This window comes from Anastrepha obliqua, chromosome 1 (assembly GCF_027943255.1).
Source record: "Anastrepha obliqua isolate idAnaObli1 chromosome 1, idAnaObli1_1.0, whole genome shotgun sequence".
NCBI classification, from domain to species: domain Eukaryota; kingdom Metazoa; phylum Arthropoda; class Insecta; order Diptera; family Tephritidae; genus Anastrepha; species Anastrepha obliqua.
Window position 1 is genome coordinate 52,875,843 of NC_072892.1, and position 144,179 is coordinate 53,020,021.

The following is a 144,179-nucleotide window of genomic DNA, read 5'->3' on the forward strand; positions in this document are numbered from 1 at the left end:
CGAACCCACGTTCTCCCCAAGTTGCGAATAGTCGCGCACCAATCCATCCGGCTACGGCGGCCGCCTATACTAGTCTCATACTAGTTCAAAATAGACAAAAATACAATAGTGCGTTTATGGACTAAAAAAACACTAATTTGAGATTAAAAAGGATAAGTATATTAAGAAATAAAATAAATTCATGGATACGCAATAAAAACTTCTTTATTAAGTAAAATTATATTACATAAGAAATATAAAAATATATAATATGAATATTATAAAAATTTATTTAGCAGTCTGAGATTTGCTAATAATATTATATTACTCTTACATTTGCTAAGTATTGACAGATGGGGGAAAAAATACATAAATATTTCAAAATTGATATCATACTAAAGATTAAACAAACGCATTTTTCATTACATTTTAACAAAAGTAAAATATTTCATTACTATAAATAATATTTTTTTATCTTTCCTAATAATATGAAATATGCTTTTGCTTGCGAAGCGCCAGTATATTTAAAAACATAACTAATTTATATTTGATTGATGCAATGATGCATAAATAATATACAGGGTTGGCCATATTAAACTGGCCCATTGAGTAACCCTATAACTTTTTACTGTAATTTGAAATCTAAGGTTTACGTCAACAAGCCAAAGACACTAGGCGCACTTAAGGCCAATATCCGACGGGAAATAGCCGCCATATCGGCCGAGACGCTGGCCAAAACTATGGAAAATGCCGAAAAACGGGCACATTACGCTATACGAGCTAAGGGCGACCACTTGCGCGATATCATATTCAAAAAGTGATGTAAACGAATCTCCTTGAACTACATTAAATGTTTTTCACAATGAAACACAAAAAAATGTTTCTTTTTCCATATTTTTTTAATAATCACATGGGTCAGTTTAAGATGGCCAACCCTGTATACAGAGTAACCTCTCCTAACGGGCACATTTACTAGCCATCAACTCCCTTGAGCGGCTATTTTTTTCTATACCAAATCTTATATATCGGAGGAAGTTATCCTCTTTTGAGTGGGCACTCGTGAGTGAGTTTATATGCACTCGTTTTAATGGCTTACAAAAAATTTAAGTGAATTAAAAATTTAATTCAAATAAAGTAGTATTCAAGCCATTCATTCGCTTTATAATCGGTACAAATTTAGTCTTTTTGGGACTAGTTCGATTTCAGTCAGAAAATGTTGCTTATAAGCAAGTATTTTTCTGCTTTGAGCTTTACACATATAGTAATTAATATATATAGCGAAAGCACTGACAGTGGGCGTGAAGCATACCAAAAAAGTATGTATGTATGAACTCGTATGTACTACCAGCACCTACTTCTTTGCCTCCCTATCTAGAGGAAAATTGTGTTTTTCATTTATTCACTAACACAGTATGCGCGGCTGCACTTTCCACGGTTGTACCTATCACGATGGGTAGGTCCAAACTCGTCGTTGAACGTGAGACCGCATTGATACGCATCTCCAGACGGAGTTCGTATTTAATGGATATTATGTGATTACCCTGGGTGGATGGTGGTAGAGGTGGCACAGAGAATTGATCGTCCAGTACAGCCATATCCCCCGACTCCACAATGATATGCTTTTTGACGCTATTCAAGATATACGATATGTAACGCGAACGATGGCGTGGTTCCTCTGCGATGTATTTGTAAACCTGTATGAGGTAAGTGGTCAGAGTAGTGCGAAATTTAAAACGTTTCGACTTGTTAGTCAGCCCAATGCTGAACTCGATGGTATTGCCGGGTATATAGGCATAACGTGCTGATTTCAAATACACGGCGACTGGACCGGCAGCACAAGGCCAACAGCAGAAAAACATTTCATCACTGCATTCGACTGGCAGCTGAAAGCAAATGAAAAGACAATTTTTTTAATATCTATTTTATTTTTTTTTAATGTGCTCTCACCATTGCGTTTGGTACTTTTTCAATATCGACCGTTTGGATCACCATAATTTCGGTGGGGAACTTACTCTTGCCCTCATTTTCGAAACTCACAAGTACTATTAATTCACAAAAAATTTTACCAATATCGGTAGTACAAGTTGTTGGGCAGACATCCGGTACATGAAAGTAAAAATTGTATCTATATGTGTCGGCCAGTAGGGGACCACCTTGAAAGACGATCGTTTCCATTTCCATATATGTCTCCTCACCGGAATACAATTTGGGAAAACGTGTCATGGTGTCAACCCAACTCACTGTAGCCATGCCACGAAAAATTATGCGTATATCTGCAAAAGTGGCATATGTAGATTATTAATGAAATCATATCTATATTTCGACTTTTGAAAAAACAACTTACGTCGGCTTAGCACTTTTTAAGTGTTAAACACTAAATTTATGAATTCTAATGCAATAATTAAACCAGTAATCATTCGCAGTCTTAGCTTCGGAAACCATTTCAATTAAAACTGAATAGAAGTGTTAAATTTTTCTGGAAAAGTTTACGATTTCTTCATCCAAAAGCCGATAGCAAATAAGCCGTTTGATCAAAAGCCCATAGATACATAATTATGAAGAATGTTAAATAGATTTTTTCCTCATATGGTACCATACCTTCGAGTAATCTATCCTTGACAAATGTCACTTCTACATAACCGACCACTTTTTCGCCACACATATACACCGGCGGATCCCTCTCAAGATTAAATTTGCATGCCGGCATCTCAAAGTCATTCAAAATAAATAAAAATATATTTGAAATATATTAGTTTTTGTTTGGCGATATGTTTTTGTATTGTATAATTTTTGATTATTTCATTTTCAAATTTGTTACAGTGTAGAAAAAGGAAAAAAAAAATCATTTACAATTGGCGTTGCCAAGAACAGAAAATTATTACAAAAATTATAGTAAGAATAATTAAAAAAATTGTTAAAAAACAAAATATTTTTCCGCAATTCCGCACTTTCCGAGGATTTGACCAAATTTTTTCTACAATTTTTATGTGCATCCTGATATTAACCTACAAATAAAGTGATCTACAATTGGGTGCCACCTCGGGAAGGATTTGTTGCCATTTCGTAGGCAGATGGTTTTCATAAAAAGTCTTTTCACAAGAAAAATATATCCTAAGTAATGAGCCCATGTGCTGAACGACGGTCATTGTTATAAAAAACCTATCATTTGATGCCCACAGTACGAACCATTCACAAATATCGCACCCTAAATACAAAAGGGTCACAACTCAAAATGAGCAGAAGCTCAAATATGAACGAGACGTTATCAATAAAACGGTCCGCGGATGACATATGGCAAAAATAAATTTTTTGTTTTTTGGTAGGACTGTTATAAGCTCACATGGCAAATTTCAGCGTGATATGTCACATAGTTTGTTTTCTGTGCTACTGTAAACAAGTCAAGCTCGAGTGTAGAAAATTTTGAGTTGTGCCCCTTTTGTATTTAGGGTGCGATATGTCCATTGAACTACGACGGCCACTTTGGAACCCCTATATTTTCATCTATGAATAACCAGAAACTCTTTGATTTAGGGTGGGAAACCATTTAGAAGGGCTTACAATAACACACATCACATTTTTATCGACGAACTCAATTTTATTATTCGCTAAAGGCCGTAGCCGAATGGGTTGGTGCGTTATTACCATTCGGAATTCACAGAGAGAACGTTGGTTTGAATCTCGGTGAAACACCAGAATTAAGAAAAACATTTTTCTAATATCGGTCGCCCCTCGGCAGGCAATGGCAAGCCTTTGAGTGTATTTCTGCCATGAAAAGGCTTCTCATAAAAATATCTGCCGTTCGGAGTCGGCTTGAAACTGTAGGTCCCTCCTTTAGAGCTTTTTTATAAAGCATTCTTTTGTGAACATTTTTGTCTATAAGTTTTTTTTTATCTTTATTTAGTCGTATGATTTTGAGCTGCTAAGCGGAGCAACCAACACATTAGCGAAGCGCGTACATGATTACACAGGCCGACAAAATTTAACCAACATTCAGACCCAGAAACCAGACTATATATTTCCGAAGGTTTATGATGCGCTGAATCCAAATCTGGCCTCAGAATTGCTCTATCTGCTCTGGTTTTCGAAAGTATATTTTCCATAAAATCTATAAAAAAGAAGTTATTACGCTTTAAAACAATTGATCCCTTAATTTTTCGCGTAATTTTGTTTATAACTTTTTTATTATTAATTTTACAAAAAAAAGTTTTGAATGAAAGTTGTAGATAATATTATTATCTACAAAAAAGTATTTTACAAAATTTTCTTAACTTTCGAAATTCACGAGATAATCGCAAAAACTAGTTGCACCCTTATTTCCAAGATGGCGGCCGCGGGACACAACCCCCGACCCCGAAAACTCAAATTTAAGTTCACAGTGATGGGCTTTACATAATAAAACCATAAACTCGCATCCTCCTAAAATTATGAAGTTAAATGCTCTTTTGACTGGACTAACTCGAGAAGGTAGAATGCTACGTAGGTAACAGCATATCGATATTTTGGAAACTGCTATGACGGCTGAAGAACTATTATATGGTCCAGGAATAGATGACACAGTGTAAGTAATTAAATAATTCGTATAACTCTACATAAACCGATAGCAAAACTTTAAATGCGTTTTTCTCAAAATTATGCTTTTTGAACTGGTGATCACTGTAATTTAAAAACCGCTTTGTAAATTTCAATAAAATGTATACTGCTTTTGAAAAACATAAAAATCTGGTACCTTATCGAAGGATTTTTTTTCACAAATTTTGATTTTTTTTACAATTAATTAGCGGTTTTTTTTTCTCGAAAATCTGAAAAATATTTCCTGCGGCCGTCATATTGTTAATTTTGAAAAAAAAAAATCTTTGATCAGGCACAAGATTATCTATTAATAAAACTAATTTCTCTTGTCCGATTGATTTTAGATGAATCTGCAACGACTTGTGATGATCACCGCAAGGGACTTCTGGAGAAACGGGCTCCACACAAACAGCGATAACTTTTACAATTACTATTTTTTTTTTAATTTGGCTAAAGCCAAGTCCAAATATGCTGTATTAATGGTATATTTTTATTTTTGTAAAATAAAGCAATTGACTAGCAAAAAAAAAATGATTGAAAAACATAATTTTTTCGGGCCTCTGACTACGCCTAACCCCAGAGATTTATCCATGGCTTTGCAATCATATTTCATGTGCCATGAATATATCAAAGTAATGTTTACAAGTTTACCATGGAAAGCTTCGCGACTTATTCGATCTCCAGCTGAAACTTGCAATTGCATTTTTGTGAGTTTATGGCGGTAGTAATCGTTTACCCATTTTCCCTATTCGTCGAATTTTTGAAAATTTCTAGCGTACATTTTCTTTGCATCTAAACTCATCGGTTGATGTGTACTACTTACAGTACTTCTTCTAAATTGAATCTGGTGACGCCGTTTTTCCAGTGAAGAGTGACATAGGCAGACAATAAACATATTTATGGCCGAAATTGGGAAAAGTTAATCTTACAAACTTCTTGTTCAAGACGCGACTACGTGCCACATAGCAGATGAGCGATTCCAAGTCAAATAATCCAAGTATTTGAACATTGTCGTCCAATCTGCTAATAGTTTATTTCTGCTAATAGTTATTGTGCATAAAAAGAAGTAAGTTGAGAAAGAAGATTTATCAATTTGAGATTTATTCAATGTTGAAAATTTATATAGAGTTTTTAATTTTTCATATAGTTTTTTAAAGCGAAATATCTTCGGTTTATTTCAACTTGTTTATATATTTTTCTTTATTTTTTAGGATAAAATATACTGAACTTTTAATTTTTTTTATTTTTAGTATAAAAAATACTTTAGAAAAATTTTTGGCAAACAAATTTTTTTACTCGTATTTTTGTATTTTAATACAAAAAAAAATAGTTGTCATATTTGAAAAGCACCCCTTCTAGATTCTTTTCTTATTATTTTTTAATAATAAATAAGAGTTTTCTCAGTAATCTTTACAAGTTGCAGAATGGGCTTCACATTTTTTTCGAGTTATGTCTAAATATATGAGAAGCTGACGAGTGAAAAATACTATTTATCTTCTGACTTATGTACATAGCGACGATATTAGTATTACGAGTACGGATGAATAGTATTTTGCACGATTTCTTGCACATATTTGAGAGGGATATTTTTCAAAAATGACAAAAATAGTTTGATCTCAAAAATATTACACAAAAACCTAAGTTCTATTCCTCCAAAGCATTTTTCTTTAATTTTTTTAATTATATTTTATCCAAAAAAATAATAAAAATGATGAAATGTAGAGAAAGTATATTCTATAGCAAAATCTTCAAATTGAGTAAATCCCAAAATTATACCTTTTTTTTAATTTTTCTTAGCTTTTTCCTTTTTATTATACCTCTCAAGCCCATGAAGCAAAAAGTAAAGGTGATGTAAGATGTAGGTATACTTTTCTCAGCCTCTGTCAGCCATTTTAATATATCCGTCATCTCCTCTTGCTAAAGCTACTTTTTATTTCAGAGCAAATTCTGAAGGAAATGTACTCAAAAGCATTGAAGTGAAGTGCTAAAAAAGTTAGAAGGCAATCTTTTTTTGTTGTGCCACAAAACGTGGTAAACGAGGGCATTAAGTTTGTTCATTTGCGATAGACAAATAGAAAATATTCGTGCGGCACTTCTTGAAATCAGGCGAAAAAGTTTACAAATAAAAAAAAAAAAACAATGGAATAAGTTGTTCATATACGAATTTGATTATACGACTTTGATGACTAATGGCCTACTAATGGATATATCGTGAAATATTGCTTTCGAAAGGTAACTAGCGGAAAACAATCAATACTTTTTAATCATCTAATATTAAGAGAGAACAACAGATTTAAAGATAAGAAAGAATTTTGTGCTGTATTTTATGGTAATTTATAACAAAATATCTTTGATACTTTTATTTAATTAATTTTAATTAACACACTTCTTCAAGCCGTCCAAAACTAATGATTTTTTGCACAAATTAGACCAGAATATTTTATTATGTTATGGACTAGTTCATTAACTGGTACAAGTTTGATGTCTAATCTTACTAGTTCGCTATTACTCTTGCAGAAGCGGTTGACAACTGTCATTTCATAGAAAGTGCCACTTAGTAGCATTGAAAAAATTAGAAGCCGAACTATGTAGTTTAGCTGCAAAGCAAACTGGGGGTAAGGCAGGTTAGAACTAGCGGGTTTAACTGCAGGGTAATTACGTGCATTGGGTGGAGTGTTAGCGAAAGTGTTGAACTCGTATTTAAAAGCAGAATGGTTACTTATGCGATTGGAATTGTGAAAATTCTGTGAAAATAATATACCGGTTTTTAAATTTACATACATGAATATATAATAATTAATTTAGGTAATCATTGCAATTGATTTGCCAATGGACTTTGCTAATTTTAATGCGCTATGCAAGTAGAGTTCGTACATATAAATTGTATTTATATAATATATAAAGTTGTTATTTTTTCTGTTTACTAACTAAAGAAAACTCAAAGACGTCCCCTATTCCATATTTTACAGAACTGTTTCTTAAAGTAAATGAAAAGAAATAATTCCAAGTGAATGATTCCAAAAAAACAATGTTCTTTTGATTACATTCATATATGTAAATACCAGGTTATTCAATAGTCAATATAATTTTATGATTTGAAATACATTTCATTAATCCCTAGCTGTACCCGGCACGCGTTGCTACGCCAACAACTGAAATAAATTTAAGAAAAATAACTTTAAAGAAAAATCAGCACCCAAATATTCAATTAATTCTAAACCATTTTATAAATTTTGTTTATTTCGAAAAAATTGTGATATTACAAAGTTTAGTTTCAATTCGATGTTTATTGAAGCGCTGTGGGATACACAATATTTCTTGTTTTTCCATCTGGTGCATAGACGAATAAGTCAGAAGGTTTTCCGATACTTGAGCAAGCCACATAGAGCTGCCCATGTGAGAAGCATGGATTCTCCAAATTTAATCCCCAAACTTGTAACGATTGTCCTTGTGCTTTGTTAATAGTCATTGCGAAAGCGAGTCGCACCGGGAACTGTAAACTTGTGAATTCGAATGGCATATCTGTCGGGACCATTGGGATACGTGGCAACAGTACATCTTCATCTTTGAACTTTCCAGTCAAAATTGTGGCCTCGATAACATTGTTCATCATTTTCTTGACTGAGAGTCTGGTTCCGTTGAAAAGTCGTGGTGGATTTATGTTTCGAAGAAGAATGATGGTTACGCCAATTTTAAATGTAAGAACGTGCGGCGGCATGCCAGACAAATCAAGCGAATTCAAGAATTCAGTTGGATAGTTTACAACCTCGTCTTGATTCTCCACAGTTTCGATGGACTTATATGTTGTCGTTTCACTGGGTATTCCATGCTGAGAGTTGATGGTATTGACATCGATGTTTTTGGCTGCTAATATAGAACGCGTACTGAGCCACTGATGGTTTTTTTAGTTTTGAGCAATGTTTGGAAAAACTTGTTGTACCAATTCGTCGATGCTTTCTGTGATCTTACAGAAGTTTACTGGCAGGGTGATTACATTGTGTAGATTCATCAAACGATGCATCCCGTTGTAGTTGTACATGCATATTAGGTTCCAAAGTAAATTTCTGTAAATGACGCCATAGAACTGATGATTTAAGACATGCATTAAGTTCATCAACTGGTGTTGAACGTGGTATAATGGGCAGTGTTTGTCGAAAATCACCATGCAATGAAATGAGTGCGCCACCGAAGATCCGCCTGTTTCCTCTCAAATCTTCCAATGCTTTCTTGTGAGACATTGTACATTCGTCTCCTATGATAATTTTACCCTTTTGAAGTACTTTTCCCATTTAAGAATTTTTGCTGATGTTGCATGTTGGTGCCTCAGTGTTTCGCAAATTCAACGACAGTTTTAATGCTTAATTCGCTGTTCGGCTACCATCCAAAAGAGTTGCCGCAATTCCAGATGATGCAATAGCCAGTGCAATATTATTTTGTGATCGTATGGTTGCCAAAATTAGTGAAAGAAGAAAAGTCTTGTCTGTACCACCGGGTACATCTATGAAAAACAGTCCACCGCTTTGTTCTGTGATTGCACGCATAATTCTGTCAAACGCAATGCGTTGTTCTGGAATCAACTGCGCAAGATTTGTTCTAACGAATGTCCCCAGTTCGTCAGAATCATAGTGTGTTTCTCATTGCAAATCACGATCGTAAAGATTGTTTGTAGGTCGGTTTGAAGCAGGTATTCCCAGTTGCACCAGTGCCTCGTTAGCGATTGTCAAACATATGGCTTCAATCAAAATTTAAGTTGCATCTATGAACATGTCATATCGTTTCCTCTGTGTAAAAATACATTGACATACTAATTTTTATGACAATCGTTTGAACGGAGCACAAGTTGCTACTCTGCAATGCCACCTGGTGGCGAGTGAGATCAATGAGCATATTCTACAAACCTTCTCCGTGGAAAAATACATATACATACCAATTTTTATAAAAATCGGTTCAGTAGTTTTTGAGTTCATCGATGACATACAGGCTAACATTCATTTTTATATATGAAAGTCTCCCTGAAGATCAATGCACTTGTTCCAACGAGATTCCAATTTATGAATTCCATCGTTGAAGTGAGAATCTGTATAGATAAGGTCATATCATGACCGGGGGTAAACGTCGATTATACATATATTGAAACAGGTGGAAGTCGCTAACGATCAAATATGGTAAGTACGGTGAATGCTCAATTCGCACTCTAATTCATAGATTTTAGCCATTGTTAAATAATATTTTTTCTTTTGTAAACCGGGTCTTTTTTCACAAATTTTCTCCCTCTGCTGGTCTAAAAATTTACAATAATTTTCAAAATGTATTGCTTTACAAGTTGAGATACACTGCGCCAAATAACTATAGCACTAGAAATTATTGATAAGCTTTGACCATTTATTTGTTTTTAATTTCCCTTTAACATTTTTTTATGAAAACATAGTTCATTCTCCTATAAAAACCATATAAATCCAAGTTTTAAACTTTGTCCAAAATAAACAAAAATAAAAATTCAACAAAACGTCATTAATATTTCACACTTTTTAATTAAAAACAAACCGGGTACGCACTTTTGTAGTCCATTCAATTTTAATATAAGATGTGCCAGTCTAAGCTGACTCAAAAATCGCATTGGTAATTTTTCCCTAATATCAAAAAAGTTCATAACTTCGTTAAATGGAGGAAATGCAAAAACCAGCAAGAATTTTTAGTTAAAGGGTTGGAATTTTGGGTGTTTGGCCGAGCTCCTCCTCCTATTTGTGGTGTGTGTCTTAATGTTGTTCCACAAATAGAGGGACCTGGGACCTACAGTTTCAAGCCGACTCCGACGGGCAGATATTTTTATGAGGAGCTTTTTCATGGCAGAAATACACTCGGAGGTTTGCCATTGCCTGCCGAGGGGCGATCGCTATTAGAAATTTTTTTCTTAATTTTGGAATGGTAGTCACGCACCAACCCATTCGGCTACGGCGGCCGCCAGATCCGCTCTGATTAGAGAAAGTTAAAAAGCAATTCGTTTGTTTAAGTGACAGCCTAGTACTTTTCACCCAATGATTTCGAATCTCATAACGTGACTTCATATGTATAGATCTTGCACCTCTATGATTGTCTGGCGGATATGACTTCGGTGGCCGCCCATGAATTTCTTCGCTCTCTTAAATTTACTTATTAATTCTGCTTCCAAGAAGGTACGTCGTTAGTAGACGCAATGGTAACACAACGGGCCTTCTGATTGTTCTTGTAGCAGTTTATCAAGCCCTGGCAGTACGTTCTAGTCACCGATTGTCATCGTCTATCTCATTTCACGGTAGTTTAAATATACTTTTTCAACGTGTTGATTCTGAGGGATAGATGATTTGCTTTAAGAGGGCATGTGAATTTGTGCTTAGTATCACATGCCAGTAATATGTGATTATGGATTGGTCAATTCTGAAGAGGAGTTTAACCTAATACAATATGCTATACGCAATTCTTCCAAAATAACGCGAGCTTCACGAGGCAGCTAAAGCTCTTCGTCTATGATGAGTGGTGCTTGGCTTCTGATGATGATATTCGGTGGGTGGGAGTTTCGGAAGGTTATAAGAGACCTCCGATGGATGCCGTTTAATGCCTGTTTATTTATTTCTGGGCCAGTGTCCGGTTTTCGATCTATGCGCACTCTGGTTGCAATAGTTTTTTGAATATTTATGAAGAGAGTGGGAAAGTGGGTTCACTCTCTACCCTTAATGAATAGCGTAACAATTGAGATGGTTTAACATTTCTATTTTTATTTTTTGTATTTATTTAACTGTGAAATTTTCATGGCACTTGAAAACTCTTAAGTAACATTGTGAATATCTTTAAGTTCATAACTGTTTAAATATAAAAAAATCTTAAATTAAGCAAATCGTAATGTGCTACAGTAGATCGCTCTGCAAACTATGTAGCTTTGATATTCGAGAATATATATAAGTGCATATAAATATCTATATAATACAAAATACGTAAATTTAGTTTTTAAAAGGCCCTGCAGGAAAAAGTTCTTTGATGAGTTTTACACGCTGATAACCTGTGTGTTATAAATTGTACATAACAAAAGCTTGTTTCGGCTAACTAAAGTTAGTATTCGTATTTTATTTAATTTTGTATTAATTTCATATTATCGAATATATCACAAATATTGCAGTTTCTGTTCAAAAAATACCCGTAGTTTGTAACAAAAAACAAAAATTTTTCAATTATTTCTTAACATTTATTTTAAGCGCATCAAAGTAAGGAATCACATTTTTGGCTCAAACGTATTGAGATGGAATAATGGTTGAACCGGCTACATTCTCTATACCTCGATAAGCTTTACAGATTCATCAAGAAGTCAGGGAAGTTTAGTATTCTCCCTCACTCTTCTGTGTTCCATATCCATACCTATTGTCTTTCCTTTTACAAAGAGCCGTAAGTCCAATGGGCATCCATGCTTGATTATTTGGGTTTTGATTAATTATTTCTTGGCCTACATCCCTCCAATGATAGAATCGTATTAATGTACGCGAAAACTATTATACAATACGCAATCTTCGAAGCGCTATTTATATGCCAATTTCGGAACCGTTAAGAGTCCCATCTGGAAGTTCTTATTTATTGTCTTAACACATTGAGTGTCATGTTGTATGTTTTTGTACGATACCCAATACTTCCAAAGATGTCAGACTACATCATTTTTTATGTTTTTAAAGCAGGCCCATATTTGCGCTTTGATAACTTTTACGATTTCAGTTTCGCCATACCGAGCCATGTCGCACAAAAACATGCGACACAAAAAGAAAATTAAAAAATTCGAACTAAACAACAAAGCAATTCATGGATTACTAAAATGACATTCCCACGACGGACGGTTCTACGTTACCGGAATGACCAGGATTTATATCCAGCCAAGAACTTGTCGCGCCAGCATCATTCCCCGTCTATGTATGGGAGGTGTGTATGCTGCTACAACAATAACATCAATAGGATTACTAAGAAATTATTATTATCTAATTTCCCATAGCTTTTTATAAAAAAAAAAAAAAACCGCTTGGGCTCTGTTCAAGATGTTTATCAAATCTGCTAGGTACTCAACGTGATAATAATTTTAGTCACCTCAAAATGCTTTCTGCGAAGTGATAACCTGAGCCTGAGAAACAGGAAAAGATATTGAAATGAATATAGTATTTAAAACTGTTTTTGCTGTAGTCGCATACAAGATAACGAGTTGGGAGCCTTCGAATTGTCGCGGTGAATAAATTACGACTTATTTCACCAAATTTTAGCCTTTTAAAATAGAAAGTTCATCTCTCGAATATTTCAATACACTGGCATAGTACAACTTACTTACTATCTGATATGGCAGTTGGAATTTGAGATGAACCACACTATGACTTGACAATCACACACATATTTCAAAGAACGAGTTCATTTTGGATTGATGCTTTGGTTTTTTTTACTTTGACTCATCTGAGAATCGTCGTTCATATATATCGCCAGGGGTAATGATACATTGAATAATATTTTAGGCCACAGAGAAGATTTTTATAAACATGAATTAAATTGTGTAAACAAGAAAAAAAGCCGAGTGTACTGTTACTCGGCTCAAGTTGCGCTTTTTTTCAAATTAGGTTACATTTGAAAATGTCAGAAACATCATTAAAGGTGCTGTCACACCAGTAGTATATGGGGCATGCTCCCACTAACCGTATAACATTCCTCCGCTCTAAGCTGATTTCACCCTGGGACTGCTAAAAGCATTTCATCAAGGTGGAGCTGCGTTTATGCGTTTTAGACAAACCAGGTTCCTCTCCTAATTGCGTATTGGGATTATACGCTATCTAGCCTCAATTGTTTTGTGACCAAGGAGGCGTTGGAAAGTTGCAATATCGTTACAGGATATCGACTTGTCGTCTAATTGGGTTTGTCTTGAGGCTTTACTTAACGCGTGCGTGCTTGCCCTCTGCTCGTGAATACAGTCACCCCCAAATGAGTTCTGTATAAAAAGGGTTTCTTTGGATGACGTATCTGTTGGTTGTTCTAGATCGGTCGCATTCGCTTTACTTCCACTTTACGCCCCCATTGTAAGTTTTGGAGTTTTATTACTATCCTTGCTGCAAGCTCTTTTACTGCTTCCCATTTCCCTTTCGTGTTCAGCATTTGCGTTACACGGTTATCTGGTGTGGGGACGAATCTGAAGACATTTGCGAGCTTGAAGCACTCTTCATGAAATCAAGTTGCGCTTAATCTCGTCTCGTGCTGAAACATACACCAACATCAGCTGCTACCTCTCTGACGCGCAGCCAATGATTTTTGAGCACAATTTTCTTAACTTTTTCAATGTCAATAATCGAAAATCGTCAACCACAGCTCGACTTACTTTAAACGTTGCGACATTATCAGGATCTTGTAGGTTACCGTTGACATATTTAGAGCTTTAGCAGATGAAATTTTGGTAGAAATACGAAATTTCATACAGAGACTTTGCTCAACTAAATTTGACGAAGCTGAATAGCGCTTTTTGTTGTAATTTCGTTTGTTTTAGAAAACAAATTGTTAAAATTTCTTTACCTTTCACTTTGTTGTAGTGTAGAGAGCTCAAGCACCATCAAACTACAAATCATTGTTGTTTTTGCTCTTCTCACTGCTATGTAGATATTTTGTAGACGTGCCTTGGCTGCGTCAAATTTAGGCGAGCAAAGCCTCTGTCTGAAATTTCGTAGTTCTATAAGCTAACTTCGTCCAATGCACCTATAATGCTTCGTTTGCAAAGCTATTATTCACACTATCCGACAGATAGTGCTAGAAAGTGACATATGAGCGGTCTATAGCTGCATCCATCTTGAAGAAAAGGAGATTCGACGATTGCTGCTTTCGATTCACAACTTCTGTGTTCGCTTGGTAATTCTACTACTCTCTTAAGGAAAAGTTTGTATATGAAAGTAATAACAGTTTAGCAATTATTATTGTTGTTGTTGTTGTTTTAGCATAAAAGTTCTCCATACATATATGGAGAATGCTGCTGAAGTGAATTTCTTAGCCGGATATAAATACAAGTCTTTCCGGCTACGTAGAACTGATTGTCGTACGTACAGATCTTTCATGGAAAGATTGTCGTACTGATCAAGCCATTCATCTCAGAAGCGACATCCTTACGTCTGTGGTTTCAATTATAAAAGGGAATATTATTTGTTTATATTTTATATACTTTTAAGCGAAATGCTTTCAAAAGCAATGGAAGCAGGCAACAGTTTGCTGAAACGGAAATAATGCAGTGCTACCAAATCAAGTTGCATACGTTGGATTCAAGAGAAACTTTTTGTTTTATTCACTACTCGCTAAATGGTTGGTGAGTCGATGGCAGCTAAAATCTCAAGCCCAGTTCTTTTAAACGAGAAATTCCGGGTGCTTTTTGAACAGAATTTATATAAATAGCTCAAGCTTATTTGTGTGTGACACATACATATGGCCTAATCTCCATTTTTTCTAAAAGCGCTCGTACCCCTGACGAAACCATTTGCCTTTCAAAGGCCGCATAAAATAGAGAGTACCGGTACATATGGTGAAAGTGATATTAGGGAACGAAAGCAGAGATTGAGACTCTTCACTGCAGGTACATATTTGCGCACTTTTGATGAAACAACTTAAGTCGACTTAGCACTTTTTTGCTGTAAGGCACTAATTTGCGATTTGCGATTTTATCGAAATATATAATCAATTAAAAATTCAACTTGAGCAACAATCTTAATACAAGTTGAATAGAATACTAAATTATCCTGTGATAGATCAGAAATTATTTCCCCAAAAGCAAAACCTGTTGAAGTCACATAAGTTGATTTGCCAAGAGTCCACAGATAGAGTAAATAATATTTGATTAAATTCAACTGTTCCAACCATAGCCAGTCGTAGCACGTGTTGTCGGCAAAGGCTGTTGAGTTTCTGGTGTTGCACTATTCGTTGCATACCCAGCTTGTGACTGCAATAACGGAGTATCCGCTTGTGCTACAACCGGCGCTGTAGGTACAGCAAAATTATTGTACATCGGATATTTTGGAATGAATTCATCGGTACGATTGCGCTCATCTACGTCTTGGTCTATAAATTTGCCACTAATAGTAGTGGCATCTTCGAAGGAGGGAGGCTCTGTTGAGAGAAATAGAATGATATTCAAGTATAAGAAATATAACAGAACCACAAAATCTTTTAATACAATATCACTTACTAAATTTTTCATAATTTGGCGGTGCATCGCTGTCGAAGGGTGTATCCGGTGCACCCGGTGCGGTTGGCAGCATGTCAATTGCATTTTGTGGATTGGTTGCACTTTGCGCCAAAGGCACTGTACCAATTGTAATGGGTATCACTAGCTCGGAATCAGTATGACAGCAACCGGTATTTATAGACATTTTAATCTCATAACGCACACCAATAATGTAGTCTGTATCCGAAGTGGGTGGTACGGGTGGTATAACCAGCTCACCCTCAATTATGCGCTTAGAAAGTCTCAAACAATTCATACCCTGTTCAGCAAGCGCCAGCGTATTGGTGTGATAACGAGTCTTGTGATGTGGTGTATGTGCCACAAATTTATATACTTGTTTCAATTTTATTTCCAGCCCATCCTCCAAATCATATCCAGTCGATTGATTGTCTATTTGCAGGTTGTATTTGATTTTCTGACCAGGTGCATAACCACCAAATGGGATAATCAGTGTAGATACCACCGGTCCCGATGAGCAGGGCCAACAGCAAAAGTATTTGATATCCTCGCTTTTTAAAGGTATCTAAAATAAATGGAATATTTTGACAAATGACAGGTGATAGATCTTGACTTGTTTCCATAACTCACCAATAGCTCTGGTTGCATATTCAAGTTCACCTGATGTAATACCGTTAGCGGCTGTTTGAAAATATTATCAAAACGATATGGTCTATTTAGCACCAGCGCCAGTTCGTATGCAATTTTTCCATATTTCTCCACGCACGATGTGGGACATTGTAGCGGTAGCGGTATGCAGAATGTGTAAGTGTAAGTGCCTGGCTGTAGCGTACCATCGCCATGCACGGATGTTCTCGTATTTAAATAGGTTTCAGTAGCACGAAAATATTCGGTGTAGTGTTCTGTTTTGCCATCGTGTGAACGTGATCGACTTTCCTCCCAGCGCACTTTTGCCTCGCCTTCGAAGAGGATGTAGGCCTCTGAAGGTAAAAGAGGGAAAGAGATAGAGAGAGAGAGAGAGAGAGAGAGAGATACGTTAATTTTGAGTTTACTTATTGTACGGCTAATCAAAGTCATCAAAAACAGCTGTCGGTGAAAAAATGTCGCGCACTCGTTATATGGAGAAGATGCACAAAACCACCATCTTAAAAAAATTGTCACAAAACCAATGAAATTTTTGAGCCATTTAAAATTTGCACTCTATTACACAAGATGGCGGCAAATTAATCACCCTATCGGAAGATAGACGTCGTACATCAATCATATTTGGAACGTGCGAAGAAGACAGCTGCAGTATACAAACAGACAAGCAATAGAGCGCTTAAAAGTAAAATAAAGATTTCTATCATTCAAAATAAGTTTTAAAGTAAAAAGTTAAAAAAGTTATTCAAAACCCCGCTCGCAGAAGCTGTGGGGACCTTTCAGAGAAGGAGACTGTGGAGCATTTTCTCTGTAAATGTTCAGGTTTGGCAGCTGGACGACTAAGGTCACTGGGCTCTCCTTTCTTCGGCAGCCTGGGGCAGTGCACCAATCTAAATCCAATCAGTCTCCTCCATTATATCAACAGCTCTGGCTGGCTGTAGATATCTGCCTGTTGGAGGTATCATAATGGTATCAAAACGGCGCTTTAGTGCTACTTGAGGAGTGCCAGACCGGCACTTTAACCATTTCATCTGCCTACCCACCTAACTATTCAAAAACTAAATTGAATGGCCAGTTTTGCGCCACTTTGTAAAAAGGGCGACTGATAAGTTCGCGATCTAAGGTACTCAATGAATGAGAAATTTGAATATTCTTATTTTTCAAAGTAGGGACTTACACCTGTGTTCAAAATAATAGCAGTCTGATATATTGCAAAGCTTTGACGATTTATTTATTTTTCATTACATTTCTTTTATTTTTTTTAATAAAAATATAGCTCTTAGTACAATAAAAATCATATAACTTTAAGTTTCATGCTTTGTAAAATATTTATAATAGTAAAAATTCAGCAGATTTACATCCAAATTTAAAATAAAAATTTTAGTCAGAATATTCACGAAAATTTTATTTTGGCATGCAAGTGTGAAGTGGCTCAAAATTCGTGTCGATTTTTTTTAAATAACTTTTGTTGACGATGATGTGAATTTTCTTCCATTTAACGAATGCCTGAAATTTTTTTTACATATAGGAAAGAAAATACAAGATGAGACCTATTCTGAACGATGTAATATAGTTGAGATCATTTCTGTTTTTTGTTATTAAGAATAGCATTTTAATGAAAAAAAATAGCAATTTCAGTAGAAAAAATAATGCCTCTTGTTACATAATAATAAATATCGAACAAAGAATTTGTCTTAAATTGTGTGTGTTTGAACGGAATTTCGTGTGCCGAATCGTTGAAAATGGGTCTACAAGTGGTATAAGGCTTCTGCAGAGAGTCGAAAAGTCGTGAAAGATTTGTCCCGATCAGGTGGCCCATCAACGTCTTCAACGGATGAATATGTCGGCATAGTTAAGGAAATGGTACTCGAAAACAATCATTTAAGTTTGAGGGAGATAGCTCGTGACCTTAGCGTGTCTCACGAATCAACTCTCAACATTTTACACCATCAATTAGGCATGTGACGCGTGGCTGCTCGACTCTTTCCAAGACAGTTGAATTTCTTTCGAAAAATTCGTCGGAAGAAGGTGGCTGAAGACATGCTTGAGGAAGTAAATTCGAAGCCAACGTTTAGCACATCATAACAAGTCATGAGACGTGGGTATATGAGTTTGACATGCAAACCACTCAACAGGCGACTGAATGGCATTATCCACATGAGCCGAAACCAAAAAAAACACGTCAAAGTCGGTCAAAAGTGAAAGTTTTCTTTGGTTATCATGGTGTTGTGCACTCGGAATAAAGAATATTACTTGGAAAATAATATTAGTTGGAAATTATGCGACGATTGAGAGAGAATGTGCGTAGGAGACGGCCCAATTTGTGGGAAGAAAACTGATGGATCTTGCACCATGATAACGCACCGTCTTTTAAGGCTCATATTGTGAACAGTTTTTTCATCGAACAACCACCGAATTCACCGGATTTAGCCGCTCACTAAGATGTTTTCCTTGCCACTCCGTGGACGCCGCTTTGAGCCGCTAGAGGTCATTAAGGAGAATTCGCTGAAGGAGCTGAAGAAGATGTGTGTGTTGCTTCGAATGGAGTCTATTTTGAAGGCGACAAAATAAGTGTTGATGATTAACCAATTATTTTGCGTTTCATTGGATAATTCCTGGTACTTTTTTGACAGAATGTATATTAATATATAATGTTTTTTTTTTAACAACATAGGGCTTTTTTTTGTAAACTATAATGTATTTTATATATTATAAAAAATAAAAATTATATGAAGTAAAAATAAAAATGTCGAACGAAATTATGAAAATAAAATCCAGAAGAACTGCATAAACAACAAAGTTTTATATAGGTATTTTATCCTCAACATTAAAGATGTTTAAAAAAATTAAGCTATGGTTAAAAATTATTTTGGGAATTTGTTATTCAAAGTACAAGCATTCATTTATTTTTGGTTTAATCAAATACGGAGACGGAAAGCGTATTTTGTATCTCGGTGCAATTGATAACATAGTGTATTCACTCCAATTATAAGGTTGAAATTTCTAGGCAGACAATAAATATAAATTTTTAAGGCTACTTTCTCAACTGCCTGTTAAATTTCGTTCGTTATTAAAATACATTTTCATTTGCTTGACTGTCGAAACAAATTAACACATAATTGAAGCATCCAGCAACATTTCTCGATGTGAGAACATTGACGAGCTTCTATGCATTTGTTTTTATTAAATAAATATATATATTATATATATATATATTTCCCAAAGATGTTGACAAAACGAAATCGAATTATGATGCTGGCAAATTGTGTTTACATTTTTTTTGTTTCTTGTCTAATTTAAACTCACAAAGCAAGCTGTTTGTAATTATTTTTAAATTCTTTCAAAATACGTACCGCAAGCTTATGCATTAACAAAGAAAGTCACACTCCTTATAAATACATATATTAGTATTTTGTTATTATATATTTAAACTGGCTGGTGCCGGCGGCTTCGCTGGTGTACTTTTGAAAGGCAAAGGCAAGCAGTTTCTGCTGTAGGGTGAAGTTTTTTTTATTTTAATGTACATATTTTTGACTTAAAAAATAGTGGCAACGCCATTCAAAAAATACTTCTTAAATAAAATAATAACTTCAATAAACTTCAGGCAACGCTATCAAAAAATTGTTCTACGAATAGGGTTTATAAAAATACATATTTTTATTTATTTATTTATCATTTGAGCCACTTGCTTTGAAAATCATTCAAGCCCATTTTCACAAAAAGTTAGGTAATGATCAAGAATGATAGAAAGAAGATTGCGCCAATCAGAGAGTGCGTGACGTCACGTTTTTCCGAGTTGTGCAGTATTGTCAACCATTTGTTATTCGCAATAAATTTTCTGCTTTTTTATACCGAAAATGCGAAAATTTTGAAGTTTCGTGTTTGTTTCTTTTTTTTTTTTTAATTTAAAGCTACCGAAACTTTAAGTTAAAAAAAAACTGTATTATTATACAAAAGAAGGTTAAAAAAGGCCACCCTGAGAAGATTTTAGTGCTAATGAAAATTAGTTGGTTCTTATAAAATTTGATATTTTGAAAGTGTCAATTTAATTTTTTGCTCCTTTTAAGGTTATGCTAGAATACTAAATCTTCTTCACTCAACTCTTCTTAAGATTGAAAACCTTTTTACACATTTTAAAGAGCATTTCAATTTACTGAATGCGGATTAAAACCATAAAGGGGTAATCGTTTCTTCCGGCCATCAATCCTTAGTGGGACATAGGGCATCAAGAGGTCTATTCATTGTAAAACTAAGCCACAAAATACAAGAAAATACTAAAGAAACCATAACGACATTTTTAAAAAAAGAGTACCTTATCTAGTTTCATAACCTCAAATATAGCAAATAAGTCGATCTCTTAACAAAAGAGTCTCGCTTAACAAAAAAATTGTATTACATAATTTTTTTAGTGCATTTTTAGATGTGCGGCAACATTGTAAATGACATAAAAATGTTTATAGTTTCCCGCAATTTCGGGTTTCCCCATTTATTATCGAATATAAAGTCATCCGAGGGTAGCGAGACCTTTAGAAAAATGAGATAAAGATATAGAAATGTCTACAGCGGTATGTGCACTGGAGAAAATAGAAATTTGAAATTGGCTTTAATGTGGCTTAAAGTTGTTCAGTGCTCAAAGAATAGCGTATAAATTATTGAACATAAATTTTTGTATTCTGGGCACTCTTATCCACCAAATAATAACAATTTTGGAGGTATCGAGAAAACTAATTATAAGAAAAAAAGATTTATTGTATGCCCTTAAAGACTTATTATACTACCATAAAACAATGCCGAAAATATAAAAAGTTTATTTTGCATGAAATGAAACCAGCGGATTTTGTTTCTGCAAATAACTAAATTTATTGCTCACGCGGGAAGGCCACAGAACTTTGGAAATATGGCATAGGACTTTTAGTTATATATGATCATTCCAGACCCATTATATTTGAAAACTTTACGGATGTGATTGATTTATTACCTTATCAGGATACCTTCAATACACCTGGACTATTTTCGAAAACTTGGTCATAATGAAAAAAGTTAAAATATATTAATATCAAGAGTACACATAATTGTTGTTGAATAGTAAATGTTGAAATATGTTAACGCCTTTTTATTTTGTTATTTTTTATTTTTGGTATTGTTGAAGTTTTAGTATTGTTAAAGTTTTCAGATTTTTACTATTTGCTGACTTTGAAAGTCGTGTAAGTCCTTTTGCAGTCATTTAAACTATAATTGTATAGCATTGCATTATAAATGTATAAGTATATCAATTTAATGTTGAGAAAATACAAAACTAATATAATAACATGGTAATGTTTGTAGGGGTTAGGCTAAGGCCATTATGCGCTGCAACCAGATTGATCTATTTGCACCCCTAATTGAATTTGAAAAGGTCGAGCCAAGGAGCACCAGGAGATTTGGTGGCTCCTAAAACACTCAGGCTAAAAAGCCCATTGTATTTAAAGCTCTGGAAAGGGGGTAGATAGTCAAGGAGGGAGGGAGAAAAGTATCAGAGAAAGAGATAGGAAAGAATAGAGACAGAGATAGAGATAGTTAGTCCTGTGAGAATTTTCCAGATTCTTTGGCGAATCTGTAAATATCCTCCAGCTTTAGAGAACGAATATCACTCATTCCCATGACATCTGAACCCAATACCCGTAGTCGCGCTCTAGCAAAGGCAGGACACTCACAGAGAAAGTGCTCAGTGCTATCCGCCTCCTCCAAGCAGGACAGGCATACCGGGTCCTCGATGATTCCAATGGTGGTCATATGCTGACCCCATGGGTTGTGTCCCGTAATGATGCCGACCATCAACCGAATGTCTTTCCTTCTAAGTTTTAGTAGAAAGTTTGACAGTTTTCTGTTCGGACTTGTCACAAAACACTTTGCAGTTCTGCAGCGTTCTAGACCGGACCATCGCTCTTTATGTAGATTGCCTACATAATCGTTGATCCAATTCTTGATTCCTGCGGGACTGATTCCGATTATTGGCTCTGGCCCCTGTGGAGGCACCGCTGATCCACGGTTGGCCAATTCGTCGGCGATTTCGTTTCCTTGAACACCGGAGTGTCCTGGAACCCATATAAGTACAAGCCTGTTTTGTCTTGCGACAGAATTAAGCTTCTTCTTACATTCTTGAACAATCTTTGAGGTTTGCTTCGCGTTCTCCAGGGCCTTCAATGCAGCCTGACTGTCACTGAAGACTCCAATCTGTTTCCCGCTCCATCTCCTCTCGATTATCCATTCGGCTACTTTTAGGATGGCAAAAACTTCTGTTTGAAAAACAGTTGCCATTCCCCCCATAGCATAGTGATACTTATAACTATCGTCTAAGTACCATCCGGCTCCAGACCCTATTTCAGTCTTGGACCCATCGGTAAAGAAAATATCCGTCAAACCTCCCTGCATGCATTCTGGATTGCTCCATTGCTCACGCAATGGAAATCTGACATCAAATTTCCTTCCGAATGAAACTGTGGGTATCAGATCATCTTTAGGTGCCAAAAACAGTGGATACTGCTCCGACAGCAACTTAAAGATTTCTTTGTGTCCCGTAGTTCCATCTTCGTGCCAGAAACCATATTTATGGAGTCTACACATTGCTTTTATTGCTTCCTGTTGTATCTTAAGATCCAGGGGGAGCAAATTAAGCATAGCATTTAGGGCATCACCAGAGGTTGTACTCATGGCACCCGTGATGCATAAACATACACTTCTTTGCAGCCTGTATAGTTCCCGGATTGTGGACTTAACCATGCTCCGTCGCCACCAGACCACAGAAGCGTAAGTGATGATTGGTCTGATAAGTGCCGTGTATATCCATAGGACCACAGCAGGTTTCAGGCCCCAAGTTTTGCCAAAGGCTCTACGGCATTGCTGAAAAATCTTCAATGCACGATTCACCTTCAGTGAAACGTGTGTCTCCCAGGTCAGCTTCTTATCCAAGATTACTCCTAGATATTTAACTTCGTTGGAGAGACCAAGTGTCACACCTTTCAGTGTTGGAAGACTGAGTCCATCCAATTTCCGTTTTCTCGTAAACAAGACTATGGTTGTTTTGTTCGGATTAACGGAAAGACCTTGTCTCATGCACCAATCATCGATTTTGTCAAGGATCCTCTGCACTTTCGTGCAAAGCCTCCTTAAGGATTTATCCGATGTTAGCACACAGACGTCGTCCGCATATGCTTGGACGTGAAATCCGAGTTCCTGCATCTCCGCTAATAGGGAGTCTACGACGAAGCACCACAGCAGCGGAGAAAGAACACCCCCTTGGGGACATCCTTGCTTGGCCCTGACTGTGATTTGCTCGTCGCCGCTCCCACCAGCGGTTAACAGCCTCTCAGAGAGCATGGAGTATATCCATTTTATAATGGCTTGATTAACTCCATGTCGTTCGGCAGAAGAACATATCGAGCCGAAAGTGGCATTATCAAAAGCCCCCTCAATGTCCACGAACACGCCCATTGTGTATTCGTCAGCTTCCAGCCCAGCTTCAATCTTGCTAACAAGATCGTGTAAGGCTGATTCACATGATTTTCCACTCTGGTAAGCGTGTTGGTTTCTACTAAGTGGACTTCTCGGCAATACCCCCACTCGAATATGTTTCTCCACCACTCGTTCCAGACTTTTCAACATGAACGATGTCAAACTGATTGGTCTGAAACTTTTTGCTAGGGAATAGTCATCTTTTCCTGGTTTTGGAATAAATACTACTCTTACGCGTCGCCATTGGGATGGTATATAACCAAATGCAAGACAGGCTGTGAAGATCCTTTTCAGGGCCTCAATCAGCCTGTCTCCTCCTTTTTTAAGCATTACTGGATATATTCCGTCAGGTCCAGGGGACTTAAAGTTCTCAAAGGAAGATAAGGAAAACCTTATCGATTCCCTTGTCACTATCCGACTAGCAATATACCAGCTGTACCTAGAGGTTCCACCGTTGCCACCGTCATTGTTCATGCCACTCTCAGCTTCAGAGAGAGTTCTACTACCCGGAAAATGGGTTTCGAGTAGAGCATTAAACGTTTCCGATTTGGAAATGGTGTATGAACCATCAGGTTTTCGAATGGAATCCAGCCTTACTGAGCGGTCTAAATGAAGGACCTTACAAAGTCTCGCTGTTTCCCTCATTTCTTCGACGTTACTGCAGAAATTTCTATAGGATTCAAGTTTGGCTTGCCGTACTTTTTTCTTATATTCTCTCTGTGTAAGTCGATGATTGGCCCAGTCCTCTTCTGTTTTGGTCTTCAAGGCCTTATTAAGAAGTTTCCTGGACCGTACACGAAGCTTCGACAGTTCAGGGTTCCACCAAGGAACCGCTTTCCCCTGTCTGCTTTGCCTGAGTGGACACAGTTCCTCAAAGCAATTGATTAAAGTACCTTCTAATTTCTTAGTAGCATCTTCAATCATTTCTGCTGATTTGAGTTTTTTCAGGTTTGGTAACCGCTCTGTTACAAGCTCACCATACCTGTCCCAGTCCACATTTCGAGGATTCCTACCGGAAGGTATTGATATTGTGTCAATTCCCAGTCGGAATTCGATAAGACGATGATCAGAAAGAGAGTCCTCTTCCAAAACTCGCCATCGGTTGATTTGATTTCCAACTGACCTATTGGTAAGTGTTAAATCAATCACCTCTTGTCTCCTTCTGGTCACAAAAGTTGGTTTGTTACCAGTGTTTTGGATGACCAAATCGGATGACAGGATAAAATCCAGTAACTTGAGACCTCTGGGGTTGCATTTGCTGCTTCCCCACACAATGTTCTGTGAATTTGCGTCACAGCCCACTATTAGCCCCAGATTATTGGATTCTGCGTACTTGACCACTTCTCTTAGCTCCCTCGAAGGAGGTGGCTGTAAAGAGTCGTAGGGTAGGTAGGCCGAAACTATGATAGCTTCGACACTGTTCCCACTTTTCAAGTACTTTATTTTTGCAGCAACGATATCTCCAGAGCATAGCTCTTTTAACATCGTGTGTTCGATCAACCTCGGCATGATAATACATGCTCGCGGTCTCACATTCCCTTCACAATGAAGTATTTGTCCCCACGACATAGCACTTAGACCACAGATACGCTTGTGACATACCCATGGTTCTTGTATAAGTATTATGTGTGGGTTTGTTTGCAGTTTTGCATGCCTACGGCACAAGAGAGCCGTAGACGCTTTGCTATGCTGCAGATTAATCTGTGTAAATATTACTTCAGTCATGAGACTGAGTATATTTACGCTTTGTCCTCCACCTTATCCTGGACGCGGAACTGGATCCGCCCCAGATGTAGGTGAGGACGGCACCCGTACTTCGACTTAAGCACCTTGAGGGACCCAAGATCGATACCCAGTACCAGGTGGGAACCCGCCTCCGAAGTGGTAGCGGATTTCTGCCTGGTGCACGAGTATACTCTCCAGAGAGTCGTGTCAAGATCCTTATTCTGAATACGGATGCGTTTGAGGAGTTCTGCTGAATTACAGGAAGGACCCGGAATCCAGACACTCGCTCGTACCAGCCTTTCTTTGCTACTCTCAACAAGAATAAACTTGCTGTTTTCGCAGGCTGGAATCTTTGCTATAGCTTTTTCTAGCCATTCTCGGGAAAAAGCATTGGAACAGTGCACCTTTACGATGCCGTCCACCACGCTTTTCCCCTCGAACGTCGGCGCGTCTTTCGACTCACCGATAGCTTTCCAAAGATAGCTGTCAAGATAGTCTTGTTGCCCTTTGGACAGTAGACCATCTTGTTTGTCGGTGTGTATCTCCACCGTCATTGCCTTTGCTGCCATTCTCGCGAATGTTTCGCCAGACGTTGACGGAAGAGTGTCATTCGACATTTGAGGTCCCTTAGCCTCTGCCTTGTCAGGCAAAGGTTTGTCTGCCTTGGATTGGGTCGAAGATGCAGGCATTTCCGAATTCCGTCTCTCGACTTTCCTCTTCTTTGCCTTTCTCCTCTTCCCGGTCGTTGGCACAGACCTCGTTTCGTTTCCGGAAGAGCGCAGCGCTACAGAGGAGTCCTCTGTTCTGCCACGCTTTCCCGTTTCCGTTACAGGTGTCGAAGTTGACGGAGCTTGAGTCTTTGCCTTAGCTAGTGCTTCGGCTTGCCTCGCCTTCTGTCTTCTTCGTTTGATCTGCCTTGCGGTTAGACCAACACCTGCGTTCGAATCTCCAATAACTTCGGTCTTTTTACCGGTACTTACCTGATTCGCACCAGGTTTAACCGTTGTCAATGACTTACTCGGTACCAGAGATCCGTCTGAGTCTACTGAGAGATTGTCCGCCATCTCCACATCCTCCGCAACTTGTTCAGTTGCTTCCGATCGTTTCGACGGCGGTGTATCGCTCACACTCGCTCGGCTCTCCATTGGCATAGCCAATGTGCCATGTTTCACCACTAGTAGTGCGCTTCCTCCGGAACCCTGGGTGTCAGTTCCGGTCATAGGGGACTGTGGGGTTCGGGCCTGCACATCCGATGCCCGAGCCGTCGATTGCTCGACGGGAGGATTTCCCAAAAGTGGGTTACCTCGTGCAGAAATATCCATGTTTAGCCTCCACATTAAATAAAAGAAATGCATTTTATCCCTCCTGCCAGGTTGTCGGTACGGTACTCTCCACATAGTACTTGGGTGGCCACCAATTCCGCCGTTCCGCGGATGAGTGGATACCCAATTCCTATATGAAGCTGCCCTCTTAGTTCGTGGTAGGTTAATCTCCATAGGATGGGGTTAACTCGCCACTTAAGCCTCATCCCCGCGGCAAGGAGACCGACATGATAAGGGCACCCCTAATTACTTAATTATAATTATTTAGTATACCGAGGATTCGGACCAGCTCCTTAGGAGGGAGCAATTGTAGGTCTTTCTCCTCTAGTAGGCCTGATGCATCACAGTTGGTGATTAAGTGTTCCATAGACTCTTCTTCATCACAACAGAACATGCATAATCCAGTGCATCTTATTACAGGCAAAGTGACCTATAAGTGCTCCACAGAGGCCCTTTTTATCTAGGGCTGGAGCAGATTTTGCTCTGTTGGTATTGAAGTTCAAAAACTTTTTGGAGTAATTCAGGCCGCTTGTGCCGTTCTTGTGTTCCCTGACTTTTTTGTGGATCCATTTATTGGTTTCCTGCTTTATATTATTTTTGTTAAAGCCGAAAAATGGGGTTGGCCAATAAATTGCCTTCTCGTTCGTGTCACTCATGTCCTGGTGCCCAAATCAATGAGACGTGTTTATGAGTGATCAATTTGTTGATTGCATTGTTACACTCTATTAAGACTTTTAACTTGAATGTGAAGTAATTCAAGGCTTTGAGAACCGATTGGCTGTCCGAAAGTATTTTCGGTTTTACTTTCTCGAACCCCCTTTTGGATATGATTTCCACTGTTTCCATTATGGCGAAGAGCTACGCAGGGCAGGTTGTGGTGTCTGTACTTAGTGTTAGGGATTTGTGTGCTCTAGGCCCCACTATTCTTGCTCCTACCCCTTGGAGCCTTTTGGATCCATCTGTGTAGCATTTTTGTAAGTTATCATTTAGCCATGTTGGGTTAGTGTTCCACTTTTCCCACGGGAAGATGACCTTGTATCTATTTTTAATTAAGTACAGTAAGTACAGGTCCCATGTGGTCATTCGCCTGGGTTATGCATACTGCATGTTGAACCCTGTTCAAGAGGTGTTCAGTAAGATCTCCTGGTTTAAGCTTCATATGAAAAGATAGTGCTTGCATAGTAGCTTCCTCTTGTAATGCTAAATGTAGCGGTGGTAAATTAAAAAGCATTCCATGCCAGCAGTTGGGGTAGTTCTCATGGCCCCTGTTATGCTTAGGCACGCCAGCCTTTGTATTTTACATAGTTTTGACATAGCAGTAGTTTGATTTGTTTTAACCTATATAGCAAAGCCCCATATAGTAAAATAGGTCTTACCATTTGGGTGTAGATGGAGAAGGTCATTTTAGGGTTCATACCCCAGGATTTACCCAAGAGTTGTTTTGTTGTCCAAAGGTTTTTCGTTGCCTTTTTAATTGCTGAGTTGAGGTGGGCCTCCCAAGTGAGTTTTTTATCCAAGATAATTTCTAAATATTTAACCTCTTCCTTTAGAGGTACGTCTATTCCATTTACTGCATAATATTATATAATAACATATATATTTTTATATATATTTATAATACATATATTTATCTATATATGTATATAAAAATTAAGCCGAAAAAAAGTGTGCATTTGTCCGGGGTAATCTCAGCAACGCGTGTAAGGAAAACAATGAAAGTTTCACACATTGTTGGTGTTGCTTTGGCAAAGGTTTCTGTGAAGTTTGGTTGATCTGATAACGCGTGCGTGTGCGGTGCGTCGGTTAAGTGAGTGTGTTTTTGCTATTTACCGCACGTATTTTTTGTACTGCACATAGCATTCATTAGAATTGAATACATTTTGGTCGTGTGTGTCAGGGCCGATTATTATGAAATTTGGTATATACAGTAGGTTCTGTTTTTATGCGGTTTTTTATGCGGTTTTGAAATAGTGCGGTTTTTTTTTAATTAAAAAATGCATGTCGACCTATCGGGAATTGTACATATAAACAAGATTCTAAACCAGCTAAGCAAAAACTCACCACAGATTATATCAAAAATGCTAACCCTACAAGTATGGAACCGCCTGCATCACCATCCAGATCAGACGTGTACATTTCCTCAAGTGACGGAAGTGATTTTACGCCAAATCCTAAACGAATGCGCAACATGTGGGTATTGTCTGATTCTATTTCTGACGATGTAAATTTATTTTTCGATTCTGCCGTTTCTTAAATAAAGATATAATTTTCAAAAATACAATTCTTTGTTTATGCGATTTTATTTAATTATTTCAGATTTATGCGGTTCTTAGCACTTTTGAAACGTATCTATAGTTTTACTATAGAACTGGTAGTTTTTTTATGCTGTTTTTTTTTATGCTGTTTCTTGCGGAACGTATATACCGCATAAAAACAGAATCTACTGTATATATAATATATTTTTCCACGGAGAAGGTTAGTATAATATGCTTATTGATTCCACTCGCCACCAGGTGGCGCTGCCGAAGGCCAAAACGAGGACCTGGGTAACCCTAGGATGTGTTTTTACATTGTGGGTATCAAATCTACTGATGAGGGCTTTAATACAGAGTATTTTTTAGATCTCTGAGTGACCAGGGTCTCGAAATATAGCCGAAAAGGTGGACCAAGGTACCCTTGGATGTGTTTGTACAATATGGGTATCAGATGGAAGCTGTTAATGAAAGCTTTTAAGTGAAGTAATTTTTACTGCCCGTTTCTGGGATAAAGAAAGGAGATGGAGCTGGAGATGGAAGAGGAAAAGAAATAGCTACAGGAAGAGGAAGAGGAAGACCACTTATTATTAAAAACTAAAAAAAAATTCTAAAAAAATTTTAAAATTGGATATGGGAAATGGCAAAGTTCCTGTGGATAATTTAACTGGCTTAATAACTTTACAACCAAACTTTTGTCAAATAAGTCAAACGAAAAAACAGTTAATTCAAAGTATTTTCCCAAATTTGCCTCAAAATTACAAAAATCATGATTGGCTTAGTAAACGAGCCATCATGGCTGGCAAAAATAAAGATGTGAATGAAATGAATGCGGCTATTTTGGCCAACATACCAAGTCCAGAACAAACATATCGATCCGTTGACACTGTTACAAATCAAGATGATATTGTAAATTATCCCACTGAATTTTTGAATTCCCTTGATTTACCTGGATTACCGGCACACATGCTAAACTTGAAAATAGGAGCACCGATTATTATGTTGAGAAACATAAATCAACCACGACTATGTAATGGCACTCGATTAACAGTTAAGAGATTGATGAATAACGTCATTGAAGCAACAATTTTGAATGGAAAATACCCTGGTGAAGACGCGTTAATACCGCGAATACCAATGATACCATCGGATATGCCGTTTGAATTCAAAAGTCTTCAATTTCCTGTTCGCCTTGCATTCGCGATTACTATTAATAAGTCACAAGGCCAAACTTTATCAATTTGTGGTACTGATTTAGAATACCCATGTTTTTCTCATGGCCAACTTTATGTTTCATCCTCAAGAGTTGGTAAGCCATCGGTATTGTTCATTTATTCAACAACGCATGGAAAAACGAAGAATATTGTATACCAAAGAGCGTTACAATAAAAAAAGTAATAAAGTAAATCACATCAAACGTTTTTAATTGCTACTACTATTCAAAACTTCTTTCATTACTATTCATGCCCGAGAATTTTTATAAAAAACACACAGTATTTTTCGGCTTAATTTAATTAATTAATCTAGATTTTTTTAAAGACGACCAGCGGAACGGGCGGGTTTTCGCTAGTAATACATAAATTATAATACATAAATTATAATACATAAATTTATGTACTAGGGACAGAGGAGGTCGTCTCCACGTGTTGGCTGGTCTTCCGCGATTGCGACTTCCTTGGGGATCCAGTCTAGTGCAGTTCTTGTGATGTCATATTGGGGTTTACGCAACGTATGCCCGATCCATCTCCACTTACGACTCTAGATTTGTATGTGGACTGGTTTTTGCTTGGACACATCGCAAAGGTCAGCATTACTGCATTAACATTGCGCTAGAATATTCGCATAAGCCTACGCAGGCAGCGATTTAGAAAATATTGCAAAATTTGCAATGGGCACGTTGTACACCCAGGTATTCCTTTGCATGTGAGAGCTTGCCAAATTGCTTCGTATTTAAGAGTGTCGAACGCTTATTTAAAATCAATGAAACAGAGGTAGAGAGACGTGCGTCATTCAACCGCCTGCTCACCAACCACTCGCAAGATGCTTACATGGTAAACGCATGAACAACGGGGGCGGAAGAAGCTTGTTCTTTTTTTAGTTCTTGCCTTTATATACTGGCATTATAAAAATTAGCAGCAAAAACTTCATAAGAGAGTTAGTCTGGCACTCGAAGTCTAACCACTTCAGACTGCTCGCGCAACTGATGCACGGACATCAGCTATCTGTTAGTTAGCTGAATGACAGTCCCAAATATTATTTACAAGCGCCCGGAAGCATTTTGCCGAAAGAAAACAGTAATAGTAGCGAAAAAAGAAAATCAGTAATAGATTTCAAACGTAATAGTGTTATTGCATTACATTTGCCTGGAAAATCACAACCAACGATTGTTCGTGGGCTCGAGCACGTTAAAGTAAATACAAAAAAAAATAAATAATTGGCGCGTACACTTCTGTTAGGTGTTTGGCCGAGCTCCTCCTCCTATTTGTAGTGTGCGTCTTGGTGTTGTTCCACAAATGGAGGGACCTACAGTTTCAAGCCGACTCCGAACGGCAGATATTTTTATGAGGAGCTTTTTCATGGCAGAAATACACTCGGAGGTTTGCCATTGCCTGCCGAGGGGCGACCGCTATTAGAAAAATGTTTTTATTAATTTTGCTTTCACCGAGATTCGAACCAACGACCTCTCTGTGAATTCCGAATGGTGATCACGCTCCAACCCATTCGGCTACGGTGGCCGAAAGTAAATAAAGTTTTTGTTTATCACACCATTACTCATTACAATGATACTGGTAGCATCGCGGAACGTCATGGAGGTGGCCATCAAAAGACTGCAACGTCACGTGAAATGGTTCAAAAAGTAAAGGGGCCACTTGAGCGAAATCACCGACGAAGTGCCAATCAGATGCCGAAAAAACTTAAAATATCTGACCGTATCATCCGCCGCATACTGAAAAATAATCTCAAAGTCAAGCCTTACAAGATCCAAAAGGCGCATGATTTCACACCAAAGCAGCAACAAGTCAGACTTGAGAGAGCTAAGGAGTTGCTTCGCTTGGCCAAAAGCGGTAAACTTCCGTGTTCCGAACATTGTGTTTTCTGACGAGAAATTTTTTAAAATTGAGCAATTCGTAAACTCCCAAAACGACAGGGTTTATTTGACCGACCGTTCATACGAAAATTTGAGTCATTGATTGGCCACCAGGAGGCAGCACCCACCACAGGTAATGGTATAGGTCGCTGTAACCGCAGATGGGCGCTCTCCAATCGTAGTCATCGAGCCTTAGGCCAAGGTAAATGCGAAATATTATCGGGAAAGTATTCTGGAGCTTGCTTTGAAGCCATGGGCAGACAAACATTTCGGTGGCAGACCATGGACGTTTCAACAGGGCTCGGCACAGTCTCATAAAGCTCGAGTGAATCACAAATGGCTAAGAAACAACGTTCCGAACTTCATAATGTCCACACAGTGCCTCTCAAATTCGCCAGACGCGAATCTGATGTATTATTCTTTTTGGGCCATTTTGGAGAGCAAGGTCCGAACTAAAAGATTCACCAGTCAAGAGACGCTAAAAAAAGGCATTCTCGGCGCGTGGGCCAAAATACCTTCAAGTCACATTCGGGCAGCTGGCGACTCGTTTCTGGACCGTCTCAAGACTATAGTCAAGGCAAGAGGTGGTCAATTCGAGCAAAAGTAAATCGATTCTTAATTTTGTATTATTTTCACACATTTTTTACTTTGAAATGAATAAAAGTAATTTTCCAAACTAAATTTATTGCCTTTTTAATTAGTTACATTTCGAGAGCCGGATCCTGTATGTTGATATCTCACTGACTTATACAATTCTTTAAATTTTGCAAAGAAAGAGAGTTTAAATTTCTTAATATTAACATTAAAATCTATAATATCTATAAATCATTCATTTAATAATTGATTTTCTCAGTTGAATATACAAACAAGCGATTATTGCTAAAACTATGAGGCGAGATATGAGTTTGGAAGAGATTGGTCAACTCATTGCAGTTAATGTTGCCATTGGTAGCAGTATAAACAAAAAAAATAATGAAAAGTGGACTCTTCTATCAGACAATGACTTTAGGCCCAACAAATTCGTCTGCCGTTATAATGAGGGGACCCATTTTGGCATTCAGCGTTATTCAAAGGGAATTTGGTAAAAAAATGTTGATCTTTTCGATTGTACTAGAATGAACTGCATAGCATGGAGGCGCCTTTTCACCAAGGCTATATAAAGCGATTTGAATGACTGAGGGTCTTTGAAGTTACTAGTGTTTCTTCTAATGAAAGCGATCATTGCGAATGTTTTGGAGGCAATAAAATCAATATGTTTGGCGAATGATAAGTTGGCGTCAAAAATAATACCTAGATTTTTCATTTCGTAACGGCCAGTATACTAAACTGTTTTTTGTAATTAAATAAAAATTAATATGAAACTAACTACTTTCACTCCTAAGCATGAAATTTTATCACTCTTACGACACTTTATCTTTGAAGAAAATGAATCCAATTTCATTCTCAACTGAAGATATGATGATGATATGTATGCCAGGGTATGATATGAATAGAAACTTGCGGCCGGACGAATGTTCAACAAAATCACATCTGGTTATAATCACCGAGTTTGAAAGAACTTTTTTTTGTTTTTCTTTTTAACCAAAATTTATTTTTGAGGCATCTGCTGCATAAATAATGAACTTAAATATTTGGTTGTATGAAATAGAAAATAAATACAAAAAATCATTAAGCTTTACCAGTCAAAACCTGTATTCGATAGCTGCACTTAATTGCCACTCAAGGTCATACAAAATTTACGAAAGAATTAGGGAGAATGCGAAAATGAAAATAGGAATTGTGCTTAGGCTTTCAAATACAGGCATGCAAGCATAGTCATATCACATCGTGGTGCAAGTTGATGATACATTTTTCTGCATAGAGTAAATACATATTGCTTATTTAGGTATTGATGTTCAGAGATGTTAGGGAGGTCAAAAAGTATTCAGAACTTTAACGATTAGCATTTTTCGCAATTAAGAGTTTATGTTGTGCAATTTAGTCAAATTATTTGCAGGAACTTATACCTTTTAAATCAACCCCTTAAGGGGCAGAAGGACTGTGTCGTTAGTTGTCATATCGATGATTGGACTCGTGTGAAGAAATTCAATCAGATCAATAAAATATACGCCGATATTCGCTACTGGGTATGCAATAGTTTGATATAAATTGCAATTAAAATGAATCTCAACATGCTTGATGAAATTCCAAGATCCAATTTGAATCTTAAAAAAAAATTAAGATAAACAACATTTTAAGTTAGAAATAACCCGTGAGAAAAAGAATCCATAAAAAAAAATTGTTAGCTATAAATAAAATATTTTGGAAATAAAATTCGGTCTTAAAATAAAACGTTCGCTTCTATTTTCCTAAACATTCACCGTTCTCAAATAAAGTTAATTTGCATTCTGATAAGCTTCGGTGGAGTGGCAGGCCGAGAATGTTGAGAACAGCGCGTGAAGTAAGTCAAAACGGCTAATGAGAATGCACATTATCCGTATTTTAACTTGAATATATAATTTTTTCAATGCATACAAGCTAAACTAACCCTTACACACTTTCTAACATACGAGGTGTGTTCAAAAAGTATTGCGAATTTTGTATTTTTTCAAAAATTGCTTATTTATTCATTTATATATATTTTGTCCCCTTCAGTGTAATCCCCATGCGTTATTATGCACTTGTGCCAACGTTTTTTCCAATCTTCGAAGCACTTCAAAAAATCATTTTTTTTTGTCTTGTTCAGCTCCTCCTTCGATGCCGTCTTTATCTCGTCAATCGTAGCGTAGCGTCCTCCTTTCATAGGCATCTTCAGTTTCGGGAACAATAGAAAGTCACAGGGGGCCAGATCTTGTGAATACGGTGGCTGTGGCACCATTAGTGTGCTGTTTTCTACCAACAAGTCCCGCACAAGCAACAATGTGTGAGCAGGGGCGTTATAGTGATGCAAGACCCAATTTTTGTTCTTCCACAAATCCGGGTGTTTTTGGCGGATTGCTTCACGCATAACTTACAGGTAATACTCTTTATTGACCGTTTTACCCTGTGCCAAGAACTCATTATGCACGAGGAAAACGATAAGCAAAACTTTTACACTCGACCGAACTTGGCGCGCTTTTTTCGGTCTTAGTTCGTGCGGCAGCTTCCATTGAGATTATTGAGCTTTGGTTTCCACGTCATAACCATAAATCCACGATTCGCCGCCAGTTATGACCCCCTGGAGCAAATTTGGGTCGTCGCGGGCAGAGTCCAACATCTCATTAGCAATGTTCATGCTGCTTTTAAGCGAAATAAAGTAGTTTTGGTACGAATTTTGCGGCGACCCATCTCATGCCCAAATCATTGAAAAAAATCGAATGGCACGATACAATCGATATGTTTAGGTCCTCAGCAACTTCTCTAACGATGATTCGACGATTGGCTATTTTCTTCACTTCATCAATTTTTTCGTCTGTTGTTGGAGAGCTCGGGCATTCGGCATGCTTTTCGTCGTTCACATCTTCTCGGCCTTCTGAGAACATTTTGTACCACCGATAAACGTTGCTTTCGTCCAAAGTGGCTTCTCCGTATGAGACCGGCAACATTCGGAATGCATCCGCGTACTTAATTTCGCTTTTCACACAAAATTTGATACAGGTTCTTTGATCCATCTTTTTGAATAGGTAAAAATCGAGGACGAGCCGAAATACGTGCAATCAAAGCAGCTGTCAACAACTAACTAAACTTTCAAAATGGTCGAACTCGGCGGTATGAGTGAGAGACATGAGAACCAACATATCGGTACAAAAAAAGAGCAAAACATTGCTTTGAAAGCATAAAAAGAACCAATTCGCGAAGTGAGTTTCTTTAGACGGAAACAGAACGAAAACGAAATTAGCATTAGTTGATTCACAAATAAAAAATATAAAATACCCTTTCATTCGTAATTACAGGTTTTTTTTATAATAATTTGGTAATTACTGCCAGCCACTGAAACCACCCATTTTATATACATTTCTTCGCCGACAGCTGATTTTGTCGACCCGCGGCAGCGGTCTTGCCGAATTTCTTCAGACGAGCTTCGTTGTCGTCTTGGATATGTGCGATTTCATATACAAGGTGGCGCAAAATTAATCATCCAATTTTATTTTAGAATAATTGTTTTACCTTGATCTTTTTTATTTTGATCTTTAGACAGCATTGGGTGTCAGTTTATATACTGCAGCTGTCTAGTTCACAAGTGTTAAACGTGGCTGACGACCAACGCCATTTGCAAAAATTATAAATCTTCTGACAGGATGATAAAATTTCGTTCTGTAATTTGATTCTGCTTATATAATATTTGTTTGGGGAAAAAGAAATCCATTATTTTTGAGTAAAATTATTGTGCTGTTTTATGGTCGATCTTTAGCTGCTAGGCGATGCCATGACTACTAACATCGCGGTCAACTTCGATTATTTCTGTGATTTTATCGACATTTTCGACTTTTTCGACCATTTCTGTGACATCAAAAATGCCTGAACGGAATCGACGCAATTAGCTGTTACAGTATCGGCGCCATAAACATCCTTCACAATTTTAGCGACCTGGATGTAAAATGTACCGAACTTTTCACTTTGTTGATTTCCATTGATGACAGCCTACAACTCACAACTGAATGGAATTAACTCAAAACAACACACATATTTTTTTAGTATGAAATGTCACATTGACAACAGGCATATACTTTAAATTGTGTGATCGATATTTGACAAGATATCGATCACTATAACCACTTAGCTAGAAAATAATGGATTTGTCCCCCCAAATTAATATTTTGAATCGGTCGTTAATGAGGGTGTCAACTCGAATTTCAACTTGTTTTTGTTATGACCACATTGCACCGTCCTTTAAACAAATCTTACTAAACTGGAATTTTGCCGATTTTATCTACAAATTCTACAAAAGTACACCCCGACGTTGTTAAAAGCTCAGAAATGCCAAAGGGTGTTTAAAAACTACAAAAAGTAAGAGAATTTCAATGGATTTTTATGGTCAAAAACTGGAACAATGCAACGCTCCAAAGTTTTGGCAATTTCTTTATATTTCTTTTTGTGCTCATTCATTTATTTGTGTTCATTTTAAAAGCGAAATATAAAGTTGAATTCCAAACAGTTGTTTACCAAGTTCATATTCCACATTATTGCGCCACTTCTGCACTTTGCATGTATTTGTTTGTATCTACTCCCCTTTTTTGAACTTTTTAATTGCTAAAATATTTGTTAATCTCCCATTGTATAGGACGTGCATACATACGTAGGTACGCAAGTTCGAGTATGCAGAATTTCGCATGTATTTATTCTAGCGAAGAAAACAAAGTCAACAAAAAACAAGAAACACTACAACAAAGTGACAGATATTTATAAAAAATCATTAATGCAAATATGCGCACATCAACATATAAGCAAGTACCCAGTGCGAAATTTTACATTTTCGTCACCTCCATAAAAGTAATGTTCATGCAAAATTCTCTTTCATTTTTCAATATATTAATAGATAATAGACACTTACTAGGGCTTCCATGTTATCCAAACATTCCAAAAATCTATATAAGACTGGTATCTACTTTAAGTTTCTAATCCAATTCAGTTTTTCAGTTAAACCAGAAAATGAAAGAAAACTGGCGTGAATAACCGAAAGTGATGAGTTTAGAATTTTACCTTTGCGATCAGAAAATTTATGTTAGCTTGAGGAATAATAATAGCAGAGTTCAGTTTATCAGAGCAGCAATAAGCAAAGCTGTTTGTCGCTACTAGCATATGTATATTTGTTTGTTGATTAGCTATTTGCTTTAGCCGCTGGTTCGTTTCCAATTTTGGTCCGCGAGTGGTATTTTATGTCCCACCTACCCTACATATCTGCTGAATGAGCGAGGAGATATACAAATTGGATGGCATACAACTTCAGAATTAAAATTCAATTGTTTTGATCGGGTGAACATTTTTCGAAGAATTGTGTTAGATGAATCGTTAGATGGAGATGTTTCACCTATATAATAACGTGGTAAACAGAACTGTAGAAGAGTTCCATTCTTGAGCAGAAAAGCTGTTTTTCAGGCAGTTCTTTGCTGCAACTATTTTTAATTTTTTATTCACTATTTACTGGGTACTCAAAAACCATTATAATAGAAATTAATATCTCATTTGGCTTTTGATATAAACGAATTCTTTAATAGAAGTCGGCATTTGAACGATAAAATGAAGTGAAAATAGCAGCATCAAGCAGATTTGACAACACCTAAAATACTCAGGCTAAAGAGCCCATTATATTAAAGGCTCTAGAAAGTGAAAGGGTAGATAGTTAAGGAAGAAAAAAGTGAAGAAACAGAAGAAAAAGAGATATAATAAAGTAGAGAAATAGAGATAGGTAGACCTGTGAGAATTTTCCATATTCCTTGGTAAATCTAAAAATATTCTCCAGTTTGAGAGAACGAATTTCATTTCTTCTCATGACATTGGAAGCCAAAATTCGTAGCTCTGCTCTAGCAATTGCGGGAAACTCACAGAGAAAATGCTAAGTTAGACAGGCAAATCGAGGTCCTAATGATTCCAATGGTGGTCACATGTTGGCCCCATGGATTGTGTCCTGTAACAATTCCGACCATCAACCGAACGTCTTTTCTTCCAAGTTTTAGAAAAAAGTTCGAGAGTTTCCGCTTCGGGCTTATCATAAACCACTTTGAAGATCTTCAGTACCGATCCATTTCATGATTCTTGCAGCAGTAAAAATGCAGCACCTGTTTTCCACAACTCATTTGAAACGATGACTGATAGGCTTCAAAGGGACCTCAGAAAATATTCAAAAAATAGTTTAGGAATCAATTATTCGTTGACATATAATAAGAATTACTGCTCAAAAAATATAAAATAGGAGTACACCCATTTAAAAAAAAAAACCATATTATTATTATTAACCCTCCTTTTTTAACACCTTCGGTTATATCCATGAATCAATAGATAATTAAGTTTTAGAAAACTACATGGAAGCTGAAGTTGTTAGCTATAATAAAATTTGTTAAATTCACGTCCAAAGTCAAAAAAGTCCGGCCAGATCCGGGTGCCCAATGGAGGCTTAAATCTCCGGCCTGCGCTGCTCTGCTGTTAAGAAAAATTATTTTGTTCTAAAGCTTTAAGATATTTTTTTTTTTGTTTTTCGATCCCATGCAAGCACTTTTTTATTTCTGACGCGAGAGCAAGCGAAATTCAGTGCTTCTGGGAAAGTCGTCGTAGATACTTCTTATTTATGTCCTTTCTAATTAATGCTAATTTTGGAAAGAAATTGCAGAATAGCTAAATATTTTTTCTTAATAATGAAAAGCAGGAAACACTTAGGGAATAACCTTAAATTCAAAATTTTACCAAGAAGCCTTTTTACTTGTCAGGGATTGGTTCCCATTTTATTGATGATTTTTATTAATTTATATACCAGTAAAATAAAAACAGAAAAAAAATCAAGCCTTTTAAAGAACGTCTAAAGAAAGTGCACATACAGCAAAAAATAACTATGTACACTTTTACTACTAAACTTCAAAATTGAATGCCTCGAAAACGCAAGTCTTTGAGGTCATGTGATACAACCAAATTAATCCAAAATAAACTGAGTAATGATGGCCTTAACCATCTTCAGCGACTTTTCCGATAACGCTGTATAACTGATCGTGCAAAGCACCTGGATCAAAATTAATCCATAAACTTTTAGTGTTTGTGCCTTATTTCCGCGTATTGTTATGGAGCAAGCAAGGCAAACGCGAAACTGCAAGCGCTTGAGTTCAAATGGTTATATGAGAGAAAAAGATAGGAATCATAAGCGCATCAGCTTTGAGTATAAGCAAATGTAATGAAATTCCTATTAAGCGTGGCCTAGGATTTTCAAAAAATCGACTTTCTTTTATATTTCGAAAGTATAGGCTTTAAGGAATATACTGTCAAATTTTTGGAAGGATATTCCCAGTACTTGTGATTCTACAGCCGTTTTAGCAGGTAAAGTCAGATTGGTCACGCAGCGGCATCAATGCAAAATGGACAACACCGTCAAGGTTCAATTTTTCGGGAGGGTCAACTTCAGCGCCATTTTTAAAATTATTAAAATTAAAAAAAAAAACATTTTTATTTTTGTATGTAAAATAAGTTAAATAAGAAGCTTCAAAATTTAAATAAAGGGTTTTCCAATAAGAGGTGTTATTTTGATATTCAAAGAAAAATATTATTTTTTAATATAAATGATCGGATGTTTATTTAATTATAAAGAGGAAGTTATGCCGTTAATAGTAGAAAATAACATTAGGAAAATGACCACCATGACCGCGCTTAAAGGACAATATCCTTTTCATGAAATTTTCCATAACCGAATTGCAAAGTGGCCGCCCTATGTCCTCGATAGTCTCATGGATTCCATCTTTAAGGTCTTGAATCGACCCTGGACTGTTGGCGTAGACCTTCTCTTTCACGTGGTCCCAAAGAAAAAAGTGACAAAGTGTCAAACCACAAGGCCTCGATGGCCAATTGTGATCACCTTTTCGAGAGATAACACGGTCCGGAAACTTTTCCCCATAAAAGATCAATACCATCCAATTCCGGCCATAAAAGATCGTTAATCATCTCTCGATAGCGCAATCCATTCCAAAATAACACGTGTTATTGGAAAACCCATTAATTTAATTTTTTTATTGTAAAAAAATCCTGAAAATATCCTAAATTTTCGAGCTCTAGACCACCGGAACCCCTTAAGTCCAAGGGATTTAAAAATTCTATAAGATAGCGAGCGAAACTTATTGGGACACCCTTTATTTGAATTTTTTTGTTGTAAAAAAAAATCCTGAAAATACCCTAAATTTTCGAGCTCTAAACCACCGGGACCCCTTAAGTCCAAGGGATTCAAAAATTCTATGAGATAGCGAGCGAAAGTTTGCATATGAGAAAGTGATGTGTACGAGAAGAAATATCTTTTTTTCTCTGCGCCAAGTAAAAATTTCTATGACGCAGAGTTTTCATAAAAGAAATAAATGCATTATAGAAATTATCGCCCTGAAATTTTTGACTTACTTTTAATGTCTTAAAAAATCTCGACTGCAGGGGTAGTGACTTAATTTAGGAACGTGAACATTTATTTCAATATTTAGACTGCTATAGCACTTGCTGAGGTAAAACATTATTTCTTCGCTACGCAACTCAAATTACGTATTAAATCGAAGCATAAGTAAGTTTTTTACAAATATCTAGACTCCGGATTCAGATAAACTTGAAAACTGTACCTGGTATACTTGCAATATCGCAATTGAATTTCATCCAAATCGCTGCAGTAGTTTCGGTAGCTATAGGGAACGTACATCCATTTTTTATTTATACCTGAATGTAGATATTTTTTCGTGAGAAATTTTACAATTAATAATATTAAAAAATATTCTGCTTTAGGAAGAATTTTTCCACTTATTTAAGGAAATAATTTTGTAAGTATTTCTACAGATCTAATATATAAAAGAAATATTTTCATTTGAGAAATAATTTCTTGAACTTAATTTTTCTTTTTACCCTCTATTATAAAATGCATACATCTCAGAATATACTATACATATGTGAGTATATATATTATAAATATATATATACACATAAGTGTGTATGCATGTATTTCCCAAATTGATAAGAGCATATTTTCGATTGAATTTGTTTAATTGCTGTTCATTGTTTGGAAATGAATTACATTTTTTGTTTAAGCAGAAAAATAATGTATGTGGGTCAATCCAGCGGACAGGCTGACGTGGTTAAGCATTTTTTTGCAATAATACTTATAGGAATTGTTTTTAGAAGATACGTATTTTTTCTTCCTTGAAATTAGAGTTCACGAAAATTCAATTTTCTTTGCATGCATAAACGAATTGTTCATTTTCTCCCATGAACTTTTTGTTCGAAATATAATATATATATACATAATTGGCGCGTACACCCTTTTTGGGTGTTTGGTCGAGCTCCTCCTCTTATTAGTGGTGTGCGTCTTGATGTTGTTCCACAAATGGAGGGACCTACAGTTTTACGCCGATTCTGAACGGCAGATATTTTTTTTATGAGGAGCTTTTTCATGACAAAAATACACTCGGGGGTTTGCCATTGCCTGCCGAGGGGCGACCGCTATTAGAAAAATGTTTTTCGGAATTTTGGTGTTTCACCGAGATTCAAACCTACGTTCTCTTTGTGAATTCCGAATGGTAGTCACGCACCAACCCATTCGGCTACGGCGGCCGCCTGCACCAACCCATTCGAAATATAATAAGTTTAGGAAAAATAGGTTGGTTTTATAAAGTTTCTTTTATTTTTCTAATTTCAATTAACTAAGCCCCTATCCAAAAAAAAAATTAATTTACATATTAATAATTGGAAAAACATTGATACTAATAAAAGAGAAAGAAATAGATATAGCAGCTGCCGCAGTCGGATGGGTTGGTGCATAACTACCATTCGGAAGTTCAAAGGCTCGTAATCCCAGCTACAAAACACCAAACGATGGAAAAATTCTAATTTCTAATAGTGGTCGCTCCACGGCAGACAATCATAAACCACCGGGTGTATTTTTTTTTCATGAAAAAAGCTACTCATAAAAAGCATCTGCCGTTCGGAGTCGGTTTGAGACTGCAGTTCCCTCCATTGGTGAAACAACATTAAGACGCACGACACAAATTGGAGGAGGAGCTCGGCTAAACACTCATTGAAAAAAAATTTGGTTGAATATTGTATTGGTGGAAGACAACCTGTTAATAAAAAATATAAGCAACAGGAGAACGATTTATATAAAATTGAAACTATCTAAATTCAAAGTAACAATCATGCATTCATGGTCATTTGTCTTCGCGGTGTACATTTTATGGGGAAAAAATAAAACAATAGAGATAGACGTAGACACAGACATGGCGAAAATAATAAATACACGTTATTTTTATTAGTTCGACTACTATTCTTTCGGTTTTTTTTCATTTTCATTAATTTTTAAATATAGTTCATGCAACAATATGTAAATATCATACAAGGTTTACAACTGTGTACAAAATTTATAAAATTCGAAATTTTTTTATCAAAATCTTAAAGTTTTAAAAATTTTATTATAATAAATTGTATCAACAAAATTTAAAAAAACTTCTCAGAAGTTTAAATTTTATTACAATAAAATGAAAGTTTTTTTTTTTGTTTACTTCATATTCTTCAAAATTTCAAAAAAAATTCTCAAAAGTTTTATAAATTTTATTACAATGAAAACTTTGTACAAAATTTATAAAACTTCGAAAATTTCTCCTCAAAATTAAAAAAAAATTCTCAAAAGTTTTATAAATTTTATTACAACTTTGTATAAAATTTATAAAACTTCGAAAATTTCTCATCAAAATTTAAAAAAAATTCTCAAAAGTTTAAATTTTGTTATATAATAATAAAATAGAAGTTATTTTTTTTTGTTTATTTCAATTCCATCAAAATTAAAAAAAAAATTCCAAAAGTTTTATAAATTTTATTACAATAAAAACTTTGCACAAAATTTATAAAAATTCGAAAATTTTTCATCAAAATTTAAAAAAACTTCTCAAAAGTTTAAATTTTATTATAATAAAATGGAAGTTATTTTTTTTGTTTTTATTTATTTCAATTCCATCAAAATTTCAAAAAAATTCCAAAGGTTTTATAAATTTTATTGCAATGAAAACTTTGTACAAAATTTATAAAAATTCGAAAATTTCTCATCAAAATTTAAAAAAACTTCTCAAAAGTTTAAATTTTGTTATAATAAAATGGAAGTTATTTTTTTTTTTGTTTATTTCAATTCCATCAAAATTAAAAAAAAAAAATTCCAAAAGTTTTATAAATTTTATTACAATGAAAACTTTGCACAAAATTTATAAAAATTCGAAAATTTTGCATCAAAATTTAAAAAAAGCTTCTCAAAAGTTTAAATTTTGTTACAATAAAATAGAAGTTATTTTTGTTTTTGTTTATTTCAATTCCATCAAAATTTCAAAAAAATTCTCAAAAGTTTTATAAATTTTATTACAATGAAAACTTTGCACAAAATTTATAAAAATTCGAAAATTTTGCATCAAAATTTAAAAAAAGCTTCTCAAAAGTTTAAATTTTGTTACAATAAAATAGAAGTTATTTTTGTTTTTGTTTATTTCAATTCCATCAAAATTTCAAAAAAATTCTCAAAAGTTTTATAAATTTTATTACAATGAAAACTTTGCACAAAATTTATAAAAATTCGAAAATTTTTGATCAAAATTAAAAAAAACTTCTCAAAAGTTTAAATTTTGTTATAATAAAATGGAAGTTATTTTTTTTTTTGTTTATTTCAATTCCATCAAAATTAAAAAAAAAATTCCAAAAGTTTTATAAATTTTATTACAATGAAAACTTTGCACAAAATTTATAAAAATTCGAAAATTTTGCATCAAAATTAAAAAAAAACTTGTCAAAAGTTTAAATTTTGTTACAATAAAATAGAAGTTATTTTTGTTTTCGTTTATTTCAATTCCATCAAAATTTCAAAAAAATTCCAAAAGTTTTATAAATTTTATTACAATGAAAACTTGGCACAAAATTTATAAAAATTCGAAAATTTTTGATCAAAATTAAAAAAAAACTTCTGAAAAGTTTAAATTTTATTATAATAAAATGGAAGCTATTTTTTTTTCTTTTTGTTTATTTCATTTCCATCAAAATTTCAAAAAAATTCTCAAAAGTTTTATATATTTTGTTACAAGTTATTTTCTTCCTCAAAATTTCAATAAAAATTTCTAAAGTTTAATGAATTGCAGTATAATAAAGTGCAAATTGGAAGTGGCTCAAATTTCTCGTTGATTTTTGGAATTTTTTTCCTTGATGACGCAAGTAAAATTTTGAAAAATCAGCTATGCCTCGTCCAGTTTTGGGCAAATACGTGTACCTCTATAAAAACTTAATAGAACTCGTCCTCGCTAAAGCCTTAATAGAACTGGTACACGTTTGCCCCACACCCCATTTAGAGATAAATTTGTAATTATTATTGTAGTCGCATAAAAACCACGCCCACTTTTTATATCTTAAGTCTAATGTGTTAGTCTATAACAGCCATTCCAAGTTCAATTTTACTAAAATCTTGGCTTGTACATACATTTTGGTTCAGGCCAAAATCGGCCTCCTCAATTGTGTGATTGAAATTTAACAGATACGACTAATGGATATTTTTCTACTAACCTTCCGTAGACACACTGGGGTGGGAGTCACTAAATGTTTGATGGGTTATATTCGAATGCATGCAGTAAGTCCTCCGCAGTTGGTGCACACCTAATTTATGTGGATCTAAAACGGTGACTGGGTAAAATGTATCCCAGTGTAAAGTTTGCATGCTTTTTTTGCATATACAGTCAACGTGAAAAGAAAGTGTGCACCATATATTGATAAGTCTAGAACAATATCATTGTCATCAAAATCAATCAACAGAATATTAAAAATGGAATTGATGGAATATAATTCTGTACCTATTCTCTAAACTCATTACCACAATGACTTTTTGTATTCAAAAAACATTTTAATATGCATTGAAATTTTATTTTTCTACTCACCTCTAATGTTTTTTTCGCTGGTTGTATGTAGCAAAATGCGTCCATTGATAGTTTCGCCGCTATAGTAAACGGGTTGTGGTCGATCAAACTCAAATACGCAAGTGGAGGGCATTTTAGTTTAGTTTATTAATATTTTTTTTTATTATTTGTGAACAATTTGTTTTTAATTAGAAGCTACACGACAAATTCTCATTCAATAAATTTCGGAAAAAATCTCTTCGTCAAGCGTTATAAGTTAGCGAGACGTATCACTAAAAATAGAATCGAGCGCGAAAGTTATCAGTACGAGTACCATAAAGCTCGAATTTCATATCATACGTTAACGTATTCATATGGAAGAAAATGCGTGACAACTCAGCGAAAAGTGAATGCCAAAAATCAACAGCATTTTGTAATTACTTGAAACTTGCACTTTGTTATTACTAAAATTGCATGAGATGTACAAGTAAGACTACATACCCAGAAAAAATTATGAAATGTCAGTTAATATGTTGAACGCTTTTTGGGAATTAAAAAAAAAAAAAATCAAAATTTTGTATAATAATTTTGCGTTATATATTTTTTTTTGTAGTAAGAATTATATCTTTACAAAAAACAAAAAAAAAAAACGTGGTGTGTTTAAAATTTTTTAACGGGCTGTATGTGAGAAGAAATCGCAGAAATACGCAGTTGCGGCAAATCTTAGATTTTTAAGATATCAAATGCTTGTCCACCTCAACACTTCCCATGGAATTCCAGCTTAACACTTAATTTCACATATAATATATGTATATGTATATGTTCACCTACGGCCAGTACAGAAGTGATTATAAATGTACTTTATAAATCAATACTAATGCACTCGTATATATGTATGTATCACAGTATAATGATAGAACAACCGGCGCCGATACCGCCTATTTCAGTTTTTCGTTATCGATGCTTTCTACACACTGCACTCCCACAGCGTTTATGACAAACTAGCACGATATTTTTGCTTACTTAGAAAGAATGATAGAAATGCGAATGAGTCGGCTAACTGCCTTCATCAGCACTTTGGAGAAAAAACAGAGAGCACGAATAATTGACTATGTGAGAAGAGCAGCAGCTCATTTGTGTTATGTATGAGAGCGTAGAGCATGTGAATGGCGGCATGGGGTATGACGTCATCAACGCGTTTTTGTTTTGATTCGATTTTTATTTGTTTATTTGGCCAGCCGGTTTTTTGTCACACTTGGGCAGCTATCTTACACCGAGCGTTGCCACAAAGTTTCAAAATTATAAATATCTACGCAACACACAAGGCGTACCATGCAAGGCGCTGACGTTTTGTGGGCAATAATTAGTTTGTGGGTGGTGAAATATAATATATGTATGTATATATAATTGGCGCGTACACCCTTTTTGGGTGTTTGACCGAGCTCCTCCTCTATTTGTGGTGTGCGTCTTGATCTTGTTCCACAAATGGAGGGACCTATAGTTTCAAGCCGACCCCGAACGGCAGATATTTTTATGAGGAGCTTTTATAATGTTGGTTGAAATATATTGTAATATGTTGGCAAAAAAGATTATTTGGCAAATTTTTATTTTTTTATTAAAGTTCGTTATTATTCTAATGCAAAATTGATGATGCCAGAAAATCACGTTGATTTTTTATAATTTTTTTGACGGTATTGCGCGTTTTCTCTTTATAACAAATCCACGAAATTTTTGTTTCATATACGAATGATGTTATCATTGAAAATGGTCCATAAAAAGTAAGAGGCGAAGAAAGTGTTTTGAAAAAGTTATAATATTCAAAATAATAATAATAATTATAAGGCCGTGTCGATTTGTGGGGAGGCAAAAAAATCGCCCATTGCTCTGTGAAAGTCATATTCTAGGGATCAAAATAAGAAACTTTGCCGAAGGAACCATACCTCTAAAACGAATTCTGATGTCCCCCAATTTGGGTCGAACGAAAAATCCCACTTTCACCCATTTAGAGTGTTCCAATCGAGTCCAAATGTATGACCGACCCCCACTAACTTTGGACGGCCGATCCACCCATGCCAGTGGCACACCCCCTGGAACTCCCCTGGGGGACTCCCCATACAATCATTTCAAAATGTCACCATTTTTGGCCTTTACATGAGAAAAGAAACTAAAAAGTTCGACCCAAAATGGGGGACATCGGAATTCGTTTTAGAGGTATGGTTCCTTTGGCAAAGTTTCTTATTTTGATCCTTAGAATATGATTTTCACGGAGCAATGGGCGATTTTTTGCCTCCCCACAAAAGACACTAAAAGTTCGACCCAAATTGGGGGACATCAGAATTCGTTTTAGAGGTATGGTTCCTTCGGCAAAGTTTCTTATTTTGATCCCTAGAATATGATTTTCATGGAGCAATGGGCGATTTTTTTGCCTCCCCACAAATCGACCCGGCCTTTTGAACATAATCAGTTGTCAGACAAACAGATTTAGGTTTTCCAATTTCAATGTCTTTCAGCGGAACTTAGCCGAAGAAATAATGAGATAAATCCAAAGAAATGCCATTTTTATTTGAAGCCAGTAAACTTTATATGTTCAACGAGTGAACATAAGATAGTTGTGCAAGTTTTTTCCATTTACTTTCAACAATTTTTCCTATTTTTTTATGGCTACAAATCTTTATATTCATATCTGACAGTTATGAGTACGTTCAGCAATACAGCCTATGTTCCGCCTTTTAACTTCCAATTCTGCACTTTTTGAATTCCGCGTTATAAAATTCTACATGACTAAACAAAAAATAGCAATATCGTTATTCTTTCGGATAGCCAAGCTGCAATCCAGACACTGCATTGGGCTATAACAGCCTCTAAAGTGGTGGAACAAAGTAGGAATAGCCTTACCAGCCTGAGTGAAAACCATAAAGTAATCTTAATCTGGGTCCCGGCACACCGGAACATTGAAGGTAACGAAAAAGCAGATGAACTGACAAGAGGGCGATCTGCCATGAATAACGCTCTTGCCGAATCGGTATTCACACCATTAGGTGCAGTCAAGAACATAATATCCCTAAAATACCTCCGAATCGCGGATTGTAGATAGAGAGACCAGAGGAAATTCAAAATTAGCAGAATGTTATGGGCCACCTGCAAATTCAAGCAATCGTCATAGTTGTCATAGTTGTAAACAACCGGAGAAAAAGGAAACAATCTTCAATTTCTTCTGTGAATGCCTGTCCTACAGAACGACAGAATGTTAACCCTGGGCAAACCGCTGTTCGAGGGTCTCGAAAAACTGTCTGGCTTAGACGTCCACAACCGCATAAGATTCTTAAACCGCACAGGCTGGATGCAAATAACTCCTGTAAATAACTGTTAAATAAGCAAAATGGAATCACCACTCTAACCAACTAAACAAAACATAAAATTTATTTGTATATTTATCAGGTTTTAGTGCCTGATAGATTTACATATTTTATTTGCGTGAAGATTTTTAACGTCTAACGTATGGCGCAGAAGCGGGGACGATGACAGCATCCGATGAGGCGTCCTTTGGAGTGTTTGAGAGAAAGTTTCTGCGGAAAATTTTGGGACCTTTGCACGTTGGTGACGGCGAATATCGCAGGCGATATAGCACAGCTAATAAAGATGCAGCGACTACGTTGCCTACGTCATGTCGTCCGAATGGAAACAAACGCGCCGACTCTGAAAGTATTCGATACGACACCAGCTGGTGGTAGCAGAGGAAGAGGAAGGCCTCTTGGCAAGATCAGGTGGAGAAGGACTTGACTTCAACTGGTTTCCAACTGGTGCCGTTTAGCACGAGAAAGGAATGACTGGCGCGCTTTGTTAAACTCGGCCAAAAGCGCGTCAATCCTAAGAAGAAGAAGATTAGTATGTCGAGTCACTTTTGCATATTTTCGAGCGCTCAATCATTTTCAATGATAAAATACTCAACACCGACACCGAAAAAATTGTCAAACTTTAAGGAGAAATTTGAACCACTTTTAACTTTTTTTTCTTATACTAAAATTTAATGAACTATGATATGAAAATTTGTCGAATTTTTGTAAATTATTTTCATAGTTAGATTAAAATGGTCTTTACTGCAGAACGCACATATTTTTTTATTTAAACTAAATAATTAATAAATGAATGTTATGGTCAAAATGATCAAGTGCTATATTTTTTCGCGGACTGTATATTAATTGCATTTGAATAGGTTTTATCAGAGTTTTGACAGCTTATTTGTTTCTAACGTAATTGTAAGACCTTTTTTATAAATATATATGTATATATATAATTTATTACTCCAAAAACAATATAAACTAAAATTTCAAACTTTGTTAAAATTTAACCCTTTACTGCATATGAGCCCATATTTGGTATGACAGTTTTGATTCCATTTTACTTTCAAATACAACCAGATTTTTCTCGAAACCATTTCCCCATTAAAGAAAGATTGGGAGATAATTTTTACCGACGGATCAAAAACCGACACCTGCACATCGTTTGCAGTGACAAACGCAGAAGGTGTTACCATCTATGCCGCAATTTTGCCAAGATTCACTTCAATATTTACAGCTGAAGCAGCTGCGTTACTTGAAGCAGTAATCTTTGCCTCCCAGAAATGTAGCAAGCACTTAATTTGCACCGATAGCAAATCCTCAATCGAAGCTATCTTAGACCCCACAAATGACACCCCGATGATAACAAAAATCCGCAATATAATTTCAATACACACAGGTGCAATCAAAATTATCTGAATTCCTGGGCACTCTGGGATAAATGGTAACGAAATAGCTGACAAGAGAGCGAAAGAGGCGAATAAGGAACCTCTACACACATTTAACTATATAACTCGCAATGACATAAAGATACTAGCGAAAGAACTTGCCGCAGATAACGCAGCAACTAAATGGAACATTTATCAGCATCCTTATAAAAACTTTAACCCCTTTGGGGAAAAAAATATCTACCCTCCATCCGCATTATGTCACCAAGCAAAAACCTTTACTCGACTGAGAATCGGCCACACACTCATGACACATGCCTACCTGCTCAGCGGTTCACCGAAGCCTACATGCCCTTTTTGTGGCTCCAACGAATTTACTACACTCCATCTGATAGATACTTGTCCTTCCCTACAAAATATCAGAACATCCTTCTTCTCAAGCATCAAACCATCGGAACTCCTCAAACAGACAACGGTATGCAATTTAAATAAGATTTACGATTATGTATCTAGATGTAAGTTAAGGCTATAAGACACGCTGTCATTTTTTATTATACTAATAGCCGAAGGCCATAGTAGCCAGTGCTTTAGCTCTTTAAGTGAAATAGTTATTTATAATTGTTACTCTTTTAATAAATAAATAAAATAAAAAATACTTTCAAATGAAGTAAATGGTTTTCTTAATTTTAATTTGTGAGTTGAAGGTCGGCTTAGAAATTAAATGATTGTTCTTACTTATTTGCCCTAATGCTGCCTTGAATGTCCTTTTGCACTTACTTCCCATCGACTTTTACCGCATTTCCATCTGGAGGCAATCTCTCAAGGGACATGGTAGCATTTTCGGGCAAATAACACCGTTTTTCTCTGAACTTCGAACAGATCTTTCTATTCGCAAACTAGAGTTTGAGGGTCGTGCTAAGGCAATCTTTCCAAATAGGCAGGATTAGATCGAGGGGAAAATCTGCACCGAATCTTGCACCTCTATCTTCACTGACGGTTCCAAGATGGAATCTGGAGTCGGAGCAGGGCTTTCTCTAAATCAGTCAATTTATCTATCTCCTTTAAACTGACGAATACTGCTAGTCTTGTTCAAGCAGAAGTCTGTGCGATCCAGTGGGCATGCAAAATGCTTAGAGAAGATGGGAGCGAGGGAGATATTAAGGTTATTTCCGATAGTCAAGCCATTTAACCCCCATTTCAGAAGCTGTAGTGACCTTTCAGAGAAGGAGACTGTAGAGCACTTTCTCTGTAAATGTCCGAGTTTGGCAGCTAGACGACTGAGCGTATCAAAACGGCGCTTCAGTGCTACTTGAGAGTACCAGACTGGCACTTCAACCATTTCACCTACCTATCTACTCATTTGTAGATATTTCGACCTGAACCAGAAGTCACTCTCAAGAATTCATGGCTGCGCCTGGTCGACCTGGGTATATATGGTATTTGGGGGCTATTAAAATAGCTTAAATCATGATAAAACGGCGGGGACATCAAAATGGCAGTAAAATATATTTAGTATTGACTATCAAATATTAATTTGGTAACATCAGGAAAAGAAGTGGTATAACTCTCAACTAAACCAATCTTCAAACTAATGAAATGTATTCGCTACATAAAAAAGTTTCCGAATATTTGCAGGGAAGAAATTTGCAACTATAAAACTTAAATGTGGATTGATCGATTGGAGGTGGCGGGGTTCAAAAGAGCCAAACTCACAGTTTTCACTCAACATTAAAGAAGAGGGAATACGTTATTTTCTTGTATTAGTTGCAAAGAATTTTATATCAGAAATATTAATAACCTTTTCGCTAATTAATTAAGAGTGTATATACAAATATATTTATTACAAGCGCACCATTTTTTTCCAAAGTAACAAAAAACTTTAATTCAATTAATTTAAATTATTATATTTACATCGATACCGTTTTTATTAATAACAATTGTAGCATTAACTAGAAATAAAACAGAAAATTGGTAAAATATTGCACTTTGACTTTTTCTTTGTTTTTGTTTTTGTAATATACACAATTATTTTCATATTTGTATTGGCGATTCAGTTGGCTGCAACTCTTTGACAAACTCCGCTGTAGGTGCTGCGGCTGCTCGATGTCGTCTCTTGCGACGCCTTCGTTTTGGTGGCAAATTAGGTGGTGGACTCAAGCCCATGCCATTGTAGGTGAAGTTAGGTTCGTCCACATTGAAGACAGGATAACGAGGTGTAAATGGCGCATCTACACTCACTGTGTTGGCATCATTGTCGGCAATATTCGTGCTCATAAACATTGCTTCCTCGTAGGTAGGTGGAGCTGACAAAGAAGGGTAAAAAAATTAAAATTTATGTAATAGAAATGAATTGGAAGGAAGTAATATTGTTCTAGTCGAAAATAAAACTTATTGTTCCAATAAAGAGTGAACTTATTTGTAATCTCTTTGTAATCTGCTATATAGGTTAACGATTCCGTGGTCATAGAACTGTGATTTCTTGCCAGCAAATACAACAACTAAACTAATCGCGAATTTAGAATATCATTATTGGTAAAAGTTTATAATTCCTAGAGCTTACAAACTTCTTATAAAACAAAAATATATATTTTTTTATGAAACAAATTCCCAACTAAGTTGCAACGGAGATAACAAAGATGTATGAGACCTTGTTTTGGTGAAACACTATTCCTTTCTTGGATTGTTTCCTTCGACTTCTTTAAATGTTTACATTAAAGTATAGGCAGTACTCCCTAGTATTCCAAAATGGTGCCCTTATTTACCAAATATTTATGTTGGATTAGCCTACGCAAATAACCGCCCCAGAATGGAAATTCTGTATTGACGAACAGACCTCGCAATAATCAACGAAGGGGACGGGGATAGTAATGGCGACAGCGGACGCTGGGTTGCTGACAGTTGATATTCAAACCCAATGCGATTTGCATTTATTCCCTTTAAGAACAAAAATAATTTTTTTAAATGAATAATAAATATTTACTAAAAGGACTCGATAGACTCGAGGACTGAATAGGCCTACAATCATGCTTTTTCTATGTTTTTATAGTGCATTCTACAACAAAAACCATAAACCTCAAAGCTACAAACTTTGTACAAATTCCACAAAAATGAACAAAACAAATAAAAGAAATCATCACAACTTCCAACTTTCTACTCAGCATTTTTATAAAAAATCTGGGTATGCAGTTTTATAACCCATTCAATATCTTGAAAAGTTCTTACTCTTTATTTACTTATTCTTTTATTTGATTTTTTTTATGTGATTATAGTTGATTCTATAAGAAGAACCATATTAGTACAAGTTTTAAAATATTTTGTGCAAGTCAAAAAAAAAAATTGAAAATTAAAGTTTTAAAATTTTCAAACAGAAAAAATTGGTTACGCAATTTTAGTTGTACAAAGTGCAAGTTGGTAAAGCAAGGAACCAATGAGTGGCAGTCAAGATCCAATCCATATTTGATTAGAACGAAATATGGATGGAAGCACGCCGAGTTAAGCGACGCACAACACCTACGAAAACATTGGCAGTGATAAAAGGAGAATGCGGCACCTTCTCGTAGATTTTACGTCAAGGGGGTCAAAAGTAGGTAGCCCTGATGCTGTAAATATTTCTAAAAAAGATTAGGATCTTATGCGGATATTCTCCTTGTAATTAATCTGAGCCAAAGCTTTCGCAGCACGGCAATAAAGTTACAAAACCGGAGGCAACAATTTTTTGTCTAAATAAAATTTTCTTTACAATCTAAAACAATTTAATTCAAACTTATTATCTGGATCTATGCAATATTGTTTTCTTACTAGGTACATAAATCTAACTCTAAACTAAGTATTTAAAGTTTATCTTAATGTGAGTGCATAAGCAACTCTAGTTTCCAGCCAAAGAAATCCCAGAATCAGACTATTCAGTGCTTACATAGTTTTGTTCTGCTATGTAACTTTCGAAATATCGCTAATTAATGGCTTTTGATTAAAGAGAAAATGCAGATCATAAAGATATCTAATATCGGTGGAATTCGTTCGCTGGTTAAAGCAGGTAAAGGTAATTCAATTTAATAAAGGTAATTAGATTTGATATTTTTCACTCTGGCATCTTTTCTCACTAAAATTAAATGTTTTCAAGACATATACGAAGCTTAAAAAAACCAAATAAATTTTCTATTTAAATTGTAAGAAATATATATGAAATGTATTTCACACTGCATAACTAATCATACAGAAAATCCAAGATATAAAGGAAAAAAAATAGTGAAATAAATATAAAAGTTATTTCATGAGACACTTCTAAACTTTTTTACCAAATGCTATACTTAGACGTCAAGAACTATTAAAATGCCAAAGGCTAGAACTTTATTTACACTAACGGCTCTAAAGAAAACGATTCAACTTCATTACTCTGACATCTGATAAGGGAAGTATACCCTATGATCAAAAAGTACCGGGAATGTTTAATTTAATCGAACCACGTACGTGGGAACCGGACCATTTTTTTTTCTTATGTTGGTAGGACACTATTTTTCCCTTTTGAAGCGTTTGATAGATGGTGTACGTCGCAAACGGCCGGAAATGTGGGCAAACAATTCTTGGATTTTGCATGATGATAACGCCCCATCACACCGAGCCCAAATTGTGCTGGATTATTTGACCCAACACCAAGTAAATACCATCGTGCATGCACCGTATTCAATAGATGTGGCCCGTGCGACTTCTTTTTGTTTCCCAAGTTAAAGTTAACACTTCGTGGAAGAAGATTTCAGGTCGATAGAGGAGATCAAAGAGAATGCGACGAAGGAGCTGAAAGCCAGGGGTGCATGGATGACTGGGTTAAACGTTGGTATATATGTGTTGTCTCAGACGGGTCATATTTTGAAGGAGATAAAATATATTTGCCTGAAATTTAACTCTGTTTTGTTTTATTTAAACATTCCCGGTACTTAGGTAGGGTACTTAAGACTGTCATTCTATTCCCACACAACTGGATATTTACCACCGAGACGATTGCTAAAAACTATTCAGTTTGCATCCTCTACTAATAAAAATTATAATATATATATAGTCTACCTGGACTGTAAATCTGTCATCGCAGATAATCGTCTACAGTCTAACAGCAGATAATCGTTGATTGCGAAGATTTAAAATAAGTTATCTTAGCAAATGGCAGAAATAAAAATCATGTGAGTCCATGGACACAGAAGAATTCTTGGCACGAAAACGTCGATAAAACAGCAAAAAACATTAACAAAATATGGCTACTTTCTGTTGCGATTCTTTAGTTAAGACCGAAATTTTCGGAATAGTCGATAGTATACTTATATATAATATTACTCAACTGTAAGTGAGAACTGGATTACATACCGAGTTAAAAGCGTGGGATGCTTGATATAGTAAATATTACAATCATTCTATTGGCAACTACCTGTGTACAGAGGGTTATGAAAGTGAAGCAAAATGCATCCCACGCTTTTAACTCTAATTTGAATTACTCTATTTGTATCTTAATTTTTGTTATAATTCTGTTCTGAGGTAGTTGACTATGACTGATCGTTCGATTTGCTATTACTTCATTATAGGTCCCTTTGTCATTAAAATTTATTTTCTACTTTTAAGTTCGATTAGCAATAAAAGCGTGTTTTTTAGTTTTTTTAAACTATTTTTTATTTTCTACTTTTTAGTTCGATTAGCAAGAAAGCATGTTTTTTAGTTTCTTTAAACTATTTTTTTTTATTATGAATGAAAATTATTGTTATCATTGCAGTCAGTGAATAAATGATCCGATATATTCGTGTTATATTTAATCCCTTTCTTATCGACTGTGAGTCTAAAGCTATGCAGTTATCGGCCGTGATAAAGAAGTAATCGCGATGAAGAACTTATTTCGTGGAGGGAGCCTGAGAAACTGATTTACAAGAATAAATAAAGATTTTTCATTTTACAACCAAATTCGCCTTACTTTTAGCCCACAGTAAAAAAAAGAAAATATTAATCCTGGCAATCCTGGTAAGGATAATGGAAAACTTTTATCAAATTATTGCATTGTCATCAGTCCTTGATAGGTGTGCAAAATTTCAAGTCGATCAGATTTTTAGAAGCCAGTGAAAATTAAGCTCAAAGATTCCGTTACATACATACATACAACCCGTCCTAATAAAAGTGTGTTAAAAAGAATCCTCATAAAAACCGGCATAAAACTGTAAGCCTTTTTATATGTATGTGGAAAAACACCTAGACAAGGAAGAGCTTGGCCAAATAACCAAGAAAGGGTGTAAGCGCCGATTAGACATATACAAGGTGGCATAAATTTAGCCATACTATCGGAAGATTTATAATTTTTATGCGTCAATCAGATTTGACGCTTGACGTGTATTGGTCGAAATAAGGATTTTCGTCGCTCAAAACTATGTTTGTTTTATTTATGTAGTAAAATAGTTATTCAAAAATAAAATAAATAGTTATTCGAAAAAAATATTTCTAAATGAAATAAATATTATTAAAAATATCAACGTTACAAATTTTCTTAAACTAGCTAAATTTTTTCTTAAAAATACTGAGCAGTCGCATTCGCATTCGCCGATGTCTAAAATTCCACATCCGTAACATCTCTATTGCTGTCTAAGTGTGAAATTTTCATCAAAATTGAGATAAGAGTTTTACTACAAAGGACCTCCTGCCTCACTCGTACTGCGCTCACACTCTTATGTTTTATATTGAGGCCTAAAGGGTACGTTTTTTGCGTAACTATCTTTTCTCGAACAATTAATAAATATTTTGAAAATAAACTAAATCAGCGTCAACTATCAGACCCATACTTCTTCTCGCAGCACCTTGCACCTCACACATTAGATCTTTTCTTGTTATTTGTCTTATTACACAGTGCGATAATGAAAGTTATCTAGGAACAATTTCTTATGGGCGTGATACTATAGATCTTAAATAGCAATGCTGCATACCTAATTTTTCATATTCTCACCAGCTTAATTTTTTTTTTTTAAGTTTGAATATTTGCCTGATTTTGAAAAGGATTTTTCCTTTGTTTTATAACGAAACTCCACTTACGCAACTCCATTTCGCCATCACTCATCTCCTCCTCACTCACTCCTCCAGCTGCTCTATTTCCATTTTCCAAATCGGTGGCCGATAGAGCGGCTGCTGACGATGTGGTCGGCGCTTCCTCTTCTTCACTCTCCTCCAACCACTGATCCTCAATCATATCACTTGTCGTTAAGGGCACATTTCCAATTGTTAACGGTATTACGGTCTTCGGATTGCGCATTATTGAACTCATCGCTGCCTCGACACATAATTCATAGGAGACCCGTACAACTTTGCTGACATGCTCACAAGTTGGCGCGGTTGCTGGCACGCGTATCGTTTCTGCGAAAGCTTTGCGGCTACAACGCGGTACATGGCCACAGATTTTCTTAGCAAGACAAATTTTCTCTGAAACTGAGTGTAGTCCTGGCGTATCTGAATTGTATGTGGCGCGTAAATTCAATGTTATAATCAGCTTTTTACAATCCACTGAGGACTGATTGTTCACATCGGCACTGACCAATACAAATTGGCCGGGCACATAGCCCGTCTGTTGGAGGTCAACTTTCAGATGTACTGCCTTAGATAAGAAGAAGCAAACGTTCTCGATTGTATCGTTGGTGGCGGGAGACTGTCAAATACAAATGAATTCCAGAAATAAGACCGTATATGAATGCAGTAGAAAAGTAGTTAAAACACTTCACTCACCTTAAGTAATTTGCTCTCCTGGTTCAGATCTAAAAGCTTGAGCACTGTAAAGCCTACATTGTGTACTCGATCGGCAGCGCCATTTCGTATGAAGGTTACTTTGGCCAGGTAGCGTATGTGTCCGTAGCTGCCTTCAAAAGATGATGGGCAATTTACTGGTATGGGACAGGAGAAGGTATAGGTGTAAGTGCCGGCATCCATGGTGAAGTTGCTACCATTATTTGAGCCAACCAGAAATGTTGTTGATGCAACATAATCTTCGCGGCCAAAATATATATTCTTCACCTTTGGACTTATTTTCTGTACAGCTGTCTTTTGTCCAAATTTTTCGCGCCATTGACAAGCAGCAAATCCGCAAATTTGTAATTTAATGCCTGAAAAATAATAAGAAAAATATTATAAATAAAGGTAGTTTTTATTGCAAATATTGTATTACAAAATAATATAAATATAAATAAATAATGGTTTCAAGTTTCTACAAATTAAAAAATCTTAAAAAATTTTAATAATGAATTTTAATTTTTAATAAAAATGTTTACAAACATCCTACGTATGCAGTGCTACAGGCTCTGATGATAAAAGTGAGCTTCCAACCAGCTACTAAAAAGGTTTGAATGCAATCTAAAAATGATGTAACCTTAAAGTGGTTGTAAAAATAGAGTTAACTTTAGTCAAGTTGTGCGAGCAGAATACATTTATTATTGGTGCAATAAAATGGTTTATAGGCATATGCTATATGTACTTATATGTACATAGTTACAACGATAATTCTTCCTCTTATAGGCATTGAAATTGGTGACATGAAGATTTTGCCTGAGAAGACTCATAGTAAAATTTTCCGCAGAATAATTTTCTGGAATATTTTAATCCACTTACGACTTTCTCTATTTGATTTTTAATAATAAGTAAAAATATTATACTACGAAAATACTTAAGGTTAAATATTACTGCACTCTTAACCTTTCGTCTCGGTCGGAAAAGTATTTTAAGCTTTTTTCCGCAACTTGGATCGAGTCATGAACATTTTAGGAGGCCTTAATAAAAAATCTGAGCGAATTTTTGCAAATTTAAATGCCATAATCCGGATGCTATAGACACAATTTTGAACATTTATGTAAATTATATGCATAATAAAATTTAACAGTAGCCCAGTCCTGTGTCTGTGAACGTCTCTATATAGACCGACATGAAATTACTAATCTAGTTAACCTGTGTCCTAACCATAAACTTTTGACGATATGTTGGCACTGGCATGAACGAGTGAGGGGGGAGAGGTTCAATGCACTATGCAAGACGAGTTTATTGAAGCGGCAGTTAATGTTTGGGGAGAACGGTTCCATATGTAGAAGTCCACCTAAGTGAGGAAAGTTCGTGATCGCCATTCATTTGGGAGTAAACAGGATGACTCTTCTGCATGTAGTTCAAGCAGCACACAACTTCCGGGATTAACCCAAGTTTCCTCTGGGTAGCTTCCGAACACCCGTTCGGGAGTGAGCTAACTTGAGAAGGCGAAGCATCCCAGGATAGCTGGTTGTGCGCTGGGTTTGGGACCCGCCACTAAATCCGCTGAAGCGGCGCTTGGAGTGTTTGAGAGAAAGATTCTGCGGGAGATTTTTAGACCTTTGCAAGTTGGCAACGGCGAATATCGCAGACGATAGAACGATGAGCTGTATGAGCTTTACGACGACATAGACATAGCGCAGCGAATAAAGATCCAACGGCTACGTTGGCTGGGTCGTGCCGTCCGAATGGATATGAACGCTCCGCCTCTGAAAGTATTCGATGCGGTACCAGCTGATGGTAGCAGAAGAAGACGAAGGCCTCTTTTGCGTTGGAAAGATCAGGTCGAGAAGGACTTGGCTTCACTTGGTGCGTCCAATTGGCGCCGTTTAGCACGACAAAGAAACGACTGGCGCGCTTTGTTAAACTAGGCCAAAATCGCGTAAGCGGCTATCGCGCCAATTAAGAAGATGAAGAAGTTAATGTTTGGGAAAAACCCGAGTCATTCCGGTACGTAGAATCGGCTGCCATGGAAATGGCATGAGAGGAGCTCTCAGCGTCGGTAACCACGGCCTCTTTATATGTGGTGGCCATATCTGTAATCACGGTATTTTGATTATCGATTTTTTTTAAATAAAAAAGGCATTACACTCTGCAGGAATTTAACTTTTTAACAGCGGACACTTGAATGTCATTTGGTCTCATCTAATAAAAATGCTCCCGGCTGAAGTAACTAAATCACTTGAGAAAGGTGTCTAATATTGCTAGGACCCACGTTTGACAAAATGTAAAACTGCTGGTAATATAGCTAACTAGATTATAGATAGTATTCCATATTTTATAGAAAAAATTACATAAGGTAAAGTTTTCCGAAAAGTAAGTCTGCGAAAACAAAAAAATTTTGCACCTCTTTTTGAGCATTTTAAGTTGAATATTATACATTTTGTGCATCGTGTTACAGCTATTGATAAGACCTGGATCTACCTTCTTGAACCCAAACTGAAAAAAGAACGGTTCCAGAGGTCCGAAGCTGGTTGTCTGCTTCGATAAATGTGAATTCAGAGCGATAGGCAAAAAAAGCTATGACATCAGTTTTTGGTATGCCCAAAAGGGTTTTGATGATTAATTATCATAATAACGATTAAATAGATAAGTCTGAGTATTAGTTTGGTGAAAAGGAAATCCATTATTTTCTCGGTAGATGGATATAATGAACGATATCTCATAAAGTATTGATCAAACAATTTAAAGTTTATGATCGTTGTCAAGCATATTTTGTTTGCTCCATTCAGAAGTGAGTTACAGGGTATTAACAGTGGTAGTCAACAAAGAGAAAATTTATTTTTTGATAAAGACGAAAATGTGCATTTTTGAAGTTAAAGAAAAGGTCGGTAATGTCAAAAATGGCGATAATAACCCACAAATCCCCCACGAGCTAAATATTGGTCATTAAATAATTTTGGCTTGTGTCGAGAAGCATTACGCAGAAACTACAAACTTTCACAAATAAATGTATTCGGATAATATGTAAAGTTTTTTGGCCGAACACTAAGTGAAATACGGACTTGTGGCAGATCACCGAGCAAGATCCAATCCAAAAGGTGATAAGTGGTCGTAAATGGCGATGGATCGGGTACTCTCTTAGAAAGGACAGGGAAAGTAATAGCAGAACAGCATTGGAATGTAACCCACAAGGACACAGAAATATTTGGAGACGTTCTAACCTTCGTGAACTAGAAACAGTCAACCAAACGTGAGACATCGTAAAGAGAACAGCGGTTAACAGAATAAGATTTAAATGATGGTTGAATCCCTATGTTCCCAAGTAGAATAATAAAGGAATAAAAAAAAGTTTAAACCAGTTGACTTACAGATAGAAAGAAATTATAATTTTTCGACAATGCAACGCGCGTGTTCACACAGGAGCTTCACCGATATTTAAATTGAAAGAAAAATTAAATTGCATTTTATGTTCACCAGAGACTTCAAGCAATTCCTTCGTGGAAATTATATATGTATCTCATCAACTGAAGGAACTATGGCAACTGTGGCACAGAATCTTGCAGAGATTCCGGCGTATCATTACCGTGAGGATAAATTTTTGGAGGATCTTTGAACTTATTTAGAAACTGTATAAAAAAAAAACATAATTCCATTTAAAAATTCACATTATTTTACTTTTGCTTTTACTAACTTTTCAGGCACCCTGTATAATAATCAAAATCATAGAAAAAAAATTTAGCATGCCGAAAAAAATAATTTGTATCACACATTAAATTAAAAATTATAAGATTTTTTATTAATAAAATAAAAACATTTAAACCTTCTTATAGCCTTCATATAAGTATGTATATATGTGTAAAAGTATAAAAAGTATTCAAAAAACGAAAATAAATTCATTTAGGTTATTATTGCAGTAAATAGCAAAATAGTGTGCGATGTTATCGAAAAAAGCGATTAAATATTTATATATCTGTGTATAGATAATTTGCGTGCCGTGTACATAGAAGTAATGGGTGCGTAATTCAAAGACGGAAACTCGGTAGATACCTATGAAATGAGACGTTTTTCAATTTCAAACGTTTATTAACAAAAAATGGTCACAAAATAGTAGCCATCGCTAGTGACATATTTTTTCCATCTCTCAGGCAATTTGTGGATGCCGCGCCAAAAAAATTGGCCGTCTTTGGCCCCAAACCAATCATTGAGCCATTTTTTGGCTTCTTCGTGAGAATTGAAGCGCTGCTCATCGATGCAAACAAATGATAATCGGAAGGCGCCAAGTTTGGTGAGTAAGCCGCAAGCACCAGCGGTTCCCAATCGTACGCCTCCACCAATTCCCGGGTCGCTCTTGTTTGACGTGGCGGTGCATTGTCATCAAGAAAAATTACCTTGTGATGCCGATCGGCATATTCTGGGCGTTTTCGGTGTATAGCGCTGTTCAAACCGGCCAATTGTCGTTGGTAGCGTGCACCGTCACCTGTTTCACCTGTTTTTAATAGCTCGTACCAAATCATACCACGCTGATACCAGAAAACACACAGCATTGCCTTGCGGCCGAAGCGATTTGGTTTGGTCGTTGTTTTTGGCTTGTGGCCGGACGTTCGTTTACGCTTGGGATTGGAGAAATACACCCATTTTTCATCACAAGTAACGATTCGATGCAAAAAAGTCTTCCTTTTGATCCGGGAGAGCAGCATTTCACAAGTGGTTTTTCGGTTCTCTTGCTGGCTTTCAGTCAGTTCATGCGGCACCCATCTTCCGACCTTTAAAATCATGCCCATGTCTTTCAAACGTTTGGAAATGGTTTTTTGGGTCACTCCCAACTGCTCTGCCATCATTTCTTTGCGTTCTCACGCTAAAATCACCACTTCGGAATTTGTCAAACCACCTGAAGCACTGTGCTCTACTTAGAGCATGTCCACCATAAGCTTCCATATGCATTTGAGAAGCGGTTTTCTTCAATTGATAACAGAAAATCAACGATGTCCGCAAATCGTAATTTGAAGGCACGAAATTCGACCTTTTTAAGAGCGACAGAAATGCATTGTTGTATGAAGCGTAACAAACAATGAATAATGAATTATTGTTGGCAGATGACAGCCAAAAACAAACAAAACATTTGGGAAGGTTTAAAAATACTCCTAGCGACATCTACGGACTAATAGCTGAAAGTCTCATTTAATAGGTATGTATTTGTGATTTGTATGTGTTTTTGGAATGGATTCTCTAAAGGGATTTATAATTTTCTTTCATTATTTCAAAGGCTTCATTTTTCGGTAAAATATTTGCAAATTTGGTTGTGGTGTCTACGAAAATTTACATTTTAGTTCGGTGCTTATAATACCTCACCAGTAACGGGGACCAAGGCAGACGCGCGAGCAAGAGCGGGTTAAAAATATATGTAATACTTTAATAAAATGTCTACATTAACGGACCAGCTCTATTTATACAAAGAAAAACGGGAAACGTACGAATAAAACACTATTATCGGAGTTGTTGCCAAATACAGGGTGGCTGATGAAAGCCGCTACCAAAAAAAAATTGAATAACTTTTTTTTCTTTTTAAGTTATCTGTTCCATTTTTGTTTTAATTTGCAGATTGATCTTTAAAATTTATTAAAATGGATAACTGGGACACGCAAACAAGAATTTGGATTGTCCGCCGCTATCACGCACTGGAGTCCGTAGTTTTGGTACAGAGAGAGTACAGGCGGATGTTTGGTGGCGATCCCCCGAGCAGATGGACCATAATGAGACTGGTGAATAATTTTGCTGAGCAAGGAACAGTCGCAAGAAGGCCTTATCATCGAAACCCACCAGTTCGGACGGAGGAAACGATCGCTGCTGTAGCTGCAGCTATACAAAGCAATCCAAGGGTTTCAACAAGAAGCTTATCTGCTCAACTTGGTGTCAGCCGACAGTCTTTGCAAACAATAATACACAAAGATTTAGACTTATTTCCCTACAAAATTCAAATGGTTAACAAACTGAATGCAGCAGACTTGCCGATTCGCTTGGAATTTTGCCAGAAGGTCCTGCAAATGGTGGAAGAAGACCAAAACATGTTAAACTGCCTTTTCATGTCTGATGAGGCCCATTTCGATTTAAACGGCAATGTGAACAAACAAAATTGTCGAATATGGAGAACTTCTAACCCACAGATACTCCACGAGACGGAATTGCATCCTATTCGCGTGACAGTGTGGTGTGCGGTTTCTTCATGGTGTATTGTCGGGCCTTATTTTTTTGAAGAAAATGGTCACACCGTTACGGTTACTGGAGACCGTTATTTGAAAATGCTGAAATAATTTTTCTATCCAGAACTACGCCGAAAGAGAATTCCTTTCAACTCTGTGTGGTTTCAACAAGATGGGGCAACGTCTCACATAGCCCAGACTGTTATGACAGAGTTGCGACGAAAATTTCCCAATAAACTGATTTCAAGAAACTCCGAATTTCGTTGGCCCCCCAGGTCGCCTGACCTTACTGCACCTGACTTTTTCTTGTGGGGTTTATGTAAACCAGAAGTTTATAAAACAAAGCCAATAAATTTGGATGAACTAAAACAATCCATTCGGGCAACAATTGCGGCTATTCCTGTCGCAACTCTCAAAGCAGCAATGAACAACTTTTTACTAAGATGCCGCACTTGTGTCAACGAGCATGGGGGGCATTTAAATTCAATTATTTTTAAAACTAGTTAAGCTACATTTAATAAAATTTAATGACCTTCAACTTGAAAAAAAGAATAAATGAATTCCATGCATTAAAAAAAAAGTTATTTGAGTTTCTTAATGTAGCAAAATTCATCAGCCACCCTGTAGTAAGCTTTTTGTATTCTCGTTGAAGTACAAAAAAATTTATGCCACTAAAAACGGTATTGCGCATATTTGTAATAGTGATAAAAATCCACTGAAATTATTTATGTACCCGTAAGTACAACATTCCCTTCTGCAAAGATAAGATATATTAATCGTAATGCTTTCGTATAAATACTGAACACACGTATGCAAAAACATATACATATGCATTTATATACAATGCGTAGAATAAATATGGCGCAATGAGTTATTGATAAGTTTTGGCAAATTATTTGTTTTTTATTGAATTTAATAGTTTTGTTATGAAAATAGAGTTCTTTTGACAATGCACCCTTGGAGTGATCTATTCTTGAGTTTCAAAAAGTGGAATCCACCATTTTTAACCAGCAACGCAATAATAAACATACATACAAATTATATCCTTATGTTATCAGGTATTTTGATAATAGACATACATAAATCAGCATGCTTAAATATAAATCCTGACTGCAGTGACAGTCTTTTTTCAACTCTGTTGGAGAACATGCAGTTGTGAAGCCGTGATTAACAGCATATGTTAGGGTCCCCAGAAAAGGTCATAGTCTCATCTGCAATATCAGGTCAGTCCATAAGTTCGTGCGTATTTTATCCATACTTTCACTTTTGTACGATTTTTGCATTCAAAAAATTATTCACGGAATATAACGGAACTGTTTGTGCATTCAACAAGTGATTTTAATCGCGGATAGAAGCACGTGTTGTTACAAAATAAAATGGAATCTTCGAACGCGTATAAGAGGCATATTTTGTATTTTTTTATAAAAGTGGTAAAAATGCAACAACTGCTGCTGCAGAAATAAACAATGTTCACGGAGAGGATACCGTTAGTGTAAGGACTGCGCCAAAACTGGTAAATGCGATGTGGTAAATGCGACGTGGAGGATGCACCGCGCGCTGGTCGTCCTGAAGTCTTTAACTCCGACGCCTTGCTCGAACTCGTGGCAACTGAGCCAAATTTGACAGTCGATATGATAGCTCAGAGGTTAAATTCATCGCATGGAACAGTTCACATGTACCTGGTTTAGTTGGGAAAATGGGTTCCGCATAGACATTCCGTGGCCAACCTTCAGCAGAGAGTGAATATGTTTTCTCAGCTGCTGCAACGGCTTGAAAATGAAAGTTTTTTGAACCGTATCGTTACTGGTGATGAAAAATGGGTCCTTTACAATAATCCCGTTCACAAACGCCGATGGTTAAATAAAGATGAAACACCAAAATCGACCCCTAGAGATGACCTTCATCCCAAGAAGATTCTCCTGTCTATTTGGTGGGATATGGCCGGTATTGTTTATTATGAACATCTGGAACCAAACCAGACGATAACTGCTGATTATTATTCCCATCAGCTATCAAACCTGAATGAGGCACTTAAAAAAATCGACCGTCTTTAATGAATAGACGCAAAGCTTTGTTTCACCACGACAACGCAAGACCTCCTACCGCAAGGCAAACATTAGGCAAGCTGAACGAGCTCGAATGGGAGCTAATGCCGCATCGACCACACCATCCGGATGTAGCACCTTGTGATTATCACCTTTTCCGTGGACTGCAATCCCATATGAGTAACAAGAACTATTCCTCAAAAGAAGCTATAAAAAGGGATATCGAAGCGTATTTTGGCTCCAAGGACTAACAATTTTTTGAGCAGGGAATTAAAAATGTGGCTAAACGTTGGGAAGACATTGTAAATAATGAAGAAAAATATATTATTGATTAATAAATACCTTAAACAATTTTTTTATTAATTTTAAAACCACCTTTAAAAAACGCACGAAATTATGGACTGAGCTGATAGTAAGATATTTATGTATAAATAAAACTACTATGCAGGAAAATCCTCTAACATCGAACTGAAACGATCCTGTTATAATTATAATAATTTTCTGACTCCATCTAATGTTAATAGTTTGTGCGAATCATACTTCATTGATGACTTTCTATGTATTGAATTATCACAAATCAACAGTTTTGGAAATGAACTCAATCGAATTTTAGACTTAATATTTGTTAGTTCTAATATTAATTATACGCTCTCGCTTGCAGCCAGTTACATTTCGTCTTCAAATTGCCATCATAGTCCGCTGATGTTGGAAATTGATTTTTTTTTAATATTTTGAACTTCAAAGTAATAGTCCAACAGTTGCTTTTAATTACTCTCGTTGTAATTTTATTGAATTAAGTAATTTGCTTGCACTGGATTGGTCTCGGCAATTTGAAAATGTAGATGTGGCTGACTGTTACAATATAGTATTTTTAAATCTGTAATATCAGAAACTTGCCTGAGTCACATCCCAATGTTAAGCACTAAGCCTTCGAAATGGCCATGGTTCTCTAAAGAACTCAAACGTCTTAGGAAATTGAAGAATAAGTTTAAAAAAAAACAAAAGCATTTTAATGATACTGATTTTCGTAAGCGGTATGTGTTTTACAGAAGTAAATTCAACAAGCTCAATAAATCTTTGTACCAAAGTTATATTCGTAACGTAGAGAGCAATATTAAATGTAATCCAAAATCCTTTTGAAGTTACATAAAATCTAAGAAAAACTGTTTAAAAATACCTGCGTCCATTCATCTTAAAGAGGTTTCAGCTAATTCCATTTCTAATGCTGTCAATCTCCTTGCTAATTTTTTTTCTTCGAGTTTTATTTCAGGTAATACGGATTTTGAGTTTGCTCAAGATATCCTGTCTAGTAAGTTAGATACTACCACCAACTTTGGGAAACTAAATTTGACTGACGAGGATGTCATTTTTGGTATAAATCAGCTTAAACCGTCCACTAGTATCGATGTTGATGTTCTATCGGTTATTCTAATTAAAAGTTATCCAGCTTTGATTACGCCTTTAAAGCGTATTTTGAACATGTCACTTTCCGCCGGAGTTTTCACTGATTACTGGAAATTAACATTCATTACGTCCATCCTTAAAAGCGGCAATAAAATATAATTGAAAATTATAGGCCGATTTCCAAACCATCTGCAGTTTCGAAATTATTTGCGAATATAGTCCAAGACCAAATATACTTTGCTGTTAAATGTTTGTTATGTCCCAATCTACATGGGTTTATTCCAGGCAGATCTACATTAACGAATTTAGCTGTGTTTACGGAAGACTGTTTGGATTGCTAAACTTGAGTGTTTCGGTCTTCACTCTCACTTTCTTAAGTGGTTAATTTCCTAACTCAATAATTGGCACTGTGTCGTTCGACTTGATAATGTATGGTCTTATTCTTTTATTGCTTCGTCTGTTGTTCCCCAAGGTAGTGTCCCAGGTCGGCTACTATTTATCCTCTTCACTAACGATATTTCTTTCTGTTTTTCATTGTGTAATTTTCTTCTATACGCGAAAGATCTAAAAATCTATTATGAGATTAAATGTCCGGAGATTCATCCATTCTCCAGTGTGAGTTGAATAACTTATATAGTTGGTGTGTGCGTAATCGTTTGTTCCTAAACATTAATAAATGTCAGTGTACTTCGTATGCGAAAGTTTTTATTGTTGTTCCAACAGCTTACTACATCTCGAACTCGCCGCGAGAGTCAATGAGTGAATTAAGGACTTCAATCTCAACTTCACCTCCCACATAAACTTTATTCTTTCTAAATCGTTCGCAATGTTAGCCTTTATTGTTAGCCTTTTCTGATCCATGTACTCTCAAACTGTTGGACTCATCCTTAGTTCCGTCCAGGTTAGAATACGCGGTATTCGTTTGGAGACCGCTTCATGCAGTCTATATTAATGGATTAGAGTCTGTTCACAGAGCTTTTGTGCGGTTTGCTTTGCGCTCCAATAAATTCATCGATCCTATTCCATTTTATCGGCCTCGTTGCTTATTAATAAATCTAATGTCCTTAGAGCCTTGGCGTGTTCTGTGGTCGATGTGTTTTGTCTTCGATAAAATTAATTGCAATGTTGCCTCCCGCATTTTCCTGTAATGAATTGCTTTTTGTGGGTATTTCTCAACAAGTTTTTGGAATGAATGCTCCCTTTAGGAGGGATAAGCATTTTAATGCTTATTCTTCTTCCGTAGTCTTTGATTTCTCTTACTCTAAGTTTACTTTTAAGAAGTTACTTATAAGACTATTGCCATAAGGTCTTAATTTGTATCTACCTATGTGAAAGTCTGTAATCTTCTTGTTTGTTGATTAAATAAATAAATAAATAATTGGAAATAAATAATTGGAATATTTCTAATATTTCTGAACTAATAGTAGTCAATAAAAGCACTCTAGCATGATTTATTTTGAGCATCCTCTAGCACGAGCTCACATCTTTATTCAAACGGGCCAATATTATCAATTTTTTTTTTCAAAGCTTTAATTAATTCTTTATTTTTATTTTAAGCATTATTTTCATCATAAGAGGTCTTTCAAAATATGCGCCCAGATGTTTTTTTAAAATAAAAAATGTAGATTATTTTAAGTTTCGTTACTTTTTTTTTAAATACACCTCTGAATAATTATATGTATGTATATATGCAATATTCTCAAGAGAAGCTCCAGTTTTTGGTCTGCCGGACCTTTTTCTATGCTGGACAGATCCAGTTTCTTGAAATTTTTTCAACGACCATTGAATTTTCGACTCATTGGGAAGATTATTTCCACCCAAAGAATCACGACTTTTGCGTTGTTGTTCTTAAAGATCCACGGTTTTCTTAATAAATTTTCAATAATTGGAATGCGTTATTCTATCGTGTAAAGTTGTACATCCGCCTGCTTGAAGAATGTCGAAGATGACATAAAAAAGATAGCGTCTATGAATTATTCTCTACTGGCATCTAGGCGTCACTTTTGAAAGTCTCTTTACGTCGATTCAATTAAATAAAAATGAAACAAGAGAATCAATATGTACATTTATGGGAATGCGTGTTTGAAACCGAGTTGTAAAAAAGCCATCTGACACCTTTATATGAGTGACAAAGTTGCTTCGTCACATTATCTATGTTATGCTGACGCAAAAGTAATGGTGAGCGATTACACACTTACTACACATCCAGCAATTATTCCATTTGTTTATGTTGATTCATCCAACAACACTTTCCTACTAACAAATATGCAGCCATACATCAAAAAATTCCGCAATGCTTAAAAATTATTTTTGTATTGGCGTAAATGACAGTTGGGTGAATAAGTTATTAGATCAAAGTGAGCGATCTCTAGTGTGGGTGTATGGTAAAGAACAGTATATAAATGATTTATTTTTACAAACTTTAAAGGAAAGCTTAAGTGGCAGAAACCTATAGTATGCCGACATAATTTTTATTATCAACCGTCTGAAGAGAAAAGGAAATTACCATCAAAGTGACTAATGTACAAGTAAATAGTTTATTATTTTTAAGAATTAAGTCTAAAGATTAAAAAAAATATATTTTTATATATTCATATTTGTATGTATTAAGAATACCAATATTAGTGGCGATTGTTGATTCCAAAGATTACGGGAAAACGTTTAATGTAAAGTTGCTGATGATTTCCGGCATTCATTCCACAAATACTTACAAATCTATTAAAGTTAAAGAGGGCTTGAATAAGTGTTAAAAAACTAACTTCTATTCGGCTGGTCCTGGATTCTAGTTTACTGCGGGCATTCGAAATTCTAATTACAAACAAACCTTTTAGTCCATTTCTCTCATGAGTTTGTATGTAGTCTATGGACGATTCGATTACTTTTGTTTCTGCAGAAAGCCTTTATTTTCGGTTTTAAAAAATCTGGGGCTAGTTATATATTGGTATGATATTGAAATGGAGAAGAATAATATTGTATAATGTATGTGTATATATTGTAATTAAGATAAAGAAGTTCGAAACTCAGTTGTTCCTGTGTGAGCTCATATTCATGGAATTAAAAACTTTAATTTTTTAAGGGAAAAGAAATTGTTTTGAAAAGCAGTCACTAATCAAAGATGGGTCAATTGCTAACTCTGAATCCCTATTTAAGAACATTTGTGCATTTTTTTTTTGTCGGGACAACTAGCAAGTGCAGCACTCAGCCAGTAATTAAGTCCATTGTACTACACTTGGATTCCCTTTTAATTTTCTTTAAATCTACCCGATCTCCGAAGAAATCTGAGTAGATCTTGCGGTGACAAGGAGCCAAGGTAGTCGCTTCTTAACACATCAGTGCCAAAGACCTCAAACCTGATTCGGGCGAAGGCGAGGCAGACGCACAAGAAGTGGTCCGCCGTCTCATCCTCTGGGCTCTGGGCCTTGTGCATTAGTAAGCGGACAACCACAGTTCATGAAACAGTGAGTTGTGTGAGTTATAATATATGTATTACATTGATACGGATGATTAATAAAGAACAGAGGAAATGAAGTACTTGCCTTGCATCAGTAAGACTAATTGGAGCAAGCCAAGTCTTGTCACCTACATAAGAAAGTAAAAATCAGAGACGCTCTTTCTTGAACCTAATCAAAATTGCTTAGCGCTTAACTATGGCGATTAATGAGCAGAAGAAGTGGTCTTACGAGTATTAAAGATTACCATTTACTTTTAATCTCTCCTGAAGTTTTTTATTTGAAATACAAAAATTTTAAGTTGCTTGAATTTCTGATCATTTTTGTGTTTTTCCGTGGCACTGAAAGATGTTCTAATGATGCCCACTAAAATGGTAATGTGGAAGAAGACACATTTCTTCCAAAAACCTTAGAAATATTTAGTATATCATATTGATCAAAAAGTTACAGGAAAACCTCCAAACTACGCTCTAATAATAAAATATAAAAGACTAAATATACAAAATTTACTTTTACGAGAGCTGCTGCATATACAGGGTGGGCCATATAGCTTTTTGAACCACCTATTTTTTTGAGAATGGTAACACAAATGACATGTCAAATGTGTTCATAATTTACTTAAAGGTTTGACATTTCTGATGAAGCTCATTTTCACATCGGTAGCTACGTCAATAAGCAAAATTGTCGGATTTTGGGCTCAGAAAATCCACACGTTACTGTAGAGAAGCAAATGCATCCACAACGAGTCACTGTTTGGTGCGGTTTTTGGTCTGGCGGCATTATAGGGCCATTTTTTTCCAAAATGAGCGAGGAGCCACGATTACAATAAATGGCGAGCGTTACCGTGACATGTTCAACGAGTTTTTGTTTCCAAAAATTGAAGAGTATAACATGGACGATATTTGGTTTCAACAGGACGGTGCAACTTGTCACACTGCCAAAGTTACTCTCGAACTTTTGGCTACCGTTTTTGAAAACCGAATAATCAGCCGAAATTCCGATATCAATTGGCCGCCTCGGAGCTGTGATTTAAGCTCGTTGGACTATTTTTTGTGGGGAGCCGTTAAGGACAAATGCTATGCGAACCATCCAGAGACGACTGATGCTTTAAAACACGAAATCGAAGTTGCCATTCATGAAATTGGAGCCCAAACAATCGAAAATGTGCTTAAAAATTGGGTTGATCGAATGGCCTACTGTAAAGCCAGTCGTGCCAGTCATTTGAACGATATTATTTTTCATTCATAAATGACAATGTTCAATCTTTAAAATAAAAAAAAAAGTTTGAAAAAATATTGATTCGTTTTTTTTTTATAGCCGATTCAAAAAGCAAATTTTACATGGCCCACCCTATATATATTTCCGCTCAACAATAAAGAAAAAAATCGTTTCCCTTGAAATTGAAGTTGTTTACTAATCCCTTAGTCTAAGTACATACTCAAAGTAGTATCCCTCAAATTGCGATACGTCGAAAAATATTGATCACACAATTTTTCTCTTTTCTTGTGCAAAAATAAAAAGAAGTAGTCATTTGGGGCCAGGGTTGAATGACAGATGGCCTGCATATCGATTTCGATAGTCAATGAGTCCATGTGAATGGGTTAGAGATCGCATTGTCATGGTGAAAAATGATTTGTCTTTTTACAAATTTCAATGAATACTTCTGGCAAAAAAATTAGTGTTTGTCACACAGAACTGATCATTCGATATTGCTACAATTAAATAAATGTCTCATCGTAAGATAGGTTAAAGAAACCGATTTACTTTGAGGGGCTGTATCTGCTCGTCTTGCCAGACCGATACAGTTGATAGTTATTTTGTTTGACTCTCATAGGCATAAATCAATGATTCATTATCCATGTAGATATTTAACGCAGCATTTCATGCAGGGCAATCGTATTTTTGCAACATTTAGTTGAGCCAATTGAACCTATTTCAGTGATAGTCCCCAAATGTTGGTGCCAGATGGTATTGGTGCTTCTCTTGATAATATCCAAAGTTGCTTGCATGACATGAATTCTCGGTATTTTACACAACTCCTGATTTTGGATAGTAGCACATAGAGAAAAACATTCAATCAAGTGCGAAGAAAATCAAGTTATTATTTACTAAAATTTTGTATCATTTTGATGACAGATTTTTGTCTACTTCTCGCACTGCTTTTTGCTAATTGCGTATGCTTTTTTGTCAACTGCGATTTATTAAGTAATTTTTTTAACTGTTTTCAAATTAGGAAAATTAATGAGCTGGTCGAAATCTTCTGCAAGATATACATATTTATGTGTTCGAAATTTTTTTATATGGAAGAAAGTACCCCAGAACGTCAGCAATAGAAAAAATCAACGCGATTTTGGATCCAATTCACATGAGCAATTTTTTTATGCAAAAATTTAATGTGCTCTGTAGCTGCATGCTCAGAAATTTTCTAAAAGATCTTGCTAAAATGTTTGGAGTTTTGATGGAAATCAGTTGAAATTTTTAATTTCTAATTTTTGTACAAAGTTCAAAAGTTAAGATCAAATGGTATTTATTGTAGTATTGTATAAACTAAGTTTTTATAAAAACCTGAAAAAATTCAAAAATAAATCAAACAAAAACGGAAAAAACAATATATATTAATAAAAATAGTCAAAACTTCGTAAAATATCGCGCTCTAACGATTCAAACTTTCTACAATGCAAAATATTATCTTACTCATGGTATCAACATATATACTTACAAGTAGTTATATAATCATATGTAACCCCAAGTATGTGTAAGAACATACAAGGTGGCGCAAATGTAATCATACAATTTGGTTTTTGACTAACTTTTTTACTCAATAAAAAAATTATTTTACGTGATGGAAATTTTTATGTTGACCTTTACTCGCGCCATTGATTGTCTGTGTGGACACTATAGCTGTCCAGTTCACAAGTGCGAAATATGATTTACGTCCGACGCCATTTGCATAACTCTTGCATCTTCCCAATCTTCCCAAATTTTACAAATTATTGTAGCCAAGATAGAAACTGTTTTTTTATCTGATAACAGTGTACAATAGCACAAAACAGAAATATAAATAATTAAAATGAACTAAATAAATAAAAATAAATAGTGGCCAAGTGTAGAGGGTGTCAGGAATTATTAACCTGACAGCCATCGAGTTCGGTCACTTTAGAAGTATTCCCCGAAATTGTGTAGAGGAAACTTTAAGCTGTTACAACAGCAAGAAGAACAACAACAATAACAATAACATCTGTCGTTTGCCGTATTTTAAGGTTTATTTATGAAGTCATTTTAGACAGAATGAAAGCTTATTCCTCTTAAGAAGGAAAAGCCATGAAAAATTATATAGTAGGCCTTTTCTTTTCACCACTTCGTTGCTCGCTATCTCTCTGCACGGCTCACTTTGCATATGAAAGCAACAAAGAAGTTATCGAGCAAGTTATCGCTGCTAGCGGGTATGGTTATGCCTCATATAACTCTTATAACTCCCTATTTTATGTTTAACTCACTAGACTATGTTTATTTATACTACTGTGGGCAAAAAGTAAGGTGAATTAATTTGTCAAACTTCGCGGGATTAAAATTTCGTTCTAGTTATTTTTTTCATGAGTTGGCAGCACTGTTAATAACATCTGGGCCAATTTTCATGTGAATGTCATTATCAGTAATATATTTACGCTTGTGTTTACCAAACGACCAAGAGTGCATTTTTCGATTTTTACAATGTCAGATTTGATTGAGCAGAGAAGTGCCATCAAATTTTGTTTGCGGAATGAAATTTCGGCTGCGGAAACGTTTAGCATGTTGCAGAAGGCATTTGGTGATTCGACCATGTCGCAGAAAAATGTTTATAAGTGGTACAAAGACTTCAGGTCGAGATCGTGTTGATGACTTGGAGCGCTCCGGATGACCATCGACGTCAACAGATGACCAACACGTCAATAAAGTGAAGGAGTTAGTGCTCAAAAATCGTCGGTTGACTGTTAAAGACCTTACTGATATGATCGAAATATCAGAAGGACCTATGAAAACCATTTTGAAAGACCATTTGGGCCTACGAAAAGTCAAATCTCGTTTGGTACCGAAAACTCTCAATTTCTTGGAAAAAAGTCGTCGCGTTGATGTGTGTGAAACAATGCTTTCAGACTATCAGGACAAGCTCAAATGCGTCATTACGGGAGATGAGACTTGAATTTAATCCCACGACCCTGAAACAACCGACCAATCAAGCGAATATCGTGCTGAAGGCGAGGCCAGACCGAAAAGAGCACGTCAAAGTCGTTCAAAAATAAAGGTCATGATGACAGTTTTTTTTTCGATTTTCGTGGTGTGGTGCACTATGAATTCCTTCCACATGGCCAAACTGTTAATAAGGAATATTATTTGAGCGTTATGCGTCGTTTACGTGAAGCAATTCGTCTAAAAAGACTAGAATTATGGGGCAACAACTCTTGGTTTTTGCATCACGATAATGCACCGCCTCACACTGCACTCGTTCTTCGTGACCATTTCGCCAGAAATTCCACGCATATCGTTCCGTAACCACCGTATTCGCCTGATTTGGCTCCGTGTAACTTCCGGCTAATACCAAAACTCAAGAGACCACTCCGGGGAACGCGTTTCGAGTCGATTAAGGAGATAAAAGCTGAATCGAAGGAGCTGCTGATGGCTATACCGGAAATGGACTGTTTGGCATGTTTCGGGGATTGGAAAAATCGTTGGCATAAGTGTATTTCATCGAGAGGGGATTATTTTGAAGGGGATGAAATTGATTTACAATGCGTTGAATAATGCGTTGTGATGATGGAAAAAGAAAATCACTCCACTTTCTCGATTCACAGGCATGCCAAACACAGAGAAATAGACCGATCTAGCTAAAACTTGGTGTGTGAGATGCTACTAACTAAACATAACCTCGATATGACTCGATACGACTTTCGTATGTCTCAGACTATTTTTTTTCCTTGTTCACTTCTCTCGGGAGCATAGGGCCTCGACAAGACTCAGTCTTGCGTTGATTTCGTAAATCTGTTTTGATTTCTGACAGGGTAGGTGATTATCCTACTGCTACCAGTCCTAAGTAGTAGGAATGCCCACTTGTTGTTACTTAGGAACAACGCCTTCTTACTGCTTGGAGCGCCATCTGTGTCTCACATTTTTCTGTCAGAAATATCGAACAGATGGTTGAGGACTTAGTGTGTCTGCGCTATTACCACGGTCGCCCGCTTCCTCTTGCGGGCGCCACTGATGCAATGTGTAACTGTGTCCTTTCTTTGTTTTTTTCTTATTTTAGCAGCCACAATGAAAATAATGCGCAGACTATTGTGAGGGAGTAAGGATGGAAAGGATACGTTTTTGGGGTTGAGGAATGGAATTGGAGGAATTTTTGTTTTTTAGAAACAGGGACATTTGGCAAAGTGCGAGGGCCGTGCTTTACGTGGGATTCGAGCCCAAAACCTCTGGGATGGCAGGCTAGTGCACTTACGCTAGAATACCGAAGCCGCTAAGCTAGACTAAATAAACAAATAAAAAATACAAAATCTTTAAATGTGGGCTATGAAAATGTCCGACTATTTTATAAGACATACTGCGAAGCGGAAGCAGTGGTATACCCCGGACTGTCATGCTAACAAAGAAAAAGACTGCGAAGACAATTTTTTTGGATCCTATTAGCTCACTACCTCTTTCACGTGCGCGTCTTTTTGGATATTTTCAGGAAAATTTAGATGCAATAACTTTTTTTTACTATTTTCTTTATTGTATTAAGTATTGGACTATCCCTTTTACTTTGAGACTAACAATAAATATTCAAATCTTAATCTAGTATTCCTCATCCAGCATTTACTTAATAAGTTATTTTATTTATTTAACTTTTCCTGCGATTCTGCGGCTGTGCCAGTGAAGTACAATAAGTCTTACTACATCTTTTGCTTTGGTATGCTGTTTCACCCTAGTAAAAAAAACTCAGATGCAATATAAACTTAAAAAACGGTGCGTGAGAGATTTTACTCCTGCCCCCTTTACCACATAGCGTGGGTGAAACCTTGGTTATTGTTGGAAAAGTTCGATCTTGCTTTACAGCGTAATTGTCCCACCACCGCCGTTTACCAAAATTGTTCACTATAAATCTTCAGTTTTCTAATTATACACTCGCTTCGTGTCCATATTTGGTTTGGTATAGCAGCAGTTTTTGCGCATTTGAAGAGCGCATATACTTGTGTTCCCACATGACCAATTAAATGAAGACAAATTTTAGTAATTTAATTAGCATTTTTTTCCTCTTTATATGCAACACTAACGCAGGCCAATTCGTCTTTGAATTATCTAATTTTTTGCGTTGCATTTATTTTTATTTTGTTATTTTATTCTATTTTTTACCTTTTAGTTTTTTAGATTTCTCCAGCGTAATTATTACTTTCCCAGTCACAATTTGGCCGGTGAAGTAAGTGCCGAATTCATTTCTATCAAACACAACAGTACAGTTTTTAAATTTTTTACCTTCCGCCATTTTTAGAAATTTTATGTATTAAAAAAACATTAAATGACGGAATTTGTTTTTTATTACTTATTTTTTTATTACTCTCTAGTATTTTATTGTTTTTAATTAATATTTATATATATTATTTAATAACATTTATTTATTTAAATTAATTAGTAGCCCCATTAATTGTAAATGAGTTGCCACTTCTGCCGAAAATTATATTGAAATGAATTTCTTGCGTTGGAGTTTTCGAGTCCACGCTTTCGCGTCGAAATCTGTTGCTTATGGTACGACCGTACGCGAGCTGCAACATCAGTGAACTGAAGCAACAATGAGCAGTAATAGGTGAGCGCAAAGTTCCGCCGCAATGGACAAACAAACCAGGTGAGCAGGTGTTTATGCCGCGTCGATCGCTTTCTAGATGAGTGTGTGCGTGGGCTGCATAGTCAAATTGTGTTTGTGACTCATATATACGAGTATGTGCGAGCCTATGTATTTTGATTCGCATGTAGTAAAGTTTATTTCTTAGTAGTTTTGGTTGGTTGACTGAGTTACTAGCCAAAATAGCAAAGTAAGTGCATCGGATTACGTTTTAATTCCACATGGCTTACTGTAGTTATTCTGCAGATGTCTCGCAACTTGCAGTTGCAACAAGTACAGCACACACAATAAAAATTATGAACTACTTATGCGCGCACTTTTGTATATCTAAATTATATATATAAGGTTGTCAAAAAAGTCTTGCGGTATTTTTATTGAATTTTCAATTGTTCATAAAATTGGTTATAATAATGCGATTTAAGTCAAATATGCGCCGTTTTGTTCGATGACGAGTTCCCAACGAGATGCCAACTTCATAATGCCCCTCTTATAGAAGCTCGCTTGCCTATTGTCAAAAAACTCGGAGAGCCAATTTTCACAGGACTCTCTTGAGGACAATCTTCCGACTACCAAGCTCGTTCACCATGGACAGAAATAGGTGGTAATCACTTGGGGCGAGACCCGGACTATACGGTGGATGCAAAAGAACCTCCCATCTGAGCTCCCGGAGCTTCTGGCGCGTCACCAAAGATGTGTGTGGCCTGGCGTTGTCCTGATGGAAGACAATTCGGCCTCTGTTGATCAAAGATGGCCTCTTCTGCATGAGTGCTGCATTCAAGCGGTCCAGTTGTTGGCAGTACAGGTCCGAATTGAGCGTTTGGCCATAGGGGAGCAGCTCATAGTGGATGATTCCCTGCCAATCCCACCAAACACACAGAAGACCCTTCCTGGCCGTCAATCCAGGCTTGGCCACCGTCTGGGTAGCTTCACCGCTTTTCGACCATGACCGTTTGCGCTTCACGTCGTCGTAAGTGACCCACTTTTCATCGCCAGTCACCATCCGCTTCAAAAACGGGTAGATTTTTTTGCGATTCAGAAGCGATTCGCATGCATCCATACGGGCAAAAATGTTTTTTTGCGTCAAGTCATGTGGCACCCATACATCGAGCTTCTTTTTGAATCCAAGCTTCTTCAAATGGTTTATAACGGTTTGATGACTCATGCCCAGCTCTTGACCGATGCTACGGCTGCTACTATGCCGGTCTCTTTCGATCAATTCAGCGATTTTATCGCAATTTTCGACGACAGGCCTTCTGGACCGTGGCGCATCTTCGATCACCTCTGTACCAGAACGAAAACGTTGAAACCATCGTTGTGCGGTGGAAATGGAAACTGTATCGGGTCCATAAACTGCACAAATTTGATTGGCAACATGAGATGCATTTTTGCCTTTATCGTAGTAGTACTGTAAAATATGCCGTATTTTCTCTTTATTTTGCTCCATGTTTGCGACGCTATAACTCACGAACGACTAAAAGCAAACAACAATTAATCAAACACGTGTTAGCACGTGAAAAGAGCTTTCCAAAAAGCTCTAGAGTGAACCGATGCGACGAATACAATTAGAACTACGCGCTTGCAAAGACAAGCTTGCGGAAATACCGCAAGACTTTTTTGACAACCTTATATTAGATATGTATATGTATGTATGTATATGTAGTAGTACATACACTATCAAGGCACAGCAAACTAACTACTCTGCTCGTAAATTGTTAAAATAACTTATCTTATCGCGACGATTTGTTTGGTTTTATGTGTTTTCGCTTTAGCGCTGACAGCTTCTCCGTACCTTTTTAAATACTTTTTTTATACATTTTTTTGTATATACATTTAAATGTATTATTAGTCCTTTTTTGATTTAAATTGAGCTTTAAATTAGGTACGCTGATCCCGACATTTCCGGATCCCGATAGCGATGTATTTTTAAGACACGAAAATTTCTGGACTAGGTACCATAAGTCATTAGATAATTTTTAAATTTTGTTTTCAAGTGAAAGTTGATTTTTTTTAGAGAAGAAGCTTAAATGGGAATGAAACAGACAAATATTTTTATTATCCATGACATTTGCTAATTGGCGCGTGCATGGCGTAATACATACCTATGAAATGAGACCTTCCGCTATTAGTCCATAGATGTTGCTGGGAGTATTTTTAAACCTTCCCAAATGTCTTGTTTTTTTCGTCTGTCATCTGTCAACAATAATTCATTATTCATTGTTTGTTACGCTTCATACAACAATGCATTTTTGTCGCTCTTAAAAATGTCGAATTTCGTGCCTTCAAACTACGATTTGCAGACATCGTTGAGGACCGAAAAACTACTTGTGAAATGCTGCTCTCCTGGTTCAAAAGGAAGTCTTTTTTGCATCGAATCGTTACGCGTGATGAAAAATGGGTGTATTTCTCCAATCCCAAGCATAAACGATCGTATGGCCCGCCCAGCCACAAGCCAAAAACAACGGCCCAAACCAAATCGCTTCGGCCGTCAGGCAATGCTGTGTGTTTTCTGGGATCAGCGTGGGATGATTTGGTACGACCTATTAAAACCAGGTGACACAGTTGACGGTGCACGTCATCGATGCGCGCTACCAACGACAATTGGCCGATTTGAACCGCGCTATACACCGAAAACGCCCAGAATATGCCGATCGGCGTCACAAAGTAATTTTTCTTGATGACAATGCACCGCCACATCGAACAAGAGCGACACGGGAATTGGTGGAGACGTACGATTGGGAACCTCTGGTGCATACGGCTTACTTACCAGATTTGGCGCCTTCCGATTTGTTTGCATCGATGGGCCACCCACTTTCCGAGCAGCGCTTCGATTCTCACGAAGAAGCCAAAAAATGGCTTGATCATTGCGGTCAAAGACGGCCAATTTTTTTGGCGCGGCATCCACAACTTGCCTGAGAGATGGGAAAAATGTGTCGCTACCGATGGCTATTATTTTGAAGATTAAACTTGTAACCATTTTTTGTTAATAAACGTTTGAAATTGAAAAAAAGTCTGATTTCATAGGTATACTTATTTTCGATTCTAAGTGCTCAATTGCTCTGGTTGATCGACTTAGACATGCGACATTACACAGCGTACATTTTTTAAAGCTGCATAAACGAGGTAGCCAATTGTTTATGGTGGAAATTAGTCACTCGTCAAATATTTCCTTCATTATATTTATTCTCTGTTTTGCTGATCAAAACGGCGCTTTAGTGCTACTTGAGGTGTGCCAGACTGGCCCTTCAACCATTTCACCTTTCACCTTGCTGAAATCACATGCCTGCCCTATTTAAGTATTCTTATTCTTATTGAGGTACGAAGAAGCTAGTAATCATATGGCTGTGGCGTTCACCATTGGTAGTTATACAATGACCATGACGATAGAGTACATGGCTGCGCCTTCCGAATTCGCTATGTCAAATGAAGGGAAGTGGAAGGACTTGTTTGTGAAGATGAAGAGTAGGCGAAAGCCATGGAAATAGGCACACTCAAAAACTTATTTGGAAGTTTTATATTAATTTGTGCTTTCACAATTGAACAAATGGCACTTCGTTTGCTTTAGTTTGTTTAGTTTAAATCTCACGAATCGCAATATTACCAAGACATTCACTGAATTATCACAAAACTGTAATTTATATTCCTTTTTTTCTTTGGTTCATTTGTTTTGTATTGGAAAGGGACCTGACGTCAAACTTGTCAAAATCTTGAAAAACAAAGTTACTGCTTTGGGAAGGCATCACCTATAGTATTCAATTCGCCTTGCTCTGACCATCATTTGCAGTTGAACTTTGGAAAACAAAGTACATCCAAAACCGATCAGTTATCAGAATATTAAGCGAACTTAATTTATTTTGTAAGCATTAGAAATTTGAAATTTCTCCTAGCCGCTCTGTATTTCTAAATAATTATTCATATATTATTCTTAAATTATGTTATTCTCAACTAGTCTGTAAAAATAAAAAATAAATAAATACATTTTAATTCGTGTTTAAACTAAATAAGTATTTAATATTTACAAATCATGCACCTTTAATTTTTTGCAAATGCAGTCGGTCACATAACCATTGAAAATGTAATGAAACTAAAGCTAAGCAGCGAGGAAAAGTGGGAAATCATCAGCGATTTCGCGGAAAAAATTCTCAAAGTAGAAAAAGCGGGACGCAAATTAATATGATATGCTCAAACACTACTGGTTTTTATAAAAAAAATTAAAAAACATTATTAAATTTTTAGTCAAAATTAAGAGATAAGTCCCAGAATACCAGGATGTAACTAAGAATATCTCGTAATTTCGGGATCAGCATTTATCGCTAGTGTATGTTACAGATTTTCTAATATTGACACAATATTTTTGCATTTAATTACAATCACACCTGTGCAATAAGGAGGAGGTCGACCAAATACCCAAAAAGAGTGCACGAGGCAATTATATAACGGGTGATTTTATAGCTATTATCTTTTTAAACAGTTGGTTTAAACAGCTGACGCACGTTTCGTGTTTTGTTTCACTGTCAAACATCTTCAGTTTGGTCTATAATTTAACCATAAATCGTCTTACAAACGAACAACGCTTGCAAATCATTGAATTTTATTATAAAAATGCGTGTTCTGTTAAGAAAGTTTATCGCGCGCTTCTTCCATTTTATGGTCAGTTTAATCGACCCACTGAAGTGGCTATTCGAGCTATTGTGACTAAATTTAGAGCCAAATTTACATTACTGGACATCAAACCACCAACACGCTTACGTAGAGTGCGAACTTTTCTTCAGTTGCAGTCGCAGCTGTATTGGCCAGTGTTAATGATGACCATCAATTATCGATTCGTCGCCGTTGGGCCTCTGTTACTCAACTTCGTGGAAAATTTTGCGAAAGGATTTAGGTGTGAAGCCTTTCAAAATACAGCTGGTGCAAGAATTGAAGCCGAACGACCTACCGCAACGCAGAATTTTTGGTGAATGGGCTTTTGGAAAGTTGACCAAAGATCCACTTTTTTATCGAAAAATTGTGTTCAGCGACGAAGCTCATTCTTCTTCAAAGATGCTGCGAATCGTTACGTAACTGTGAATGGTGAGCGGTACCGTGAAATCATATCCAAATTTGTTTTGCCCAAAATGCAAGAACTTGACTTGCATGATATGTGGTTTCAGCAAGACGGTGCCACATGCCACACAGCATGCGTAACAATAGACTTGTTGAGAGGCGAGTTCGGTGAACATTTTATTTCACGTTCGGGACCTGTCAATTGGCCACCCAAATCGTGCGATATAACGCCTTGAGATTATTTTTTGTGAGGATATGTTAAAGCGCATGCCTATTCAGACAAGCCTGCTTCAATTAACGCATTGGAAGACAACATTAAAGCATTTATATGTGAGATACCGGTCGAAACATTGTAAAGAGTATGCCAAAATTGGACTAAGCGGATGGACCATTTGAAGCGCAGTCGCGGTCAACATTTGCATGAAATAATCTTCAAACATTAAATTATATGGACTGTACTATCGATTTAAATAAAAATATCATGCATTTTTCTGAATTTTACGTGTGTTTTTTTGAAAACTTTCCTATAACTCTTAAAAAATCACCCTTTATGTGTATACATATAATTATACACCAGATAAGCTGTGCCTACTATGTATATATTAAATAAATTTGATTTAATATACCGAAGTACCGAAAATATTGCGGCCATAAGTGTTCCACTTCAAAATGCGCCAAATTAATCGATTACACAGTATTCACCAGAATTAAGAATCCCTCTGCTCTCATTATGAGAATTTTGCGTAAAGTCCTACGCTATTACAAAATATAACTGGCTCAGAAAGTGAAGTTTTTTGGTCGTTTGGAATTTTGGAAGCGTCGAAATTACTCCATACTTCGCACCACGAAAATTTGAAGAAAGTCTTGAGCTTTATTGAAAACTCATTTTCATCGACGAAAAAAATGTTTGCTTTAATGGTTTGAGCAGCAACCAGAATATGCATCATTCGACACCAAAAACACAGATATTTGATTCAAGAGATTCTATTGCGCCCACAGAAGTGGACATGTAGAGTCAATTCCGCACAAAATATGTGTATGTAAGCTGCATTAAATAACTATAGCTATATATTTAATTTCAATAATTTTTTTATAAAAATATGAAAATATAGTTCACAAAAACCATATCGAGTTTAGGTGGGGAGCCTGGTTTATAAGGTCAAAAAAATCAGTTTTTTTTTTTCGTTTTAAGCGATTCCTAATATATTTCAAAATATTCACACAAAGTTACAGAACCTAATTCTCAATATTTCCGTAGATACAAAGCCAAAGGTAGGTGAGCGTTAGGTAGTTACGCTGTGACCGGACAGCTATAGTACAAACTTTATCTTCTTTTCTCGACTTTTCATTTTTATGATTTCTTTGAATTGGCGTACATGAATGAAAAAAAACTAATGAACCTTTTGAAATGAATCATAGCTTGTTCCCTTCAGTATTAAGTTCTCTTCGATTTGAACTAACAAAATAGATAAAAAAAAATAGATAAAAAAAAATTTTTCAAGATTTTTACACCAAGTTGAAGTGAATTTTTGTTTCTAGAAAGGCATTTTTTTCTTTAAAACCTCCAAAAAGTTGAAATTTTGGAATTTCTCTCAGTTTTCTTTGTACATCTAGAATAAAAAATCATGATAATTAGAAATCCATTTGAATTTTATGCTTTAGATAATAATTACGAGCTGTATCTTGTACTCCAGTTGGAAACTCCAGCGTTGCAGCGCTCTACTAATTTCTATGTTAAACATTTTTTTCAACTTATTTTAACCAGTATAAACATTTTTTATACTTTTTAAATGTTCATTAAAAGATAGAAAAAACTTTGCAGTGCTAAATTAATTTTTTCCTTAAAAAAAAAATCGCAATGAGATATAATTTTTAGACCTCATAAACCAGGTTCCCCCCTTAACAAAGCGCGTCAGTCGTTTTTTTGTAGGTAGGTTACTAGTTGCATTATGCCGCTGTATAGCTCATAAAACTTGCTGCTCTTTCTCCTGCGATACTCACCGTCGCTAACATGCAAGGGCCAACAAATTCTCTGCAGAATCTTTCTTTCGAATACTCCAAGGAACATCTTATCGAACGTTGGAAGAAAGAGTGGATGCGAAAAGTATTGGTCGGACGAAAATTGTTATAATATCGAATTTATAAAAACTATCAAAACAATTTTTATTCAATTTTTTTCTGTGATTTATGAATATCTCGGCTGTATAATTTTCGCGCATGCATTTTATCTACAATCTTTTTGTTATAAGTAAGCATACAATTATGTTTAAATAACTTTGGAAGCATGATAATTTCTGGAATTCTAGGTTCCGGCGTATTTATTTTAAGGAATGTCGCTTTTGCTACAAATTATAGTACGTAAATTTCCACAAATCTATGAACGTACATATTTACTATGTAGTCCGATATACAGGTAATAGATTATGCATTAATAGTTGATAAAAATATTCCCTTTCACATTCAAAGTCATTATCTACATATGTATATGTGTATATTAGGGCGGGGCGATTTAAAAATCGCTCATTGCTCTGTGAAAATCGTATTCTAGGAATCATACCTCTAAAACGAATTGTGATGTCCCCCGATTTGGGTCGATCGAAAAATCCCACTTTGACCCATTTAGAGTCCAAATCGATTCCAAATGTATGACCGACCCCCACTAACTTTGGACGGCCGATCCACCCATGCCAGTGGCATACCCTCTGGAACTCCCCTGGGGGGTTCCCCATACAATCATTTCAAAATATCACCATTTTTGGCCTTTACATGAGAAAAGAAACTAAAAGTTCGACCCAAATTGGGGGACATCAGAATTCGTTTTAGAGGTATGGTTCCTTCGGCAAAGTTTCTTATTTTGATCCCTAGAATATGATTTTCACAGAGCAATGGGTGCTTTTTTTGCCTCCCCACAAATCGACCCGCCCTAGTGTATACGTAGTTACTTATATATTGCTTTCTCTTTCCGTAGAGTCAACATTTTATAGAACTTGAACATTTCTTGAAATTTAAGCACTGAAAATTTTGCTGTCCTGTCAATTACCTTTCGATAAGATAAAAGTTAAGTTTAATCGAATTTGTCAATATTACAATATTATTGGGTACACAAATAGAAAGCTAGAATTTTTCCTATTACCTTTCTGGCAGTATAGAGATTTTGTACCGAAATTTACTCAACATTTTATGGCGTTTCACGAATCGACCCACTTTTTAGCCACTTCGTAGATCAGGTCTTATTCAACCAAATTATTCGTCTTTGATCGGCACAGATAAAAAGCGAAAAGAATAAGGACAGGGGCAAGTGGCGAGTGGGATAATACAAGGTGGCGCCAAATGAATCACTTTGTCGGAAGATTTATAATTGTTGTAAATGGCGTCGTACGTCAACCCTATTTAACATTTGTGAATTTGACAATTGCAATGTACAAACAGACAAATAATAGAATCCATAAAGATCAAAATAAAGAGATTTTCTTCGCTCAAAATCGTTTATTTTATTCAGTAAAAAATTTTCAAAATCAAAAAAAATAATAATTTTGCGTCTCTTTGTTACTATTTCCGTGCTCGCGGCCTTCCGAATTCGCTGTGTCATAAGACAAGAATAGAATAAGCGAACAAAACGATGGTGTTCGTGAAGTATTTAGAAGAGTAGGCAAAATCACTAAATTTTCACAAACATGTAATTTCTCCTCCTTTAGTTCGTTTGTTTTTTATTTTAAAAAGGGTCCTAACGTCACGCTTGTCAAACTCGCGAAAAACAAAGCAACTGCTTTGGGAAGGCTTCACCTCTAGTACTCAATTCTCCTTGGTTTGTAACGACATGAGCAGCATGTGCCCGGGCGCTTTCGTCTCTCTCCTCGTATTTGAGGTATTTAATCTTAATACTTGGCTCAAATGCAATATAGCGATGTTCCAGTATAAAGAATCACCGTTCCCTTAAGAGAAAATTTTTTAAGATTTATTCATTCATTTATAACAAATTGTATGCATATCAAGAGTAGACATAATAACAGAATTAAAGCTAGAACTCCACACCAAAATTTTCATTTTGTGCAAGAAATGTCTGATGTGCTCGTTTGTTTTTGAGGATGAAAACTTTTTGGACCGGATGCTCTTTGATGCAAATTTCTCAGTAAAAATATTTTGTTCATCCTCGCATTATTTTTTTCGGACCATTTGATGCACTTCTCAAAGCTTATCTGCTGCTTTATTTTTGAACCAGTTACAACTTCTAATGGTTTCATCTTCCTCATCCTCTTATAAACCAATAGTAATTTCATTTTCAGCACCCATATTCTCTTCAATGAACACATTGAAAATTAGATCGAAAAATGTGCCAAGAACTAGCGAACCTGCACCGGCAGTTGATTTTTCGTTGTAAAACAATCAAAGATAATTCAAACACAAAAGGTCAACAATGTATTAAAAAATTGATTCTTATACCTTACTGTGGTTGAGCTCGACAGCGAGCTTATGTGTTAGCTTTAGCAGATTTCAACAGCTCATGGCATACCACATCGAGTTGGTTTTACTAACTGCTCAGAGCTGCATGCATATGATTGCGGAGTCAATTCCAATAAGTCTACCAGTTCTTGTTGCACCTGATGCTGATCTTCAATCCGCATTTCAACGAATCGCCCTTAACGTCCCTCATTTCTAACATTGAAATCATTCCCGACACATTATTACACTAACCGTAAGCTTCGACACTTACTAGATGCGTCTTAGTTTTTTTATTGATCGCAAAAAGCTCTATTTTTCATAACTTCTGCTCACCGAAAAATTACAAAAAAATCAAAAAGTTGTAATTTTGTTATCGTTTTTTAAATGGAGTCCATGATAAGGAGTTATCCGCGCAAGCTTGATAAGGGAAACCTCTTTTTCTGATCGAACGCTTTTCACTTTAATTTGCCGTTCGCACTATCCATAACGAAAAATATTAACGCGAACATCTTTGATAAGAGGTTTTGGCCGAGCTACTCCTCCAATTTATGTTGTGATTCTTGTTGTTGCCTTGTAAGTCAAGGGACTCACAGTTTTATGCCATTTTCAAGCAGCAGATGGATTTTTACGAGAAAATTTTTCATAGCAGAAATACACCCCCATATTTGCCACTAATTTCCTCTATTAAAAAAAAACAACTTTTTCTAACTGTTAATTCCCACTTGTCGAATCGTAGTCACCTTCAAATATATGTGGCAATGACACCTACCCAAAATAACCAATATAATATTATATTTACTATAGCGCGTACAACTTTGACAAGTTCGAACCTGATGTTTTTTATCACAAATGCTTTGATGGTAGAAACAAATACATACATAAAAGAGTTGGTCGTTGCCTATCGAGAGGTGGCGCTAAATATACTCGTACATTAGAGAGAACTTTAAGTATTTTTTTAGTATCAATTTCTGAAATAAAGTTAGAATCCATGTGACTCAGGCTAACAGCTGATACAGCTTGCATGGTCGGTTGTGGTAGCGGTAATCTTATCAGTCTATAAGAAATAAAAAAATACGCAAACATATGTACAAATATACTCATATATTTCAATGCTCAAGCGTTCCTAACTTGTAGTGGAGTATTATTGGTATTTCTATTATATTGAGTGTGTCAAATTTATCAATGGACTGATAAGAGCCCACCAATACATGACCATAAATACATTTTTCAAGTTTGCTGTCAGGTGAGCAAGCAAATGTTTACGAACCGAACGATATTGACAACGGCGAAATATTTATTTTGTAAAAAACGTTAAATTGATAGTAAATTTGCACTTAGCAGAGAAGCAGTTAGTACATCGCAAAGCAACGGGGTAGCGCGTTCATATTTTTAAAGCGCTTAATGCAACTGAGTTCGTTTTGGATAGACACATGCAAATACAAATACATATGTACCTACTATAATTCCCTACGAAATGGTTGTAACCTGTATAATTGAATTTGACAATAACCCATTTGGCACCTACTATGCCGGCCAAGTTATAACGGGGCGAGTTACACTGAATGCTGATAAGCCGAAGCAGGTTAAAGGTAAGTAAAACGAAGAAAGCCGCATTTAAATAAAATTTTAATAGATTTAGTGAAATACATTAAAAGGAAATAAGGTAAAATAAAATTAATAAAAACTAAAATAAAATGATATAAGGTGTTAAAATAAATAAAACAAATAAAAATTAAATATAAAATAAAAAAGTCAATAAAATTAAAATAAAGTGAATTACCTTATATTAAATCAAATTAAATGGAAGAAATTAAAATAAAATAAAGTCAAGTAAAATTAAGAAAATCTAAGAAAAATAATAGGGACGTTAAAAATAAACATAATAATATAAAATATAGCTGAATTAAATTGAATTGAAGTAAAATAAATGGAATGGGACTAAATTTAGCTATATAAATTAAAGTAAAATAAAAATGTAATTAAAATATGTAATAATAAAATACAATGAAATTATATTACATTAAATTCACTAGGACTATGAAATGAATGAAATTTAATTTAACTCTGAATTAAATAAAATAACTAAATTAATGAAAACTAAATAAAGTGAAATGGAATTTAAAAATAAAATAAAATCTAATTAAACTAAATTTAATAATAAAATAATTTAGTTATGTTAAGTGAAATGAGATTAAATTAGAATTAAATAAAAAAATAAAATTTAAATAATTTAACTAAACTCTGAATGAAATAAAAAAGTAACGAAATAAATTAAAATTAAATAAACACAAAAATAAAACAAAATAAAGTAAGTTAAAAAACAATTAAATGGAATGAAACTTAATTAAAGAAAGCCAAACGCAATAAAAAAAACAAAAAACTAAATGAGAAAAAAAGTACAATAAAAGTCACATAAGAAAATAAAAAAGGTTTAAAAGCAAATTAAAAATAATATGGTATTAATATTATTATTTTAATGGAGTAGGAGGAAATTAAACTAAATAATTTAAACAAAATAAAATGAATTAAAAATAATAAATTGAATATAAATAATTTTAATGGAGTGAGAATACACAAGTGGTCACACGATATCACATGCCACTCGAGATCAAAACGCAACTGGGCCACATATCCCTAGTGACTCAAAAAGGGGTGAAATACATGGGAATTCAACTAGATTGCAGGCTTACGATCTGTGCCCAGATACGGCACGCGGCTACTAAAGTAGCGAAGATCACAAGAATACTAAGCAGACCAATGGCGAATATCGGTGGAGCAACCCAGAGTAAAAAAAGATTGATCATGGCCACCACAAACGCAATACTCCTGTACGGCAGCGAAATATGGGAAGGTGTGCTAAACTGCAAAACCAAGCGGTACCCGAGAGGAGGTACCCGTCAACCTTATTGCCCGAAAATTAGTGGATGCATGGGAAAGAGCACGCCACCACTAATGCCGCCGAACGGATATGCCAACGCGATAGGACACTGAATCGTGTGGTAGACACACGGCGAAGCTCATTCCTACAATAAGTAAATGGTTTCAAAGGAACTTCGGGGAAGTGGGCGAATTCATGACTAAGTTCTTCTCGGTTCACAGATACTTCCGGAGGTATATACCTATGAAATGAGACTTTCAGCTATTAGTCCATACATGTCATTAGGAGTATTTTTAAACCTTCCCAAATGTCTTGTTTTTTTCGTCTGTCATCTGTGAAAAATATTCAGTTCATTGTTTGTTACGTTTCATACAACAATGCATTTTTGTCGCTCTTAAAAATGTCGAATTTCGTGGCTTCAAACTACGATTTGCGAACATCGAAAAACCACTCCAATCCCAAGCGTAAACGGTCGTATGGTCCGCCCGGCCACAAGTCAAAAACAACGGCCCAAACCAAATCGCTTCGGCCGCAAGGCAATGCTGTGATGCTTGAACGAGATATACACCTCGACACATTATAACATTGCGTAGTCTCACAGACAGAAACATAAGAAGACGAGCGTATACCATAAGCTGGCTACAAATATGCTGGACCCAAACATGTGTGAATAGAATTGGTCCATTTCATGGACATCGTTCTGGGCCCTTCCGAAGTAGTTCTGAAAGTAGTTCCGGGAAGGAGAGGAGGAGGGACTGTTTTAGTGGCCACACCACACGAGGCAGTAGACGACGGTCACTGTAAGTGTGGAGGCATTTTGAACCCAGATAAATTAAAATATAAAAAATTTAATTATAAAATAAAATATAAAAATATTAAAAAACAAATATATTAGGTGCGCAACTAAGTTCCCGCTGTTTGTCAATATGTTAGATGCCGCCGGCAGTGTGTGCTGGTCGATTCTAACATAACCTAAACGTCGTAAACCTAGACATATGGTAAATAAACTGATCGACACATTAGTGATTTTGTTTTGGTATCAAATACTTTTGGTTTTGTGAAAATGCCTGATTTTGTGCCGCATAATCGTCATTTGTGGGAAGTGCTGATTTTCCTTTTTCATTCGCAAAAAACGGCAGCTGAAGCGCATCGAGAGCTACAAAAAGTTTATGGAGATGCTGCTTTAAGTGAAACAACGTGCCGAGATTGGTTGCGTCGCTTCAAAGACGGTGATGTTAATGTTGACGACCGTCCGCGTCAAGGAAGGTCAAAAACCTTCGAATTGGAGGCATTGTTCAATGATGATCCGTGTCAAACGCAATAAGACCTTGATTCAGTATTAGGAGTTACCCGCCAATCCATTTTCAAGCGATTGCATGCTATGGGAATGATGCAGAAACAGGGGACTTGGGTTCCTCATGAGTTAAAATCAAGGGATGTGAACGTCATTTTTTTCGCTTTGAACAACTGCTCCAGCGACAAAATAGCGCATCGGGGCGGATGATGAAAAATGGATTCTTTACAGTAATCCAAAGAAAAGAAAGTCATGGAAACTGCCCGGTCATACTTCTCCGTCGTCGCCTCGGCCAAATATTCACGCTGCGAAGGTTATGCTATGTATTTGGTGGAGCCAAATTGGTGTTATTTATTATGAACTATTAAAACCAAGCGAAACCATCACTGGGGCTCGGTATCGACTTCAATGGATGCGATTGAGCCGAGCACTGCGCGAGAAGCGGCCGTATACGCGGAGAGGCATAGAAAAGTGATTCAACAGCATGACAACGCTCGGTCTCACGTTGCCAAACCCATTAAAACCTACCTGGAAACACTGAAACACTCGCCATATTCTCCAGGGACGCAACCCACAAATAGGAGGAGAAGTTCGGCCAAATACCATGTAAAAGATATGTATGTATGTATATATAAAATAAAATAAAAATAATTAATAATATTAAATTAAACTTAATGAAACTTTGAAACAAATAAAATAATATTAGATAAATTCAAATAATTAAAGAAACGTGATAAAATTAAATTAAATAATATAAAAAAGAGATGAAGTAAAATAAATTAAAAAATGAAATGAATTTGTTAAAACAAAATTAACCCAAATTATTTTGTTCAAATTGAAAAAGTGAAGCTAAAAAATCTGTTAATAGCAAAATAATTATAACAACTAAATATTTGTCGCTCTGCACTTAAGTTTCGGTGAGTCATAGCTGCGTTACAAATATGTAGGTAACATACATGCGTAATTCCAACTTATTTCCTTATCTTCAGACGCAAAGTATTTACAAATCTACTACTAAGTGCTTTCGTTTTGGCGATTTTATTCTCCAGATAAAATGATAATAAAAATGTGTAAACACCCTTTCAGAAATCTGTGATGACTTATAAATTTCTAATAACTTATGAAAACGCATCAAATAACTGAAAAATATACATTTCGGAAAGGAAATATGTCGAAGTTCTTACAAATATCATAAATAAGACTCATGGTTATACCGGATACAAGTTCATAAGGGATTCCTTGGGGTTTGACCTGGGTAGTAAACGAATTGGTTTCATACTAATTTCTCAACGCTTCCCAAAATTTTTATCGGGTACTTTTTTAGCTGCATGAGAATTATCGATATCGGGAACTATGATTTGACAACTGAAAACGAGAAACTGTGTTTATATTTCTGTGGACTAAGGTTTCGAAAGTAGTCATGAAAGGCCAGAACAACGCCACAAACACGCTTTGAAATTATGGAAATTTACTTTGTAAAAATAAATTTGTTCGCAACAGGTCACAGGCACTGGTTCCAACAACGTTTGGGTCCAAAAAGATGACCTAACTTGCCAGACGCCTAACAATCGAGTTATTGCAATAATAAAGCCGCCATGGCACCATATGGTCAGATTTATTGGAAAAAGGAGTCAAAAATTAGACTGACCGAATGAACCATGTAGCTCGTAGACGTGGCGGACATATGCCGAATATCATATTGAAAAAATTAATGCCATGAAATTATAATAAACAAAAATAATTTCAATAATATTTCTGTTTTGTTAAATAATTTTAATTTCAGAAGCTCGGAAGAAAATAATACAATTGCATAAAAACCAAATTAACGGTTTAGAAGTTAGCCAAGTTTGCCTTATTTATGCATACGATTGACAACTTTTGTTTTCACTCCTAAACGGATTGTTGCTATGTAATAGTTTGTATGCCGATTTGCCGAGATACTTTATAATAATACCGTAGTGGAAAATATTTTTTTTTGTTGAGATATTTAATGTTTTTGTTTGGGAATTGCACTGAAAATCAATGGCTTTGATTTTTTGTGATATTTAATGCTTTTGTTTAGGAATTGCACTGAAAATCAGGGGATTTGCAGACACACGTTGGGAGGAGAGCACCAGTAGAAGAACAACCGATAGCAAGGGACGTTCATCAACAAAAAGGGATACTATCCATTATAGGGGTCATGAAGAGTATATCAAATCCAAAACTTTCTTGCTTGGATCAGATGAGAGTGAGTGAACATTTTTTTAGAACTATAAATTTTAATTCAATTAAAATTTTGATATAAAAAATTTAAAATTTAGCCTAAATGAAAAAAAAAGAATGTTTCCTTTTCCAGATCAATCATCACTAATTGAACCTGGCATACACACCTACACTTTTGCCTGTCACCTACCCAATACTTGCCCTTCATCTTTCGAAGGCATTTACGGACACATAAGATACTTGGTAAAGGTGGAACTTATACGGCCATGGAAATACAATCAAACATTTACAAAGGGTTTTACGGTATTGAAAGTGATGGACTTAAATTACGATAGTCCTCTGTTGCGGGTGAGTAATCAGTGCACATCCTAAGAACTCACATTTCATGAGAGGTACAAAACACACCTGAAAAGATATTAAGATTTATTTCTACTGACGCATGCATCATACAAGACTGTATCTAACAAACGTTGCTTGATATGAATGGAAAAACTCATTACAGTCCCATACTAAACTGAGTAATTTTAGAGAAGTTCTTTTACCAGTTTTTTCACCCATATGGACTTACAGCTGCGGCAGAGGATGCTGTGATTCAACCCCAGCCGGACTGCACTGAGTCCATTTACCTAAAAAAAATTACTGCTTAATTGAGGTATATACTTTCTGCTTATGCCAATGAATAATTAAAGATCGATTGGCGCAAAGAATGCAAAATCCTGCCAAAACCGCATGATCAAGGGTCCATTTAATTCGATTATTAAAATTTAGTCAGTGTTGAAACATCTGACCAAAAAGAAACTCAGATACATAATAACCTCTACCAGCTCTGAAATATCAAGGGAAGAGTCGTTCTCCGTTAGCTGAGCAACCATTACGCTAGCAACTCTAAAACCCCTTGACAAGGTAACAGTATACTGACTAGTTGACTCTTGAGGTAATCCCTGTTCTTCTTCACATTGCGAGATATCACTTTTACCCCACAGATAACCTTTATTTTCAATTGGCTGTCCGAAGGGACATCAACACCAATCCCAGATAGTTTCGAAGCTACACAAATTTTAAAACTCTTCCAGATGGCAGAGTCTTCCCCATGAAAAATACTCGCTAAGTCTGGAATCGTATCAGCATCGCATTATGAATCTTCACTAAATAGATTTTTGCATCTACGCTTCATTTAGCTTTCCATGAAGATAGGGAATCCAAAGCATTCCATACATACAAATAACATATTTTTTCATCTCTCACTGGGAAACGAAGTCTTAAAGTGGTTTCCAGAATTTCAAATTTACAAATTCCTTGGTCGCATACACAAATGTCCAAATGCCAACTATTCCAAAGTTGCAGTCTTCAGGGATCCTCGACGGAACAAAATTTATAACAAAAGTTACCTCTATTTGATGTTAACTAGATTAGTTATTGAGACTAGGTAAGCATTTCAACCGGAGAAACCATTGTGCCCTCTTCGACTCATAATACTTCATCCAAATCCAATACTGTTCGGAAATCTAAGAGAGTATTTGGTTGTAGTGGAAGTATTATATATCTATTTCCACTCGGCCCAATTTAACCGAGATGTTTTCTCTCTTTCTCGAGATGGCAGGTCCTGTGATGTCTCCAAAAGCGATAAGAATCATTTGACTATATCCTGAACTTATGCAAAAAACTTCGAGTTTAGTTAATGTCTCATGAGGCTGATTGTTAGCTTTCTCAATTTATTTTTTGGGAGGTGATTAAAGGCGTTTAAGCCTTTTGAAATTGTGCCCAACCAGAAAGGGCTTTACCTGATTTAGACTCCGAATGCGAAGACAGTGTAGACTTTTCTCTTTGCTGTTGAATTCCTCCGTGATGGTATGTTGTCCCACCGCCAGAAAGCGCTTTCCCATCATCATCCACCGTACCGCCAAAAGTTTTCGTCAAAGTCATAGCGTAAATGAATAAGATTTCTTTTCATATGTAAACTAGTGCTACTTTTATATTCACGTGACTCAAAAATGTATTCTACCACTATTATTCTCACATCGCTAAGGTTCCTTCTCAATCCGAAGCTCAGAAAGTCTTCTGCTGTGGACCTTGTAAAACTCAACCACTCGATATTCACGTTTCACTACCACAAGGCGGCTATGTGCCCGGCCAAACGATACCAGTTGGTGTGCTCATATCAAACGAAACCAATATAAGGATCGAAGAGGCGAAAGTGGAACTGGTAATGCTCATCTGCTACTACAGTCAAACACCGCGCACAGCCACCAAGAACGAGCGAATCGTTGTGGCAAAAATAAAAGGGGAAGGTGTGCCAGTCCATTGTAAGAAGCAATTCGACTATGCGCTCATTGTACCGGCAACACCGCCAACCTGCTTCAATCTGTGTCGCTTACTACAGATTGCCTATCAAGTGCAGGTGGAGATAAAAGTAAAAGGCTGGCATGCAAATCAGGTCATTTGCGTACCAGTAACAGTGGGCAATGTGCCGCTAATGAGCGTCATACAGAAACAGCCAACGGCGACTGATAGTTTTGCCACTGGCAGTGCTGGCTACATGCAACGCGCCTTAATGAATGGCGGGACAGCCGATGAAGGTGAGGAGGTGGCTGTGGCGAGCGCTGATGATGTTGAAGAGAAAACAGTGGCGGCTACTGGGTTAAAGACGAACGAACTTGAAGCTGTAGTGCAGACTAGCAGCGGTGTAACGACGAACAGCTCGATAATGCCGCTTACGCCACCCAGTCCGTGGATGACGGATGATAGCATACGTAAGTGTTTGGTTAATTGAGTAGCTGTCTCAATTTAAATCCGTGTTTTCTTCTTTTTTTTTTTTAAATTAATTTTTCTAACAGCGCCACCCTCTTATGAGATGGCTGCGCATATGAAGTCAGCAAAAATTAATGCCGATGAAGCGCACGATTATGGGGAAGCAGAATTTGCGCCACGCTATCCCGTCTTCAAACTATGCAGCGCCAGCGAGCTAGGCGCCGACGAAGTTGATATTGTTGGAACGACTAACGGTAGCGCTAGTGCCGCTAATGTGACGGCAGACAAAAGCACTTGGCTTTGAACTTGACTAGTTAAAAAAGATGTACATATAAAATTTAGTAAAACATAAATAAAAACCAATGTAAAATATATTACTTCGCTCTTGTCATTTCGTACGACCTTCGTGCGCTTATCACGTCGCTACGTCAGCCACACTCCACGCATGCATTGTGAGCGTAACGGCTGGGGAGGGTCCATTGTGTATTGATAAGGGAAAAACAGTCACAGCCAAAATAAGCAGGCATAAAATGTACGTCAATTTTGTTTCTAAAATTCGCATTTCATTACCACATCGTTCCAGCAAATAGTTTCCTCGATATGCATTTGTCGCTTATCTAAAACCATTTAATTTTCGCGTTTCTTTTTGTTTTGTTTTTTGTTTTCTGATAAAAGTTATTCTACAGCTAGAAGATCATATAAGCTTTTGTTTTTCCATGTATGAGTGCTCAAATTTGAATGTCCCCATACGCAGGCCAACTAAATAAGTGCTCTCAAGTTTTTCTCCATTCAGTTCGGATCGGTCGGTTGTGAAAGCGAAATGGTTGTAACTTGTGATATACAATTCCATCAGAATGAGTTCGGCACTTATTTTTCCGGTCAACTGGTGGATGGATCGGTGGTGCTAAAGGCAGATAAGCCAAAAGACGTTAAAGGTAAAAAGAAATATGCACTAAAAGGAAGGCAATAAAAATACGAGCACAAACTTGGTCGCAGCAGAATGAATTTTTTTAAGTACAAATATTCTCTATCACTCATTTGGCTTTTAATCTTAGCAATTCAATTTAGTTATTCATTTTAGCAAATTTGTATTGCCTTTTAAGGCATAAAAAGCACGCATACTTAAAATATTGATATGCACTGGGTTAAATAACTTTAGTACAGAGACTTTTTGACAAGTTTTGACAATTTATTTATTTGTAATTTAATTTAAATAATTTTTTTTACTGAAAATATACATAGCTTATTCTATTACGAAAATAATATAAATCCAATTTTCAGACTTTATGCAAATTAAAAAAAAAAATTTAATAAATTTTCAACGAATTTCACATTTTTTAATCAGAGTGTTTAGGAAATTTTCGAGTATGCAGTATAGCTTATTGAATTTTGGTATGAAGAAGTGCAATTTTGCAATAGCTCAAAATCGGGTTGCTTTTTGATGTTTTTTCTGGCGGTCTTGTGCATTTTCTCCATATAACAAATGCTTCACTTTTTTTCATATGCGTTGTGGTAGCGCTCTACCCTCAAGTGGCCTTCTGAAAGCAGGTCTCGCCGGGGGACTACCGTCATGTATTACATCGCGGAGAGGGAAGGCGGTTAGCCGCCGCTGCTGTGTCTCATTTCATCACCTCATGCCATGTCGCTTCCTGTCATGTCACCATTTGAAGCAGACATGTGCACTTATGAACCGAATCAGGTAACACTCTTAGTGTGACATCTTTAGCCAAAGCTTTAGGTTGGAAACGTATTTATGCGTCCAACGCCCCTCTGTAGAGTCATCGCACCTTGTTTGCCACCCATCGTTGCAGTTTCCTCGTAACGCCGCACGAGTAGACGAGTTTACAGGCCTCTTTTGCTGCAGGGCCGCATCGTCGGATATCGCTCAGTAGGTGACTCTCCTCTAAAGTATGATCCGTGATGTACTTTGTTCGCGCAAATACGGCGATTTTGTTTGGTCCTCGCACATTTAGCATCAGCCTCGACAGCGCTGTCGTAGTGGTGGATGTTTTTTTGTTGGCGTACTCGAAGTGTGCATTGAAAAATGGCCTTTTATCTATTATTATTCACAGGCATTTGATTGGGAAAACGGTCGATATATTGAAGTCTCCAATTCCAAAAGTGAGCTCTTCTGGCCTTTTCAGCTAAATATAAGGACAGATTTGGTCTTTTCGTGCGCTAATTCTAAGTTGTTTTGCGCTAGCCAGGATATCTAAATGTTTAGGCGTAAGAAAAATTGTCAAAAATCAATATGATTTTTGTCTACCTAAAACTGGCACCTCATTATTGGCAAAATTCAGTAGAGTGTAAAACTGTAATCATAAATTTTTCCCGAAATTCTGTGTGAAATTTTCATGAAAATTTGTTGATTTTTTCCAAAATTTGCTCACTGTTTGAAACTTGGATTTATATGACCTAAGTAATAGAATCAATTATATTTCCTTAAAAAAAATTGTGCAAATTTAATGAGAAGCAGAGCAATAGTCAAAACTTGCCAAGAGGTGCCAGTGCTACAGTTAATATATCTACCGCACTGTGGGCTTATAAGTAAGGTGATTGACGTGATAAACCTAGTTTAAAATTTCCATTTTTATAATTTTTAACTCAACTCACTTCAGTGTGATGATATGGTTACCATCGCAATAGTATCTGAGGTCATAGATTACACATAGAAAATGTCTTACCGCCTTGAAGCATGTATTCAGGCCCAAATAAGTATATTCGGCATCGTGAACAACAATTGGAGCGGTGCCTGTCCAGCTATGGGAAATTTTGTGAATACAAACTTACGTGATTCATTTCGTACAAGATGCTGTTCCATACAGTGTGCAGGGCTTTGCATTTATTGCAGAAAGCATTCGTTGGTCGCTTAATTTTACTTAGTGCAACTGACAATTTCATTCAGGTTCTGCGGCGTCCAATGGTATCATACCTTTGTGGACGCTTTTCTATTGGTACATGCATGTGAAATAGTTAGTCTACGCTGATAAACCAGCAATATTGGACCATCTGGAAGCCAATATACGTCGCGTTATCGCTGATATCGCTGGTCAATTTAGAGGTATTGCACTTTAAATTGAAATAAAACAACGAAAATTCTAATTGATTAGGCAATCTTTATTACTTTTGTATAGAACCATTCATGACATTTTTTTGTAAGATAATACCTTTCAAATGTTGGGCACATCTGCGCCGCAATTCGATCATCCGTAAACATCAATTCCGAATGACTTGCTGGAGGGTCTTGGTTTCCAATCCACTAGTCCAAGACGAGAGACAAATTGTTCAGCGAAACGACGACGCAGTAAATCGATTGTTTCACGGACCCTATGGCAAATAGCGCAGGCTTGTAATGCGCTGATGAATCCTGCAGCTCATAGGCCTCCCCAAACTGTTTTTTCAATGGACATAACGACTGCTCTTGACTGGCAGGCTTAAATTTTCATTTATGATTCTAAACATTAAAAAAAAAAAATACAATTAGCAGGTTTTCGCAAAAAAGCCGGGCAGAAGGGCTACAACAAAGATGAGCGATTCCATGTCAAACAATTCAAGTTTTTGTTTTCAAATACACTTAATAAATTTAAGATTTATTCAACAATTTTTGACTAGAAATCGCATTTTCGTATTCACCTGATATGGCTTCCTGTGACTTCTACCTATTCGGAAAATTGCATTTGGCTATGAAAGGAAAACGTTTTGTGTCTGTAGAGGCCATCCAAAAGGCTTGTACCGACATCCTGAAGGTCATTCCGGTCAATTATCTGAAACACTCTTTTGAAAAGCTTTTAGATCGGGCAAAACAGTGTATCAAGGCCTGAGGGGACTATTTTGAATAAATAAGCTCGAAGTTATCAGAACAAAGCTCCTCTCGCTTCTATTTTAGCTCAGTCCTTTTTACTTTGAACTTCACCTTGTATTGTCAATTTTTAATCAGAATATTTAGAAACTTCTAAGGTATGCAGTTTTGAGAGCCAATAAATTCTAGAAATTGGTTTTTTTGTCTTCAATCGATGTTGAACATTTTCTTCCATATAAAGCATATGTTTGGAAATTTTTTGTGTGAAAGAAAGTGCACCTCAGTGAAAAATACAGGGTAGGCCATTTAAAGCGGGCCCATCTGGCAACCCTATAACTTTTGACAGGAACGTCAGATCGACTAATGACATAGCGCGTTGGAAGCGTCAGTCCAAGACAATTTTTACCATGGAGCAGTACACTCCAAAAGAACGCGCTGAAATAATTCAGCTTTACATCCAAAATAACTTCTCAATTGTGAAAACTCAACGTGCGTTTAAAAAAAAAAATAAAGTTAAAAGTGCGCCATCCAAAAGCACTTTACAGCGTTTATACGCAAAATTTATTAACCACGGTAGTCTCAGCAATACCAGCCACGCATCCAGACAACGTACACGACGTTCTGCTGAAAATATCGAGGCTGTACGAGCCAGTGTTGAGGAGGCTCCGCGAACATCGAGTTATCGTCGTTCTCAGGAATTAGGCATCGCCAGGACAACACTCAGGCGCATAATTCGCATCGATTTGAAAATGTTTCCGTACAAAATTCAAATGGCACAAAAATTAAACCCGCTACAATCGATTTTTTGAAGCCATTGTTCCCTGGAAGGTTGATTTCGAAAAATGGTGATTTTCCGTGGCCACCGAGATCACCAGATTTGACGCCACCGGACTTTTATTTGTGGGGTTATCTGAAATCCAAGGTATACATCAACAAGCCAAGGACTCTAACTCAACTTAAAAACAATATCCGACGCGAAATCGCCGCCATACCGGCCGAAATATTGGCCAAAACGATGGAAAACGCCGAAAAAAGGACACATTTGGCCATCAAGGCCAGAGGCAAACATTTGAAGGATATCATTTTCAAAAACTAGCTGGAACAAATCTCCTTGAATCAAAATAAATGATTTTTCATATCAACACAAAAAAAAATGTTTTTTTCAATGTTTTTTTTCAGAAACAAATGGGCCCGCTTTAAATGGCCTACCCTGTAATTAGTAAAAATCAGCACGAATTTTGAGGCACTTCAAACTTTCACTTTCTTATACTAATATTGAATGGGTTTTAAAACTGCATACCTAGATTTTTTCTATAAATTCGGAATCAATATTTTTTTTTTTTGGTTTTTTGAAATTTTTGTCAACTTTTTAAAAAGTTTAAAGATTTATTCAATGTGGCAAATTTTGGTATATAGTGGTTTAAACTGAAATATCTGCAGGTCTCTTTTAATTTTTAATTTTTTTTATTAACTCTGTAGGAAACAAATATGCTAAAGGGTCTTCCAAAAATAGCGCATAAATATCAGTAATGAATAATTCCTAGACGGTACCTTTTTCATATGTCATCTCGATGAAAATTGCTTGTAGTATCTTTATGTTATAATATCGAAACATTATTCTTTTTATGCTTTAAGATACGTTAAAAAAATTAAAGAAATAAAATATATGTAATTTGTGTCCAATTGTAAACGAAATTGGTCGCTCTTTAAGAACAACTTATCGCAAAATTCGTGATTATTATCATTATTTTTATATATTTTATTATTACTTTTACACTACTTTAGAAAAAAACAATAATGTTTTTTTTTTAATTTTTGGGAAAATTTTTTCCCTATTTTTGAAAAGTACTTGGCCTCAGCTTTTTAATATATTTGTTCATTAATAGCTGAGAATATGCTCTGTAATCCCTGAAATAAATAGTCAAAACTTTGTCATAAGCCGCATCGCTATTATTATGAAAGCAGGTGTCTTCGGACGAAAGTTATCCTTAATATTTCCTCCTTAGTATCAAATATGTAATATAGACACACTTCAGGCTTCTTTTTCAAAACTATGTAAAATAAATTATGAGCTTAACGAATCATGTCGGTTTTTACGCCAAGATTTTAAATGTCATTTCAGGCACTTTGATATTCCCAACTCACTTTTAGTGATTAAAAAAAAACGATACTATCCCTTCACACCAAACAATTGATGGAGGCAGACTTTTTATTTAGCTTTTTATTCTGTAACTGAAAAGTTTTAGATCTCTACGCTTAACAAACTCTTACCTTTTTTAACCCAGCGTCAAAAATAGAATTGATTCGTACGTCATGCGCACTGTACCCCTCGTGTCGGCTGGCGGAAGAAGAGCAATCGTAGGGCTTACTATGAATATTATTATTAAACTTGGAGTGAATTGAAAGCAGAACTTAGTGAATTGAGTTGTTTGTAAATAATCATATCACAACAACACAAATCAATGTAAACAAACCTCTTATATGACGTCAGCTCAATAATTTATTCTGTGCGATTCACTGAAAAATACGTAACCTTTTGTATTCTCTCAATCGCGGGCATTATCTATTTGAAACTATTTGGACCAATATTTTCCATATCCCTGGACTATAGCGTTAATGAACTTTTAAGGCTGCAGAGGAAGTCTGCTATTACTTTTTTACGGTTAAGAGGAGAATTTTCAAGTAGAACAAATGTCATTTGGGTATAATCTCCACTGCATGCATACATTTCTTTTTTAACTTATTTTTTCATTTGTTCATTTAGTAAATCTAGAAATACAACGTCCCGCATGGACTACATAGAACTAACAGTAACAATTATATGTACACATTTCGAAACTATTTAATAAGATTCATTGAGTGAGGATTGAGAAAGATTTTAAATCTTGTTTAAGCTCATTCAATGTTCTAGTCAAAGGTGCTGATGGGACATAAACAGTTCTAACCCGCTCTGGAAAGAATAAATCAATATTCCCGAAGATTTTTTTGTGGTATGTGAAAATGGACTCTAAGAGTAATGGCGAGTCAACTGTCCCAATTTTAATATCGAAAGCAGAGCAGAGTGAAAGTATACTTATTCTACTTTGTAATGATTGTAAATTTAGTACAGCAAACTTTACATTGTATGAAGGAATCGGATCACTGAAGCATAAAGATCTAAGTGTAAAACGAAGAAACTTCTTTTGAATGCGTTCAAGTCTATTGAGGTGTCACTGGTGATATGGCCTCCATATAAAGACGGCATACTCTGGCGTAGATGGTACGAGCGAAGTAAATAGTGACTTTAAAGTGTATGGATTCGTAAAATCGAAAGCAAAACGCCAAATGAAGGCGAGTGTAGAATACGATTTGGCAATGAAAAAGGGTTAGGTTATACCCAAATCAATACTTTTTTTTTATTACTTAGACGCGTGCTCTTTATAAAATATAAAGTAGAGATTCAATGCTCATAATTTCTTAATATTTAGTTCAAGTACGATCTGTGTTCAAAAAAATAGGTAGATTTCAAAATTTCGCGGGCTTCGTACATTCAACTTGCGATTATATAGTAATTATCTGAGTCAAAAAAATGTTTACAAGTGGTACAAGGTCGCGAAAATGTGAATGCCGCTCTGGATGCCCCAGCACATCAACAACCGATGAAAATGACGAGAAAGTGAAGAAAATTGTTATGGAGTATCGTCGAATCACAATTAGAGAATATGCTGAAGATGCCTGGATATCGGTTGGCTTATGCCATACAATCTTTTCGGAAATTTTGGGCATGAAGCGTGTGGCAGCGAAGTTCGTTCCAAAATTGCTGAATTTTGACAAAAACAACGTCGCACGAGCATCGCTCAGGAATTGTTGACTAACGTCAGTGATGATCCAGATTTGTTTAAAAAGGTCATACCAAGTGACGAATCGTGAGTATGTGGTTATGACATCGAAAACAAAGCCCAATCGTCCCAATGGAAGAGTCCTGGAGAGCCAAAACCAAAAAAGCACGTCAAGTTCGATAAAATGTGGAGGTTTTGCTAACTGCTTTCTTCGATTACCATGGCGTCTCAGGAAGTCTTACCACAAGGTCCCACGATAAATAAGCAGTATTGCCCTTGAAGTTATGCGCCGTTGCGTATGCCATATGCGAAAAAAACCCCAGGAATTGTAGGAAAAAATGCATGGCTTTTGCATCATGATAATGCACCTGCTCACTCATCTTTGCTTGTGAGAGATTGTTTGATCAAAAACAACACCGTTATCATGCCTCAGCCACCGTATTCACCAGATTTGACCCCCCTGCGACTTTTTCCTGTTCCCAAGATTGGAGATACAAAGGGAAGGGCGGATAGAGCTCAAGGACATTTCAAAACTCGTATTATATCTGAGGTGGATTGCTTTGAAGGAGATAAATAGAAATTGATGTACAAATAAATATTAAAATAAATAAAATGAAAATTCACCTTATTTTTTGAACACATATAAAAGAAACTCTGAGAAATGGAAACATTTAGATATGCCATTAATAAAAATTACAATGAACAAATGGTCTAAAGTGGTGCCCTTGAATGCTGCCCGGAAGAGGCAATAAAATGATATGAAGACCATATCAACAACGACCGCGCATTCACAATTTAAAAGGTACAGTTTTATCAATTTAAGGAAAGTTGAGTGAAAACCAAAACTTATTAGTTTGTAGATTAACGTTGAGTTCAGACTTTATCGAGAAACTGGAAAAAATCCGCATCAACTTGAAGACTATTATTGGAGGCCAACGTACAAAAAACCGAAAAATCAGCAAGATTAGTAACAGTTGACCAGCCATAAAAACATACAGATAAATTGAAATACAAGTATTACGTTTTACAGTGAAGTATATTTTTTTCTTACATATACTCAAAGAGCTTTGAAAGCGTTGAAAGTTTGGAAGTAGGGTTATAGTTGGCGAACTCGTTTTTACTGCCAGTTTGGAATATAGGTAAGATAGAAGTAACTTTCCAAGCATCTATGAATTGTTGATTTAATTTTATTTAGAATTAACAGAAGTGGATAGGCAAAAGAATTTTTTGAAAAAATAATCATCAATATAATACATATAATAAATAATTTATCAATATCCACTTCTCATGAACCTTTGATGTGGTCACTACTTTAGACTACATTTTGGATCATAGAAAGTTTGAGTATGGTTTTGGGTTTATTTGAAATTTCGAAGAATACCTGAATTAGTATTAAATTATATTAATACCAGGTGAAGTCCAAAATAGACTAGACTGGCGTCATAAAAATGTTTTTGATGGCGCCCTCTTTTTAATGAACAGTCAAAATCAGTAATCAACTCCAACGAAATTGTCCGTAATTTTATCAAAAACAAACTGAAGTCATCGTTGAAATTGATGGAATCGGTGTTGAATATCTCCAAAACAACGATTTATCGCATTTTAACTGATCATTTGGGCTTACGAAAGGTTTGTCGTTTCATTCCGTACAAGTTAACTGAGGACCAAAAATTGCTCAGAGTTCAACATTCGAAAGACCTTGTATTGTCAATTTTTTAATCAGAATATTTAAAAAAATTTAAGGTATGCAGTTTTGTGGTCTAATAAATTCTAGAAATTTGGTTTTTGGAATTTTCTCCATATAAAGCATTTTCGGAAGTCTTTTACATGGAAGAAAATGCACCTGAGTGAAAAATAATTGTCAAAAATCAGCACAAATTTTGAGTCACTTCAAACTTTCATTTTGTTACATTAATATTGAATGTGCTTTAAAACTGCATACCTGCATACCCACTACACTTTTATAAAAACAAAAACAAAAATCAAATAAAATAGTTAAAACTTGGTAGCTCATCGCACTATTATTATTTTGAACACATTTAAACCACATTTGACAACAACTCTCTAAAAAAAAAATTTTTTTTTCGACTAATATTCATGCTTTTTCAATATCTTATTTGAAAGTTTCCTTTTTCAAGTGAACTTAATTTCTTAAATTAACATAAATAATGAACTTCTCATGCAATTCAATCTAAACAAACGCTACAAAATGTCACAGGTTTAAATAGTTTTACCAGACACTGACTGCTAAATCGCTTTTAGATAAAATTCCATTCATTCCTTTAAATTGTGTTTGGCTTTTGATAATTCTAACGCAAAATTTAAGAATTCCGATACTCAAATATTTCCTTTCTTTCGATTGTTATCAAACGTTGTTATCATGGAATTAATTTCCGTCACTACTAAAATTAGCATTTGCTGAAATTTGCTTGCCAGAGAATGCTTTGTATTTTGTGAACAAAAAGTAAGTTGAAATTCGTCATAAAATGTATGTATGTTTTACTTATATTTGTTCTGAATCTATTTAATTAGCATCAAAATATTAATTTTGCTGAAGAAATGAATTCATGTCTACGGTTTCTCCAATACTTCAATCAATTTTGGAAGTCGATTTCTGCAAGGGCTTTCAAAGCACCCAGCGAATTAGTAGTTATTTTTTAAATCGCGCAGGAGCGGTGCTACAGGTGCGATCTCTTTAGCTGAGGGTAGAGCCAGAAACCTCACAGGACTGAGTCAGGAGTTTACGGCAGTTGTTGCATAAATTTCTTACAATTTTAGCGAAATGCTCTCAAAGAACCTCTCCACTGTGAGCTGGTATATGGAGAGTTTTTGGTAACTAATGAGATTTCACTTATTTCATACACATAATGTCTTTCAAAATTGCTTAGCAATAATCTAAGCCAAATATTTACAGTATTAGGAAGGTCTCTAATTGACGATTTTTGAGTATTAAGTCTTTACATAGTCTCTGCCCACGAAGTAACAATGAAAGTGGTGTAAGATGTCCAACTCGCATTCTGTGCTATCCACATTGAGCTACTTAATAAACCTGGGATATTCTCTTGGAAAAGTTACTTTTTATTTCAGAGCGAATTCTAAAGAAAATGTACTCAAAATCATAGAAATAGAAACGTTTAATAAAAATTGAGTAGGCACTACTGTTTTTGTTGTGTCACAAAACGTGGCAAGAGAGGGCGGTAAATTTGTTCATTTTCAATAGACAAAATAACAAGAAAATATTAGATAAAATCATGCGGCACTTCATTGAAACCAGGCGAAAAAGTTTGTGTATATCCCTTTCCTCTAATGGATTTCGCGTCGGGCCAGATTGGAAGATAGTAAACTCGTCTAGTGATGCTCTCCCAATGTCTATCGAAATTTTGTATTGCTGAAATGAGCTCGAGGCGGCCCATCATTTGGTTGATGCTTTTACACAGAGTAAATCCTTTTTTATTTAAAAAGTTTTATTTAAACGAATTTTTATGTAAATCATATGCTGATTGTGGCGTATTTCTCCTGGAAAAAGAAGTGGCCTATCTTAAGGAACGATTTGCGAAACTGGACAATCTTAAATCCAATTTCAGTCAAATACTTTCTGAGGGGAAAATTAAAAAGTTGTAAGACCCAACCAAAACAATTCATTGGGCTTGGAATAATTTGTCACAAGAGATGTCCAAACTTTAAGCCTGGATTAACATAAGTCTTCTGAGAAACAGAAATATATCTTTTTTGTGGGAAACTTATACTTATTAAGACCCAGGTTGCCAAAGCTTTTGTGAAACCTACCGAAAGAAATTGACAAATCCACGGGAATGAATTTACATCGAACTTTTTCAATTTTTTACTACCTTTTCAGAATGGGGATAAACTTAAGCCCTCATATAGATTAGTACAAGATTAGTACTTAACAAATTTGTTGGATATGCGGAAATTATTTACCAACTATTGACGAAAAAAGAATGCTAAATTCGTTAAGTTTGAAGAAAACACTCGCTAGAGGAAACTTTTTTCATAATATTAGGATAATTTTCTGCGGAATGTGGCTGTGAATGATGTGTGAAATTCAAAGCACCCAAAGTAAATTTTTGAAAATGGTTAGGGCTTAGCTTTCTGGGTTTTAAAATGTTTTTTTTTTTTTTATTGATTTGGTTTTCCTTATTCACTCCATTCGAAAGCATAGGGGACAAAACTCTTCCATCGCACACAGTTCTAAGCTGTTGTTTTAGCGTTGTCCGATGTGATTTCGGCATTTGCTAGCTCACGCATCATCGAGCTTCCCAAAGTATTCTTTGGCCGACCGCGACCACTGCTCCTTTGCGGGTTCCTGCCCAGTGCCATGGTATCTGGTTGTTTTCTAAGCGTGTGACCAATCCATCGCCACTTTCTACGTTTCATTTGCCATAGGATGGGTTCCCCATTCGTTAATCTCCACAGCCCGTTGTTGCTGATGGTTTTTATGGAATAACAAGAGCAAATTCTTGTAATACTTTTGATCAGCTGAATGAAGAAATCCGTGAGTACGAGATTATATTTCACTAAGACAAAGCGTCATTCAGCTCAGCCGTAAAAAATAAAAACTAAAATGCCGTTTTCACTTGGATAATTAAAAATTTTCCCACCCAAATAAGTCAGAAATCGAATAAATTTGTTTAATGAAACTATATGAAAACTAATATTTTTTTATGTTTTCATTAACAAAAATTTTATGCTTTCCTTAAAAAATTATCTTAGAAGATAGTCGTGACAGTAGCTCGATCACGTCCAATTTTTCTACCAAAACTGTTTAATCTGAAATGTGTGTACAAAATCTGAGGCCTCTACCTGCACTATTTGATTTTTTGGGTACAGAAAATGATAATTTGAGCCCCAGTGTAATGCCTGAATTGAAGAATTTACACTTCGAATTGCTTGAACAGCCAACGCTCACCAACTTTTACCAATTTTCTCCTGATCTAACTTTCTTTGACTCCTGGCTGTTTTCAAATCTCAAAAGATTGCTATGTGCCAAATGTTTTTTACAACTGAGATATTTAGGTAGTTTGAAGGCCTTCCGGAAAACCACTCCAGAGACGGGGTTAATGCATGGAGACCTTGCTGAAAAAAATATGTTGGGCTTAAGAGGTATTAATTTTTAAAATGAAAATGTATTGAACGGCTTAGTATACAGGTATTTATAAGCACAAGTTGGCGCAAAATTAATCACTGTATCGATAGATTTATAATTTTTGCAAATGACGTCGTACGTAAATTATGTTTGATTACTTGTGAACTAGACAGCTGTAGTATACATATAAATAAAGATGTCAGAAAGTCTTTTAAAATTTTAAATTATTTTTTTATTTAGTAAAAAAGCCATTTAAACACCAAATCGGATGATTAATTTCGGTTTTGAATCTGATTTTGATTTCGATTTGATAACATTTGATTTATTTTTGTAGTAGTTTCGGGGGAATCTGAGTATGATTTCAAAAAGCTGTTGCCAATCTTATTTCCGATAAATTTCAACCGGTTACCTCATTCCCCTTTTCAGTTTCCATTCTCAATTAAATAATAATTTTAAGTTATCTAATTAATATTTTTGCTTTATAAAAAATTGTTTCAGCTGTGATTTTGAACATATCCGGATTCGCTATTACAAAATGGCGTGAGAAAAGATTTAATAAAAAGCGAACTTATTTTGGACGTGAAGATTATATGGAATCGAAAACTTTTTTGATGGGATCAGAAACAAGTGAGTGTTTTATAATTTTCACAAACATGCATACAGTGCGTTAAATAACTTTAGCACAGAAAATTCTTCATAATTTTTGACAATTTATGCGTTTCTCATATAATTTTAATAATTTTTAAAAAATATATTTTTTGAAAATGTAGTTAAAGTATAAATAAAAAAAATGTATTTAATAAATTAAAATTTCTAATTTGTGCAAATTAGGAAAAAACACAACAAATTTTCCAACTTTTTAAACGGAATTTTTAGAAAACTTTCGGGGATGCAGTTTCATAACCAAATGAATTTTGGGTTAAAATTTCGGGTACGCAGTTTTAAAATCCATTCAATTTTAATACAATTAAGTGCAAGTTTTAAGTGATACAAAATTAGTGTTGATTTTTGACAATTTGTTTTTGTGAGGTGTTGAGCATTTTCTGCCATATGGAGAAATGCCGAGCATTTCTTATATAGAGAAAATGCACAAGACCGCTAAATTTGGGCCTCTTAAAACTTGTACTTTGTTCTAGTAAAATTTAATGCGTTATACAACTGCGCACTCGAATTTTCTTAATATGCTGGTAAAAAAATTTAAGTTTTGATAAAAAATTAAAAAAAATTTTATTGTCAAATTTCCACAAAGTTTGAAACTAGAACTTATATGGTTTTCGAAGAAGAACTGAAAAAATGATTAAAATTATAAAATTGAAAAAAATTGTTTTTCAAATTTGTACAATATTTGAAACTAGGATTTATGTGGTGTTCGAAGAAGAATTGAAAAAATTATTAAAATTAAAAAAAAAGTTATTAAAAAAAAACTAAAAAACCAAAAAACTATCAATGCCTGTGCTGCAGTTATTTGACGCACTGTATACCTGGAAAGGGGAAAAAAATCGTGCTTGCGCCTTTCTTATTTGCGTTTTATTAAAATAAATGTAATTTTCCTAGGTCAAAAGTACACCATACAATCAGGCATTCATACTTACAATTTCGCCTGCAAGCTACCAGAGAACTGTCCGACTTCATTTGAAGGCCTGCATGGCTGTATAAGATACATAGTCAAGGTGACGCTGGTTATACCTTGGAAATTCAACCAGACCTACTCACGAGGATTTACCGTCATGAAAATGCTCGACCTTAACTACGAATCGCCACAATTAAAGGTAAGGAATGTGTAAAAATATGCATTTCAATATTATTCGATTACTAACTCCTTTTTGTCAAAAACAAAAAAAAAGGTTCCATCTACCTCAGAGAACTACCGATCGTACTGTTGTGGTCCCTGTAAAACTGAACCACTCAAAGTGCAAGTACAACTGCCACAAACCGGCTATGTGCCCGGACAGCGCATTCCTGTCAATGCATTGGTTATTAACAACACCAACATACCAGTAGCTGAGGTGCACTACGCGCTTGTCATGGTTGTACGCTATTCTGGTCAAGCGGTACAACAGAACTCATGCCTGGAACGCATTACTATGGCCACAGCAAAGGGAGGGTCTGTATTGCGCAACTGCACACGTTCGCTGACGCAAGAGTTGCTTGTGCCGGCCACACCACCAACGTGCTTGCGTTCTTGCGGCATTATACGCATAACCTATCAGGTGGAGGTTGAGGCGCGCATGAAGGGCTGGTATTCTAGTCAAACGATTACGATACCCATACTAATTGGTAATGTGCCGCTGTGGCAAACGCCACCGGTCATACAGCAGCAGCCACGCAGCAGTCGTATGCCGATTGTCAGTGAAGAAGTTATTTTGGAAGGAGATGAAAATGCAGTGGATTGCTTTAAGGTTGAAGAAGAGGTTGGGAACGGCGTTCAAAATGAGCGCGAAATTGCAGGGGTGGACGTGCAGTCCCCAGTGGATCTTTATCCGGAATTGCGTGAGTACATAGAATTCATTCAAATATTTTATACAGCACATTTATATGCAGCTAAGATACACAAATAATTAAAAAAGCTGTATCTAGAATTAGTTGTAAATAGAATTAGTACTGTACCTGTTCTACTAGTGGAATCTGTAAATGGATTCCAAATGTTGAATGTTATGTGAAAAAGGTGAATAGTTACAAATGCGGAAGCTGTGCATAGCTGGTTGCTAACAAGGATAATATATTTACCAGGTTTGGCCATTAGTTGTGTTTAAACACGAAATTATGCGACCAACTTCTGCTGTCACGTCACAGGGCCCTCATTGTTGTATAGACGGCAGTGAAGCAACATGGAAATGGTAATGGTTGTACCTTTATGCCCTGGTCCTTCCACCCCTTTTTTGGCATAAAAGTCTGCCCTCTTGTTTCCTTCGAAGCGAAACAACATAAGCGGAGATTGCGTTTTTTTTTTTTTTTTTACGTTTCGTATATCACCAACACAATCATAGTTGTTTTGTAAATACGTCCCCTTTTATGTCAGCCTATCAGCTGATTCTGTAAAATTCGCTTAGAGCCGGTTAACGGTCTGATAATGGCCGCACTTGTAAAAATATTTTGGGTTGCTAATAGTTCAATTTCAGAAAATCAGAAAATATTTGCGTTCAATAACAAAATTAGCCATCACCAGCCTCTCCCAAAGAGAAGAAAAAGCAAAAAAGTTCCCAATAACTTGCAAAAATCAGTAAAAGAAGATATATCAGCTGAGTTTGTGTTGTCAAAAAAAAAAAAAAAATCCATAAATATACTCCACATAATCACAATTTTTGTTGATACATTTTCCATTTTATTGTTTCCGACTATAAACTGCCAACTTCAAACTGACGCAAAAGGGCAAAAGTGCCCAAAATACCAGATTCCATAAAAATAAATTTCTTTGTTAATAAAAAGTTCATTAGATAATATTCATTCAGATTATTTGTTTTCGTTATGGATAATTTTTGCTGGCTAAAATTTATCCAGCTCAACACTAGAGTCTCTCTTGCATCGAACCAATGTTGATATAAAGGAAATTCCAATAACAAGTGATACATAAAAGGCTATCGAGATATTGATATTTTATGGGAAAAGTTTCCGGACCATATTATCTCTCGAAGAGGTGATCACAATTGGCAGCCGAGATCTTGTGATTTAACACCTTGTGACTTTTTTCTTTGGGGCCACATAAAAGAGAAGGTCTACGCCAATAGCCCAGGGTCGATTCAAGACCTCAAAGATGGAATTCATGAGGCTATTGAGGACAAAGAGCAGCCACTTTGCAATTCGGTTATGGAAAATTGCATGTAAAGGATATTGTCCTGTAAGCGTAGTCGTGGTAGTCATTTGCCTGATGTTATGTTCCACTATTAACGGCATACCTTCCTCTTTATAATGAAATAAACATCCGATCATTCAAATTAAAAAATAGCATTTTTCTTTGAATATCAAAATAACACCTCTTAATAAACAACGCTTTGTTACAAGGTTTGACTATTCGAAGCAAAGTCGTAAGTGTAACTTCGGCTGCCACGTCATAAGGGGTTCAGTCAAGAATGATAGAATACAAGATTGTGCCCATCAAAGAGGCGAACGTCATACTGGTGCAGTTGCTTGAGAAAAATATGAAAATGACAGTAAGAGTGCAAGAAGAAGAAGAAATTACACAAACAACACACATAAATTCCACAAATATGACGTCAAGCACACAGCGATTCTGACACCTTCGATTCGAATTCGCTGAAAGCAAAGTAGCGATCACAACAACCCGGAAAGAAAAAAGAGATTGTGTCTATCGTAGTACCATTGCTTTGCTCTCAGCGAATTTGATAGTGAGTGACGTCATATTACCGCAATATTACCAGTATGGCCAGATTTCAAGTGGTGATCTTAATTTTTTTTTTACTTAGTCTCGGAGTTTTAGTTCCTGCTTTGTGATATTTTTCTAGCTTCTTCTAATTAAAATGTAATGTTTACAATTTTGTAAAATATTTATTTTAAAAAAAATAGTGTAATAATTCACTCAGTTTTATTTAGCTTTACCATTTTTTAATATCTGGTCGCATTGCGTGATTGCGTGATTGCGGTTATTGTTGATGTGACTCTCCTCGCAGCAGTCAAATCTCCCTCTCCTTTCGGCAGTGTTGCCTAGCTTTGGATATAAAACACACTAAAATGCCCATTTAAAGAAAATAAAATATTGATTATTGAATAACTTAAAGAACATTGTATTTGTCACAAAAGTTCGGTGTCTTTAAAATGTTCGGTTTTTTAAATAAATGTGTTATAGTTCTATACAACTTAATTTATGAGTTTGTTGTTAAGAGAATGACTTTTTTGTAATATTTGAGGTTATGTAACAAGATAAGGTACTCTTTTTGTAAGAATGTCGTTATGGTTTCCTCAGTATTTTCTGGTATTTTGTTGCTTATTTTTACTATGAATACACCTCTTGATGCCCTATGTCCCACTAAGGATTAAGGACCGGAAAAAACTATTCCACCTCTATGGTTTTAACTCGCATTCAGTAAATTCAAACGCTTTTTAAAATGCGTAAAAAGGGTTTCTATGTTAAGAAGAGTTGAGAGATATTCTTGCATAACCTTAAAAGGAGCAAACAAATTAAATTTACACCTTCAAATATCAAATTTTATAAGAACCAACAAATTTTTATTAACACTAAAATCTTCTCAGAGTGACCTTTTTTAACATTCTTTTGCTTATTACTAAAGTTTTGTTTTAACTTATAATTTCGGGGCTCGTATGGACATCGAAATTGTCAATAGAATCAATCGCCAAGTGATACCGGCATTGCCCAGAAACTGAAGATTAACGTTATGAAAATGTGACCTTCACTTTTTGTAAAAGGTAGAAAATGTTGCTCTTTAGAGGAGAAACATTTTGAGAAAAGAACACCCAAACCTCTAAATATCCTGAAAAAAGATCACGAAAATTTGGCAGGTCTGATGCGAGAATACGAGAAAAGAAAATGTAACAACTCGCACACAGGACAAAAGCTTGCCTTAGAAGCTTCCGAAACTTTCTCTCATTATAAATAATAATAATATTATATATTCTAAAAATAATAGTAAGAAGTTACAAACGTGGATTTAGAATTAAGTAGTTATTCACAATTTCGTTCAGTGGAATCTGTAAAAGCTTCAAAAGTGGGCTCTAATAAGTCCGTTAGTGGGATCTGTAAAAGTTCCAAAAGTGGGCTCTAAAAAATTCCGTTAATGGGATCTGTAAAAGTTTCAAGAGTGGGCTCTAAAAAATTCCGTTATTGGAATCTGTAAAAGTTCCCAAAGTGGGCTCTAAAAAATTCCGTGAGTGGGATCTGTAAAAGACCCAAAAATGGGATCCAATTAGTTCCGTTATTGGAATCTGTAAACGTTCCAAAAGTGGACTGTAAAAAATTATGTTAGTGGAAACTGCAAATGTTCCAAACGTGGACTCTAAAAAGTTCCGTTATTGGAATCTGTTCCGTTCCTCATGTGGAAGCTGCATGAAATCTACTTTAAATCCAAAGATAAATTCCAGTATTCACATATTTCACATACTCTCCTCCTAAATTCTAAAAGCTGAAATTATTAATTCCTGATTGTTACTGTTTAAATACAGCTTAAACCTGTTTAAATAACGGCTCCTTGTATAGGAAAACGTTCTTTATTATAACCTTTATAAGTTAGTATTGAAAATTAAGGGAATCTGCAAGTAATCATGCCCACCATTAAAATAATTGGGACTTTGAATTTTGCATTAACCTTGATGCCTTGGGAACTAAGGCGCAAAACTTTATCAAGTTTTGTTGTGGCGATAGTGCGGCTAATAAAAATGTACGAAATATACAATATGAAAGACACTTTTTTCATGTAGATTGACATAGCACCACTTTAGGGGTGAAATTGGTCAGGTGAGCCTGGGAGCTGCGATACAATGGTTGTTTTCAAAACTTAATATAGGAAGTATCGCTAAAAATATGCTTTTTGCTACAAATTTGTATTTAAAACCCGCACAAGTCAGTTAAGTTCCATTTTCCTTAAAGCTCCGCGAAAGTAGGAAGCTCCAAAGCAAGCTTATTTCCATTTGTTATATATAGATGAGTTCCAAATGTGGAATTAGAAAGAGTTCCATACGAACTCCACTAGTGGACTCTGTAAAAGATTGAAATGTGGGATCTAAATATTGTAATCTTGGAATCTGTTTGACAAATGGAAGCTGCACAACTTCTACTTAAAATCCAAAATGGATTTTAGAGTATTTTAAAATAGTTCGAGTTTTATAATTCCACACATCTACCATTTCTGAGTTTCGAAAGTCCAAATTATGGCATAGATTCTAGAATAAGTTAAATAGGTTAAGTTAATACCTCAATATTAGCTGTTTTTTGTACTCGTATATGCACCTGCGCAGATTGCAAAAAATGCCACAAATCGACAATTTTCTACAATCCGCAAAAATATGCAAACAGTATTTATTGAAGTAATTTACGAGCTGTAAGATGCAAGCGGTAAAAAAATGTGTTTATATATACATATATATATATAATGGCGCGACACCCTTTTTGGGTGTTGGACCGAGCTCCTCCTCCTATTTCTGGCGGGCGTCTTGATGTTGTTCCACAAATGGAGGTACCTACCATTTCAAGCCGACTCCGAACGGCAGATATTTTTATGAGGAGCTTTTTCATAGCAGAAATACACTCGGAGGTTTGCCATTGCCTGCCGAGGGGCGACCGCTATTAGAAAAATGTTTTTATTAATTTTGCTTTTACCGAGATTCGAACCAACGACCTCTCTGTGAATTCCGAATGGTAATCACGCACCAACCCATTCGGCTACGGCGGCCGCCTCGAATCCGATTTTAGTCCTAATATTAAACAAAAGCCAAAGATCATTGACGGTTGACTTGCTTATGATATCCGAGTCAATGTTGAAGACGTTGCCAGTGAAGTAGGTTGCGAGCCTGCCTGCCCCAGCTTGCTGATGGAATTCTATCTGTACCGCCAAGCAGGTGTTTTGCTTGTTTTGGTCCGCAAGTGGTATTTTGTTCCCCACCTACCTTGCATATCTGCCGGGACGTGTCCGATTGGAGACGAGCAACTCCGCACGGACGCAAGTAAAATGAATGGGGTTTATTTTAGGATGGAATGATGTGACTATTTATTGTAATCAAATTTAAACCGCTAACAAACCTAAGTAAATGCGTATTGTGAGATCTGGTTCATCTAGTGAAAAATGGCAAAAACTTTTTACGCTACTATTTCTATGCATAAACTATATAATTAATTATGCAAACATTAAACTATTGTTGGAGTAAAATAAAAAAGCTAACCTACCTCTTTTTTCCTTTAATTTATTTCCCATAGCCCCACCCTCCTATGAAGAATCTTCACATACTCTACGTGGCGATATAAACGAGGATGACTTGCATGCTTTCGGACCCTGCGAATTTGCACCACTCTATCCCGTTTATACATTACCGTTGACTCTGGCGCCAACAGCTCCCGTAACACCTGAGCCAACTCGCGATGGATATATAAACCAAAATTTTCAAAATGATAAAATGTAAATGAAATCCTGCGAGTTCATATATGTACATATCTAGAGGTAGTGAATTTTACTCGCGATCTGTTCTGTGTTAACAGTTCGTGTAACAGTATCTTCTCGATAATCGCTACTCGCGATCACTGTGAAAACTGGATATCGGGACAATTGAAAGTATTTTTGTGGCAATATCGCTGAAAATCTCAGATTTCAATAATGGATTTATATAGAATATGAAAATTATTTCATAACTAATGCATGGCCGGCCGTTCTATTCTCAGAGAGCCATAATTACATCGAAGTAGAGAAATCAATCCATGGGCAATAGAAATAAGGGCTGATGTTAGAATGCATTTGAATGAATTTTTTAAACCTGACAGAAATGTGAGAATTTTAACTTGTTTTTTTTTTGAAGCGCTGAACCGGCGATTTAACATAAAACTACAATGTAAGATCTTATTTTTTACATTTCTTCCCTATATCTGTGACAATTTATTCAATAATTAAATAAACATAGCAAATATATGTAAATATAATATATAAATTTGTGATTACTATTTAAGCGTTTTCATTACTATGTGCGAAAACCAAGTAAAAAAAAAAATATGAGGTCTGATCTTTATTATTTGCGATTATCGAGAAGGTACTGTACTTATGTATATAGTACATTTATTTGAAGATATGTTTAATCTAAATGTACATAGTTACCAAAGAAACAAATAAATTAGTGTTTTTCTAATGAAAAATTAATCAAAAGTTGTGAAAAAAATATTTTATTATTTTCAAAGGACTACATTTTTGTTTCATTATAATGGTGATTTATTATTGTGGTGATTTACCATACCAAGTTATAAACATTTCAGGAGGCAGCAGCACTAGCGACATGAACCATCGGTTGTTTGAAAAGAACGAAAAAAATATACATATGTACGAGGTGCGTTAAAAAAATAATGTGAATTTTAATTTTTCTCAAAAATATTTCTTTATTCAGCAATTTCTATTTTATCTCCTTCAAAGCAGTCCCCCTCAAATATAATGCGAGTACACTTGTGCTAGCGTTTTTTCTAATCCTCAAAGTAGGTCTGATATGCACTTTTTGGTATGTCCTTGAGCTCTCTCAGCTATTCGTTTTTTATCTCCTCAATCGTCGCAAAACGCCGTCCTTTCATGGTTCTCTTCAATCTTGGGAACAGAAGAAAGTCGCAGGGAGCCAAATCTGGCTGAGGCATAACAACGATGTTGTTTTTGGTCAAATAATCTCTCACAAGCGAAGATGAGTGACCAGGTGCATTATCATGATGCAAAAGCCATGCATTTTCTTTTTCCACAATTCGGGGAATTTTTTGTAATACTTAACGCAAACGGCGCATAACTTCAAGGGCAATACTGCTTATTTATCGTGGGACCTTGTGGTGAGAATTCCTGATGCACTACGCCATGGTAATTGAAGAAAACAGTGAGCAAAAGCTTAACATTTGATCGAACTTTGCGTGCTGTTTGGGTCTTCGTTCTCCTGGACTCTTCCATTGGGACGATTGGGCTTTGGTTTCGATGTCATAACCATTTACCCACGATTCGTCACCTGTTATGACCCTTTTAAGCAAATCTGGATCATCGCTGACGTCATTCAACAATTACTGAGCTATGCTCATGTGACGTTGTTTTTTTTTCAAAACTCAGCAATTTTGGAACGAACTTCGCTGCCACACGTTTTATGCCCGAAATTTCCGAAAAGATTGCATGACATGAGCCAACCGATATGCCGACATCTACAGCCTATTCTCTAATTGTAATTCGACGATTTTTCAAAACAAGTTTCTTCACTTTCTCAACATTTCCATCGGTTGTTGATGTGCTGGGGAGTCCAGATCGGGAGTCGTCATTCACATCTTTTCGACATTCTGTGAAAAACTTATACCACTTGTAAAGATTTTTTTGAGCACTTAAGTGTTTTTGAGCACTTAATTCCATTTTTACACAAAATTTGATATAACTTCTTTGATCCATGTTTTCGTTCACTCAGCAATTCAAATATATGAAAATAGTAAAAAGTTTAAGAGATAAAATTCTGTGATAAAAATCTAAGGTGTAGAATTTGTGGTGTTTTTATTCGTAAAATGGCCTTTCCATTCGTACTGTGGTGTCTATAATTCTGGTATTATAAAATTCCTTAATAGATAATCTATAAAAACTCGATTGTACTAATAAAAAAATCAGCACCAAATTTACACCATTTCATTCTTGTAAAGTTCTTTGCTTTAGCACTGTGGCGAATTTCCATTACCATTTTCGCCCGCTGTGATAAATTTCTTACAACTGTGGTGAGTCGTTTTGAAGCGAGCTTTGAATTTAGAACTCCGAAAAAGCTCACTTAGCATCTTCACCTTAAAAGTTTTCTGCTCCTGTTATAGGAAAAAATAACTTTTCAACTCATGGTGTCTCATTCACCCTCGTATAATATTTTCCATATTTTTATGGACGATTTATTAAAGGGAAATTTTCATTCTGCGATATTCTTAAAAATGTGGTAGGTATAAAATAGTCTAATTATGGTGATATTACCTGTTATTGTTCTTGGAATACTTTTATAAAAAAATTAATTTACCAAAAATTAAAAATGGAGTCTTTTTAATGCATTTATGCCAAGAGCGTTCTCTGATTCATAGCTGAGGAATTTGAGCCGCACGAGTATCAGTGGCAGAAAAAAAGAAAATTCAATAAATACAAGTTAATTGAATAAAGTCGTAAAAATAAAGAGTTTTATTCCAGATATACAAACTATACCCAAAAAATATTCAGATCAAAAGTTATTCATTTCCTTAATTTTAAATTCAAATTCTCCTCCAACTTTTAAATTGTGATAATTGCTTCGCCGCTCAGGATTTACTTCCATACTCTCCGGCTTTTTCATTTTTACGCTTAAAATATAGACTATTAATTTAATGCCGCCCAGTTGGACCGCCTCTTAAAAGTCAATGGTCAAAGGCCGATTTTTAAGGATTTATAAGGAAAAAGGAAAGTATCATAGTATTAAAAATGAGTACCGCTTACTTTTCTTTTAATTTTTTCAATAATTCGAAATCTGGACTTAGGGTTTTAAAACCAAATTTTATAGGTTTAGTATGTTACTGAAAACGAAATTTATCGAAATATGTAACGGTAATAATTTATCATATTTTGTTGAAAATTTTCTATTTTATAATCTTAACTATTAGGTAAATAGTAGATTACTACGACTTATAAGTTGGGCTAATAGAATACTAAGCGGTCGCCGTAACCGAATGGGTTGGTGCGTGACTATTAGTTGGAAGTGCACAAATTCGAATCTGCAATCTGCGGGCACGAAACACCAAAAGACAGAAATAGTGGTCATCCCGCAACTGGCAATGCAAATTTCCGAGTGTACTTCTGTCATGAAAAGGTTCCTCACACAAAAAACATCTGCCATTCGGAGGTGGAATAAACACCAAACATCAAATTATATTTAAGTATATACATACTAGGGCTTATAGATAATTTATTTATTTCTTTTTTAATTTTAATATTTTTTTTACGAAAATATAGTTCATTCTACAAATTATTGAAATAATTAGTGATACAAGTATTGAACATTCGTTATAAGAAGAAAATGCGCAAGATCGACAGGAAAAAATTATTCTCAAAAATCAACACAATTTTCGAGCTACCCTAAGCATGCACTATAAAACTTCGTACTCAAAATTTATCTACAGATTTTTTTTTTATTTTACTTACAGTTTAATAGTTTGATTCATATGGTTTTTGTAGGAACATTTTTTATATTTTCATAAAAAGATAATTAAAAAACCCCTTTCCGTGATTTATGAAACTTACGCCATTGGTAATCCACACATTGAATCTGGCTCGATACAGATGGATCTGGTACACAGATGCGTCGATATTTGCGTATGGTAAAACTGATGCGCGTATTTTTGGGTCGAACCTTAAATATCGATTATGGGTTATCCCATATTTAAACGCACGTCTGTATTTTGTTAGGCAAGCATGCAGTCTTAAGTCATAAATCATATACCTTCTACTCAAATATGAACGAGACGTTATCAATAAAACGGTCCGCGGATGACATATGGCAAAAATACATTTTTTGTTTTTTGGTAGGACTGTTATAAGCGTACATGGCAAATTTCAGCGTAATATGTCACATAGTTTGTTTTCTGTGCTACTGTAAACAAGTCAAGCTCGAGTGTGTTCTTCGAATTCTCTTTTATGACTTCAATTGTCTCAAAATGTTTTCCACGGAGCGGCAACTTGAGCTTGGGAAACAGGAAAAAGTCACATATCTGCTTTTTGTAGATGTTCTTGGGCTCAGAGGATGGAGATTTGTAAATGCTCCCTTCTAAGGAGCTGGTTCGATTTTTTGTAATACTTATTACATAATTAAAATTAAACACTTAGGGGCGCACAATACTTATATGTATATCAATCCGGTCGCATTACATAAAGGCCTTAGCCTAACCCTTTGCATTGCATGGAAAAAGCCATGTCACACTTGGTGAGTAAACTCTAAAGATTGTATTTTTAATAGTATACTTAAAATATCTTGGCATTTAAAATTTGAGTCCAAAATTATCAAGTGGATTTAAATAATTTATCTTTAATGTACGAAATGCCCAAAAAATATAACTTTATTACGTCAAAAGAGTGAGAATCCAAGTTTTAAGTGAGGAGGGGAAGTCTCAGATTGAGATTGTCAATTTAGTGGGATGTTCGTGGTGTACAGTGTGCAGTCGAATGTGCTATTAAGCGAGTTGAGGAGACAAAATCCCACTATAATGTATCAAAAAGCAGAAGAAAACGTTTCACTAGTGTGCGGGCCGAAAACTTATACGCGAGTCTCCCAAGGATTGTAAAAAATCGTCTTCTGCCCTTGTAGCTGCTCTGTCGGAAGAAATTTGGAAAATCCGTTAGTGCTCGAATAGCTAGAAAAAGCTTCTGAAAGCAAGTTTAAAAGGATGCAAAGCCCGAAAGAAGCCCGGAAAAAGCGTTTAGAATGGGCTCTCTGATACTAACATTTGACGGAGGAGGAATGTTCGAATGTTCTGTGATCTGATGAATTGAACTTCGAGAGAGGCTTAGATTACATCATCTTAAAATATCAACAATCATAACTTCTTATCCTAGTCCAATTTCAAGGAAATAACACAAATCTTATAAAAAAAAAGATTTTTTTCTTCTTTCCTACAGATATTTGGAACACCTAGTGTGATATTCGTGAGGCGACGGATTGTCGAGGAATAACTTCCAGATTGCGTGGTACCCACTGTTAAGCATAGGGGAGGCAGAATTATGTCTTGGGGCTGTATGGCTGCTAATGGTGTCGGCGAAATGTACATTTGCAAGGGTCGCATGGGCAGTCAAAGGTACATAAATGTATTAGAAACTGTACTTTACCCTTCGCTATTGTGGCCACATTAATTATGATATAGTTCAATTGACAATGCGTCTTGTCACGAATCAGCGACTTCAATGCGTTGGTTTAGAGACAATAACATAGTTTTTTTGGATGGGCCAACACAGTCTCCAGACCTGAAGTCCACAAAGTAATGTAGTATATTTTAAAACGCTAAATAAGGAAACATATCATAACATCGTAAATAGTCCTGGAAAATGCTTTAATTCAGAAGTGGAGAGCCATAAGTACAGCCGAATGTGTAACGCTTGTACGCAGCAGGCTCCAGAAGATTGATGTTGTTATCAAAGCAGCGGGTGGTTAAATTTTAAGGGCCGATGTTTAATGTAAACCACACCTAAACGTCAAGTTTTTCTGCTTATTATGAAAACGGGCGTTCAAATAAAAATGCTTATCGCGCACTTCGTGATTCTTCGATCAATTTAATCGTCCAAATGTGCGTACAATCGGAAAAATTGTGCAAAAGTTTGAGCAAACCAGGTCTGTAGGAGATGTGAAAATACCAGTGTATGATCGTACAGCTCGTACTGCAGAAAATATTGCTGCTGTTCGCGATAGTGTGGTTGAAGAGCCGTCCCCCTCAACTCGTCGTCGTGCCTAACAATTGCACCTCTCACGCTCGTCGTTGATGAACATTATGCATAAAGACTTTAATTCACACGCTTACAAGGTGCAATTGACTCAAGAACTAAAGCCTCTTGACCATTTTAAGCATCATCAATGGTCAGAAAGGTGGCAGGAAATGGCAACAGTGAATAACCAATTTTCGAAGAAAATCAGTTTCAGTGTCGTCAATAAGCAGAATTGCCGCATTTGGGCGAATGATATTCCAAGAGTGATGGCCGAAAAACCAATGCACCCACAAAGAGTGACTGTTTGGTGCGGTTTATGGGCCGGTGGCATCATTGTTTTCCCAAAATGAGGCCGGTCAGGCAGTTACTGTGAATAGTGTTCGCTATCGTGAGATGATAACGAACTTTTTATGGCCCGAATTGGAAGATATGGATGTGAACGATATGTGGTTTCAACAGAATGGTGCCACTTGTCACACAGCTAACGAAACAATGGCTCTTTTGCAGGAAAAATTTGATGGCCGAATAATCTCACGTCGCGGCGATGTCAATTGGCCGCCAAGATCATGTGATTTGACACCGTTGGACTTCTTTCTTTGGAGTTATTTGAAAGAAAAGGTGTACGTCGATAAGCCAGCAACAATTCAATTCTATGGTTTTAAACGTAATTTCTAGAAACATGTTTCGCATGTAGTTTTAAAGCTGATTAAATTTAACGTTCAAAAAACAAAACGCCGTTGATTTTTTATAACTATTTTTTTTTTTTGGCTATGTTGCGCATTTTCTTCGTATGATAATTGCAATTGTTAATTAAAAGTGTGGTGGAATTTTCGCTGCATTATTAGAGAAAAAATGATAAAAAATCAAACGAGTTTTTTAGCACCTTCAAATTTGCATTTTTTTAAACCAAAATTTAATAGACTATGAAACTGAGTACCAAAATTTTTTCTAATAATTCGATTTGGTTGTTCAGAAAGAAACTTTTTTAATTAATTTAAAAAAAAAAAAATTTATAAAATTTTAAAAACGATATTTTTAGCACCTTCAAACTTGCACTTTTTTATACCAAAATTTAATAGACTATGAAACTGTGTACCACAATTTCTTCCAGTAATTCGAATTGGTTGATCTGAAAGTTTGTGACATTTTTTTAATTCATTTAAAAAAAATTTTTTTTTATAAAATTTAAATTTTTTTAAACCCCACGCTGTGCATTGTATGTTGTTTGACAAGATCAATACTTTATCTTCATAAAAAAATTTTAGAATTTTAAAATGGTTTTTTTTTATAAGAACTACTTCAGCGGGACGTAAATACACTAGAGAAATATAAGAAATGTTTGTACAAAAACGCTAAGCATGTCGACGATGGCAGCAATCCAGATCTCCACCTGATAAAAGTTCTTTGAATAAAATATCAAAAGAACTGTCTAAAAAGATAAAGAATTTTAAAAACAGCTCTCTCAGTATCTACCTAAAAAAGCATTTGTTAATGAACGCATCACACACTATTTACTTTGGAAGTGCACGAAAAGATTTTCACAACCAGCTACAACGCAATATCCACCAATAAGAAAATCAATACCATTGGGCAAAAACCAATATAGAAAAAGCTGGTAACTTCTCTGAATACCTTGGAAATATCTTCAGGCCATACGACTTACCAATAGCGGCTGAAATAAAACTATGTTATCAAGGGGATCACGACGAAATTCCTCCAGTAACGCATTCTGAATTATGTGAGGAAATAAAAAAATTTATAAATATCATTTCACCTGACTTTGACCTTATTACTGGGGGAATCCTAAAAATCAGCTCCCACCAACTACTCTAAATTAACAGAAATTATGAATGCTACATTCAAATTGAAGCACATACCTTTATTCTAGGAAACTGCCGAGGTGATCATACTAGGAACATGATGTTTCGTCATATCTGCCTATATCACTCCTACCCATCTTATCAAAACTACTAGAAAAATTACTTGCTAAACGCATTAACAAAGTTATTGAGCAGAGGAACCTGATACCAATGCATCAATGTGGCTTTTGCCCAAAACATTCAGCAATTGATCAAGTCCACAGGCTAACCTAATTATAGAAAATGCCTTCGCAAAGTGAAAAAATGTGTTCGGCTATATTTTTAGATGTATTCAAGGCTTTCGATAAGGTATGTCTCAAAATAAAAGAGCTCTTATCAACTCAGTATTACAATATTTTTATTATTTATCAGATCGATTCATTCAAATTAAGCACGACGACTCGTATTCTGACCTGAAAGAAATTAAAGCTGGTGTCCCAGAGGGTAGCGTTTTGGAGCAAATTCTTTACCTAATTTTTACATGCGATTTGCCTACTCAGAACTGTGTCCCAACAATGTTTGCAGACGACACCGATATCTTGTTAGTTGCAAATACACAGATTGAGTCAATTGCAAGTCTTCAAAAACATTTAAGCAGAATCTATAAGTGGACTGTTACTTGGTGCATAAAATTAAATGAAACAAAATACGTTCATAGGGGTTTCACGTACAATAGAATGCGATATCTTCCACTATATAGCTATATACCTGGGCCTGAATCTTGACACCAAACGCAGATAGAGTGCCCACGCAAAGAAGAAAAGAGCATAACTTGATATTAAATTCAGAAACATGTATTGGCTTATGGGTAATCGATCCACTTTATCCACTTTTAAATTCAAATTCTTGGTTTAAGGGATTGTATGGGATCCAACTATGGGGTTGCTTAAGCGCCAGCGACATACTTTAAATCCAAAGGTTCCAGAATAAAGTCTTGCGATGCGCCACCAACGTATAATCTCTCTTGCCAACAAGTGCTACCTTGGAGATGAAAATAACTAGGCAAATGAGTACTAAAATCCTCACTCGACGAACAAAACTAACACTCCACAAGGCTCTCATCATGATCGTCCTAACGTATGGTGCAGAAGCGTGGACGATGACAACATCCGATGAAGCGACGCTTGGAGAAAAAGATTCTGCGTAAGATTTTTGGACCTTTGCACGTTGGCAACGGCGAATATCGCAGGCGATAGAACGATGAGCTGTATGAGCTTTACGACGACATAGACATAGCGCAGCGAATATAGATCCAGCGGCTACGCTGGCTGGGTCATGTCGTTCGAATGGATACAAACGCTCCGGCTCTGAAAGTATTTGATGGGGTACCGGCTGTTGGTTGCAGAGGAAGAGGAAGGCCACCTCTGTATTGGAAGGATCAGGTGGAGAAAGACTTGGCTTCACTTGGTGTGTCCAATTAGCACCGGTTAGCACGAGAAAGAAACGACTGGCGCGCTTTGTTAAACTCGGCCAAAATCGCGTAAGCGGTTATCGTGCCAACTAAGAAGAAGATGCGCTACGAACGCGCCCTAGTTTGTACGCATCAGCGACCTCGGCATAGAACCACTGGAGAAGCCCTGGTTCGAAAAAATGCGCGTTATTTATTGTTAAGTAGTTACAAATTAAATGAAATAAAAAAATTTACAAAAAATGTGTTGGGTTTGGGAATAAGTTTCCATCCTTTCGAGTTGTTTTGGCTTGATCCATTCATTAAGCCAGTTTGCGATGCTCTCGTAAGAAGTGATCGATCTCCAATAAGTGCTGATTGCTTTGAGCGGACGAGATGGCAATCTGAAGGTGCAATGACTGGGGAATACGGCGGGTGGAGCAATATTTCCCAACTCAGTCTCTCCAGTGAATGTTTCGGATGGTTTAAGGAGATCATAATAGATGTACAACATAGCCGTTGCATGAATATTGTTTTTCGCTGCCGATGGACCTGGTTTACCTGGCAGGCTCCGACATTTTCGACACTTAGGGTTATCGTAATAGATCCATTTTTCATCCCCAGTGACAATGAGATGCGGAAAACCTTTTCTTTTCTGCCGTTCAAGAAGCATCTCACACGTCACCAAACGTCTCTCGATATCCCTCTCCTTCAATTGATGTAGCACCCAGTTACCTGCTTTCTGGACCACTCCCATCGCGTGCAAACGTTTACCGACGGTTGATCTCTCAACATCCAACTTATTAGACATTTCATTGAGTAGCTTCGAATTTTTTCGGGACCCTTCGCGATCTGTATCAATCTCATCGAAATTGCCACTTTGGAAGCGTCGAAACCACTCTTTAGAAGTTGTATTTGATGGAGCGTGATTATAGTAAATATTGATCGTTGTACGACACGTTTAAGCTGCACTTTTCTTTGAAAGGTAATACTCGTAATGAAGCCTGATTTCCCGCAAATACTGTTTTTTCGGGACGAACGTAGACATTTTTGACGTCAGATAAAAAAGTATGTTTACGCTTCAAACGAATGTCAATTACTGCGACCTCACATATGCACCTTCAAATCCCCAGTATATTACTAGAGCGAACACAATATCTTTTTTACGAAGGCGGAAATTTATTCCCATATCCAAAGTAACAATAAGTAAAAACCGAACAATAGCCAAAACTGGTCGAAAAGTAGATGTGCTATCATTTGTCGCAGGCTTTACCTATTAACAAGAGTTAACTTTATTAGTGCATTTCGTATTATGTTCTATGTGCGTTAAGAAGTGGCATTTCAGCATTGTTATTTCTTTATGAAATCTCTTGCGTTGCATATAAAGCGTTTTTCAGTAAGAGCGCTTAAACTTTTTTTTTTGAATAAAACACAAACGGTTTGACTTTTTTAACTAATTTTTTTTTATTATCGAGTTTGAACATATACACTAAAGCATGAAATTCGATTTCTTTTGCATGACCACCGCGTGCACGTTTTACGAAGTCCCATCATTGAACCCAATTTTCGACCACTCTTTTGCATAAATCGGCCGAAATTCCAGCAATTTCGCGTTCAATATTGGCTCTGAGCTCACAAATCGTCGCCGGCTTGTTACTGTAGACCAATGACTTCACATAACCCCAAAGAAAATAGTGTAGAGGCGTCAAATCATACGAGCGCGGCGGCCATTCGACCGGTCCATATCTGGAAATAATGCGCTCATCGAACTTACTCTTCAACAAATCAATTGTAGCTTGTGCTGTGTGGCTTGTGGCCCCGTCCTGTTGAAACCACATGTCGTCTAAGTCCATACCATTCATTTGCGGCCAAAAATAGTCGTTTATCATGTCGCGGTATCGATTTCCATTCACAGTAACGTGGCGATCGTTCTCGTCAACGAAAAAATATGGGCCGCACCAAACAGTGATTTTTTCGGGATGCAACGGTGCCTCATGAATCACGTGTGGATTGCTTTCTGCCCAGTAACGCATATTTTGCTGGTTGACAAAGCCATTGAGCCAAAAGTGAGCTTCATCACTGAAGATGATTTTTTGGAAAATTTATAAATTTTCATAAAAAGTTTGCACGATTTGCAATCGTTGCTCAAGTGTGTAGCGTTCCATGATGAAATGTATACTAATGAAGTTTACAAATGACAAGCGAAAAATAGAAAATATTTCGTCGTTCGCCCTCCCTATCGGAGAAAAGTTGAAGCGCACCTATTGAAAAACGCTATACAAACCCCGATCTAGCTCTGCAAAACTATTCACACTAATACTATTGAATGTTTTCCTCATACATTTTCGTAATTTCGTAATTTCTTTTCTCACATTCACTAAAAAAGCTGAAAATCAGATACTCTGAAGTGTACATTTTTTCGCCCCCAGGGTGCCACTTAATTACATTTTTTAATGTTATACTTCCAATTTACTATGTATTCATCTCTGATTATTTTTTCAACTTTTTAATACTTTAGCTACAATTTGAATTTCTTGTTTTCATAGCAAGCATTCATGTTTAATTACGACATTATCGTTTGAGCGCAAAGCAGTTGAGGATATTGCAAGAAAGTTTCCACATTCAGCGCCAGCCAGGTGTAATAAACACCACTTTACACTCACTTAAAAGTCACTTTTAATTGCTGTATGTATAGGAGAAACTCATTCATTCGGAGAGCATTCGATTGAGAACAAAATTTTAGTATCAAATAACATGACATTTAGCAAATGGTAGGTTGGTTGGTAGGTAGCCAATGCAATGCAATGCAACGGAGCACTTGCTAATATGAGAGCACACATACACAGACGCACACACATTTCTGCACGTGCGTATATCTATCTACCTGTGTTCAGTAATGAAAGGAGAAGTGTTAGTGTTAAAATTGAGTTTATTTGCTATAGATTTAAGCTAATGCGTATGTTGGTAAGTTTACCCGGTAAACTTTACCTTATTTGTGTTACAACAATAAAACATTTATGTTGTGTAAGCAAGCTGAGAGAATTCTACTAATGCTTGTTGGCTCAAATGGCAGTTGTTGGCAAACGGAAGGTACGAATGTATGTTACCAAATCAAAGATGCCACAGATTTGGTTAAGAATATCTTCTTACAATATCTCTAATGTCCCTTTGGCTTATGGCTTAAATGTGGTGAAGGGGTTGTACGCATACGAAGGCTGGAATAATAATTTTTTTTTTTAGGATTTTTACTGCAAAATTTCTCAATTCTACACGCGTAAATCATTAAAAACAGGTATTTAAATAACGGATCTACATAAAAAAGGTGATACGTTGCTCTATAAAAATTACCAGCCCATAACTTTTTTGAACTGCAGCTACAAAATATTCTCGTATATATTAAACGGTAAACTTAAACCTCATGTTAAGCATATAATTTGTAGCTACCAGGCCGGATTTCAAGAAGGAAGATCAGCGATTGACCAAATTTTTGTACTAAGCAGATATTGAAAAGTCTCGTGAAGATAACATTACGATGACCCATCTTTGCATATATTTCAAAGCAGCTGCCGTAATACTCGTAGTTCGAAACCAGCTCTTCTCAGCGATGGCCGAGTTCGGTATTCTCGATAAGCTAATACGCTTGATGCGCTCGACTATGCAAAATGTAAGGAACATCAAAACGATCAAATGTTCAAAACGATCTCTCGCGAGAGTTTGCCGTCTTAAACGAACTCCAGTAAAAGGGTCTCATGTCTTCTCTTTAATATTACCCTCGAAAAGGTTATCCAGGCGTAAACACAAAGGAAACTAACTACTTTATTTAAATCGGTTCAGTTGTTGGCTTACGCGGATGACACAGAAATTATTGCATCTCGCTGGCTAATTTGAAAGAAGTTCTCGAAAGCATAGAAAAACCAGCAAAAAATATGGATAGGGAAACAAATGAAGGCAACCATAAAGCGTTTATCTTCTACGGCTATGCCAGACAAAATGTAAGTCAAACACTGAAAACTGGTGATAATAGTTTTGAAGTACTGAAGGAATTTATGTATCTAGGAGTAACCATTTATTTCAATTACAAAATAAAAAAAAAACTGCTCACAAAATCGTTATGGTGAACCGCTATTATTTCTATTTGAGAAATCAGCTAAAGAGCCGCCTTCTAGACACGACAACGTTGATATCACTGTACCGCAAAATTATCATTCCTACTTTGCTATACGCTAGTGAAACCTGGTCACTAAGAGATGCCGAAGAATTACTATTTGGAACGTGCCACAGACATAGAAGTAGGAGCTCGCCGCTTAGATAGATTGGCGGTGTAGATGAAGACGCAGGCACGAAATCGAGACAATTGGAGGAACATGATGCAACAGGTAAAGATCCGACTAGGGTTGAGCAGCCAACAATTACGTTACTTTCAATGATTAGATATTATAAAAAAATACGAAAATGAACGTAGTTGAGCTGCAATTTAATGTTTTAGAAAACTTTAAACTTTCAAAGGGGAAACCTTAAACAGAGGAATCCATTGCGTATACTCTACTTCATAGGAGAAAAGTTCAATTATTCTTTAACATTTTTATTATTATTATTTTTATTCCACGCTCAGTCGCTGCTAGCGCTGCTTTTGCTTTAGTTTTTTTAATAATGTATTATTGTAAGAGTTGTAAAATAAAAAAAATAAAAATAAAAAACTTAATACCTTTAATTTTTTTTGTATATAATATCCGCCATACTAAAGCGTTTTTCAATAGGTGCGCTTCAACTTTTTTCCGATAGGGAGAGCGAACGACGCAATATTTTTTATTTTTCGCTTGTCATTTGTAAATTTCATTAGTATACATTTCATCATGGAACGCTACACACTTGAGCAAATTTTTTATGAAAATAATCGTGCAAATTTTTTATGAAAATTTATAAATTTTCCAAAAAATCATCTTCTGTGATGCAGCTCACTTATGGCTCAATGGCTTTGTCAACAAGCAAAATATGCATTACTGGGCAGAAAGCAATCCACACACGTATTCATGAGGCACCGTTGCATCCCGAAAAAATCTCGGTTTGGTGCGGTTTACATGCCGGCGGCGTAATTGGCCCATATTTTTTCGTTGACGAGAACGATCGCCACGTTACTGTGAATGGAAATCGATACCGCAACATGATAAACGATTCTTTTTGGCCGCAATTGAATGGTATGGACTTAGACGACATGTGGTTTCAACAGGACGGGGCCACAAGCCACACAGCACACGCTACAATTGATTTGTTGAAGAGTAAGTTCGATGAGCGCATTATTTCCAGAAATGGACCGGTCGAATGGCCGCCGCGCTCGTGTGATTTGACGCCTCTAGACTATTTTCTTTGGGGTTATGTGAAGTCATTGGTCTACAGTAACAAGCCGGCGACGATTTGTGAGCTCAGAGCCAATATTGAACGCGAAATTGCTGGAATTTCGGCCGATTTATGCAAAAGAGTGGTCGAAAATTGGGTTCAACGATTGGACTTCGTAAAACGTGCACGCGGTGGTCATGCAAAAGAAATCGAATTTCATACCTAAATATATATGTTCAAACTCGATAATAAAAAAAAAATTAGTTAAAAAAGTCAAACCGTTTGTGTTTTATTCAAAAAAGTTCAAAAGTTGAAGCGCTCTTACTGAAAAACGCTTTATATGCCTTTCACGGCTACGAGTTATATGCGCCATTCGACCAGTCCAATTTTTTACTACTTTTCCAATAAATCTGGCCATGTGGTGTCAATGGTGGCTTGAATATTACAATAAATCGATTGTTAAACGCGCTGTATGGTAAGTTGCGTCGTCCTTTTGGAACCATCGTACATGTCGAGCTGATTAATTTTGGGAAAAAGAATTCAGTCAGCTCGATTGCGCTCGCGCCAATCGCCGTAGGGGCAGCTTTTCCTAAATAAAGACCAATGATGCTTCCAGCGTGTAAACTGAAGTGATCTATGAACTGCTCGAACAGATTTCTTTTTCCAAGACAATTTCCAAAATTTTGAAGTTTCGTTCTGCCCTTAAACAATTCATGATGACTTGCCAACCCTTATCGAATAGAAATGTCAACAGAGTTTAGAGGTACTCAGATTTTGCTAGCCAGAAAAACTTATACAGGCTAAATCGCAAACTAATCACCTTCTTATGTTACCATATTCGTTTTGCCAGCAGTGAAATTAAAACAAAAAAAAAATCCTTTATTTGCAGAAAATGTGTCAAGTATTTGCGGGTTTAGCTCTTGATTACTTTGTTTTCTAATTTTTAAATATTTTGCAGGCTACCTTTTATGGATACAAGGATTATCAAAGTATCATTCGCCTTCCGTAAAACTCAGAGTAGAATCATCGGTTTTGATTTGTACACCACTAATTGTTTGTTATGCAGATAGGTAGGTAGGTTTGGCAGCCGCATCGCACATAGAGACAACGATGCCACTTAGACCACGGAATGGGTCCGTTGTGAGCCGCGGGGGCTGGGCTACATTTCCCTTTCCATATTGAACCATCCTGAGCTTTTGACAAAGCGTAAAAGGTTGTTGATACCTAAAGTGTATAGATTATCAATATTCGTTAAGAAGCAGGATTTCAAAAATCGGTTTCTGCTTCTGGGTAGAGCCGGGCATGTGCAAAAAAGGAGTTGAATTGTTTCCAATTCCTCCTCATTTCTGCAGCTACGACAGAAATCATGCGTGTATACGACTAATCTCCTTGCGAGAGTTGCGAGAGGTATCTCCATAAAATTACTTATGTCTGGCATACAGGTACCTTCTCTTGCAAGTTGGTCTGCCCTACAGTTCCCTGGTATATCTCTGTGGCCTGGGATCCAGCATAAGATTATACGATATTGTTTGGCCATATCATTTAGATTTAAAGGATTCACTAATAGAAAGCTCTTCGCAAAATAACCCTGATCCTACACCGGTGTCCATTTTGGATCCGTCCGTGTAGATCTGAACGGGTGTGTTGGGTGTTGGATCTTCTTCAAGCCATTGCAGTCTAGAAGGGATTTTCATTAGGAAATTCCTTTCGAAGCAAAGAATGGGAGGGTGATAATCACAGTCACTGGGTATATCCGTGTAGGAGTCTAAAATGGTTGAATGTCCATGTGTGAAAGTTCTCCATTGTGAGATCGCTTTGAGCCTTAAAGCGGAGCAGGCCGCTGAGTATTTGCAGAAGAGATCTAGGGGTGGCAGATGTAGCATGATGTCCAAAGCCATGGATGGCGTGGTTTTCATGGCGCCACATATTTCTAGTTCCGCAATGCAATAAGTTCTAAAATATTATGGAAACCCATCGCAGATGACGAATCATTGCTATGCTATGGCTCACACAGCGGCTTAAAGAAAAATTCATTTTTTGAAGAAAATTGTACGAGTACTAATAGATCAATGCAGAGAGCTAAATGAAGCACGTAAATTCTATAATTAAGCAGTTAAGATAACCAAGATTACTTTCTGATGGAGTGAAGCATTTGAGAAGGGAATGGTTGACATTTTAGCACTCCTATGAATGTAAATACCAAATATGGACGAGTTCTAGCATACAAACTAAAGGCAGAATATAACTTATAGCATATCCGTTAGAGCATTTAAAGCCGTGCTTATTTACTTATATTTCTCTAGAATGGCAGCCCAATGCTGTTCATTACTATAAAGCCTACTTATAACGCATTGAGTAACATTAACTAAGTCTTATAAACAGATTTTATTTTATAACCTTCAAATAAATGCATCAATTACCATAGGCGATTGAACAACTAATTCCACATATTTACAATGAGGACTGTACCATCAAAAAAATAAAATAAAAATAGTTTTTCTTGTTAGAAACTATGGTGTTCGGCATTTCTTGACAAATTCTGCCGATCGATGTATTGCCTGTAATGGTGTACTTGATTTCATCTGGATGAGCAAGCTAAATACCGATTTACGAATATACTCGTATGTATACGTAAGGACAAATAAACAACGGTGGGAAGAGCAAGCAAAGCATTTCCAGCACACACCGTAATTATTGGTAACTGGCCGTTGCATTCAACTCTGCTCACTCTCTCCTCTCAACTGACACTATTGCCAGTTTCATTGTAAACGGAGTGGAAACACTTACTCTTACTTACCTATGCCACTGTAGTTCTACTGACATATGTACAATAAGGTGACTCGCCTTCTAAAATAGCAACGGATCTGCCGTAAGGTAAAAATAGAATTTGGTATATTTTAGGACTTCTATCAAAACGTTTTTATTTGTGTTGGAAATAATTTCACAAAGCGAGTAGTCGATGAAAAATATTATTATATATAGCGAAATATTCCTTAGTAAATGAGCGAAAATGGTTTAAAAACATCTGGCAATGTGCTAAATATAATGATAATTGTAAGGTAAATTCAATACACTTCACCTAATAATGCTGGATTATGTTTGGGAAAATTGTAAAATGTGCTTCTGGTAGCATACGCCGAAGAGTTGGTCCTAATAGTATCGGGCCCATTTCCCTCAGTCATGGCAGATATTTTGGAAAGGTCACTGGCTGTACTCAGTCGCTGGGCTACCACTTACGGCTTTCGAGTCAACTCTGATAAAACGGAACTGGTTCTATTTACAAGAAAATATAATCCTCTATCCTTTCGACTTCCCAAATTAAATAACCACGTTCTTCCGCTCTCATCGGAAGTTGGTATCTTTTCAGTTACCTGAAAATCGGGTAAAGAAGGCTAGTAGAAGACTATCTCCGGCAAATCGTTGTTCGGTAAAAAATGGGGACTCAAGCCCAGGTATGGGGATATATTTTTAATGTATGGATGCCTGGTTTGGTGGGAAGTTCTTCGAAAAGTCTACATGCATTGGCATCACCGGAGCATGTAAAACTTGTCCCAGTGTTGCTCTGCATGTCGTTTTGCACTTACTTCTCATCGACTTTTACAATGTTTCCATCGCAGCTCAAAAAGCAATCAGGTTAAAGAAAGTTGGCATCTGGAGGCAATCTCTCAAGGGACATGGTAGCATTTTCGGGCAAGTAACACCGTATTTCTCCGAACTTCGAACAGATCTCTCTATCCGCAAACTAGAGTTTGAGGGTCCTGCTAGAGCAATCTTTCCAAATAGGCAGGATTGGATCGAGGGGAAAATCTGCACCGAAGCTTCCACCTCTGTCTTCACTGACGGTTCCAAGATGGAATCGAGAGTCGGAGCAGGGGTTTTCTCTCAATCAGCCAATTTACCTATCTCCTTTAAACTGCCGAATACTGCTAGTGTTTTCCCAGCAGAAGTCTTTCCGATGCAAAATGCTTAGAGAAGGTGGGAGCGAGGGAGATAGTAACATTTGCTCCTATAGTCAAGCCGCGATCAAGGCTCTGATGACGCCATGGTGCAGAACGAAATTAGTAAACTCCTGTAAAGAGGAGATCAAATCTCATAGGAACATAGAGGAAAATGCAATTGCTGATGAGCTTGCCAGGAAGGGGACTGAGAGTTGTTAAAGGGGAACTGCACAAATATTTCTCAGGAAAGCGCAGAAAAGGAGCTCCATTTCTTAATGTGCTATTTCGAAAACCTTTTGGCTCGAGTACTTAGAAAGCCCTTTAGACTCCTCGCCATTCAATTTCCAAACGCGATCGGCACTCACACGGAAAAGTTTATTCAATTTATTACATTAAAGTATACATATAGGAGTCCTATATGCATACAAGTTTTGGTATTTGTATTAGTGCCATGTTTGCATGGATTTTTTTGCACTTACTTTTACTTACCTATTTTTTATTATTTTATATTTTTATATTAACCTATATATTTTTATTATTTTATATTATTATTGTATATTCACCAATATTCATATATCCATTATAATTTGGTGACAAAGTCATTTCTTTCTTTTTGATACGCCACCCTAATGTACAAATGTAGCTTTAAATGTTAATATGTACCTATTTATTGCTGAGTACAATAGCAACCTGGCATGGCAAAGAGGCTGAAATGGAGTTTTAAAAGCAGTTTGCGGTTTGCTATCTTCGAGCCCGAAAAGTCAGCAAGAACTGAGGCAACAGAGAGTGCAGCAATGGCAGCAGCAGTTGCATCAAGAGCAATGCGCTTGATTTCCGCTGTTTCCAAGTGTTTGCTTTTCGGTTTTCCTAATCCGTAGCTGGCAAAATTGTCATTTAATGAGTTTACTTAGCTGTGCGGATTACGTGAGCATGAACATAGACATGGCTTAAACGGAAAATCAGAAGAGCCAACATGAATGTCGCCGACGTACTTAAATCAGGCACAAAGTCATCATTGGAAACTCGCAGTGGATGTTGGACAAAAGGTCATTATGTAGCCTACTTAGTTTGTGGAAGGTGAATTTTGTCGTTTTAACTGTACACTACGTACTGCATACTACGATTCACTTCCAGAACATTTCCTTTCACCACTGAAGTGAAAATTGCAAACTTTAAATGCGAATTTTGGTCATTCGGCGAACCGATACTAACTTCTAGTGTAGCTCAGATAAACTGGTGTGTATGTATATACGTCCGTCCATACGCACATTTGTAGGTATGTAGGTTTAATAGAATGTGATTGGCAATTAAAATTTGGCATAATAGAAACGGTAATTAGAATTTGTTCAAGGGCGAAACTGCCATGGTTGTAGGTAATCAGTTGGAAAATCTATAGCCAATTTAATTAAACATTAAAATTCGATTTCAATATGTGTAGGTATTCTTGTATACAGGCACATAGCAGTATAAATGCAACAATTGAGATATAAGTAAAATGTAGAATTTATCAAATTTTTCAATCGAACTCTATGAATATTCAATACAAAGGCTTCATTTTAGTTAGAAAAATAAATACGCTTCAAATTAAATATTTTTTCCAATGCGTCGATTTAAATAATTGAAATTAAAATTGCAGCGTAAAGTTTCAGTTTATTGATATAAAAAGCGTTATTTATGTCATTTTATTAAAGCCCCGTGCCGCCTGAGTACCTTTGAACACCTTAGAAGGGGCATTTGGTAGAGCGGTTGGTGAAAGCGAACATAAACAAACAGCTCCTGGTAATATTGAAGATTTAATACATTTCGCAAATTACTTTATTATTGGCACTTAAAATTTTATAAAGGGTGGTTAAGTTTCAAAGGCCAGTGTTGATTTTGAATAAAATACAATTTTTTTAGGTATTGGAATGGCTCAATTACGTATGGAACAAAATATTGGCCAAATAACCGCCGCGGCCTCGCCGGCACACCTTCATCCGATGGCTCAAATTTTCCATGACGCTGAGGCATGATTGAGGTTCTATGCCGTTAATGTGCCGAATTATCTCACCCTTTAGCTCTTGAATTGTTGCTGGCTAATCGACGTATACCTTTTCTTTCAAATAACACCAAAGAAGGAAGTCCAACGGTGTCAAATCACATGATCTTGGCGGCCAATTGACATCGCCGCGATGTGAGATTATTCGGCCATCAAATTTTTCCCATTGTTTCGTTAGCTGTGTTACAAGTGATACCGTCCTGTTGAAACCACATATCGCCCACATCCATATCTTCTAATTCTATTCACAGTAACTGCCTGACCGGCCTCATTTTGCCCAAAAAATACGGCCCAATGATGCCGCCGGCCCATAAACCGCACCAAACAGTCACACTTTGTGGGTACATTAGTTTTTCGGCAATCACTGTTGGATTATCATTCGACCAAATGCGGCAATTCTGCTTATTGACGAATCCACTGAGGTGAAAATGTGCGTCATCACTGAAGATGATTTTCTTCACGAAGTGCGTGATATGCATTTTGATTTGAACGCCCGTTTTCATAATAAGCCTGAATAACTTTAACGCGTAGCTCGATTGTGTATCTTTTCATGGTTCAAATTGAATTAGTCTGAAATGGAAAAATGTGAAATGAAATGCAAAAAAAGACTTGACGTTTAAGTGTGGTTCACATTCAACATCGGCTCTTGAAATTTAACCACCCTTTAGTTATGAAGAAATTTGTTTGCTAAGATCCAACTTAAATACCATCAACAAAGCCAGTCTGGAGAGCAAATGATGAATACATTGTGCAGCTGTGGGCCATTTTGACCCTTATTTTTAAAAATCTGAAAAATATTGAGTTTGTAGGCTTATAAGTTCATTCGCATCTATAAAATGATGAATCAGCATTCTTATTGATAACCTGGATTGATAAAATTTAATATTTTTAGTAAAAAAAGTAAAAGAAGTGCAACTAAATAGAAGTAAAAATACGTGTGTGTGCATATGTACATATGTGTAGTAATGTAAGGTATGTAGTCAGACACGACGTCAATGAAAAACTGTTTAATCATTAATAGGCAGGGCGTATGAGTAACATTATTTGGCTAAACGCCTTTGAAAAGGCTCATAAAGCTTAATCGATATAATGCGAGTCACCTTTATTTTTTTTACTGGCTGCTAAACTGTATTTTTGCTTGTCAATGCTCGATAACCTACACTGCCTGAAATAAGTGTTGCACAGGGACGTTTTTAAAAGTTTCGACTATTTATTTGTTGTAATAATTCTTCGATGCAAATATAGTTTATTTTTGTGCGAAAACGACATATATTTGGGTTTTAATCTTAGTGCAAAATTAGAAGAAATTCAAAAAGTTTTCATGAAATGGGTAAAATTTTGAATCAGAATTTTTCGAAAATTTTTCAGCGTGCAGTTTTAGGTCGCGTAGAATTTTTATAAAATAAATTCAATACTTAAGCGGCTTGAAAATATTGTTAATTTTTGATCAGTTTTTTCGCTAAAAATAAATAAAATAATAAAAAACAAATTTACAAAATAAATTTAATGGTGAATGCATAAGAATATATATCACCATCGTCATCATCGGGCAGCGTTATAGCTCGAGGCGAGCTTTAGCTTCATCAGCTAACCTACTCCAAGTTGCACGATTCAAGGCAGCAGGCCTCCAGTTATGTATTGTTGGCTTCTTGATATCTTCGATGACGTTGTCGAACCTGCATTTCCTAGGTCTTTCTTTACATTTGATGGCCAGGAATTTTAAGGACTTTCCTTAGTCTTAAGTCTTTCCTCAAACCTTTGCGATCTGGGGAACTTAACGACATCTTCACCGTTGCAAACTCGCAGGAGCTTCATATAACTGATTCTATAACAACCATCTTCAACCTGAATTAGAACATACACTTTTCACAAAACTCTTCTTTTTTGAGATTTTTTTCGTCCTTGATTTACATTACCCATGACTTACAGCCGAAGATAAAAACTGGTCTTATTATGGTTTTTAAATATTTTATTTACAACTGCGTGAGAGTAGTCTGGATTTTCAGTTTGAGCTTTAATATCATTTTTTAATAGTACCCTTAGGTACTTGAAACCCTCTTTTCCTTCAAAAATGTGCTGTCAAATAATTATATTTTCAGGCTTCCGCCATTCAATATCCTGTGACATTTTCACGTGCTTGGTCTAATCAGAGTTGATGCTTTAGTGTTTTCGATGTTAAAAAATAGTGTATCGAGCTACCTCCGATTTTCCTTAACTATCGATCCTTAAATATATTATATATCGCGATCAAGGCTTTGACGACGCGATGTTGCAGATCCAAACTAATAACCCCTGCAAGGAGGAGGTCAAATATCTTGAGTGTGCAGGTAACATTTCTCTGATCTGGGTTCCAGGACATAGGAACATTGAGGGAAATGCAATTGCTGATGAGCTTGCCAGGAAGGGAACTGAATTGGCCTCAGAGACCTTCTACCCGGTCATCGGCATCCCTCTGACATTTGTTAAAGGGGAACTGAACATATCATTTCTCAGGAAAGCGCAGAAAAGATGGAGCTCCATTTTTTCGTGCGCTATTTAGAAAACCCTTTGGCCTAAGCAAAATAAACTGAGGACGCTGAAAGTCCTTTGGACTCCACGCCATTCAATTTCCAAACTCGTAGCTCATTGAACGATCGGCACATACGCAAGAAAGCTAGATTTGCCATTTAATATCCATTTCAGAAGCGGAGTGGATCTTTCAGACAAGGAGACTTTTAAGCACTTCCTCTGTAAATGTCCGGATTTGGCAGCTAGACGATTAAAGTCACTGGCTGCTCTTTTCTTCGACAGCTTAGGGCAGTGCACCAACCTAAATCTCACCAATATTCTCCATTATATTAACAGCTCAGGATGGCTGAGGAGTGCCAGAGTGGTACTTCAACCATTACACCTACCTACTTACCTTCGATTTGGAGCGAAAATGGCCATGCTTACACAATGGTTAGACTGGAGTAGTTGAATAGATGTCGGGATTTCACATCGTCTTTGCTTGCGTAGTGCAAAAGCAGATTAAACACAGTTGTTGATAAAGTGTCGCCTTGTGTTGCACCTCTTTCCGTGGCAATGTATTCCGAGGTTGATTGTTGCACAATGACTTGTCTTTAGGTGTTCTCAAAGTTGGTCATAGTTCATCCTGAGGGATTTGGATTCGCAGAACGCTATCAAAAGCTCGTTTGAAATCGGTGAAGGGAATATCTACTTATATATCGCTGTTGTACTCATAACACCTTTCAAGGTGTTGCATTCAATTGAACACCTGGTCAGTTATTGAGCGAGCGGGGCTAAAACCACACTGATCACTTCCAGTATAATGTCTGCCGTACACCTGAGGCGGTTCGTGAATAATTTGTAGTAGGCGCTTAGTAGTGTGATAACACGATAATTTTCACATCACCCCTGGTTCTAGCAACCCTACCAACCATGCGTCAGGAACAATTCCTTCTCTCAATAGTCGCACTATGAACTTTTGTATCACTGCTACTCAATCCTCGTTCAGATCTTTAAACAGTTCAGCTATTCAGATATTTCAGATATTCGCGCCACCGCTCCATTATAAAGGGTGGTTAAATTTCAAGGGCCGATGTTGAATGTGAACCACACCTAAACGTCAACGACACCGTTCGACTTCTTTCTTTGGGGTTATTTGAAAGAAAAGGTGTACGTCGATAAATCAGCAACAATTCAAGAGCTAAAGGATGAGATAATTCGGCACATTAACGGCATACAACCTCAATTATGCCTCACCGTCATCGAAAATTTGGACCATCGGAGGATGGAGGTGTGCTACCGAGACTATTTGGCCAATATTTTGTTTCATACGTAATTGAGCCATACTAATATTATCATAATAAAGAGAAATGACAATAATTTCTTAAAAAAAAAAATTGTATTTTATTCAAAATCAACACCGGCCCTTGAAACTTAACCACCTTTTATGATTATCGTCAGTAATCACCTCACCAACTTCATTTCACAAAAATACATATGTACATTAGGGCGGGTCGATTTAAAAATCGCTCATTGCTCTGTGAAAATCGTATTCTAGGGATCAAAATAAGAAACTTTGCCGAAGGAACCATACCTCTAAAACGAATTCTGATGTCCCCCAATTTAGGTCGAACGAAAAATCACACTTTGACCCATTTAGAGTGCTCCAATCGAGTCCAAATGTATGACCGACTCCCACTAACTTTGGACGGCCGATCCACCCATGCCAGTGGCACACCCCCTGGAAATCCCCTGGAACTCCCCTGAGGGGTTCCTCATACAATCAATACAAGCAATGGGCGATTTTTTTGCCTCCCCACAAAACACACTAAAAGTTCGACCCAAATTGGGGGACATCAGAATTCGTTTTAGAGGTATGGTTCCTTCGGCAAAGTTTCTTATTTTGATCTCTAGAGTATGATTTTCACAGAGCAATGGGCGATTTTTTTGCCTCCCCACAAATCGACCCGACCTAATGTACATAGATAAAAATGTTGTTGATATTATTTTTTCAGTAAGTCCCTGTGCTATAGTTAATGGACGCACTGTATTAGCCAACCAAGCGCATCTAATTAGTGTATAATTTTTCCACAAGATTTCGGTTGCACGGGTGGATAAGTGTGCATTCGTTATCTCCCTACTCGCTGCTCTCTCGTCTCCACTGCTTTTTTTCAATGAAAAGCCAAAAAAATTCACAAAAAGTTACCCATGTGGGATGAGCGAGACTGCTTTAGTACAATTTTTAGTTGACGGAACTGTTTTTAAACCTGCTTAATACGTGTTCGGAACTACTTATGTACCCATGAAGTTATAAAAAAGAGACATTTAAAATATCCCTTTTCATGTTTTCCCATTGCTGCTCACTTTCCGCACCATTGCATTTTGTGGTTTTTATGCTTTACCATTTTTGTGCTCCTCTCGCTATTTTCCTGTGTTTCTATTTTTAGCTACTACATACAACTCTAAACACGCTCAGGTGTCTACTTGTCAAAGCATAGTTTGCAATAGCGGCGGCTTGGGCGATTACACTTTACAATAACCCATGAGCGGCTATTGACCTACAATTTAACCTAATTTGTTGCTGCTATTGTTGTTGCCGACGTTGGGGTTAAGCTAGTTGGTAATTTTTACATCCATATAAATGCGCATGTGAGCATGTTTGTGCAATTTTTTAAAGGAACGTCGTATCGATAGCCAAATTGGCTATGCTTTAGTAGTGAAAATTTCTTTTGATTGCTGTTTGTTGGTGTTTATTTTGTGTTGTTGCGGCTGTTGAAATCGGAAACCTATTATGTGTGTGTGTGTCATTACAGCGTCGCTCATTGTGGATATATACCAATACACTATAAAAGTCAAAATGCGCCACAGCCAGCCACCGTAAACGATATCCTTTTGGCTCATGGCATGCATTGGTGTACGACATTTAGAGAGAGTGAGGGGGAACCTATATCCACACCCACATAAAGATGCTCGAAAATCGACAGTTCTGTGTTCAATCGCATTGCGGCGCCAGAACACATTGGATTTTGTTTATCGGCGAACAACACAATGCCACGTCTTTCCGAGTACAAAGGAAAAACAAACATCTGTGTAAGTGTGAATTGTATATGGTAGCCAATATTGGTAATCTGTGTAAATAACACTGCACAAATATATGTGTATATCTTGACACACATACCTACACATATGTTTATATACGAATGTGTTTATGAACGAGTATAACTTTATATAAATCCATAGCTTAGGAGGCTAAAGTGGCTGGCTTTCGTGCGGTTGGCCAAATTTGAGTGCTGTTGTGAGTTAAAAGAGAAAACCCTGTAAGGCTGTAAGCTATAAAATTTAATTGTTTAGGGAAGCTGGGTTTTACCCAAGTAAGTGACATAAGAAAGCAGGTCTAAAAAATTAGAAGTGTTCTACGTAAATATTTACTTATGTTACAAATGAGGCATTCTCAGAAAAAGCGATACACAGATAAATTTTGTCCTTTTCTTTTTGCCGATAAAAAAACTTCCCAGGGAATTAAAAGT

General features: G+C 36.2%; 5 protein-coding genes across 8 annotated transcripts; 2 read left to right on the plus strand and 3 right to left on the minus strand.

The window, feature by feature from the left end:
* Nucleotides 1-936: 936 nt before the first annotated feature.
* LOC129246742 (arrestin domain-containing protein 3-like) lies at nt 937-2,687 on the minus strand. 2 transcript variants are annotated; one of them, XM_054885401.1, is made up of 3 exons: nt 2,578-2,687; nt 1,927-2,252; nt 937-1,862 (listed from the first exon to the last, which is right to left on the minus strand). In XM_054885401.1, exons 1-3 carry the CDS (start codon nt 2,684-2,686, stop codon nt 1,371-1,373), a joined length of 927 nt encoding a protein of 308 aa, XP_054741376.1. In that variant the 5' UTR covers nt 2,687; the 3' UTR covers nt 937-1,370. The 2 variants fall into 2 exon arrangements, with proteins under 2 accessions (XP_054741376.1, XP_054741377.1); XM_054885402.1 differs by lacking the exon at nt 2,578-2,687 and adding an exon at nt 2,324-2,430.
* An 11,143-nt stretch (nt 2,688-13,830) lies between these two features.
* On the minus strand, nt 13,831-46,781 carry LOC129246798 (arrestin domain-containing protein 3-like). Of its 3 annotated transcripts, none has more exons than XM_054885423.1 (5): nt 46,629-46,781; nt 45,840-46,090; nt 16,379-16,728; nt 15,752-16,313; nt 13,831-15,672 (listed from the first exon to the last, which is right to left on the minus strand). In XM_054885423.1, the coding sequence occupies exons 2-5, from the start codon at nt 45,949-45,951 to the stop codon at nt 15,410-15,412; spliced, it is 1,287 nt and encodes a 428-aa protein (XP_054741398.1). In that variant the 5' UTR covers nt 45,952-46,090; nt 46,629-46,781; the 3' UTR covers nt 13,831-15,409. The 3 variants fall into 3 exon arrangements, with proteins under 3 accessions (XP_054741398.1, XP_054741406.1, XP_054741389.1); XM_054885431.1 differs by lacking the exon at nt 46,629-46,781 and adding an exon at nt 46,553-46,597; XM_054885414.1 differs by lacking the exon at nt 46,629-46,781 and adding an exon at nt 46,553-46,565 and having other exon boundaries at nt 45,840-46,337.
* Nucleotides 46,782-52,449: 5,668 nt separating this feature from the next.
* LOC129246785 (arrestin domain-containing protein 17) lies at nt 52,450-78,122 on the minus strand. The gene is made up of 4 exons (XM_054885404.1): nt 77,722-78,122; nt 58,258-58,631; nt 57,574-58,180; nt 52,450-52,826 (listed from the first exon to the last, which is right to left on the minus strand). Exons 1-4 carry the CDS (start codon nt 77,849-77,851, stop codon nt 52,555-52,557), a joined length of 1,383 nt encoding a protein of 460 aa, XP_054741379.1. The 5' UTR covers nt 77,852-78,122; the 3' UTR covers nt 52,450-52,554.
* Nucleotides 78,123-89,057: 10,935 nt separating this feature from the next.
* Nucleotides 89,058-97,127, plus strand: LOC129246768 (arrestin domain-containing protein 17-like). Its single transcript, XM_054885403.1, has 5 exons — nt 89,058-89,274; nt 93,920-94,087; nt 94,196-94,410; nt 96,089-96,812; nt 96,897-97,127. Exons 1-5 carry the CDS (start codon nt 89,160-89,162, stop codon nt 97,112-97,114), a joined length of 1,440 nt encoding a protein of 479 aa, XP_054741378.1. The 5' UTR covers nt 89,058-89,159; the 3' UTR covers nt 97,115-97,127.
* Nucleotides 97,128-97,622: 495 nt separating this feature from the next.
* LOC129252877 (arrestin domain-containing protein 17-like) lies at nt 97,623-118,159 on the plus strand. The gene is made up of 5 exons (XM_054891017.1): nt 97,623-97,745; nt 110,030-110,158; nt 111,086-111,300; nt 111,376-112,021; nt 117,411-118,159. Exons 1-5 carry the CDS (start codon nt 97,631-97,633, stop codon nt 117,611-117,613), a joined length of 1,308 nt encoding a protein of 435 aa, XP_054746992.1. The 5' UTR covers nt 97,623-97,630; the 3' UTR covers nt 117,614-118,159.
* The last annotated feature ends 26,020 nt before the right edge of the window (nt 118,160-144,179 follow it).

Excerpts from the sequence above, each read along its gene's own strand:
- LOC129246768 (XM_054885403.1), top strand. The coding sequence starts at position 89,160 with ATGGTTGTAACCTGTATAATTGAATTTGACAATAACCCATTTGGCACC. Across the intron at positions 94,088-94,195 it reads CTTGCTTGGATCAGATGAGA|ATCAATCATCACTAATTGAA; the intron begins GTGAGTGAACAT and ends TTCCTTTTCCAG. Across the intron at positions 96,813-96,896 it reads GATGACGGATGATAGCATAC|CGCCACCCTCTTATGAGATG; the intron begins GTAAGTGTTTGG and ends TTTTTCTAACAG.
- LOC129246785 (XM_054885404.1), bottom strand. The coding sequence starts at position 77,851 with ATGGCGGAAGGTAAAAAATTTAAAAACTGTACTGTTGTGTTTGATAGA. Across the intron at positions 58,632-77,721 it reads GAAATCTAAAAAACTAAAAG|GCATTAAATTACAAATTTGC; the intron begins GTAAAAAATAGA and ends ATTATTTTTCAG. Across the intron at positions 52,827-57,573 it reads TGATGGCGAAATGGAGTTGC|CTCCACCTACCTACGAGGAA; the intron begins GTAAGTGGAGTT and ends CTTCTTTGTCAG.
- LOC129246742 (XM_054885401.1), bottom strand. The coding sequence starts at position 2,686 with ATGCCGGCATGCAAATTTAATCTTGAGAGGGATCCGCCGGTGTATATG. Across the intron at positions 2,253-2,577 it reads CAAGGATAGATTACTCGAAG|ATATACGCATAATTTTTCGT; the intron begins GTATGGTACCAT and ends CCACTTTTGCAG. Across the intron at positions 1,863-1,926 it reads AAAAAGTACCAAACGCAATG|CTGCCAGTCGAATGCAGTGA; the intron begins GTGAGAGCACAT and ends ATTTGCTTTCAG.
- LOC129252877 (XM_054891017.1), top strand. The coding sequence starts at position 97,631 with ATGGTTGTAACTTGTGATATACAATTCCATCAGAATGAGTTCGGCACT. Across the intron at positions 97,746-110,029 it reads TAAGCCAAAAGACGTTAAAG|CTGTGATTTTGAACATATCC; the intron begins GTAAAAAGAAAT and ends AAATTGTTTCAG. Across the intron at positions 110,159-111,085 it reads TTTGATGGGATCAGAAACAA|GTCAAAAGTACACCATACAA; the intron begins GTGAGTGTTTTA and ends TAATTTTCCTAG.
- LOC129246798 (XM_054885423.1), bottom strand. The coding sequence starts at position 45,951 with ATGCCCTCCACTTGCGTATTTGAGTTTGATCGACCACAACCCGTTTAC. Across the intron at positions 16,729-45,839 it reads CAGCGAAAAAAACATTAGAG|AGGCCTACATCCTCTTCGAA; the intron begins GTGAGTAGAAAA and ends TTTTACCTTCAG. Across the intron at positions 16,314-16,378 it reads ATATGCAACCAGAGCTATTG|ATACCTTTAAAAAGCGAGGA; the intron begins GTGAGTTATGGA and ends CATTTATTTTAG.